The sequence below is a fragment of the Strix aluco genome, chromosome 4 (genome assembly GCF_031877795.1).
Source record: "Strix aluco isolate bStrAlu1 chromosome 4, bStrAlu1.hap1, whole genome shotgun sequence".
Classification (NCBI taxonomy): Eukaryota; Metazoa; Chordata; class Aves; order Strigiformes; family Strigidae; genus Strix; species Strix aluco.
In genome coordinates this window covers 12,032,643-12,176,821 of record NC_133934.1, presented here as the reverse complement: position 1 = coordinate 12,176,821, position 144,179 = coordinate 12,032,643, and the positions used below count along the sequence as shown (strand labels likewise).

The 144,179-nt window shown below is 39.1% G+C and overlaps 2 protein-coding genes across 9 annotated transcripts; one reads left to right on the top strand and one right to left on the bottom strand.

Annotated features, from left to right (window-relative positions):
* Positions 1-31,002: 31,002 nt before the first annotated feature.
* ACOX3 (acyl-CoA oxidase 3, pristanoyl) lies at positions 31,003-76,277 on the bottom strand. 8 transcript variants are annotated; one of them, XM_074822021.1, is made up of 19 exons: positions 76,148-76,272; positions 75,770-75,877; positions 71,897-72,075; positions 70,134-70,367; positions 69,041-69,112; positions 67,514-67,603; positions 65,394-65,537; positions 64,448-64,536; positions 54,900-54,996; positions 54,290-54,472; positions 52,769-52,891; positions 51,081-51,201; positions 50,493-50,612; positions 49,785-49,898; positions 48,024-48,139; positions 45,341-45,515; positions 44,226-44,293; positions 43,455-43,541; positions 37,929-39,829 (listed from the first exon to the last, which is right to left on the bottom strand). In XM_074822021.1, the coding sequence occupies exons 3-19, from the start codon at positions 72,062-72,064 to the stop codon at positions 39,710-39,712; spliced, it is 2,121 nt and encodes a 706-aa protein (XP_074678122.1). In that variant the 5' UTR covers positions 72,065-72,075; positions 75,770-75,877; positions 76,148-76,272; the 3' UTR covers positions 37,929-39,709. The 8 variants fall into 8 exon arrangements, with proteins under 8 accessions (XP_074678125.1, XP_074678122.1, XP_074678121.1 ...); XM_074822020.1 differs by having other exon boundaries at positions 75,770-75,951; positions 76,148-76,217; XM_074822024.1 differs by lacking the exons at positions 37,929-39,829; positions 76,148-76,272 and adding an exon at positions 31,003-32,678 and having other exon boundaries at positions 75,770-76,138.
* On the top strand, positions 76,233-99,576 carry TRMT44 (tRNA methyltransferase 44 homolog). Its single transcript, XM_074822028.1, has 11 exons — positions 76,233-76,662; positions 80,041-80,158; positions 81,026-81,245; positions 84,738-84,806; positions 88,404-88,511; positions 89,944-90,015; positions 93,190-93,296; positions 93,951-94,134; positions 94,786-95,176; positions 96,595-96,711; positions 99,125-99,576. Exons 1-11 carry the CDS (start codon positions 76,233-76,235, stop codon positions 99,358-99,360), a joined length of 2,052 nt encoding a protein of 683 aa, XP_074678129.1. The 3' UTR covers positions 99,361-99,576.
* The last annotated feature ends 44,603 nt before the right edge of the window (positions 99,577-144,179 follow it).

The window sequence follows — 144,179 nt, the reverse complement described above, 5'->3', positions numbered from 1 at the left end:
CAACGGCAGGTATAGACCTTTCAAGTCATCACTTCTTTTAGTTCCTTAAAAATTTAGTTGGAATACAGAAACACAAAAGAGAGGCTTCTGCTTTCCTAGAAGGAAATTATGTTTCCTACATGAATGCTTCTAAGGTATTTGTGTCACATAATTAGCACTGTTTAAGGATATTAACTCTGTCTAGTACCTGTACCTAAGTTAGAAAAAGCATTATTCTCCACTGAGTCTATGGGAAATGAGATTTTCCTGTGATAGGTGCTGACAGCTGAGATATGAATATCTCCTGTTGTAACTTGTTGTTGGGTACCCATTCAAGTGTGGTCAGGGAGAGAACAGCATTATGCTTTAACTTTGCAGTCCAGAAGTAGGAGTTAGGGATATGAAATAATTTTAAATATTATGTAGAGATTCCCAGAGAGATAATGACAGCCAAGGAGAGAATTTGATAAAGTAGGGAGGGGAGGAAATGCTATTAGGCAAATTGGAAATCTGAGGTAACGTGGTGAAAAGGAACAGTCTGAAGAATAGAGGAGTGTCTGGCAAATGTTATATAACTGAAATTATTCTGGCCAGCTTTGGGTAGACAAGAGCCAAAACCCAGAGCAGGCTCTGGTAAGGACCGCCCAGAAAGAAGAACTGGAATGGAAAAAACTTGTGAAGCACTTTCCAACTGCCCCAAATTCCTTTGTCAGTATGCGAAGTGCTCTTTACTGATTGCCTTGGATGGGTCTGGAGGTGGTGAGGTAGTGTCTAAGCTTTAGCATGTACCCAGCAACTTTCACGCATGCACAAGCTGAACTGGAGGATAGGAAAGATGAGTCCCCAATATTTCTGCAGAGAAAAAAAAGTTCTATTTAGTTGCTGAATTTTGCCCAGTTTGCCTACCAGCACTAAGCCGTTGTAAGAACACCCAACTCACTGTCGCCAGAAAAGATGTTACCAACAGAGCAGCTGTGATGTTTCAGTGAAGCATCTAAAATTAAATCACATGAAGCTGTCTAATTTCTTATTTTCCTGTTCCAGTAAAGCCTGTTTTCTGATTCAAAAACATCTTGAGTGCCCTCAGCTTTTCATGACCTACATTCCATGCATTAGATAGTCTTGCCCTGCCCCCCACCAGTGACAGACACTCAAGGACAAAATGTCAATAATATTTTCCCAGAAATAAAGATGATGCATGTCTGAGTCAGGGAGAGACAAACAAGGGTGTACAAACAATACAAGCACAGAAAGATGAAAATGATGCAAGAGAATATGCCGGAATTTGTTGTCATCATAATTTTACATAAATACTCAGTATATTCTGTATCAAAGTGGTGTTATTTACCTTTCAAAGTCTAGGAGGTGAAATAATCATTGTTTCATCATTTTGAAGATATTTTTAAATTAGGCATCTTAGTTTTGTTCTATAATTCTCTGTTGTGTAAATTGATCTGGGCAATTGTTTTTGTTGTGTATACCTCAAATGTGTGATGCTGCAATTCTAATTTTTTACCTGAATACTTATTAATGACATCTATTAGCATGACATATGAGTGTTTTACTGTATATTAGGTATATATTCTTGAAACATGTCTAAACAGTGTTTTTACTGAAGTTGTGAAGCAGAGGTAGAAAGAGATTTAAAGACAACCCAGAACAACCAACAATGTAGTAGCTTGAAGCTGATGACAGCCAGAAAATATGTAGCCCCGTTAAACGTCTAAGCCTCCCTTTCTATCTTGATCAATATGATTAAGATCTCATACTTTGGAACATTTAGCTTTCTTGATAGTATGAGATTAAAGATTGTGATCCAAATGGGGGTGGTAGTGGTTAATCTGTTGATTTTTAGGACAAGAACGCAGATGATGAACTTCAGAGGGTACAGAAAGAACAAAGGTCTTTTTAGCCAATTATTCTGTATTTTTGGATAGCCAGTAGCATCTCATAAAGAAAGAGAGTAAGAACATGGCAAGTAACCAGTGATATATAGTCCTTGTATTATTTTCTTAGCAAAGTATTCCCCTGTGACTTGGGGAATTTAAGCTTCAGGTTGTATCTGCATTTTTGTGTGCAATAATGTTCCTAAAAAGACTTCCTTTTCATTAATTTATCTGGTTGCTCTAAGAGGATCAGTCTACATACTCCCTGTTTTAATGTATTCCCCTAAGCATCTGCAGAGTATTCTCAAAGTGCTGAATTACACAAGCAGAGCTGGTTCTCCCTTTGGGATGCTGCCTTCCATTCAGCCTTCAGCTTGGCTTCTTTGGTTAGATTGACTCATGGTTGCACAGTTGCAGAGTCTTCATTCTTGGATATTTTCAAGACCAGGCTGGACAAAATTACAGGTGGCTTTATCTAGCATTGGTGACCATCCTGCTTTCAGTGGGAGGCTGGACAAGATGACCTCCGGAGCTCCTTTCCAGTCGATATTTCTATGATTCTGTGATAACTGATGTGGTTAAGGAAATCTGAAATAGAAATTTCTTGTGGTGAGGCATTTGTAACACTTAGGACAGTAATTGGAAAATGTGGATGTATCCAGTGTAATAAATAGTATTTGTCTCTGTAGTCCCATTCACATTAGGAGAAGTGATTACAGATTGAGCTGGTTCATCCACTTGCATTAGCAAATCAGTTGTACAGACTTCAGCAGAATATGCTGGATGGCTGCAGTGGTTGGATGGAAAAGTGTTTAATCAGATTTGCAAAGTGGCAATGCTCCAGCCAGTGGTTTGCTGTGACTCTGTTACAGAGGGCCTTTATGCCTCCATTTCTGTGTCCAAAAAAAAAATCAGTGTTTAGATTATGCAATATGCTTCTTAAATATTCTGCTTGTCACACTAATAAATTGTTCAAGTCTGTGGGCTATGGATATTTTGGATAGGCCAAGTGAACTGAGATACCAAATTTTGTTACATGCACAGGCAAGAAATTTGATATGAACCTATCCCATAGATCTCTGACTTAGTTTCCTAAGAGGACTTTGATGCCTGTAGATACCAGCATTTTTAGTTAATTGACTCTCTGAGTGCAAAGAATAAGTGCGTATGAAGTATATAGGCTCCCTTTGAACAGCAGGGGGAAAATTAGACATCTTGGAAAATACATAACACATGTATTAAGCAAAGAGAAACAGGAAAAACTAAGAATGGGGTTTTTATATGTTATGAATACTATCCCTCTCCAGAGCATAAACTCTGGATTCAAGCCTACAGAATGGTGTATCCATCCATTTTAGAGCCTAGGGTCTTCTGTGGCTAGACATTTACATCTGGTTTTTGAAAGAGTAATGCTCATGCTTTTCTTTAGAAACAGGACTCCTGAAGATGAAAGAAGTCCCTTGTTTTATATAATAGTCTTATGCTTTAAACACTTACTAGGGAAAGAGCTGGTCTGGACAGGTACTGAATGTAGGGCATTTGACTGTGTTGTTCATACTAGATAGCAGTGTTCTGGCCTCCTTGGCTATGCTGCAGAGAACTGGAGCTCTCCCTCCCCACTGTGCCAAAGAAATTCAAGGTCCAGCAGGAACCAAAGCCGGAAGGGGTATGCAATGTGTGGCTAGTGTGGAGGGGGGAGTCCTGGGTTTTGGTCTGTTCTAACATAGCTAAAATTTGCACTGAAAATTCTCTGAACAGAATATAGGAAGAAAAATTGTACTACATATACAGACACTATTCTGTCTTTTTCAGGATTAAGATTTTCCTGAGATTAGGAATCTCTCCAAATAAATTGCTTGGACCTCTTCGCACAACCGGAGGAATGGTTTGCTCCTGTATCCCAGGTGGGATCCTGAGACATTTGAGTATCTGTACCTTTATTCCACCAGAATCCTCTCTTCATGGTCTAAGTTCCTCACTGGCATGGCTTGCTTAAAGCTACACTTTTTAAACCAAGGACTGAATCCAGATCACCTCAGTCTAGCCTACAGCCTTACTACAAAGCCATTGCTCCTCAAATGCATAGTACTGCTTTAATAAGCTGTCTGTGGGCTCTTAAGTTTGTGGATGATTTCCTCCTCTGATTATTCTTCTCAGATTTCCTCCATTTCAGGAAGGTGAAAAGGCTTTTCTAAGAAAAGTCCAAACCAACAGTGCTTGATCAGAATCCTAGCAAGTCACTGAAACCTTTCTGTTGAGCTGTGCAGTATGAAGCCTTGGAGAGCAAAGACAAAATATAAGCTGCTTTAGCTCAAGATAAACTTGAACTTTTCTGTTGTAGACAAGAGGAAGAATTTAATTCCACGGAGCTGAGTTTTATGTTTGATGCTGAATGAAAAGGCAAGCTTTGCTGGCAGTGGTAGATACAAGGTAAAACTGTATGTTAGAGGCCAAGGCAAACAGTGGAAAAAACAGTGGCTGACTCTTAGGCGCAGCTGTAGGTGAAATAGCACCTTAGGTTTTTCCAACAAAAAAGTCAGAACTCTGTTTTTTTGGTTTAGTATACAAAACTCAGAAAAAGTATCCAGAATGGTTTATAATTTTCTACTTTGATTTCACAAATAAAAAACTGAACTCTGGGCAGAATGAATTCTGGTGCTCAGAATAAAATTTCTTATACCAGGAAAAGAGATAAGGAAATCTGGTGTGATAAAAAAATAACGCAGAAAGAACAATTCATATTTTAGGGAATTATATGTGTTGGCATGTGCAGAATCTTTTAAAATGTCACAGGTAAATTTAGAGACCAAAATCAGGCACTGAAATTTTAGAAAATAATTCTTTGGGGACAAGAATTTTTCTTCCATTGGTATTTTGCAGCATTTTCCACATGCCCACTACATCATCATGGTACCAAATGAATTAACAAAGGCCTATTTATTATTTTTCCACTGACTTCTGAGTTTTGGACTATGTAATATTCAAATTCTTTGATTATGCATTGTGTTTTAGGCCACATCCTAGCCGGAGATTGTTGTCAGTATGAGTTCAGTGACTGGATTGAGTTAATTTTCTTTGTCTGGTTCAGTGCAACAGCACTCAAATCTGAGCATCATTCAGCAAAAAGTCACCAGAATTCAAACTGATATGGAGGAGACGTTTTTAGGCACTTCATCTGGAGATGATGCAGTCATGGGGACAGTTAAATCCACCAGAGGCACAATAATCAACTTTTTGGCATAGAGGGCAGTGACATCTTAAACTACGGCACCCATTTCTGACTAGGCCTGATTTCCTATTTCTTTTCTTGTAAAAGAAACAGAGGTATTTCATCATATGTCATTGCTGAACTCAGCAGGGTGCTGTCAAGCAGTTAAATAATTTATAGCAGAAGTAAATTGACATAATTTATAGAGACCAGCTGTGAAGGACTAAAGTGTGCATACATCACCAATGGGTTTCACAGCTACTATCTGGCAACAGCAAATGATGAGGCTTAGGAAGCTGGGTATCCATTACAGGCTAAAAAAAGTATGTTATGACTCCCAACTTGTCACTGTGTGTCTCACATTCTCCAACCTGTTCCTGTGACTGCATTTATTATTGTGGGCTTCTTATTCCATGTAATTTGGCCAGCCCCAGTTCCCATTCTTCATCAAAGGGTTAAATCTTTGTTCACTCATTTTCAGTGTCATTCACTTCACTTTGTCCCCTTTGTTCCCTCTCCCATTCTTAGTAGATCATTTGTCCTCTCTGCTTCCTCACATCCAAAATCATGTTTCATCTGCATTTGCATTGCCGATTTTTCTGTACTGAAATGTCTGTGCCCCAAAAATGGGGGAATCTGGAAGAGACAGATAATCTGTTTCTCATTCTGAAAGCCCAGCACTGTAAGAGCTTTGAGAAGGTTAAGACTGCGCACTGAGGACAGAACTGTTGCTGTTTATCTTTTAAAACAGAAGCTGTTTCTGCTGAGCCCATTTAATCTGTGATTTCATAGAAGTTTATCTTGTAAATCTTTGTCTAGATTTGGTGGAAAACACCGAATTCTTCCCTGTAAGAAAGCATTATTTTCACTGTGTTTCCAATACATGTTGTAGCATAGGCCTCTATCTTCTCCAAGAAAATGTCTGTATACTTTTAACATTGCAAAAAATGTTCCCAGTTTTGTTCTTGGAGAAAGCTGAACAGTTGCATAACTTTGGCTGATACTTGCCAGTAAAATTCAGCTTAAGGCTAAGTTTTCCAAGCAACATGTAAAATTTCAGCCCAAATGGTTCAGGTCTGGCAAAGCTATAAGCTGTTGAATACACAGTCTTGTAAGTGGAAGTGTTAGAAAGGTTTAATGGTAGGCAGTGGTACCAACCCCACCTATAGGATATCTTAAATATACTATTAGGTCTATAAATTAGATCATGCTGAAAGTAATACTGAAACAATAGCAAACAAGTTTTTATCAAACCTGAAATGTCATAAAAAGCTTTACAGTCTTAAGCTGGTATACAAATGTAGGTTCTGATCTTGCAATATATCCTTTGGCAGAAGCCAAAGCTTTTTGGTTGTGGTGTCAGTATTCCCACAACAGCTTATTGGTGAAGCTTCACTACCTTGACCTGTTAAATAAAATTTCCGTGGAAGTTCCTGTGCTCTGCAGTTCATGCCCTGAAATCTCTGCTCAGTCATTACATGGACTGACTCCTACTGAAGTCAAGTTTCCCTGAGAGAGTATTGAGCAATAACTGAATAAGGACCTCTGTGTGTAGAAACATTTTTACTGAAACTCTACCCGTGTAGCGTAGTTTCTGTGACATTTTTATGATAAGGGAGAGCAGGATCAGGGTGTACATATGGAGGTGGGAGTAAGAGAGCAGTGTAATAATTAACATCTAGCAGACCTAAATTCTTTCTCAGTTGCTGGAAAGCAGCTGTTAAAGGGATCAAACAAAGAAGAGCACAGTTGTTTCAGACAAATAGGTCCACTAACGTTTTCCAAAGTTTCTGTTGAAACTGTTGTGGGCAAGTAAATGGAGAACAGAATGAAAAGTCAGGGATCAAAATGGGGTTTTGTTGACAGATAAAGCTGGTGGACAAACTGGTAAAAGGATGGGCTTCTCTCTCTTTCTCTGTCCGCTCCTTCTCCCCTCCCTCTCTTTCTTTCTGTCTCCATATTTCTTCAAATCTAGAATTCCAAAAAAAAGAAAAAGAGATGGAACAAAGAGAGTTAAAGATCTTGAAGTGCCCATATTGTAACTCAGCTCTCATAGCTACCATGACTTCCTCTTGATACTGCATGATCAGTCAGGATACCCTCCCACCTCTCATTGCCCTGGGCCTAAAGTAGCCATATAAAATTGTTTCTTCTACCAACTTTAGCTAATCCCCAACCCTGTCTTTAATTCCTAATGTCTCTCCTTCTCTCATGTACCTTTTCCCTTTCCACCTTATGTACTTGCAAAACATTTTTGGTTGCTTTATAAGAATTTATTTTGCCTACCTAAGGCTCCTATACTACTTCTGTTATTGCACAGAGACAGCTGTGACCACAAGCTATAAGGTCACAGTGGAAGTATCGGTTTGTTGGATCAAAGTGTGTCTGATGAGATTTTATGCTTGAGATGCCTTGGAGTGAGATGACAACTAAGGGTTAGCAACTAAGACAGTTGCTCTTCTTTACCTCTTTCCACTTCTGTGGATTTATTCTGCAGAATCAGAGTTAGAAAATGCAAGAACTCTCCAGCTCCAAACTTTGTTGATAACTATTTTTCTCCCTGAAGAAGTCAATTACTGTATTTAACACTATCTAAAAGACTGTCAAACAGTGTGCTTATCCTGTGCAACAATGCTCACAGGAACTGAGGGAAGAAGGAATGAAGAATACCATTAAGTAGAAATCTTGATAATTCATTCTTATCCTTATTTATATTCTTTATTACTTTTAAAAAATTACAAGAGATTTCTAATTGCAGTTGTTGCTAGGGGACTGGCAGGCTGCTATCTGAGCTTTTACTGCAATGCTGCACATCACCAAGATTACGTATTTGGGACTCTGGTTCTAGTTCTTCCTATCAGTGGAACACAAAAGCAGACAGTGGTTCCTTTACCTTCCTAAAAGTTGGAGAATATTTCGCCCTTCTTACTAGTTTAGGGAAGAAACACTTTTTTATATCCTCCTTGTCCCATGGGATTTGATAGAAATAATTTCTGCCATTGCATTGCACTTCAGACGCTCTTCTGTGGGGTGACAACTTGTTTGCCCCACTGCAGAGAGGAAGCTTTTCCTTATCTAGATTCAGAGTTCCTGCATGTATGAATCAGATTTTAAATTGCCTCCACTCCTCTTATCAGTAAAGACGAAGGTGGAAAGAAATCAAGCAGAGATGAATTTTCAATGTGGAGAAGCTTAAACACCTCTCCCACTGATTATTACAGAGTAAGCCATTTGAGAACAAACACTATTTTAAAATAAACTTTTGAAAAAGAGGAGCCTTTAGTCCTTAGCGTACATTGGGACCGTATTGAATAAACCAAGGATAATCATACTAAACTAATTCCCCCTCAGAATGCCAACTTTCCTGAAGGTATTTAGAAGACAAATACTGATAGAAATAAACTATGTTTCTAATAATGCAGATGAATGGAGCCCAGGCTTATGAATCCTTGAGGAAAATGAATAAAGGCAATTTCATGCTGGCTCCTTGGCATAATGATAAAATAGAAGGTCTGTAATGCTGTACATAAAAGGCATATGAGTATTCCTGAAATCTAGAGTCATCTCTTCAACCTGTCAAACCTATTTCCCCTATTCTTGCTGCGCTAGGAATGCTGGTTCTTAACACTCCTTAGGCTTTGTGTTCACCTCAAAATGACATCTCTGGTAAAATGGAGTGGCAGGATTAATATACAATAGGAATTCAGAATATTTGCTGAATCTGGACTTTATAATAGCATGGCATGGAGTCTCATTCCAGAAATGAATTAAAAATGACTTGGATAACTACACTTTCAAGTAGGCTGGCAAGCAGACAAGGGACCATAAATCAAGGTTAATGATAATGGCAATGTACCAATTTGGAAGGGAAGATGAACATAAGGAGTATTGCAAGAATTGGTGCTAGGCCCAGCTTTACTAAAAGCCATTATTTATTATTTTAATGGAAACTAAAGAACACTGAAGTCAAAGCAGGTGCCAAAATCTACAGAAGATGGAGAAGACATCTTGCCTAGCTTCAGTATCTGAGTATTAGTTGCTTAGAACATTTAAGTTTTCTAAATTCTCCTGAAAAAAAATAAGAGAAAAAGGTACCTCAAAAAGAAGTGACAAGGCTAAGAGGAAGGACTTACTGTCTAGAAGCACCCTTCTATAGATTTGGAAAAACCCCAGATGAGTGTAGTAGTTAGATGTCTGAAGTACTTTCAGGATTAATAAATACAATTAAATATGGAAAAAGATTAAATTATGGTCCCCATTGGATTTGATTTGGACTGAGATACACATCTGGATAAAGATGTTTTGAAATCTTAGTGTCAATAAAGAAGTTTTAACAGAGATCAAGAAGAAAAAAATCAGCTTTTAACGTTAAGTAGTTCCAGAGTCAAGTGTTTTAGTGCTTCATATGCAAAGCTCAGATAGGTATTAAATAATTTAGTTGCAACAATAATAAAGAAATGTATGTTGAATTTGAAGAGTAACAGTATTGGATGAGAAGTCAAAGGGTTAGTTCAACAAATCATATATTGAAAGTTCAAAAAAAATCAAGTTTGGCCAAATGATGACTAAGAGGGAAAAGAAAACCTGCTAAAAGTATTTATTTAAAGATGAAAACAGCAAGGGGAGTGATAGCCCAAGGGGCATGAGTAAGGAGGATGAACTCAGTGTAACTATAAGCTGAATATTAAAATTATTGCTTAATACTAAATTTCTTCATACTCTGAAATATTTTGCAAGAAAGAAGATGAAAGCCCAATAACATCAGAGTTGTGCTTTTTTAGTTGTTGGTTTGATTATTTTTAACTAGTTTTATAAAATGATAGCACATTGTGGAGTGTGTTCCTATGCTAATTACAGCACAGGCAAATTAGAAGAGAAGTGAAATATGAATGTGGCCCTCTAAAGACAGAAGACTGTCTATCAATGGTACTGTAGTAAGTTTTGATCACACTTTTAAGGCTTGTCCAAGGAAAAATGAATGAGATGATAGAAAAAGTAATGAAATCAACACTCTAGTCTAGTGGTTGGGTCCTTTCCCTGAAAGATGCGAACACACTCTTCCGATTGTACTGCATTTAGGAACTGTGCATCCTATTTCTACAGTTTCCATAGCAATCGGACAAGATATTTAAACAGGTCTTACAGCAAGGACTGGAACCCAAGTCCACTCTCACAAAGGAATTCTTTAAACCAAAAAAAGAAGGATTATCTCTTGGCCTAGTGAATCTTTTATAACTCCAGGGAAAGTTGGCTGTCTAGAAGGGTGTATGAAGTCATCCTCCAACAGTTCAATGTTTAGATCCCATTCCTGGGACATGTGTATTTGATATTCCTTAGGCTAAGAAAACGATTGGAAATAGGTGTTTCGCAGGCTGCGCAAGTGCTCTGCCCACGGCATTAACGGATGATAAAGCAACACTACAACTGCCAAAACCTTTGTTGGCACTTCCATGAAGAACCTTGCTCCGTAGACATGCTGTAAAAATCTTTAATATGTAAGAGAAATAGAAGGATACTCATTGTCTTCTGGTGTAACTGATGTGTTGGACTTTTCTGCATTGTCAGTGCTAGAGCATAGGTGGTTAGTGTTGACTGGGTACATAAGTTACTGGTGAAAATGGAGACATTAAAGGGCCACCACTATGCAGTTAAGCAGCCTGTGTCACACATCTGACTTTATATTGCTGATTCTGAAAAACATATGTGCTGACAGCAGCATCCGCCCAGAAATTCACTGAAAAGAACAGTCACAGTCAATAAAGCTCCAGAGCTGACTTTTAGGAAGCGGGAGCGTAGGACTGGTATCTCTGACGGCTACCTACTTGCACTACATCACCTGTGTTATTAATCCTGAAAACCATGTCATTGCCTGGAAATGATTTGCTTTGAATATATTCAGGAGTTCTGGATCCTGTTTCCACCTGCCCCAAAGCAATTCCCTGCACTCCTGGTAGTCCATTAAACAACACAGAATTCCTGTTTAGGGTTTAAAAAAGCTTTTGCTTTTTGCAGCTCTGTTTTGATTTTTATTGACTGGATGTAGTAGACTATTATGTCACTTGCCCTGCAAAAATACACAAGCTGTGAATAACAGCAGTGTCAGAGATAAAAAGGAAAGGCCTAGGTCTGCAAAGGTGCTTAAGGTACTTAAATCCAAAACATAGATCCTTGGAACTTTTTCATACTTTTCAAAGAAACTGAATTCCCATCAGTGCAGATTTCTAGATGTCTAAATTTCAGGCGCTGGAAATATGGATTTCTTTCAAAATCCTGATAGCAGATCAGTATCTAAGTCCTCTCAGGGTTCCTATGCTCCACATGTTTTGTTAGTCTTCCTAGTAATGTCCCTGTCCTCTGGGGCATGCTCTCAGGATATGCTCCAGTTCTGTCTGGAGCAAAGCTTGTAGAAGGAAGTGAAATCTCTCTTTAATCTTTGACAGAGTAGTGATTAATACACTCCATGGATGAAAATTCTTCCAGTGTCTAGTCTGGCCTAGATGTTTTTGCTGAGATCTCTATATTCTCATGCAGGTCAATGAAGCCTCTTCCACCTGTATCTCCCCTCAGTCTTTAGTGAACACCTTTTACAGAGAGCAAGTGCATGTCTACATGCCCGCCAGTCTGTCAGGAGAGTATTCAAACCATGGGGATGTTGGTGGACAGACTGACTTGGGTACCTTTCAGGTTTCTTAATGGATTATTTCACTGTGCATAAGCTGTTGCATAATCACTGGGTTGTGGAGGAAAGGGGTGAAAAGTGTCTGTTGTAAGTAAGGTAAGGCACGGTGCCCAGTGTGTAGTCATGACAAACCTAGCTCTCCTACCTAGATGAGTGCCCTGATCATGTGGATATTTGGCAGTGAGAGGGCTCTGCATCTTTGTTTAAGGTGCTTTGTGAGAAAAGTGCTGGGCTAAGCTGGGGCCTAATTATAGGCAAAAGTTATCCTGGGTCCTAAGAAAGGGGATTAAACCCCTACATTTTCAGGAACGTGGCAAACAATCCATAGACCAATGATAACTGTAAAGTATGGGAAGTTTCAGATCCATGGGACTGAGCAGGAGTCCCTAACCACCAGTCTAGGGGCTATGCTAGACTGAGTTAAAGCAACCATTCAATAGGTTGTGATGCAGAAAAAAATTGATTCTCTGAGCAGGCACAAGCAGGCCATGGGTTTTAATGATCAGGGAAAATGGATGCCTGGTTGGCAATCGCATGCAAACCATTGGGAACATCATAGTAACAGTTTTTTCATTTCTTAACTAGGTATACCATTACCTATACCATAGGTCATCCCAGGATTGATGTTTAGAAAGCTCTTATGCAGGCTTAGACAGCACTCAATAGCTTCAAAATGCTGCAAGTAGCTCTTACACTGTCTGCAGGGTGTGTTGAAAGTGAGGCTGAAGAAGTGGGAATTGAAACAGCGTTCTTTGGGTGGGTGGATCTGCTTGTCACCAGCTATTGGCAAGGTAGGTGCTGTGTCAGGACTGTGTCTGCCTTCAAATTCTCATTTTTAGACCATGTGTTCTCATCTCAGATCTTCAGATATCCCTGATGTTTCATGTCATTACTAATGATAAAAATGTCTCTGTCTTTTTTTTCTATTAAAGACCTGCTGTCTAGCTCGAACTGGATCTTTGCTTTTCTGAACACTCGCTAATATCTACCTGGACTACCGTTAAAGTAAAAATCCATTTGCTTCTCTTTAAGTAATGCTGTTCAAATATGGTCTCTGCAAAATGTAATTTCCATCTAATGTTTGAACTAGACCTCATGAAATAAGATGCTGAAAAAGATTTATGAGTCACCAAGGCTCAAGCTAATGTGCTGATAGCTGTGGAATTTCAGATGTTCAAATAGAAGTACTCACAGCTGCGGCAGGAATTTCCTAATTTGCCAAAAGCCCTTAGAAAATAACCCTCCAAACAATGGTACCTGAAGGTTTAAACTATATGTGCACACTTGATTTTTTCACAATTTTAAACAGTTCTTACAATCAGTAAAAAATAATTATGGAATCATCTTCATATGCAAAGATACTTCTGAGGTTGGATCAAGCAAGGAGGAGTGAGATGGACCCTTCTGACATTTCTGCCCCTGGGCTCATACACCTAATGGCACCTGCCCTGCACAATAGCTGCTGACACGTTCAAAGTCCTCTGGGAGGTCTCTGACTGACTTACATTTGATTGAGACTTTCCTCAGCTTCTAAGTGAAACATACATAGCATAACAGACCAGCTCCTGTCTTGAATACTCATTTGAAATATTCAGTGATACTAAGTTTTACTTAGGCAAAGGCTGCAACATCAATTTAATTATTAAAAATAATGGAGGATTTGATCCAATGGAAAGCTGATTTATGAATGTCACATGCCAAATCCAACTTTGTTTTTTTTTTGGTTCACCTAATGTTATTTCAAGACATTAAATAGACCATAGACTATGTTTTCTGCAGGAAAGATAGAGTGCAATCCACTTTTATATGTTTCATCCTTAAAGCAAGTGTTCAGAAGAGGGATAAAAAGCTATTTGAGGAGATAGGCGGTGCTTAATCATGTAGTCGGGATTGCTTAAGAATGTTATTATTTTTCCGGTGTATATATACCGGCATAATACTGGTTTGGACACAGTTATGAATATATATTAATAAAAAATTTTTATCAGTATAGTTCCTTCCCTGGTCAAAATCAGATATTTGAGTATAAGCATATGTATGTAGCATAACTATGTTTATACCATTACCAGGTGTGGTTGAAGTAGGATAGCCTTTTGTCTAGGTGAGCCCAAATTCTTAATCTCTTCAGAACACACCAAAAAAGCACCAAACTTAATGTTTAGAGATCTGACCATTTTTTGTGATCAGATTATAAATCACTTTACTCTCCTTTGCATTTGGGGAATAGTCCTTAAGCAAATGTGTTTAAAAAGATGTGCTTCCAATAGAGGCATTGGAAACATTCGATTTTTTTGCCGTGTCTTTCAAAAGTTAGTTGTGTCAAGCACGCCAAGTGTTTGATGTTGGTAGTCTGACATGAGCACTTAGAAATGTGCTGTTTGTGATCCGATTTTGGATAACACAAGCATTGCCATGCTTTGATGAATGCTTGATGTTTTATTTCTTCAGGGGAAAGACGAAAACAACATCAAATTTCAGCCAAGAAACCTCTATTTTATTTCAGTTGCAGCCAGATATCCAGCTGCAGGGTAATGAAAACCTAGGACATTCAGATTAAAAAAAAAAAACAACCTGCATATGGACTGGCTAGCTCACACTTGGACTGTTGGTGAGTACCATCCCATGACAGAGCATTATAAAGCCGCTAGTATCTCTGTACTAATACATGGAGTTAATTTAGGACTAGAAGCAACAGTTTCATGTCCAAACTAGTAAAGATACATAGTGGAGGGATGCAGCACAGAGACATCTCAGAAGAATCTGTGTTGATCAAGCTGGTTGCCTGTCCATCCATGACATTGTTTGCAACTCAGATGATCCATTAATGGTTAAGGGCAGTTGACTATGAATGTGTTTATTGGTGAAGAAATACATCTTCTAAAACAGTGGGAATTTTACTCTTATTATAGCAAATGACTTTACTTCTGTGCTCAGAAATGAACCTAATTTAGATGTAAACCCCACTAACTGCTTTTTAATTTGTGGGTCATTGGAGAAGAAAAAAGGCAGTACTGTTTAGGGTCTGACCCAAAGTTCATTGAAGTCTGGATGGTTCTCTGTTGTTTATCATGGTCTTTTCTCCAGCCTGGTCTTTTCTCCAGTAAGTCTGCATGTGAAATGTCTGGGCTTCCATGATTCATTATATTGCTCAGATTTCACACTGAGATAGAATGAATGTGTGATATCAGTTTGAGGAGAATAAAAATCATTAGAGAATTGTTCCAAAGTCATTTGGGACAGACTATCATAAAATGAGGTTATATATTTTCAGTCCTTCTTAATGTAGCCAGTCAGTACGTGTCATTCTAAGAAGAAGCAGTTGAGTTAGGATGATTTCCAGTTCACTGTATGTTTTCAGGAATTTGCTGCAACAAATGAAAAATCAGCCTGTTTTAGGAGGAGAAGGAGCTCATAGACATCACTGGGTGTGTGGACTTGGATGAGCTCTACAAAACAAATGTCTTCCAAGGGATCAGCAACATCAGATGCTATCTGAACACTGATAAAACAAATGTGCTAGGCACAGGGAGTTCAGAGCACGCTAGAGTAAATTTTATACTTTGCAAAACAAATGTCTTTGCAAGTGCGAATTCAGCATTCAGTCAAAGTTTGTGGTCACAAGGAAGTCATCAGTTTTGTTTTCCCTCATTTCTTTATTTCTTTTTTTTTTTTCTGTTAGTTACTTTTATTAAAAAGGTCTTTGATATTTCCTAGAAGACTTTTCTCATTTTCTTGCTATTTTTAAGAGGTATGCTGCTGCAAAAATATTGCTGTGGAAAATGATCTCCTCATTTTCAATTTGTTTTAAAAATATTTCTATATTTAAGTATTGTCTAGCATAGAAGCACTGAACCATTTTCATTAACATGACCTGTATGTGACATAGTGGTATATAGGGCTTTATATTTTAATCATTAATTTTGCTTGAGAGAGTAGCTGCTTGACGTGCAGCTATTTCAAGACAATTCTACTTTCTAAAATCCTTCTAATCAAATTGGATAACCTTCTGATATAAGTATTTAATAAAAAAGATTCAAACATGATCATTTTTATTCTGTATTGTAAGTTTTAGGCTATTCTTACATGCCTGAAGTAAGTGCTGTTACTCTCGTATAAACATGAAGATATTAACATTTATCTTCCACCGCCTAGACAGCTTGTGTATACATGCTCGAGTTCAGTTAAATAGTTTAATGTTTAGGTCTGAGTTTGGATATATGACAATGCTGTGTCTGCTCCTGTCTGTACCTCTAATAGGAGATTTAAGCCCATATTTAATATAGTAGCTATGTTAAGGCTGAAATCACAGACTTCCTAATGAATTTATCAAACTTTGGCCATAACAAAGAGAGAAGTATGGCATTGCCTGTCTCTTAGCGGCTAGGGTCCAGCCTCTGGGCGTCTCGCCTGTGCAGGCATTGCCACGTTAGTTAAAGGCCTTTGTGTCGAGGATGGGGCTGGAGATGGTGTGTGTTGGGATGGCACCACAGAGTGGAGCTCATGGTGTGTGCCCAGTGCTGCAGCCAGGCACCAGGAACCACTGAGCACCTGAGCCCTCACACACGGCCTTTCTTGGGAGCTGCACCAGGGCCACCAGGATGTGCTGTCATCCCTTTGGGATGCATCATCCGGAATTTTGTCCTGAGCACAGACACTCTTTCAAAGACTCAACTCAGAGATGACTTTTAAAGAATAGTTGGAGGTAGAGAAGATTGAGCCAACACTAAGGTCATACACTAATGACTACAAATTGGGCTAGGAAATGAGGAAAGTGGGATGATTTTCTCTTTTTTTATTTGCTTGAGGGTTTCCAACTGTTCTTGCAGCCTAAAAAGGCTCCTGGCTGGGCTTTGCCTTGGACTGTTGTGGTGAGGCAAGCAGGGATGTTCATGTGGGAGATTTTACAGAGGAAGTGAGCTACCAGTAAAACTTAGCTGTGTCCAGGATTAACAGCAGTTGAATGAGAGTTTTCCAAATCACACTTATGAATTTAGATTATTAGTCAATTATAGCTGACTTTTGGAACTAGCATTTAACCTCTCTGCCTGCCTTTTTCTCTGTACTGGGGATATATACCTCCCTCCTTGTACCTCAAAGAAGGGTTTGATATCTATCTTATATTACCTCATCCCTTCCGTCTTCCCACCAGTGGATGATTGGTCCTGGGAGAAGTAGTTAGGATTTTGTGTGGTCCAGCTTTGAAAGACTTGGTTGGAAAGAAGCAGTTGGACTTGACGATCTTAAAGGTCTTTTCCAACCTAAATGATTCTATGATTCTGTGACTTTGGACACAAGAATCAGCCTCTTTCTTATGGGACTGCTTCACATCCCACTTTGTTTGAGAGGTAGAAATTTTATTCCGGTGTAAATTTTCCTTTTTCCTAACTTCATCCTGTGAGAGCCTGTCTAATTATACCAGGCAACTAAGCCAAATCTGGTTCAGACAAACTGTTGCTGGCTAAGTTCAAGTTTGATGAGTCTAACTTCCCTTGAGCTTGGAAAAGCACCATGTACATGACAGAGTGGTAAAGAAAATTCATTCCCCTAATAGTGTTCCTGAGACCTGAACGTCTTTGCACTCTGGCATGAGTCTGAGTGAAAACTGACAGCCTGGGCCCACATCTACACTGCCCATCCAGATTTTCCATCAATTTGATTTCTTTGTACAAGCTGATAAAAAATTGGTTTTTCTACTTACAAAGATAAAATAAAATACACACACCACACCACCACCCACCACCCCCCCCTGTTTTTCAGCCCACTGCTATTTACCACAACTGGGTCTGAATCTGGTTTCTGTGTTTCCCTTCCCTGTTTCACTTCCCAAGTCCAGGCTACAGGTAAATTTGAAAGCCTCTGTGGCAGACTGCAGGCCACATGCAACATATGCTGAGCATTTTGAAGGGATTCTGGAAAGAAGTTTAGAGTTTATTAGAAGATGGAAACACTTTTGTTTCTAATGTGCAATTAGGGAATTGCAAATCTTTCACGAAAATCCAAATAGTTGGGATAAAAAATTCCAACAGCTCAATACTGCTTGTAACATCCAAGCCTGGCATTTAAATTAACCATCTGTCTCTTTCAAGGTGTGACCCACTTCACTCTCCCCTTCATGGTCACAAAGCAGCATTTAATGTCAGGTGCCTACTGAGAAAATCTGCTGCTTCTGCTCTACCAAGGATTCATGCATCCTTTTCTTCCACCCTTCCCAAAAGCAGGGAAAAGGTTGCTTAAGATCTGACACTTACCTTTGTAAGAGAAATTGTTTGATGGGAGTTGTGCCAGGTTTGGATTGCTTCCAGAGCAATTCCTAGAGCAGCAACTGTGAAGGTCCAGTAAAAACACCAGCCTGAATCATTTACTTGCTGTCCTTTGCCATTCGCTTATCTGTGAGCAAACTAAAAATAGAGATGAATTATGGGGCTCCAAGCAACTATGTTGAGTGTAGCACTTGAGATGATGGTGTGTATTTAACAAGAAATGTTTTATAATTGAAACAGAAATAGTAGGAGCTAAATATAGACTTTCTAATTCATTTGGAATCTGGAGTTGGCAGTTTTGTCTTTATGGTATTTGTAGTGATTTCCTTATTTGAACCAATATGAAGTGCTATTTTTGGGTTTTTTTTTCCAGACTCCAACAATTTTGGTACACATCAGCATGGAATATCTGATAATTACAAGTCAAAATTTAAAATCTGATTTTTGCCCCTAGACAAAGATCCTGTGAAGATGTCAAACTGGGCATTAGTGCACCCTCAAAGAGTGGCAGAGGGAAACTATAGATTTTTGCCAAATCTGTTCTTTTTGTTTAACTTTGATGAACAAGTCCAGGGTGGTGTTACTTTCACTCTGGCTGTAGAGATACACAGGTTACTTCCCCCCATGCTCATCCCAAGCCAGAAGTGCTCAGAGACACCTGAGTCTGGTGTGTACTATTTATTGCTACCAAGCCATGCTAGAAAGTCCTCCTGTGTGATTTCCCTCTTGAAAAGCTCCTGCAGAAATCGCTGCACCACACTACCCTGCACATTGTAGATGTTCTCTAAGTTCTCCTGGGCAAATGGAAAGCAGTCTCCTTTTCTGTAGGACAGATATTGCATACCCAACAAAAAGCAAAATCATGTTGGGTGAGGCCTTGTCCATGAATAGCTGGCTTGTACTGGGCAATACAGTGTGTGGCAGAAAAGTAACCAGTGGAAGACAAAGCAAAATACCAAAGTTTCTTAGTCCTTAAATTGCCCAGTAAATAGGCAGTAGTTCTTTCATTTAACTGTAGCTGCCTAAAAGTTAGGAGTCTGATCTCAGCTAATTGTCTCCCTCCATGACTGAAGAGAGAGGATTCATCCCATCTTAACACACGATTAGTGCTGACCATTGGAAGTGTGCCACTCTACTGACTACTGAAAAAGCCTGTACACCAGTTCAAAGTCAAAGAATCCTATCCTAATAACAGAATTACCCACAAAAACTCAAAGATCAATGCGGGCCAATAATTAACTTGAAGACATCCCCTTAGGAGAGATTTTATACAACTTTTTTCTTTCCAAAACAAATAATTTGGCTAAAAATACCAGTGCTGCTTCAGTTCAGTCTCAACAGAAATACACAAACAAACAAAAATAGTTTTTCATTAAAGACTGCAATTACTGAATAACAGGATATGACTTTCCACCACATCCTATTTCTAGCTGCAGGCTTTTTGAAAATGCACCCGCAGCTCAGCTGCAGAAGTGCCATTGTTGACTGAGCTTGCTGGTGATGCTTTCCAATGACAACAAGTTTCATCTTTACCTCTCCATCAGATCTGCCAGTGGGTGAGTTCAGAATTAAGTCAGGAGGGGCAAAGACATCACTGCATCTCTTTCAGCCCTTGGAAAAAAACAAAGAGCACATACTTGGCAGCACTTTAATTTCTATGGTTACTGATGAATAACAGCACAGCTGGGGAACTGTTGCTACAACCCCCTAGCAGAGATAATTTAAGAGGTCACACTTAAGTAGATCCATTACAAAAGCAATGTTTTTTTCAGGGATAATAAAACTGAGGACCATAGATTGCACTCTTTAGATCAGTATCAAGCAGACTACACCTCTAGTCGTAAATTTGCCCTCATTGCTGCCACTGTTTAGAAATCAATGAGAGGAAGGATGACTCTTTATTTAAGACACCAAACCAGGGTTGGTGGTTTCTGGACAAAATCATGACTAGGAACATGATTTGCTTGGATTTTGTCACAGTCTCAGATGTTCATGTCTCCCATGCTAATGCAGAATACTCCAAGCAGCTTGGAGAGGTTTTCTGGCCAGGGAGACCTGTATCAAGGCTTCGCTTTCTACCGGGGGGACAGTGATACAATTTTCCAGCAAAGTCCAGAAAAAATAATTGAGTAACCTTGAATCAGAATGGTTTGGGAGCTCTAACAGACTTCTTGCATGACCTGGGTGAAGTGGTCAGGCAGTGGAATAGGCTGACCAGGGAGGTGGTGGAGTCACCATCCCTGGATGTGTTTAAGGGTCGTTTAGATGAGATGTTGGGGGATATGGTGTAGGGGAGAACTTTGTAGAGTGGGGCTGATGGTTGGACTCGATGATCCCAAGGGTCTTTTCCAACCTGAATGATTCTGTGATTCTGTGATTCTGTGAAGTGGCTGGTTTGTGCTTTCAGTTTTGATCCGTACTTGTTTCTTATCTATTAGGGTACGAGTCGTGAAGCCCTGGTAACTTTACTGAAATACAATATATCTTTAAATAATTGATGGAACAGACTTTAAAAGCCTTTTGGGCAGGGAAAGCCAATTGGTTTGTTTTACACAGTGCCCTATTCAGGAGGGAAGGCAAGGCAAAATACACCCTTATTTTGTCTGCCATGCTCTAGCTGTGGGCTCCTCTAGAGCAAATCCATTCCTAAAACAGCCAGGGATAACAAAGGCTATCAGAATTTTTTTTAGTTATGTGAATTCAAAAAAGTAGCATGTAGTCAAGGAACAGAACAACTATTATTATATATGCTTGTGGATAGAATTATAAAAGACACTGTTAAAAACATAAAATAATTATTAATGCACTGAAGCTGTGAGTTGGTCCTCAGAAATGCGCTGTTGCTGTCAATGCAAATGTTGCAATTTTACATTTTATTCAGTAAAATGCAGGATTAGTAACAGAAAAATGAAATCCATGTAAGTCCTTTTGCAAGACTGTTCTTTCTACACTGGAACAAGCGCATCATCAAAAATAAAATCATTGACATCAGTAGAGTTTCACCTGGGACGGATTTGGCCTACTTTTGCTAATTACGTCATTACCCTCAAGCTACACTGAACAATTCATTAGTGGCAGACAGCTGAATTTCTAAAAGTGTGTGTAACCTAACTCTAACCACCAGCACAGTAGAAACTACTCTCAGTAGCTCCTCTGGGCAACCAAGGACACCATGAGATAGAATAAATAAATATAAACAAAGAATGGTTTTCAATTTGCTCTCCATCTGGAGTACTGGATATTTTTCCAGCTTTGAAACCGAAGCACGTTTGCACACTATTAAAGACAGCCCTCTTTACTTTCTGCCATCTCTGATGATCCCAGTGAATTTAAGAGCGTTTCTGTATATCAGAGATTTTCCTTACTTTTCACTGCTTCCAGAGAATAAGCCAGTATGACATGGGTTGATTCATTTTCTAAAATTCCTGCTTAAATCTTTTTTTTTTTATGTCTGAGACAAAGGCAAAAGTATGATTTTTATTCCTTTCTTCCTAAATGACTATTTTCACCTACTGGTTACATTCCTACAAATAATTAGGCAAAGCCAGGCACTGCTCCCAGCCGTTGGATCCAAGGTGGTTGTTTGTGGTACTGAGCTGCCAGAGTAGTGGCTGGGCTGGGGTGGCCAGGGATAGCCAGCTCTCCCCAGCAGTTCCCAGGGCCATTCCCCATGGGTGGTGGCCACATGCAGCTGCCCTGTCTCGGAGGAGAGGCAAGCTTGCTAAGCAGACAGGGCTTGCTCTGTGCCAGCTGACTTGAGTGCCTGACAGCCTTTTTGAACTTGCTTAATTTACCGGCAGAGGCTCACCCTCAGAGTCTGCAGAGGTACCTTTCACTGGCAGGTGTGGTTTCCTTTTATACTTTTGTCTATAACACTTCTTAAAGAGGAATGGTATTGATTAATTCCTCTTGTGTTAGACTCCAGATAACCAGGTTGTTTCCTACTGAACTTGCAGTTTAACTAACTGATGTGTCCAATTTACTTAAGTAAGTAAATACCCCCTCACCCAAACAATCCTGGGTGTTGTCTGAAGTTTCATCTCTTGAGACACAAAAAATGAACTAATCGGAAATGTTGTTATTGCTCTCACCTTCTTTCTCTCTCTCTGACTCATGGTCATGTATTTTTTCTCAGTAACAGTGCTTCAGGAGTAGAGGGATCATCTCTCCATCAGTGGGATAGTCTTCCTTACCCCCATGATGGCTGAAAAGGTCAGAGGCTGTAAGTGGCTATTCACAGGCTTGTTACTGGATCTTACCAGAGCTGGTTGGGTGCAAGTGCAACAGACCCAGGGATATGTGAATATGGACTTACAGGTATCTCCCCTAAAAAGTATTCCAGTCTGGAAATGAATACCTTTGTTAGGATCAGCAGAGAATACTGCTCATCTCACCCCTCCGTAGACCTCTGAAACAGCTGTTATGAACTATACGCTGTAAGTGCCTATTTCTATTCAGTGATTATAAAGAGATTCAAGTTATTCACCTCAGCTGCACCATTCGGTTGATATCTAAGGCCAGGAGAGGCTAGTTCAGACACCAAGCCCCTGTGCTAAATGATGGACCAGCTCATGGCTTGATGAAGTATCACAGATTGTGATTTCCTTACTTGGGTACTACTCACAGAGTAAAAATCTGAGATTAAATCTTCCGTCCCTGCACACCTCAACATATTCAAGGCCTTTTGGACAATGTCCAGCTTGTGGACTGAGCCCAGGTTTTCCTCCCACCCTGCCTGACTTGTATTTGAGGAAGACCTACTTGTTCATGTCACAGAATTGGCAGTTTCAGCAGTTTTTCGGGAACTGGGGGTGTGCCCAGTGAAGGACACTGGGGATTGTATTTTTGAATATTCCTGGTAGATGCTGACTAACGTGCACCTGCTGCTCAAACAGGTCCCAGTCAACATACTGGTTGTGGTCTGGGTTTGCTGTTGTCTCAGATGTGCTGATTCATCAGAGCCTCTCCTATTGCATGCTAGTGCTGTCTTCCCCTTTCTCCTGGAACTGAGTCCAGACCCTATCATCTCTAATAGCACAGAGTTCCCAGGAAAACAAATCGCCCTTCGTGAATCACCTCATAAGTCAGGCATTTAATAGTCCTCCACCTCTGGTGATCTACAGAGGTTCTGTGTAAATAAAAGAGCTGAATCATCACTTTCATGAATGTTTAACTCTACCTAGTCTGTAAAAAAGAATAAGAGTAGAAAAACATTTTTATAAATATACTGTACGCTTTAGCAAAGCATAGCCAAACACTAGAGAGGTGCTGATCAATGGGTGGAAGAAAGTTTGTTCCTTATATGTAGCAGTGTATTCATGCATTCTATACATCTATATTGCTGGACAAGCAGTTACGTTTGGGGGCAAAGTAGAGTTCACTAAAGGCTAAATTAAGGAGGCAGTAGTCTAAAAATTAGTTGAGGCTATGAGCAAGTATGAAGGCAAGTACTGCACAGGAGAGTGCTGTAAATCCCTAGCAAACTCTCTGTGGTGTAGCTTTTTCACTAAATGCTATCTCTTCATTTAAGTACTGGAATAAATTACAAGTAAAAGTTAATTTGACTCTTGTTTTGTCATCTTCTTTATCTCTATTTCCTTACTTTACTTCTCCAAAGAATAAAATTGCTGGTGCAAAAGAAGCAACTGCAATGGCAGTTTCTCACTTGCTCTGGTTCTAGGAATACAGACAAACCAATGTCTGATGCTGTCCTTCACCTCCTGCAGGTCCACTCAAACCAGCTGCTGCAAGTCCATCTATTTTAATGTTTCTCTGCGTTTAATACTCCTCTGTTAATTTTTAAGCTCTCAAGAAATGTATAACCTTACAGGTGATTAATGAAATGCACAAAACAATATGAGATTGAGACTGTTCTATTCTTTTAAACACAAAAAGTATCCAGTCTGGTGAATTGATGGCACTTTGAATTGCACTAACTGGTGGAGACCCTGGTCAGAAGTGTAGGCTCACTGAAAATATGATACAATTATGCAGTTGAGCACACTCCTCTTGCTCAGCTTCAGCCAGGCAAATCAAGGAAGGTTATGTGCTGGGGGATTTGCTAAGCACGGAAGGAGCTGGGACCCATGGACCAAGTCTAAATTTCTACTGTTGAGCTGTAGCTCTGCTTCTGACACCTTGGGATGCATGTAGGCCTAGTTTCAACAGGAAGGACTCCAAAGCCATTCAGAATCAAGAATTCCTTGGGAAATGCTTTTTAAACATCTCAAGCTAAGGAGGGAGCTGAATGTTGTCCTGCCTTTCCCTGAGTGAGTACTTCAACGGAGAGTGCCACCTTCTTGCTGGCAGCATCGTTTTAAAGACTCAGTCTTACCCATAGAGGAGGGCTGTGGGCTCTGCAGTCTCCTGGGTGTCAATCGCCACCCTGAATTGGGCTCTGTAGCTGCAGAGAGAAACAGGGGTTTGGATGCATCTGTCTGCAGGGTGCCTCCTATTATCAAGTCCTGCACCTCTGTTGTTCATAATATATACAACTTCTTATGTTTGTGTTCTTGCATATGATACCTTTTTCACCCATAGCTGTGCCATGTGGTTTTGAGTAAACTTTTTTGAGTACAGTGAGTTAGTTTAGCACTTCAAATATAAAGTCAGAATGAACATTGGCCTGTTTAAAAGGTGTACTGGACAGTTTAGATCAGGAGAGCAAATGGTTGTCCCACTTAAAGCTTATTTCTTGCTATAAATATTTCAAGAAAATATGTTTGTCATCTTGTGTGAAATGGCTAAAAGATTTTAGGGGCCATTTAATAATTATATGCAGTCCAAGGAGGTAAATAGGACAACAGAAAATGAGCTTTTCAAAATTCAAGGAAATGCAGCATGCAGCAATGGTAATTTGGCACAGAGCTTACACAATAGATTTCATTTTTTCTTAACAGAACAATAATTGAAAACTGACTTAGCCCCTTAAATAAACCAGTGACAGCTGGGAAAATCAGCAGATTGGCCCTTTGTGTCTGTTTATAGTAGATTTTGGCAGCATGATAGTTGATGTTCTCTCTATAGGACGCAGCTATTATGTCTTCCAGATGTGCTTGACCTTTATCTTGGATAAAAAAGCATCTTGCCACAGAAACTATCAACTTATATACTCTTAGCCCAAGTCATCAGCTCCTTTAAGATGCTGAAAAAACCCTTGTGATGGTTATGCTTCTATTGCCATTCAGTACAGATGTCTAACTTGTGAGTGCTCAGATTTTTCAAACGTGAGTACCTAATTTCAGCTCAATGTGCCTGTAGAGCTCCTAATATGAGGAAGATCTGTAATATGATAAGGGTTGCTCAGTACTTGCAGAGGAACATTTAGGACGTCCTTCCTTGGTTAGCTACTTGCAGTGGGTGGAAGTAGAAAGAAAAATGGTAATAGCATCATGGGTTGCCTTTTATTATTTACTTATGTGCTACTGATCTCTCTGTCTCTTTGGGGAAATTATATCAAACACAGTTCACAACAAAGAGTTAAGCTACAGACAGCTTAATGCTAACATGCCAAATAGTTGAGAAAAGCATGGGCCACCTCATACCCACCAACTCTAGGGGACAAGAGTGGGAGTCCCACCAATGCCACGCCTGCGTCAATGTAAATTGTCCCATTGGCAAAACCCTAGAGCCAGGAAAGAAGGAAAAGGAACCTCTGGCTATAAATGCACTTGAGTCAGAGGAGGATTTCCAGTATGTTACTTTGCCTGTGTCAAAATCTAGAGTGGCACTCAGATAGAGTAGCACAAGAATAGAGTGAATGTCATACATGAATGTTTATGGGGAGGAGAATTAGGACATAGTAGAGTAAGAGGATAATAGGGGAAATGGGTAGCATGCTGTGGGATGAGTGGGGAGCTCTGGGCATCCTGGGCTTGATGGCAGAGAGGGAGAGGTTGAGAGGGTCACATCAGGTTGAAGACTTGTTTTGATGGGAAATAAAGCAAGGCAAGATGTTGAGTGGCTTGTACTTGCTGTCATATGCTCAGTTCTCTAGGCTGGTAGCTGAAGAGTCACGGCTCCCTGACACACAATGGTTTTGTGGCACCTGTGTATCTTGGTTAACTCTATGGTGACTGAGTTTCTTGCTTTTCCTTTTCATATATGTCAGATATGAGAAGTCCTGACACAGAATACAAGTTCAAGTACAGGAAACCAGGGTGACAAACTAGCTCAGAGAACCACTCATCTTGGTGAGTGCACCTCAGCACTGCAAATCTTCTATGACCCCTATGCACCCCCTTCACCATCTCATGAGCCAATTTGTCTTGGCCTTCTGTGACCAGACAGGCTCACAGATGTGTATCTGTCACCTGATCTGAGACATAAGGTTCCCACAGGGCCACCTCATTATGTGACTTTGTATACAGATGCCTCGTGTTGGGTATTTAAAGGGTAGGAGGGGAGTGTTACAGGGTGGGCTAAGGTTACAGCAGAAGAAACCTGGCTGAAAGAAAGACTAGAGCCAAGCTGCATGAGCTGGTAGCCCACCAGTGTGGTCCACTGACAACAACAATGGATGTGACTCTGCCCTCTACATTGCTGTGGGATAGAAAGGTAAGCTTATAGAAAGGTGGAGGTATACAAATGATGAAGGGAAGAGACAAGAGAGGGGCTGAACAATGTTCTCTCTCGTGGCCATGTTTTAACCAGAGGTAAAGCTTTTGAGAGCTTGTGACATGGCAGCAAGCCAGTTTCAAAGGAGTAGGAGGATTCTGGAACGTAGTTTCCAAAAGATCATGTAACAGCATTTCTGCAACTGATTTTCTAAGGAGTTGTTTGTGGGAAATTAAAAAAGAAATAAACGCATGGTAATTGTTCAGACTGGACCAAAATTGCACACAAATCAGAAATGTTGCTTTACAGCCTTCATGGCTGTCTTCTGGCTCTTCTACTGAGAGAAAAATGCCAGCTGGCAACAGATGGATGGTGGTTTCTGAGATGTTGTTTCCTGAAGATAGGAATATATTTAGGAGAGGTGATAGGCAAGGCAGAACTTTGCTTCACCATCCTGAGCCGCTGGTATAATGTCATTGGAGAGCATTACTTAGTTTTGCAAAGTGGCAGCTCTAAACAGAGCTTTCTTCCTGTGCTTAGCAGAGCCCCCTGAAAGGGATAAATTCTGTCTATAAATCCCTGTTTCTTTCACTGTTGAGGAAGATGTAATGGTACACACACCACTTTATTCATATTTGGGACTTAATCATTTCAGTGTCTTTAAATCATGAGGCAAATCAGGTAAGGCAGTAAAGCAATATAGTAAAATGTATTTCATTAAAATAAGCAAAATGTCAAAATAGCCAAAAATAAAATGGAATTTGACAAGTGGGAGGAGAAAAGAGCTGTGTCAGTTGTTACTCTGGTGTGTAAACAATTTAACGCAATTATATATCTGCTCCTGGTCACACTGTAGCATAGATAAAAAGGTTTTTACATACTCTCTTCCTCTGCTTTCATCAGAACTCCTCCTCTTGAATCACAGGCTGCTTTGGTAATTTGGTGACGTATGGTAAGCTGTGTTTATGGAGTGATGTGCAGATGTTTTAGCCTGAGTCTCCGCAGATGCTCTTCCTGTCTGGACCACTGGGGATGCGCAGGTGCTGTCATACCACATGGCCAGAGGACTGGGTTCAGCCTGTGCCTTATGCTTTACTCTTGCTGCTAGGAGGAAAACCACAGCTTGTCTTCTTAGTACTCCCCTTGCAACTCTTCCAAAATGCACGCTGTTGCTGCTCATACCCGTGATCTTTGCCACATTTAATCAGTTTTACACCCCATCAATCACACGCTTCATGAAGTTTGAGGGCAAAGAAACAAGACATTTCCCAAACTGTTAGACCAGCAGATGACACGTGAATGTGGCCTGTCCGTATGCTATGGCTCAGCTAGAGGATAACAAAGTACTGCCTTTACGGAGCTGTTGTCCTGGGTCTCCTGCCCCAGGTCCTGCGTGCGCGGGGGTAGCCAGTGGTGCTGTGGAGGTGGCTTCCCATGCACCGGGACTGCTTGCTGCTTCTTAAAGTCCCTGGACGCCTTATAAACTGAAAAACCTTTGGCTCAGGGGCCACTGCTTACTATAGACTCTTTGGTGCTGGGATTTTTGCGTGTGGTTTAAATGTTGATTTGCTTTGCCACACACATGCACGGTAACCTGCAAGAGATATGGCAGAGTTTGTATAGGTGGACTGTGTGGGGAAATTCATAAGGAAGGGCTTTAGACAGTTCGCCTTTGAAGTGTGGAAATAGTACAATGTAATCATTCAATACACATAGCTTAAGTAATTAGAGAGGATGTATGAATCAAAATGTAGTTTGCATTAAGCCTTCAAGCTTTTCAAAGCATTTATAGTTTATATAGCTACATGTTAATTCACAGACAATCTATAGTTCTGAATATTCTCATAGCAACCACAGATCAACAAATGATTTCCCTGGGCTATTTAGGCATACCACTGCTATTAGGTCCTCTGATTTTTAATTAAAAGGAAATAGCTCTAAACATCTTGAGGTAATTAAAATGATAACATCTTCTGTAGGATGCATTTGTTAAAGTAACGGTAATTCCCCTACATGATTTTATTACTCAAAAATATAGCTGTAACTTTGTTAGACAAATGCGATTACCCAATTTTTTTTTCATAAACTTAAAATGTAAAATACGCTCCCAGTTCTGCTGCAATTCTTGAATCTAATAAGAGAATTCCCTCTCCCACATTTTAGTGTAACTTTTGAGATAAAGATCTTCTTAACCGTCATTATAATTCTAATTAATATACCATATCACAAATAGTTCCTTATTATCTCTTTGCCACTCATAATGCTTTCATAAGGAGTTGATTACTGTGGTAATGTTATGTCTCCATGTTAAAAAAACATATACACACACCTAGCTCTACACATTCATTTCAGGCTGAATTCTGATGAAAAGTAGTAACAACCGGAAGGAAAACTATTTGACTAAGCCTGCTTAAAAATTGTTTATTTTTGCATGGATTGAGGTTTGTAAATAGGTGTGTGTGTCTCGGTGTGCGTGTATGAGATCTGTATCTTTAAAATGAAAATGCTGCAAAGTGTTGCAATGAACCACTGGATTTTAGAACTTTTTAGAGAATAATATTATTCCAGGTGTTGCCTAGATACATATGGAAGCAAAAAATAACTGAACAAAAATTGCAACAGATGTAATTACTTAAAGTAGCGGTTTAAGGAGAGACTTCCACTGTGGATGAAAACTTACTGTCAGCCAGTCTGGTCCTTATGTCCAAGCTATCTCTAAATTTTAAAACTCCTTCGAATTTTCTGCAAAACTATTGACTTCCCTCTCTCTCATACAGTAAAACTTACTCATAAAAGTATGTACCCATTATTTCCTTTTCTCTGTCCTTGGCAAAGGCACCTCTGTCCTTATCATTCCTGTGCCAAATGTAAGAGATTATTTGCACTTTTTCTTAGCACAGGACCTTGGCACTGTCTCTTGCTTTCTGTGTCTTTCTACTGTCTTTGATATTAGATTAAGTGTAAATTCTTGGTCTTTACTCTCAAGACTCATCATAGCCTAATCCTAATTGTGAAATCTTTCATTCACTGATAGGATATTTACTCCAGCCTCCATGATGCCATCCTTGATGCTAAGTGCTGGCTACCTATATTCTCATAAGCTTCCTTTCCAAACCAGGAAGCTCTCAGAAAATTTCCAGATAAGTTTCCCATTAGCTTCTTTTACATCTCACCTTTAAACTCCTCTGACACCATGTTTATAAAAAATTTGGCTAAAAATGGCAACTGGAACATTGAGATTGCTGCACATATTGCTATCCAGTACTGACATACTATTTTGTTCATAGTGCATTATTTCCTATCTTCTATTTAAACTGCAAGGTTTTGGAGATCTATTTGTAGAGCTTTGTACAGGACTTAGGATGGTGGGACCCTGGTCTGTGGTTTCATCTTTCATGCATTACAGTACGCCCTCCTCCTCTCTTCACCAAGAATCTAGAGAAACATGTGATGAAAAAGTACTAGATTTCTAGAATAACAGCCACGCCTGCCTGTTCCAGTCTGTTAATTACAATTTAACATTGAATCTGTATTCAAGAAAATGTCAGATTTAAGTAGTCCTTAATAGGCAGACAGTTAATCTTGCCTTGAAGAACAGCATTTGACCAGATGACATCTTGAGTCACCTCAATTCTTATGATGTAGGAACATCTATGAATGAGTTATGGGACCTTTTAAATGTTTTTCTTGAACTACTGTTGCATCTCTGAATGGGAACTTGAACGCATGAGAAAATCATTCTGGTAATTCAGAGATAACATGATGGTTCTGAGAAGTGGTAAGACACACCTCACTACTAATAATGACGCTACCATGTTCCTCCCAAATAAAACAAACCATAATTGATAATGTTGCAAATCGAACATCTAAGGCATGTACCTTTCTGTAGAAGTGTTTGCTCTGTAATCTCAACTGAAGCAAAATACAGCATGATTTATTAATCTCTGAGCTTTCTTAGGTCAAAATGAAAAAAACAAGAAAATACTTTGTTTTTTCTTTAAACGTTTAAAATCCTGTCTTGTGAGATTAGCTGGTGAATCAAGTTTTGGATAATATTATTATGGGAGAAGTCAAGCAAACAGAAAGATGACTCAAACAGTTTAGTGCCAGGACTATTTCTTAACACAGAGGAAAATCATCCTCTGGTTGTATATGGAATCCTCCCATAATGAACAGGGAGCCTGGCAACAGAAATAAATCTGCGAACGTTTGGTGTGGAACTGGCTTCACAGTTGAAGTATAATGAGGAGACACCAGAAAAACGGACACTGAGGAGGAGAAACCACAACATATCTAAGTAATGCTGTGCCTATTTCCTTGCTTGTCAAAACAGACAACCCGGTAGATAGAAATGTAAAATTTTCTTTAATTCTCCCTCCCCATCAAAAAAACCCAAATGAAACCCAAAACAAAAAGTGAGACAAAAACATAGAGAGAAATTCCCTGAACACGCGCTCTCACTATAACCATGATGGACTATGCAGGCTAAGAGTGGATTTCTCCCGCTCAAGTAGAGTACAGCAGGACAGCACTGCACCACCTCCAACGTATCATCTGGTGACTGTCGTGGGGCCACCCTGGAACAGACCCCACCAGTGAGACCAAAGAGTGGCTCTGAGCGGATCCGTGCCGACAGGTTGTGCCTTGGATGAACAACGCTCAGTGCAACTGACTGCTGTGAAAAACATACATGGTTTTCCTCTGTCGTAGAGCATAGCTCCACTGTGTGTTGAGCAAAGAACGGGGCTGCCGCTTGCTCAGTGTCTTAGGCATTTCTGTGTTTCTTCCTTTTTATGATCTTGGCAAAGATCGGATGGTGGCACCCTTCCTCAAGTGGGAAGGGTAGTTTTTCTACAGAAATATGTTGTGAAAATTGTGCTCTCACTGCCCCACGCTTCTGGCTGTGGGACTTATCCACAGCTTTAGGACTGGAACAGGATATGCAGTTTCTGTGGAGATGGAAGACATTCTTTTAATAAGAATTTGTAAAGAGATCAAAACAAGCACAGAAACCCAATTCCACCCTATATGTGTCAGAAATAAATTTACAACTGGGAATACTCCCCAGGAGATATGTTTTTCCTGGCTCCTCCATCACACTAGTGAAATACAGCCAGTGCTCAGTTCTGGACTTTGCAAACACTCATCATTGATAAACTAGATGGAAAAAGCCAAGTGTTTGTGTGGGCTTAAAAAAAAATCATTATTTAACGACACTCAGAGAAGTACTTTTTTGAAGGGAAGTTCAAATGGCACCAGCTGTTCTGAAAAGGAGATTTAAAGCATCTTGCTACAGCATATAACAAAACCATAGACCCTTGTTTGGTGATCCCAAATAATGTGTGTATATACACACACTTTCATTCAAAGTAAACCATTTCCTTAAATCTCTTCCTAGTGATCAGACACAAATTAATTTGTTTTGACATTCAACATTTTCTTCCACTTCTGGACAAGCCAATAATACTGTAATCACATCATTTTTTAAGTTACTCTTTGACATGCTAAACATTGAGTTTGTCCATTTTCCTGTTGTACCACAATTTTCTCCAGCTTTAAAGTCAATATGGTTGCTCTTTTTTGCATCCTTTGCTGGTTAGCATCCCGAGGAAGCAGCAGTCTGGCACCTGGTTTCTGTGAGCACAGAGACAGAATTACTCATAGAAATTTTCACTTTCCACAACACAGTTTCCATTTTCCAGGCAGGCCTGCATTTTTATGGGTCTAACTTTGGATGTGGCTTTTTAAAACTAGGGCTGGACAAGAAACAATTCTCTGATCATGTCAAGGTTGTAAGGTTCAGACGTTTTCTTACACCTTCTGTGACACTCCCGTAATCTTTTAAAAAATCGTAAACCACATCATTCTCTCCCAAATACATCAATGCAGGTCAGTTGTTGATGAGAGCAATCAGCCAGTGTGGAGAGGAAAGCATTTATCTTGTCTCAGCTCTGTCTGACCTAGAACAACCAAATCTTCCTTTATCCTAATTTTTGGAGGAGCTTCTTCCATACTTCGGTCAGCAAAACCAGGCTGGTTTAAACTTCTTAAGCATTTCAGACTATGCTGTATATCGTCTGTTTCCACCTTTATTTACCAGTCCACCAGTTCTGCACATTTTAATAAAAGAGATTTTACAATTACTTCCAGCTCGTCGGGGAAAATAATAAGCAGTGGCAGGTCTAGAATTAATCTTAACAGCATCCCTAAAGCACAATGATTTTTCCACTGATGGCTTTCTGAGATCTTGTCAGTCAGGACGTTCCTAATCCAATTAAAGTGTGTTTTACTGACAGATAGAATGCTTATTTTTTAATCATAGTGTCATATAACACTCACTATGGTGTCTTAGAGATAAATGTGTACATTGCATGTCACATAGATTCAAAAAGCAGAGTTTGAGAATTCCTGGGAACTCCTCCAAGAATGGAATCAGGCTTGTCTGACGAAATCTATTTTCTATAAAATTTCTGACTGATATTTGTTGTTTTACTATATGCTAATTTTCCATTATTCTGCTTTTGATAGAATCATGTTCACCACTTTTCTGTCCTTTTAAAATTTTGGTATAATATCCAGAAAACTCTATTCTAGTGGAATTTCTTTGATACTCTTAAATATAACAGAAATGTGTATGAGCAGGCCAGTCAAATCTTCCTACTCAAGCCTTCACAATTTTTTGTTGCTAGTTATATGGGTCTGCTGATTTTAAAGTGTTTACCACAGTATGTGTTGCTTGACATCCTCCTGGGTTTCTAAAGGACTGGAAAGTATTTCGTCATATCCCAGTGATAAAAGCACGTAAATACAGTGCAGAACTACTTGTTGAGTACATTTTTTGCCTCATTATAAACAATTCTATCATCACAGCTCGTAGTTTTGCTATAGGGAATGATGTCTGTCTATAGATTCCTGGTTTGATTCTTACATTTTACAAAAATAATGTATTACACTGTTAAAAGAGGTTTTGTTCAAAGACAATGGTTTTCCATTGCTAATATACAGGCTGCCTCAAAAGACCTCATGGAGGTGGTAGGGCCCGTGCAGTATGTACTGTGTGGCGTACTGGCAGTAGTGCTGTTTTTCTCTGGATGCTTTAGAAGGTCTCCTGGCCCATGGATCACCTGTTGAAAGCATGAGGCATGTCTCTGTCACAGTCACAGGTCTGACTGAACTAGAGTTCCATGTTGGTCCTTCCACGGGCTGTTTTCCAACTCCTGGTTATCTCTCTATGGTATACACACTGCAAGCAATTGCCCTTCTAAACAAAATTGTCATTATGAATTGAGGCATTTTCTCTATCAAAGAACTTACAATTTTAAAATATTCTTTGCATAAAAGGAGGAATAACAACGGATACTTTATGATTTGGCAAAAATGAGTTTTTAGCAAAGCTACGAGTACATAGAAGATGACAAGCAAGTGAAAGGAGTTGGGAGGGCATTCTGCAGGAGGTTGGAAGAACATGGGCAGGTGAAGGTGGCTATTGCCCACCGACCGTTGGTATTTCTAATCTTCTGCAATTTTCAGTTGACCATAGTTCCCAAATAAAAATGCAAAAAAATGTGTAAATTTGCTTCAGGAAATCCACTGGGAATTGTTCTAGCTACACATTTGCTGGTCTATTCTTTGACAAACACAGTAAAGAAAATCCTGATGGAAACTACATTTATTCAAGAGAGATTCATGCTGTGGGAATATTGGACAAATGTAACCAGACTGCAAAAATCTGGGAAAGAAAAACGCAAGGTAGTCACCAGAACTGTTGCTCTCAGCAAAAACTGCACTCATCTCTCTCTGCCTCTGAAAGGAAAAGATGTGAAATGCTCTGCTTGTATTTGATAAACCTGGAGACTTGCTTGCAGAAGAGTGAAACTTCATGCTTCTGTTCCCACTGACAGTGTTGTGGGCAGCCTGCTGTGATCGTAGCTGACCTTCCCTTGGCTGGATCTGTCTGTCTCAGATTATACTATCACATGGATGCCTCATGCAGCGAGCTCCCCTTTGCTTATGGTGCTCCTTAGGCCAGTGAACTGAGCGAACATGATCTGGAGCCTTACTCTGATCTCAGGCTAATGAGAATTGGAAATAACAGAACATTGCTAAGGCCCGTAGACGTACAGTGCTACAAGAGGAAACCCAGGCCTCCGTGATGTCCATATGGTTGCATCTTAGAGTCCAGTCGTGCTGATAGCATGTTCTAGTATTAAATTACCACTCAGGTTTGAAAACATATTAAGTCAGTAAAGAAAATACATGAATAAAGGCAAACAGAAGAGAAACTTGCTACCCTGCAGAACACATGATAAATCATTTGTTACAGCGCGAAAGAGGCTTTCAGACAGAAATGGGAGTGTACAAGTCTACTTATCTCTGCAGAAAACAAGCACCTCTGGGGAGACCTGTATCCACAGAACTGCAGCTGTAAAGATGGTTGGGCTTCCCTCTGGCCCCTTAAGCCATTCTCCTGACACCATCGCTCCTACAAAAGGTGATGTGAAATATTCATGTATTTATCTTGCCACATCAGTGAGGGAGGTGTGTGTATTGTGTCCTCATGCACATGAAAAATTTGTGGTTTTTTTCTGATAGAAAAGAGAGCTTTTGCTTTACCTGAGTCACATCAGCAGAAATATCACATTGCAAGGAAACCAGTTTGAAATACCCTTGGCAGGTTTGACAAAATCAGAAAGAAGGAAAATGACACCATCCAGGAGAGAAGCCATAATGGATGCAAGGGAAGGAGTAGGTTGGGGCTCTTTCAGGGCTACTTGGCTTCAGCTTTCTGGTGACAGATTTAGCTGCCTTCATGTGGCAGCTTGAAAGGACAGATTCCCATGGCCAAATTGTTTTGGACTGAAGCTATTTGAAAGCCTTTGACCCAGCTCCCCAACCAAGTTAAAATGACATATCCAACTTTATTTGGCATTTGAATTGTAAGGGAAATGACTTTTCTGTTCTGTTAGAAGCCTCTTTTCTTTAATGTCCTGTTAAGAGGAACAAACTGCATATAATAATGACATCTTGTGGTAGTTGTTGAACTATTGCCCTGTGATTTAGTAGATAATTGGATGCCAAATTTCATGATATCTTTCTCCCTCCATGCTGCATCTCTGCAAGTTCACACTTACAATTTCTGCTGCTCTGAGAAGCTAGATGTAGAAGACCTCTGGAACCTTTGGCTTATTGTCAACTTCAGAGGAAAAGGGATATTTTCATCAGTTGATTACACAGGTCTGGCTTAACATACAGGTCGGAAATTCGTCATAACTGAATAAAGAATGGTTATCCACATATTCAAACAGAATATAGTAGAGTTTTGATAATACTGAGCGCAGAGTGGGTCTGGCCACTTGGGCCTGCCTTTGCTGCGCCGGGGCTTTGTACAGGGTGTGAGATAAATGGAGAGCCTTTGCTGGCAGCATATAAAGCCCAACAGCTGCTGAACACCTGCACTGAGCTTGCCAACAGTCTTGGTGAGCAGCCACCATCACCCCGCGGCTGTGGGTACAGAAATGTGTGGTGCTATAAAGAGTAAATCCCCAAGGCCCCACGGTACCCCTGCTTTGATTTTACTTATTTCAGCTTTGGTGCTTGGGTGTCTCACTCCTGCCATTAACTGCGTGGGTATCCAAGGATCCCATGAAGCTCAGCAGCTTAGTTCAAGCTGTGTGACAGTTCATATAAACGTCCATAATTGTGACATTTTACCGAGTATCCTATTTTGCCTGCCCAAAATCATGTTCTTGCTGATGCACTCTGCAGTGCTTGCTCTAGTTGAAGTTAGAAGCTTTTCAGAGCAGTACACTTTTCTGCCTGTTCATACAGTCCTTATCAGCATGGAGGAGCTCAGCTTTTATCAGGGAGTTTGGATATTGACTAAATAGTCGTCGTAAGTAAGATTACCAGGAGCAACTTAGGGATATATTTCTACAGAGGTGTCTGTTTACCCTGTCATCCGTTTGGTGGGTATCTTTGGGGCTCCCCAGTTCTTCAGTTCTGTTCTACGGTGACACTGCTGATTTCTCAGGGATCTTTCTGGATGAAGGTGGCTGAAGCTACATGCCAAACACCCTTGTTTTTTCTTCTGGGCTACAAAGGCCTCATAAATAGGTTTATAGTCTGTATGAAAGATTTAGATACAGCTTTGCTTCCCAGCTCTGAGGAAAGCGGCAGAAAAAGACCACATCACTTATGAAGAGCTCAGGGGTGATGGTGAAATCACAGGTTTGTAAGACAGTGAAATAATGTTGCTGATCAACTGATAGTACAGAATGTGGAGTGACAGATCAATGCTACTGGTCTCTGCACTTTACATAGCATTTTCTTCCCCATTTGCCATTTTCACTGTCAGAGATGAAGTGATGCAGGGACAGGGAAGGGATCTTACCCCTGTACTCGGCACTGGTGAGGCTGCACCTCGATTCCTGTGTTCAGTTTTGGGCCCCTCACTACAAAAAGGACATTGAATTACTCGAGCGTGTCCAGAAAAGGGCAACGAAGCTGGTGAAGGGTCTGGAGCACATGTCGTATGAGGAGCGGCTGAGGGAACTGGGGTTGTTTAGTCTGGAGAAGAGGAGGCTGAGGGGAGACCTCATCACCCTCTACAACTACCTGAAAGGAGGTTGCAGAGAGCTGGGGATGAGCCTCTTTAACCAAGTAATAAGCGATAGAACAAGAGGTAATGGCCTCAAGTTGCGCCAGGGAAGGTTTAGACTGGATATTAGGAAGCATTTCTTTACAGAACGGTTGTTAGGCGTTGGAATGGGCTGCCCAGGGAGGTGGTGGAGTCCCCATCCCTGGAGGTGTTCAAGAGGTGGGTTGACATGGCGCTTGGGGATATGGTGTAGTTGGGAACTGTCAGTGTTGGGTTAATGGTTGGACTGGATGTTCTTCAAGGTCTTTTCCAACCTAGACAATTCTGTGATTCTGTGATATTGGGCATAATGTGCTCTGCTACTTCCTTCAGGACTGCACAAATGCAAGCAGGAGACTTGCTGGATTCCCTATTGATACAGAAAATAGATGAAGATTCCGTAATAGCTAATGATAGGTATTTAGCTGTATTGATCTATTTTTTTTTCCACGGGATGATGCCACCTATTGGACATTATTAAAAGAGCAAAGTAGTTCAAAGAAAATAAATTAACTTTATACTTTTTTTTTTTTTTCCAGCAAAGGCGGCTATACTTTTGACTGTTTCCTACAGTTCAATGGCTAGACAAAGAGCTTCTATTGGGACATCCTGAATTATGGTACCTCATTAGAAAAGAAGAAAGAATAGAGGCAGAAAAAACACAGCCAACATTGAGTATCTCTGGCAAAGAAAATGAAATTCAGGAAAAAAAATACAGGTAAGATTTAAGAAGATAAGTTTTTATCCATTTTTCCAATAGGACTATAAACAACAGTTTTGGCATTTTGGGGATACGTGGCTTTGTGAACATTGAACTGATTGCTTTTCCCAACCTCCTTCTTTTTTCTGAAACGGTATTTAGGTTGGGTCCCTGCAATCAGTTGGCTGAGAACAGGGGACCAGAGAGTGACATGCTCTCCATATGTTCTCGCTATGATCATAGTCCATAAAGCTTCTGTCTGGCCTGTCCTAAACTGTACTTGGGTTATTATCTACTTGGAGTCCTCAGATTCTCCAACAACCTGGTCTTAAAAATACAAACAAAAACTTTAAAGAAAAATCTGTTTAGTAAATAACTGTACATTGAGGTACTCTGAAAAATCTTTTTAACACTGGCCTTTCAATATATTCTCCAGCCATGAAATGTTTCCTGAGCTCTGTCAGATTTAGATGGAATCAAAGAAGCCTCTACAGAACTACTTGGTCACATTGTGGCAGTCTGTAAAGACTTACAAACTTTCATATATTGACACTGCAACAACAGATGAAATTATAAAACCCCACAAGGACAAGGGTCTGATTCTGTTCAAGTAGAATTCAAAACTCCGTTACTGAAATCACATTTATTTAATAGCCCGAACCATAATTCATCCCTGAGTAGCCATAAATAATACCCATTTTTTTAATTTATAAAATAAACTCTTTGGCTTGATAGGATTGCTCACAACAGTGAGGGCAACAGGAATTAGGTTTTAACAGTACCTCAGTTCATAGATACAATAAAAGAAAAAGAAATTGGATTTTCACAGAAGATATAAATCAAAATATTTTGAGTTTTCAAAGCTTTGTTAGTGTCTCTTCCATTTGCGAATAAAAATATTTGATAGCTAATATAGCTGAAAGAGAAATATCCTAATATTGTCAATAATGCCTACCACTGTCGTATGTTCTTATAAGATGATATTTATTGTAATTCGTTTGAATATATTCTAACTAAAAAACAGATGCAGTTTCTATGTGTATCAGTGTACCCCTGGCTTGATACTGGTTTTGCAGTAACTGAAAACGTTATAACCAACCAAGAACATATATAAGACTTACAAGTTTGCATTACCAACTTTGTTTTAAGAAAGATGTATAACGAGTTGTTTCCAATTAATTTTATCTACAGACTTATACACAACTTAAAGACAGATTATCTAAAATCCCAATCTTCTGCACTGAAAGAGCAATCAAGTAGTTTAACACAGAGGCATGTGAAGCAAATCAGAATAGCTTCACAGACTTCAAAGAGGCTGTCGGAAATTATTCCCATCCCTTAACACAGGTTTATCACTGTTGGTGTTCTTGATGTCTTTTTTCTTCAAATTCTCTTTTATTTTGCTTTTGTTCAGTTTATTCATAATCCCTGGTGGGAAATGTTTTTTAATTATTTAACTTCTGTAACATGACAGTAAAGCCAAGAGACTGACAGGAACTTTTATAGAAACTTTTATAGGAACTTTTATAGAAACTTTGCAAAGCAGTGATCATAATGAATCTTCATTTTTTTGTATTTGAGTAAATATGAATAGTGTGCAGATGTGTTGCTCTTGCTCCTGTCATTATTCTGTTAACAGACCCTGAGACCGAGTTGGACTTGACTTCAAAGTTATTTTAAAACTTGGCACTTCTCTATGAAAATCTCTTTCATTTTCAGTGTTTGACATATGGTTTCATTTCCTCCCAATGTTTGAAATACAGTATCCATCTCAGGCTCATCCAGCCTCCTACAAGTTGTTTGGTTTACAATTTTGACCTCAGCCTGCCTCTAACAGGCCTATTAATACAAAATTCTGCCCACCACGAAGGTCTCTTCAGAGCTTTGCTGCCTTGAAGGATCTCTCCCCACATATTTTTATATAACTGCAAAATAATAATAATAAAAAAGTATTAATTCATACAGGAAATAAAACAAAGAAAACTTCTGCAAGATAAATTATTTAACTGATTGGTTGAAATGAGATTGTGATTGAATTTCTAGGTAACAAATGTGAATAATTATGTACAGCCAAGAATAAACATACAGATAAAGCACAAAATTTCAAAGTATTGTGAACATCAGATATCTCTGTAAATCATTTAGAGCATCCTTGGCATAAGAGCAGGAAACCAGTAACCTTTATAATTTCTTGTTTGCAACTTGACATGAGTTCTATTATCAAAGGTAGAAATTTGGGAACAAGGTTATATTAAGCTAATCTTTGTTCTGCCCAAACCTGAAGACTGTGACGGAAAGCACTCATGCGTGTCTGTTTTTACTTTTATTTCAGCACATTTCTGGAAAGTAACATAACTTCTCTTCCAGATGTGAACTATTCGATCTGAGCATGACAAATTCCTCTCTCATAAGCAGATTATTATTTCATCATCTTGATCAATTTGCAATTTTATGTGGAATGGTTAAAAAAAAGTGCATGAAAAGTAAATACTGCAAAAGTATAATTTTAGCAATATTTGGCAGTTCATAATTAATTGAGGCTTTAAACTTAAAATAACATTATAGAAAGACAAGGAAAGGAATGCTATATTTTCAGTGGTAAACTGGAGTACAGTATAGTATGATATTAACATAGTATAAAACCAGTCAGTGATGTAAAGTAAAAAGCCTTTCTTCTCATCAAAAGATGTCTTGGCCCTATACATTCGTGATGATTTAGATGAATATTGAAATATAATATTTAATATTAAATATGTTTTTACCTTCATTACATGGGCTAGTGTTAACTATTTATTCCATTCCAAATATGATTTAACATTGTCTAACAATTTTTAATTAATCGCAAAATAAATGTGGTGATAACTTCACATACTTAAGATGAGATTGTCAAAGCTTCTACAGGGAAATGATGTCCACAGTATCAAAGTTTCTTTTGACGAGAAACTGAATTCTAATTTAATACTTAAAGCTACCCATAACAAATTTGGAAACTCTTCTTCTGCTCTGATTATGACCTGTGGCTTGTGGTGCAAGGCACTCCACTGCAGTACAACACAGGCTATCCTGAATTAAATTCATTGTCCTGTTATGCTTGGATAATCTATTCTTTACCATACCGTAATTTTTATTAGAATGTTTGCATTGGTTTTTAGAAGTTGCGAAGATAGCAATGAATAGAGAATTAAATATAGACAGCCAGCAGACAAGGTGCTTTATTAAGTATTTCCTCTGAGTGAGGGATTGGCAGCCTTTTTAACATTTCAGTTGAAAATATTTACACAGGCTGAAAACCACAGACTTAGAAGCAGTTCAGAAAACCTTCCTGAATTCTGCAGAACATGGGTTGGATATCACTGCTTGACATTATTTTCTCAATAGGACTCAATAAATTTAAAAAAACCTTACCAAATAATTAGCACACGAGGAAGTCAGTAGTGTTTAGAGTCCTGTCTGCATGTCTCACATATTATATTCCTAATGTTAATCTCTAACATTAATAAGCCTCTGTGGCTTCTGTATTTTTGTGAGCTAAGAGCTAGCCAAACAGGAACTAGCCAAATCCATTACATACTTATCAGCTGCTGCTAAGAAATCCCTAGCTGACTGATAGAAAGTGGGTAGTATTCTAGAAAACAGATCACCGTGTACTTGCACCATATTTTATATTCCTGTTTATAGCATCTGCTCACAGCTTCTGTTAAGAGCAGAATAATAAGTGAAAATGGGCTTTTGGCCAGTACAGATACCCTTAACATTCTTGCAGATGATGTTCCTTCTCTTAGAATTACCTTTGGAGCTCCCCGTCCATGACATGTTTCATTAATTTAATGCTCAAAAATCTACAGAAATGGAAACAAAGTTTCCAGTGATGATTACGGTCCTCTTGTTGAGATGGCTGGATATGTAGAGCTAGCCTTTCCTCCTTTATTTGTAGAGGCTGTGTTTCCAGAGTAATAATTCTGTTAGGTCAGTGTTTTGTTAGAAACATCTGGGCTGCCTTCTGTATTGCTTGATCACCATGGGAATGATGGACAATTTTAGACATGAAGACACAGACAGAGAATATTGAAAAGCATTGAGTAAACCTTATTCAGCAATCCTGTCAAACTTCCTGGCAGTCTCCCCAGGCTCTAGTGATTTTCTACAGGATCTATCCACACTGAACTAAACTACTGTACTGTGACACTAGTCTCTACATAAAAGTTATCCCACAGCTTGGCCCTGCTGAGTAAGATTGGTCAGTAAGCAAGAGTTTTGGTTTGCTGAGACTTGGGAATGAAATACAGCTCTTTAAATATGTCAAGAGAAAAAAAAGAAGAGAGGGACCATGACCTAGCATAGCCAAATCCATGGTGCACTCACATCCTGAATCCTGCTTGTAGGTCTAGTTATGACCTATCTCAGAAAGGATATGGCAGAACCAGGAAAGATACAGAGAAGGAAAACAAGGCCTGTCAGAGGAATGAAAAGGTCCCCACAGATAGTAAATGTATGCAGACTGGGGACTAGGAAGTATTTTTTCACAGTATTCATAATTAAATTATGGAAATTATGGTGTCATGGAAGCCCAAAGACAGCTGAATTTGAAAATGGATTGAAAAAAATGAATGAAGGATAGATATATCTGTGGCTATTAAACCGAATGATACAAATACAACCTGTGGGATGATATCTCTTAAACCAACTGCCAACAGCTGAGACACCAGGATCTGTTTCATACAGTATTCTCCTTGGCCACTGTCACTTACAGAGCTCTGTGAACTGAATCCAGTATGGTCGTTCCTATGCTCTTGATTCAACTCTTGCTTTGTGTACTTTAGACTATACAAAAAAAATCTCTCTCAGCCTTAACAAGGATGGATTTATATGTATTCATTAAAGCAAGGAAAAGTGCTAACAAAACAACATTCTTCAAGTCTGTATTCAGATTACTGAGATCCCTTGGGTAATGCACTACCTTGCACTGGTTAGTACAAGATACTCTGTTACATCCTACAATTCTCACTGGATTAACAGAATTCCCAAAGAATTGTGTAGTTTCAGATATAACTGGAACAAGTTTTAAATTTTCCTTTCTATTATTAAAATAAAAATTTTATGAAGTATTCAAAGAAAGAAGTAATTTCTACATATTTATATGCACATCACACAAACTGGGTGTAATGTGAATACCAATAAAGGCAGCAAAAGTCCTAGGCAGAGAAGAAACATACCTTACAACATCTCCAAGGTATTAAGCTATATACTAAAGACATGTTACTCCTTAAGGAATCTTAGGAGATGGTATAATTTATTTTTTTTTGTTCAGCAGCACAGATGCCCACAAGAGCAAACTAGAGCAATACTGTATGAGTTTCCTATTGAAGCCTACCTCCAGCAAATGCAAAATGTCATTTTCTGCTGGCATCAATTTAACTCTGGTACTTTCCACTGAAAAAGTGTCTTTGTTTTCTTTTGTAGCTGTGAAGTGTCTTGAATATGTTATGGCTATTTACAGGCAATACTCTTCTTAATGATTAAACTTACAAATTTTAAAATGGGGTTTCTTACCTCTCCATTAGCTTTACCAATGGGAGAGTTGAGAATAAAGTCAGGAGGAGCAAAGACATCAACCAGGGCAACTGCATCATCTTTCAACTGTTTAAAAACAAAAGACATACATGTGGCAACTTCTGTAGTTGTCTATGGCTACCTGGGAACTACAGAGCAGCATAAAGATTATCTTTATAAAGCACCAGCTATTGGTAACTTAAGAGAAATCCACCATAAGGAGTCAGGATTTATTCTGCTTTTTTAACTCCCAGGGTAATTGCCAAGAGACTGTATTTTAAATGTTTTCCTCCTTTGCTTATGGGTTTTTAAACACAATTTAATCAAGATGGTACTGTTTGCACACATGAAAACATATATTTCTGAACTTTAAAAATGTAACATCCAGATTCTTCTTTGAAAATTTGCTTACCTGTCAAGAATATAATCCAGTTTGAAAAGCTTTTATGTTGAGAAAAAAAAATCATGAGCTAACACAATAATGAAATAAATAGAACTGGACTGCAGTATTTCACTGGCTTTCCAATGAAGACTGCAAGGCCACTAATGGTAGTGTTATTTCGTAAGATATATTGGTTTCCATTTTTTGGTAAGTAAATTAGGACTAGATCCAGGGTCAATGAGTTACTAAATTTACAGAAAGTTATTCAGAATCTATTAATGTAATATCCTGCTAATTTATCCGCTGAAGTACAAAATAACTGATATATCTCTTTTTCAGTATTTCTATACTATATTATTTAATCACAACAAATAATATTGAAGGCTTACCCTGTAGCAGAGCTCCAGAATAGCATTCTGAATAAATCTACCAGCTTGTTCACCTGAAGCATAGCCACCTGCAAATACATTCACAAAGAAGCTTACACCAGTTAAGATTACACTGATACAATCCTTTTACAAAGGAGTTTGTCAGTTCAGTAGTCAAGAGACTAAATAGATACTCCTGTGCAACTGGACTAACTGTCTTTCATTAATGAGTTGACTGTAAAACCATTAATCTAAGACATTTGGAGCCTTCTGCATTAACAAGCTAGACTACAGCATCTTGCTGCCTTTCCCCCATTCTCTCCCCAAGCACTGGACCACAGCAAAACTTGTTGAGCCCTCCATCATCTCTGAGCTAAGAAAGAGTCTTTTGGGTTACTTTGTCACTCCAGATTCCTGGTCCTGAAAATTTTGTCCAGAATGATTGTTTTATATTACACAGGCAATAAGAAAATGCTCTAATTTAAATCCTAATTAGGATTCCCTCCCTCTGCCAAGTTAGGACATTTTGTGGCAGGTGCACCCACACCAATAAAGACCAAAATGTCTCAACTGCTGAAAGGGAAAAGTTAAAACTAGAAGCCACAGGTTGGGCATTGAGCTGCCCTGTCATGTGGTGACTGCTCATGCACACACCTTGGGTAAAGGATAGGAAAGGCAAGGCCCTTCAGTTGACAGACAATGCCTTCAGCCATCAAAAACATCAACTGAGAGAAGTTTCTAGACTGCTGACCATACATGACCACAGATCAGATTCAACTAGGGTATGAATGAGCCCTTCCAGAGGGCAAATTGAGCTAGTCCTCCTTGGAGCAGTGGGTCTGCACTCAGGGGCTTTCCCCTTGGATTGGGATGCTGCCCAAGGTAATTCCTCAAGGTTGAGAACCCTCACCTTGCTGGGTGAGTGATATGCGCATTTTAGGTCATCGTCCCTAAACCTTAAGCTTAAGTTGGCTGTGTAGTATGAATTCTGTTTTAGAGACATCCAAACCTGTAGTTTACTAATGTTTGTTGGAGTGCTAAACGATGTTGATAAATCCAATTTTGAGTACCTGCCTTGTCTATTTGGAGAGACTCCTAAAGTGACATGAGCAGTATATTCAGGGAGCTGATCTTACCTTGGTAGAGCACAGCCAGATGTTTACTTAAAGACCAGAGTCCATACAGAGCACTGAGATTCTTAAGCACTGGCTGCAGAGTAGATGGTATGTTGGGATCATGGGTGTAGTCATGGTATCTTTGTAAGACTGTTTGTTCAATAAAAGCAATGGCTAATGATCGGCAGTAGTACACCTTAGGAAACAGAAAAGAATGACACTGAGTAACAAAATACAAGGAACTAATCCTCAGCTGGTGCAAAATGGTATTACTCTGGTGAAGTTAGTAGAGATCTGTTGAGTTAGATCTGCTGATCTAGCTTGAGATTAAAGAAAGTATAAGAAGAAACTCTAGGAGAAAACTCTGCAATGTCTTTGCAAAGGTTAGTCATGAAACGCCTCATGAAAAGGAGCATAGATTGTATGCTTATTACCAGTATAATTTGACAGTTGCGCTCAAGACTGTATGGGATCAAGTAGATACGTCAGAGAGAAGACCATGCAAAATCAGGTTTGCTGACTTCAGGATTATTAATAAACCCATGTAACTCTAAGAAGATAAAGGTAGGTCTATATTTATTTAATATTATGCAGAGTTTTATAAAGAGGATAAAATCTTCAAAATGGTTCAGTAACCTATTGAAAACCTATTACGGTTCCTTAAAATAATAAATAAAAAATTTGATCACATTAGCATGAGTGGATTCTGTTTATGAATTGCACTATCCAACTAACCCATGTCAACTATCTGATCAGAAAGGCAAGTCACCAGTTCCTGTTAATACAGAGTATAAAACCTTAAGTGATTGTAGGAACGCTTGTCTACTTTAAAATCATTCACCTTTGCTGTGTTGTGGCATATGTTCTACCAAGAAATAGACTGCTGACTAAAAAAATTCTAGTTGGTGAACAGAAGGGGAACATGAAGCCATTGCTGTTAGGGCTGATTTGTTGCAATGCTGTAAAACTCGTGTTTCTTTTCAGCCCATTTGTTCAGGTTTTTTTTCATTTAGAATTAGTTCATTAAGTTTTTCTTTTTTCTTTTAAATACTTGCATCATCCTTGTATTGAAATCCACTGTGGCATTTAAAAAAGGCATATTCCAAAGATTACCGTGTCTCTCATGATAGCTGTACAGCAGCATATTACGGCCAAGATTAGATGCAAGTATGAACTGCAAAATACACATCTATTCTCTCCAGGTTTAGGGAGGACTTCCCACTTACTAGATGGACTTTTTTAGATATGAATGTCAACTCCCTGGTCAGAATGAAATGTTTTAACATTGCAAATGAAGCACTAACTCCCTATTATTCTCCCCTATAATTCTATTTCCTTCTTTACCTTTGCTTGCACTTTTGTATTTTTTCTATCAAGTTATCCCCAAACCAAAATAACCTAGGGATAGACCAGGAATCTCTTCCAGATCTCCCACAGCAAGAACAAATATATATTAGTCAGCCACTGGGCTGACAGAAAAGTGCTTCTTCATGCACAGAAAGTTTTAAATCAAGTATGCACATCTCTTTAAAGCACAGCCTGTAAATAATTTTCAGATGTTCCTGAGGCATGCCATTTAAAATAAAAAATCCCGCTGTCCCAAAGATGAATTGTAGGGAGAAAAGAAACCTTAATGACATAAGGTGTATCAATACCTATCTCAAAAGCACTTGTGTGCCTAAGTATCTTTAAATTTTCACACATTTGAACATAAAAGAGAACCTTCACTTCTGAGCAAACCATTCTCTCTAATACACTGGCCCTGGCACCAGTCTCCCAAGACCTGGCCAACTGACAGTTAATCAGACTTGAATTTCTGGCAATTCCTATTCTGAATTTGACCCTGAAGAGTTTCTCTAATAAGCTGCTTCTCAGGGAAAAACAGGAAAGATTTCCTCCACTCTACCAGTGGTTTCATGCAGACCATCCCCTGTTGAAGCTAGGCTGACTCTTTCTAGGTGCAGTTGAATATTCCTTCCTGATGTTTTTTAATGAGCTTTGCAGATAAGGTGAATGACACTGGCCATCTTCAGGGAACAGCTCTCTCTCCTCAGTGACAAATGACAAGTGTTCTTTCCCTGGATGCAAGCCCGTTTTTCTCATGGAGGTAACAGAAGAATTTGGGGAGCTTGGGGATATACACTGAAATTTGGAGTTAAGCCATTCCTAGCTGTTAAAACTCTCTGGTGAGAGAATGGATCTGCTATATGTAGACTGTCAATGTTTCCTTTTCAAGTTCCAATGCTGTCAGTCTGGTATCTTTCATGAGTACTTTGCACCATAAAAATTAGAGATGGAATAGACCCATTAGGTCATCTAGTTTACCTACCTGCCAGAGCAAGATTCTTTCCTACAGTATGTATTTGGCCACTAGAGCAGATGGAGATGTAATAATCAGATGCTGCAGTAGATTTAATAGTAGTAGATTTAGTCTTCAGAAGTTGTGTTATCAAAGTTACAGACATCACCCAGCACATGCCTGAAACTCTTCTGAAGGGAAAGAAGACTTCTGCTGATGCTAACTGCCCTCCTGCTATCATGTTCAATACAATGCACATGGACAGGTATTATATTTTATTAGTTATTCCACTTGCCACTTTATGCTTGAGGAAATTGTACTTCATGACACAAGAAGGTAAAACTAACAAGATCTGACAAACTTGGATGAAAATAAGTAAATAAAATAAAGCTGAGTAAGTCTTACCTGGCAGTTGTTTTTTGCCTCAAAATCACTTCGCCCAGACTGCTTCTCCTTGCTCAGCTTTAGGTCACTTTCTCGGAGCAGGTAGCAAACCAGCCATTTATACGCTGCTAAAGGAACTGTGAAAAAGAGAAAACCAAAATTCTTAATATTCACATTTATAATGCAAAAAGTGACATGCAGATTCTACTGCAGTCTCAGTTTTTGTTATCCAAGATGAAAAGTGAAAGTGTTAATTACTCAATCCATTAACATGACACTTTGCCTGTTACTGCAGATGCAGTAAATAACATCTGGTCAAGGCAGTCAGATTGTAACTGTACAGTGAAGACATACCATGCCTGACCATACACTAGTTCAAACTGACCCCAAGCTAAAAGACAAGGTATATCCACAGCTCAATTTAGACTTCTGACTCAATCCAATATTTTTAGCTTGTTATTTTCTTCCCATATTACAACTTAGGTCTTCAAGGTACTCAGTCTCTTCCGAGAATACAAGAACAGAAGACAGTCCACATTTCATGGAAGCACATGACTTCTAAGATTGCACAGGTGGCTGAATGTAATCGCGTTTGCATGACCTGCTCTGTACATAAGTGCGTTATTTAGAGCAGCCTGGAACTATTAAGGAAAAAAGTACTTCAGCATAAAGTCCTTATATGACTCCTCCTTGTTTGTGTCTTAGCTTAAGATTTAATGTAGAATATTATTTAGGCAATTGTGAGTGTTCACATGCTGCTTAAATTTAGGTGCCTAAATTAACAGTCCAGATTCTAACAGAATGGAACAATAAACAGATTCATAGTCTGGTTCAGTACGTATTATAAGAGAAGAGAGAACATGTGCTTAGCTACCAGTTTGTGCTCTGCTGGATTTCACAAGTTGGAGACATACAACAAAGAAGAAAGCAAGCAGTTGTTCTGAGCCAGTCTTTTTCTTAGAAGCCTTTGTGTCTTGAAGCTGTTCAGATTTTACCCCACAGCTACTATGATACTACCTCACTTAGTACTATGCATCGCTACCCAAAGTCCAACTTTTTTGCAATTATTTGAGCACTGGAGTGGTTTCTATGAAACAACTCAATCGCCCCTTATATATTAAGACTGGAGTTTCTTCCCCCAGTATGTTCTCAGTTTCACAGATTCACTTTTGCCCTGTCACTATCTCATTATTTGCTCATTTCTTTGTTAATTCTTGCCTCCAAGAGCCAATCTGGGCTCACAGTGATAAAAAGTGGGAATGGCATCTAATATCATGCTTGATTTGATTATAGCAGAGTAAGCCAGGAAAACTGCAGGGAATTTTCTTTCACCATTACTCATTTTTCTCTATGCAACCAAAAGTAACTGTCTAAAGCAGATACACTTAAAGCCTTTTCAACGTATTTCTAAATCACTTGTATGTTTTTCTGAAATAAGATATTATAGTGATACAAGGTAGTGGTAATCAATGCCCCTTACAACAGTTTCACTTGAAAACAATACAGTAGCAAAAAAACCGAGATCACAAATGCTATTTCAAAATGGAACAAAATGGAAGAAAAATATCTGATGCTATCCTCCATTCCAGAATTGAGGCTGGGGACAATACAACACCTTTCCAAATGCAAACTATGTTCTGCATATAATACAAAGAAAGTCGGCAAACAGTAATATGACAAATATCTAATAAGTAGCAGAGGTTGAATCTCAAATCTCTGGATCCTTTCCTCTGGAAAGGAATTTAAGATTCTAAAATCAGTTTAACAACAGCAGAAGGCTACCTGAGGAGTCCATGCAATCTTCAACACTAATGGGTGTGAATTTCCAACCAAGGATATCATGGTAGTCTTGCAAAACATTTATTGTTCCAAAAGGGGACTCAAAAGGAACTTTATCTGAAATACCAAAGAAAATAAAAATTATTTATGAGAAAAGAAATCACACTCTTTGGAAATAAAAGCCTATTACAACTTGATATTTGTTTTATTATGGCCCAGTCCAGTCAAAGGAGTACTGGTAGACAAGTGCTGAAAAACCTGATACGTCTGCCTGTAAGTCCCGTAAGATTCAACTCCTATTGCTGGTGAAACACACTGCTAGAAAACTGAAACAAAATCTAGAGAACTACAAAATGTACTGATGGATATTGCTACCAAGTTAGGTTATGCGAACTGTTTTAAGTACAATGAGCAGAGGATACGCAGGCTTATGACTTTAGTAGTAGTTCCACTGAACTAAACTGCACTTCTTGGGGAGCAAGATACTACTGAACCTGATTAGGCATAGCAAACCATCTAGCCAGCTTCTGCAAAACTTAGGAGAAAGAATATTTCTTGCAGCAATTATCTGTGTATTGTGAATGTATCATATGATGGAGTCTGTAGCACATTATTTATGCTCTACAAAATTATTTCAGTACGAAATTACCTCCTAATTTCATCAGCTACACACTGTTAGGTCTAGCATAGGATTCCACAATGACAACTTACCTCTTATACAATCCATCCAGCTCATTAAGTAGTTGCTGGTTTGCTGAAGCAGGACATTGTTATCTCCCTCATATGTGCAGTTTGGATCATTGTCATTTCGGATTTCACCCAGACGATTCACTTTAATAAAAACAAGTGTACAATTTAATATATTTCAATGTATTAATGGAAGCTAAGAGGAATTAAATAAGTATCCTGTGACAAAATGCAAGAGAGTTGTCTGCTTCTGTATGTATAGCTATTTTTACCAACAGATGAACTTGAAATTTCGCTGTTTAGCTTGTGAAAATGAATATACTGGAAAAGTGTGGCATTCATCTTACAAGGGGAATTTTTATCTATAAAGTCTGCATATTTATTTTTGGAACTGAGACTGAATCACATGTACAGTCTGTCCAAATGCTGGTGCAGATGCTGCACGGGTTTATTTTTTTCTTGTGATATCAGGTATGAAAATATGGATACGAGGGAAAAACCCTTTCTAAACATATTGCTAAAATTCAGACACCATGACACAACAACAGTCAAAGAACACATCAGTGTAACCATTCTCTTCCATATCCGTGTATGTAGTAGTCTGTAACTTACTGGCAAGGTAACCATGTCCTCCACAAGCTTCTCGGCACTCCTGGGCTGCCTGCTGAGCAGTCCAAGAAGTCAGTGGTTTGCTGGCAGCAGATAAGGCATGAATCTCACGTCCCAAATCAGCCTTTGTGAAAAAGAAGTTACAAGTAAGTAATAACTTTTACACAAAGTGTTTGTGACCAGTTAAAAGCCATAGCTATGGGTACTACTTTAAAATGATGAAAAGAGTAACTGTCAATACATACATAAAATTTTCTGAGATCTATGTGAGAGCAGAGCATATTATTTACTGCCACAAAAAAACCCTGCCACAACTGAAAAACCTTCAGCACTAACTTTCTTATATAGGACAGCAATAATTTGTGCCAGGTAATGGACACATGGGTACATCTTAGCTCAGATGAGCCAGCTGACAATGGCATAGCATGGGACAGTTCACTGCTTGCCAACCTTTTCCTCCCAAATCTGGTGAGGCAGGTGGTTGAAGGTGGCATGTACAGAGAAAGCTTCTACCCCTCTGTGACATAAGCAATCCCTTAGTCAGCAAGGGGATATTTATAGTATTTACTGCCTTACACAGTTTTCACTGATATTTCAAGCATCAATTTTGCAAAGAGTAAGAAAACTTAAATGCACCCTCTCAATTTCCAGAGAATCACAGTAGCCTGCATTTACACTAACTCTGTTGGCCCTCCTTTGAAAATGTGTTTGGAATTCCAGATTCCAGAGAGAGCGGTATGATACTGCCAAAGCTTGTTTAAGAGTAACTCCCTGGTTGGTTTATTTTTGTTTTGTTTTTTTTTAAGATGTCCTGTAGAACAAAAGTAGTTCATAAGGATTACATTCTTAACTTTGTCAACAATCAGATTTTTTTCTATCACGATTTTTTTTCTGATAGCCATGGTTTTGTCTAAGATGAGTGAATGTACTGGAGACCTCCAGAGATAAAATATCAGATTAAAAAAGTCAAACTAATTCTTCTGTGGTTTGCGCAAAGAGGAGAAATTAGAATAGCCAGCCATTAGTACACAAATCTTTCAGTTGAAATCTTTATTTTAGCTGAAAAAAGCCTGAGTGTTTAAGTGAGGTCTGAGCAATACACAGCCAGTGTGTAGGCCCTAACAATTAATATTGTCAAAATTTTAAAAAATAAGTAAAATTTCTATGCTATTAGAAAACATACTGCAGTTATTTTGGTTGAGAATCAGTCCTTGCACAGAGACAGATCAAACTATTTCCTCTGTAAAGGGGTGACTTCCAACGGTCTGACTGTGGATGAGAATGAAATATTTATCCTAATGCATGAATACAAGTACAAACTCAAGCCAGACTCACAGAGTCTGTGCAGGAACTAAGAATAATAACATTTTGGAAAGTCTTTGACATATGCCCCCTGTAGTATCATTTACAACAGTTATAAACTGAATTTGCATTATCATCACACATTTATGATAAACAATTCTGCAAGGGAACATAACCTTAAATCCTACAGAAATCAGTAAAACTTTAACACTCCATCAAAACTGTTTCGGATGCTTTTCTGAATGCAACTTTAATCATTAGTTTGTATGTCCCATATTTCTATTGCTCTAGCATTCTTGACTGTAAGATGGCCTAAGACTTCTAAGTAGGTCCTTCATTTAACAATTTCCAATATACTATAGCAAAGAAGAAATGTGTAAATATCTCACCTGTCTCTGACTCCTTTGCTTTGTCAATAAGCCTAAATAAAATTCTGCTAAGTTCTCAAACAGGGATTTGCAGAAATAATCTAAGGCATATGTGGCAGCCAGATAAGGAAGAAGACGCCATTGCTAGAATAAAAGTTAAATAGATTTGATCACAAATTGATATATATTTTTTATAGTTATATATAATATTGAACCAACCCATTCATTCTTCATTGTTCAAATGGCGAAACTGTTCTATGGAGAACTTAACAATAATCATCTACAAACATAATTAAGTGTAACTACTCTATACACAAGTTAGTTACATTATTCTAGTTCATGCATTTTATGAATTTGTGATAAACATTCTGTTAAACCAGTGCAAAAGTTCACTGAAGCTTGGGGACCAATGACATATTTTTGCCCTGTGTTTACACAATGTCAGGCATGCTAGGGCCAGTCATGATTCATGTGGTTCTTCAGTACCAACATGGCAGAGATTGTATCTGTTTCACTTGCTTGTTCATTACTGAATGTACGTTAGTGCTGGTTGCATTCTGTGAAAACAAATGGCTGGGAAGCAGAGAAAAAAGCATCTTTGCTGCTCCATGCAACTTGGAGCCCATGAAGGAAAAGAGAAACTGCTTAAGGAAGCTTTTGTGGTAGACCAAGAAGAGAATGAGAGGTTCAGCAAGCAGAGCCCATAGAAGAAGCCAAAACTGAGAAAAATTCAGAGATGTGAAGAATAGCAGGAAGCAGACCCTGGCTTATTAAGAGATGTGAAGAATAGCAGGAAGCAGACCCTGGCTTATTAAGAAGAGGCGGAAAGAAGGCAGCTTTTGCCAGTTTGTAGAAACCCATGAAATCTTTCAAAGTTGCAAGACTAAGTGCAAACCGGAAAAAAGCACCCACTTTGCCAGGACAAACTGGGGAGGTTTGTTTTCAGCACTTCTTATATACTAATCATTCTCATTCAGCAGATCTGAGTTTTCTCTATTTCCCAGTTGCCCTACATACTCTTGTTCTATTTTTTCAGAGCAAAAACATAATCTGCAGAAAAACATTGGTGATATTCCTCTTAAAATTAGTGCTAGCTTGAGACATCACCACAATTAATGTCACTGATTTCTATACTTTTAAAGTACAAAGGCTAAAAAAGAGAAAATTAGCATAGCAGCAAAAGAGGCACTGACATTTTTAAACAAATACTAGTTTCTACATCGGCAGTACTTTCACGTGTGTATAGAAGGCAGTCTTTCTCTGAAAAGGTTACTATTTTAGAAGACAAATGTTTCTATGTACTTCAGAGAAACATGAATATTTTGGGTTTTCTATTCCAAGAACTTATGTCAAAAGCCTGACTGTGCCAGGAGAAGGCCTTGAGTTGGAATGAACCCCCACAGGTGTACCAGAATGACACTCTGGATGACACAGACAACTTTAAATTCACTAATATTCAGTATCGCTGTTTTGGTCTGCAGTAGATCTGAATCTGAGTTTCATTCTATAAAAGTCTGTAGATGTGAATTCCAAAGTATTTACCTGTGTTTGGTATTCAAGAACAGGTATTTCTTCATCATCAGTTGGTCCAAACTGACGGCGAACTGCTGAGAAGCGAATGGCTATTGACACGGCAAGCTTTAAATTGGTCATGGAAACTGCTGTGATCGCTATTCTGCCAGAGGACAAGGATCCCAGAGCTGCACTGAAACGCTCTTTAACATCCTGAATGAATAAAAAGCACAGACTGAATGGTGAGGCTAACATTCCATTTACATCCCTCATAAAGACACAACTCTGGTAGCATGATCAGAAGCCCAGAGGACTGGCTGATTTTTTTTTTTTTTCTCAACACGTTCAGATAAGACAGTTATCTGCGTTCAGGGAAGACTCAAAGTAGTTTCTCTAAAATACTTTGGATCAGTGGGGTACTGCAAAGTGAAAGAAGTCAGTAAAATCACTAAGGTGAGTTGAGACATCTCTAAAAGGCAATTAAAAAAACATCATTCTGACTATGTCATTCGAAATTGTCAACAGCCTTATTTCAGTCCAGATACTTCCCAACACGAGAGGTCCATGCTCTATTTCTTAACTACTTATACCTTTATGTATTTAATGGACTGTATTAATGAAACAAAACCTTGATTGATACCTTGACAGAACTTGAGTATTTCCCCTCAGCTGTGACATCTCCAGCTATATTCAGTATGTTTTCTTTAGGTATCCTGACATTGTGGAACATGGCAAATCTGTTTAAACAAATACACAAGCAATGTAAAACCTACCTCGACATAGTCTGAGGTATCGACATTACAGAACAAAGGTCACAACAAAGACACAATTGCACAACGATCTCAGGCATCTCAGTAAACTGAAAACAGTGTCCATCAAGCCAGGTAGGTAATTTTAGGAGTATGACTAGGAGAACAAAGGCTTTCAGACTCAGAGTAACAGAGGAAATTCAAGATGGGAAATTATTTGTTAAAACTCTTCAGTTTGTTGTTTTTTTTTTAAAAAGATGATGCTTACAAAACCAAGACAAACACTTCATTGACTATGAGACCATTTCGGCAGTTTCATCGGTAAAGAAGTAAACAATTCATGGAAGGATGAGCAATGTATTCTGTTTGAGGGGAGGGACAGGTAAAGTTACTTACTGGAGACCTTATACAGAGGTATTTTGACAGACACTTTCACCGACAGTCCAGAAACCTGAACTGAATTCTCAGTCTGCATGAGTTTAGGTAAGTTACTTAGCTTGATATCTCAGCTATTGAAAAGCTTGGGAAGATGAACAACTTCCTTCTCCTGCTTAGAACCTGACTAGACCATTCTGACTCCTAATAATTCCCTGCCACAAACAATTCTGCTGAACCATATGCTTTACTGAAGTGTTGCTCAGTCCAATCTGCTTTGGAATAGAGACACTATATATTTTTATGAGTCTAAAATATAGATCTGTGAGGATCATTCATGTTATTGCAATGCAAATGAGGACATAGCTGAAACAGTACTCTGAGAAGGAACAATGTAGAATTTTCCTTTGTTTAAACTCAAACTCGGATTTCTGTTCCCTGGAATGTGGCATCTTAAAAAGGAAGAGCAAGATAACATTTTCTAAATTGTGGCACACTAGCAGCAATAAAGAAGGAAGTTGTCAGAATAGGCAGAATGTCCTGAGTATTTGTGTTCTTCAGGAAGAAAGTGTATGAACTGTTTCAACCAAACAGGCAATACAACTTGGCACAACAGCAGTAGTATCAGCTCTACTCATGAATATCTCAGTATCTAATAGCACTTGAAAAGCTGTATTTGTAATCAAAGCAAATTCCTTTTTCCTGCCAATACAGGCTGATCTATTTAATAAGACTCACGAGAGCCAGGTCTTTCACATTAATAAATTACATCAGGGCTGCATTGCTGCATGTGCTTTAAAATTACGAGTTGTTTCCAAGGAAACATATCTGCATACTGAATTTATTCAGCCTTAGAGATACATAGTATTTTTGGACTTAGCCACAGAGGAAAGCATGTTATCCTAACCAAGAACCAGCTGCTCACTGGCCTTAAGGATGCTAAAAAGTGCTTTATTAAGTGCCAGGTTCAGTGAGATAACACTACTTTGTAACAGAAGCAAATTCAGAATTTCCAAAAATCTGATTTCTGTCTTTGTTAATGTTTTTTCACATCACTGAAAATAAAAAATCTCATTCAAAAACGATCTTTTGGTTAAATTCACATTTTCTGCTCTATATATCCCAAATAAAATCCATCACAACTAAAACTGTATAGCAACTCCCAATACTTTAAAGCAATAGCATGCATGTTAGACAGAACTTGAGCTTTTTAATTATTATTACTCATTACTTTAACTACAGAAGAGTGTGTGTGGCAAGGTTTAGGTCCCTAGTTTAGCACTCTTTTCCTAGTTACTGTACACTCATAGAACTACAAGAAGGTGCTTCCTCCTAGGAGCTTACAATCCAAGCATAAGGCAAGAAGTTACAAATGTGTTCAAACAAACAGTGAGTCAGACACTAACTACTGAAGAATACTTTCTTGATATAATACCTGCCAGTCACAGCACGTTGACAGCTAAGCATTGGCATTTTTTTCTAAGTCATCAGAGCAAGTAAGAATTTTAAGGAGGAATCTGAGTGATGAAAGTAAGGGAACTTCATGGATGTTTATAAAGGATCCCTCCCAAGTAGAAAAAGATGCATGGAAGAAAGCAATGAAATATTATTTTTAAAAAGCCATTGAATGGGTGATAAAAACTGGAATCTAACAAAAGAGATGATACAATCTTTGGGGCACAGATTAGGAAGAAATTTCAAAGGGCTCCAGTTCTTGCGCCTTCTCTTTGCAAATACATATTTGGAGCATGTTTATTTCTGTGCGTGATGAATGGTAAGATTCATGGTAGTAATGACAATGAACAAAAGGGCAAATTGTCCTTTTATGTTTTACACTGTAAGGATTAGTTCAATTCATTCAGCAAAGCTGTTCAGTTTTAGAAAATTATTTATACTAATAATACATGCTTGAAACTCTAGAGTTCTTAAAAAGCAAATTCCAATCTACTAATATATAAATCTATATACTAATAACCTACTTTTAGGAAATTCAAGCCTGATTATTGAACATGTGGCAGATATGTGCCAAATAAAACAGAACCCAAAATAACCTAAACAGTTTTACCGCCTTTCACCTGTTGTGATACAATCCCACATAGTTAAATCTAGAGGAGGTCTTTTGTTGGAAAGAGCATAAAATCTGGTAGGAAGTTTTATTATAATCTGTCTGACATAAATATAATGTAGCTAATTCTGTACCACATAGAAGATTACCTAGAATTATTTTAAAAATTTTTTTCACTGCTAGTGAACCAGAATACTACATTTCCAATAATTATAATCTATTTTCTTAAAATCAAAATTCGTTCCAACAAGTTTTTGAAAGTTTAGCTTTTTCCCTTGATATTGTCCATTACAGATACATTCTTTCTTTCTTTTTCTGTAAGCTGCTATCAAAATAGATGAATATAAGGTAACAAAAGCTTTAAGAAGCAAAAGAGAGAGACAGAAGTAGCAATTAAAAATCACACAGAGAATTCCCATGTGTAAAGAAATAAGATATATTGCCTATAAGCACCAGTGTTGAAAATAAAACATGACCTGGGAGTTAGGCAACCTTGTGAGATCACTGCCAACTGCTGTTACGCTCTTTCTCTAAGAACGTTGTTATTTGAATTTGTTAGACATACTGGCCAATTTGAACTTGATATTGGAACATATTAAAAATAAATAGTAAGATTTAATGAAGTTAACGATCACATTTCTAATGGTTTTTAGCCTAGAAAGCATAGTGAATAGACATGGTCCACATCTGTCACCAAGTTTAGCGGAAAAATCTCCTTAAAGAATTGAAGAAATATCTTACAATAATGGAACTGTATACACAGTCATGGGGATATGTACCAGCAAGTTTGGAAAATTGCTAAATTTCACATGGTGATGACAAGGCCATAGGTTTGAAAGCTACCCTACTTAGGGCCTCTTCTGCATAGCAAATCATGTGACTGGGATGAAGACCTCTCAGCAAGAAAGACAGATAGCTGCCACTTTAAATATGTATCACAGGGCTCTACAGCAATGTGCAATTTTGCATCATGTAGCCCACAGGTAAAAAAAACTGTATCACATAGATTTCTACCTAGATTACCTGAGCAGAGTGAAGTGCTATTCCAACAGCAGCATTCTTGTCTGGGTTCTTTGGCCAGTAGTTTAAGGAACATTTCAAGCAAAGTTAATCTTACTGACTTTAAATCATGCAATAATAATTCATCTGGTGTGCAGTAATGCTGATAAAAAAGGAGCAGCTGGAAAAGCTACAAGGCTCCTTTTGCCAGTACTAAATTAATAAGCTGTTACCTATAGTACAAATAGCTCAAACATGCTTTGGTGAATTTCAGACTCACTAAAATGCTTTTCCTGCCAGCTTTTGTTATTGACTACGTTAGAGATGGTGCAGTGACAGTTCCTTCAATCCTTCCAGCCAGAAACAGAAAGCAGGTGAATGGTATTGGAAGGCTGTGAGTCAAGTGATCTCACGGCTGTTTATGGGATACAGTAAACCTTGGGAAGAATAACACTTCAGAGGTATGGTAAAAAACTTGCAGAAGAAAAGAAAACAGCCACATATGCCGGACTGGAACTCACAGGAAGTTTACAGTTGAGAAGAGTTACGGAGAAGCTGGGGAAAACCACAAGGCAGCATTTTAGCTCTAGTTTCTACAATCAAGGCTCTAATCTAAGAAGGCAACTCTGTAAACAGTAATGCTCAATAGCAATGATAAAACAAAATAGCATTTTATAGGCCTCCTAATCTATCTTAATGGATTTCATGGACACACTTCAAGACCCACTCACCCTAAAGTTCTTACAGTCTAAGTGCCACTCTTGCAAGAAGTTTTAGATGTGCAGACTCCTGCAACTGTTGAAAGCTGACAGAGCTCTGCTAAGGGAGAAAAAAGGTTGTTTGAAGTTCACTGCAGACACAAGGATGTATTTCTGTGGGTCACAGAACAAATGTGTGACCAGATCTGAATATACCTTTCCTTTCCGCATTAGCACCATTAAGTGACTGTCAGCGTGAACTAGCTATGGCTACATAGTTTTAAGGTACATCTAAGTGAGAAAAAATGAGGGGATAAAGCAGCACTCTTCAGCAATGTGACCACATCTTAGCAATGTGCACAGCACTGCATGTACCCACACAGTGTCTAACCTGGACTGTAGATACTAAGTGGAGAGCTCAAACCAGGGAAATATCAATGATCCTACTGCAAAAATCACTGTTTTGACTTAAATTGCAATTATGCAATATGTGTCTTGCAAAATATTTGGTTTAACTGTGAAAGTGGCACTGTTCACAAGGACTGAAGTATTGACAGTACTGTACTCAAATAACGTAAGTGCAGGTACAGGCATTTTTGACGTTTATTTTTATTTTGTAGCTGCTTCATTACTACTGCAATTGTTTGTGACTCTGATCAGAGGCTGCAAGACAGTAAAAATGTTAAACAAGCATAAGCTTGTTTATTTGAGAAGCGGGACTGATTTCCACACTTGCTTTCTTATTCACATCCCTGTACTGTCCCGCTGCCTGTACTGAACAGCCTCTTCCGTGGCCTCGCAGTGAACCAGACCTGACAAATGATCTGGTTGAAGACAGCTAAACTTTGGGGTTTTTTTGTTGGGTTAGTTTTCAGGCAGTTCCAGTTCCCTAGATGAGTCCCCTACACAGCTACATAAATGTTTGTCCCAGCACAAAGAAAAAGTGTGGGAGTAGAAGCAAATGACCAAAGCTGAGTATGGAAATTATCTTCACCAAACTACTGCTTCAGATTGTAAAATGAGGCTCCAGAAACTATTTAGGCTTCACCCATGTATTAGAGCTCCTATCTTCCTAGTGAAATAACTGCAACCATTGCAAAATCTTTGTATGAGTTAAAAGGATAAATACTAGGAGACAAAAACCATTTAAAGGACTAGACTTTCATTTGTTCTGCCCTTAAACTAGCAGTAGCAGAATCTTAATGTGTTATTGGCACTGATACTGAAATAGTAACAAATAAAAAAAAATGAATTAACCATTTAAAAGTCATCTGTAAAGGCTTGGCGGTTGTGTGATGTATGCTATCTTTGACAATATACAATGAATTGTAGTGAGGGCTTTCAGAACCTGCAATCTCTTTCCAGGAGGGATTCTTTTTCAACATTTATTGCTTTTCTGCCCAATAAATTCCCTTTACCCATTTCCTCCTGGGTGTTTTGATTTGTTATCAGTATCCAGAAAACTGAATCTGGCCTCAGTGACTGCTGGAGAACATGCTGAATGTCTTAGCATGTTGTAAGTGTGGAGAGACTGATCACGTTTTAATTGTATATGAAAGGCTGTTAGACAACTAATAAAAAATTTCAGTTTTCCAAAGTCCATCATTATAATTAGATACAGTTAACAATTCTTCTTCTCCCAGAAAGACCCTTTTCTCCCCTACAAAGAATGCAGTTAAAATAAATAGCTTTCTATCTGGCAGTGGTTTGCTGTATCTTCAACACCTTAACTTCACTAGTTCTTCCCTTATCACAGGTTTTGTCTGCTCAAACAACTGTATACATGTTATCAGTGGATACAGCTGAACGAGCTCAGAACATGTTTTACAAAGACAGGCATGTTAAGCACCACCTAAGAAACACAATTATAACCAAAAGCACCACTTAAGAAACACAATTATAACCAATTTTCAAACTCGCCTGTGCAGATTCAGTTGGGTATCATTTCCATTTATGGATTGGGGAAAGCAGGAATTTGCTGTTAGTTGCAGCTGGACATGGAATTGGTTCACCACCAATTCAGTCAGTGGCCATCATTCACTGACGTGGACTGCAGTAATGGATAGTTTTGGTAATGTTACGTTAGCAAGGGTAGACAAAAAAAACCCACAAAGGGAAGAAACAGAAATGCATATCAGCACTTATTCCAAGCTCTTGTTTTATGTCTCTCCTCTTATGCCTGCCATGCCTTTTACTGAAAAGCCTCTGGATCCCAAATACCCAGAGTTTTTTTAGTGGTTGTTTTGTTCCTCAGCTACTTCCATTTTGGGACCTCAGTGAACAGCATATTTCGAAGACTGCCAGAACACGAGCAACAGGTGGACATTTTTATATTACAAAGACTGAAGCACTTGCATCCCCTGGTGGCAGTCTAACTTATTTTTTGGTAACAAAACACAAAACCAGTCTAAACTCTTCATAAGAAAAACTGGAATTCTATTTTTAACCATTTATATATTGATTACACAAATTGTTGTAAATGACAGAGAGAAAGAAAAAATACTTTAAAATATTTAAAAGTGATTTTTTTCTTTTTTGTCAGGGTAGCTGAAGTTACAAAGACTTGCAAAACCCACGTGATTTTTGGACCTTCCAATTATCAAGCTATGAGAATTATTTGGAAAGACAGATTTAGAAGGAGCAGACTAGTCAATTGGATTTACACTGCAAAAATTCCCACACTACTTCTGAAATTCCTTCTGTTACTGAAAACATTATACTCTGCATTAGCAAGAAACCAGCTTTCAGCCAAATGACCCAAGAGATTAATTGTTTTCCAAAGCCGGAAGGGACAACTACAATCACCTTCTCTGCATAAATCAATGGCATTTTCCAAGGAAGCTCTGGAATTTCTTCCCCATGTCCTTCACAAGTGTTCAGAAGCTTAACTCTTTGTACCCATATGGAAAATTAGTAGCATAAACTTCTTGCCTCACTCTGACCATTTATCCTGAGTGTAACTACATGGAAATATATCTGATTTACTAAGTAGCTATGGTAGTTGAACCAGACTTCACACATACATTCAAAAAACTGGCAAAGCATGCAGTAGAGACTAACACTTGTAATCACAGCATAATGGAATATTTTCTCATCACCACACACAGCAGGCTTCTGTACTGCAGGGTGTGCTTTCTCTGGGATAAACTAGGATATAAGATTACTAAACTAACTGCTTAGGAGAACACCTTGACAAGGCAGTGTCTTTGTGGAATGTCTCCCTGCGAATCTTGGCATTTTGCAAATCATGCAACCAACAGTTCATTTTCTAGAGTGGCACAGCTTGTCATCTCTGCAAACAAATGCAGAGCTATAAAGGTACTACAGTCCCCATCCAGGCCTTCGTGCACCTCTGAGAAGCAGTATATACAAGTCCTGACATTTGTGACAACTCAGTGTGAGCAGGAAAGTTGCAAAGCAAAAACTAGTTCTCTAGTTCTTGTGAACAATGTTGCATTTAGCCTCAGACCTCTCCAAAGAAAATAGCTGAGGTAGATCAGGAGCACAGGCTCCTAGAGTTTTCAGCTGAAGGAAGGGTATCTATTGGTAACCTTGGGCTCCACTCCTTCCTCTTATCTTAATCTGCATGTGCTGTCTTAAGCTTTCTAGTGCAGGGACTGTCTTAATCCATACTTAAGAGATCTAGATCCATGATTGGGGCTCCTCAGGCATGTTGTTAGAAGAAAATAATATTTTTTTTAAAGCAGCATATGCAAAGTAAACAGAAAGATTAGAATGCCCTATGATTGCTTTAAATGACATGTAATGTACATAACTAAGATAAGGGAGTCCATCTGACATTAAGATATGAAGTCATTGGTATGTTTTATTTACAGTGTATCATGTGGATTATCATCTCAGATCATTCAGTTATACCAAAATTTCAAGAAATGCTCTATTTTTCCCAATAGGGTAAATGGATTTTAAAATTACATGCATTTTGATGTTGTGTGACAAGCACACTCTTCTTCTTCCTCATGTTGCATAAAACTATGCTGCAATTTAAGAAGGAACAGTAGAATTCGAACATTTCTACAGAAATATGAAGCTGAACTAAATTTAGACTGCTCAGGCCCATGTTGCTGTGCCATCTGGTGGCTACTAGTTTGTAATGCAGATGCTGGCAAAAATACCAAAACCCAAACCCCCTTCTTTTCCAGGCCTTTTCTCACATTTTTCCTCTATAAAACTTAATTTTCTATGTATTTTTTTCTTTATTTCATCTGTGTCTTCAAGCAACAGAGCACAAATGAGAATGAGCTACATAAACATAAAAGTCAGTGCTATTTTTGCCACTATAGGCTCTTTGGGACATCAGGAGGAGGCTGGTACAAACGACAGAAGGCCTATGACCTTCTGGAAAGCCAGACAAAGCCACTACATTTGAAAGTAGGATACCTTAGGATGTTTTTACTTTGTTTTCTGCAATGGCATGTTATGAAGGACAATACATATATATGTAACGAACGGAAACAATACAGAGAGGTAAATTTGAGGCATGAAGAAGTGACACTGCCCTACTTTGCTATTTCAGGTCTCTACCTTTACACAGAGTTATATAACTAATACAGGGGTTTAAATCATAACTTTTACATAATGAATGTTTTAATGCAGAAATCTACCTTAATTCCCTCACTGTCTCTCCTCCCCATCAGACACCTTTGGTTAGTAGAGACACAGTAAGGCCACTGAAATCCATGACTCAGAAATGGAGCCCAGGTACTTTTTATTTCAACCATACACAGAGAAAACAAAAAAATAACTAACCTTCTCCTCTTCTGCAGTGAACAAGACTAGTCCAGAAATCCCATGGTTTAAACAAGGTACCTAGTTTCTCTACTGGGTCTCATTAATCTTACATCTTTACTAACAATAAACCTTTTCTGTGGACCTCCATTAGTCTTTCTGTGGGCTGGAAATCTACAGACAAAATAATTAAGGGCTTACACCCAGATGGGTGGAGAGGCTGATTAAGTACTCAGAATTTAATGGATTTGGGGTTTTTTTTCATTATTACTGTTGCAGAGTCTATGACTGCAAGAATGTTTGGGGATATTCAGAGTATCAGTGGCACTTCATACTCTAAAAAGCGAGAGAAGCAGAAAGACTAGGGTTATTCAGATAGAAAATACTGAAATTCAGGATTTTTCAATCTCCAGTTTTTTGGGGTTTTTTTAGAAACACCAACAACTTAAAACCACTAGCAAATACCTCAGAAGACAGAACTGACACAGGAGAACATTTGCACCACTACAGTGTGGTATAACCTAGAATGTTTCCTCCTTCACATGGATTGACTTACCCATTATCCAACCCATTCTGCCCAAGTTTCTTTCCTATGTCACCTACCATCACACCTGGAATTGGTAGTAGAGTTTTTGTATCTCGAATCTGCACAGAAGTGGAATGAAACATTATTTCAGTTGTGGAACAATGAAAGTTATGGGTTGAACTTTTCAAACAGTGAAGATATTCCCAACTTGTATTCTGTTATTAATGCTAAAGAAAGCTCTCTGTTTTTTTCAAGTACATAATCCTGGATATACCTTGTACTTATGTATCCTCTCATTCAGGACATAGATCCCTTAATGAAAATTACTTTGGTAATATGACACTAATTACATCACTGTGTTAAATATGCCTTAACACTTGATGACTGCTCTCATCAGACTAGCAATGAAACCTTCTTCAGGTGTACAGAGACATAGTAGGAATCAACGGAACTTTTATGTAACAATCAGCTTTGAGACATTGCCCAATTTTGTAATAAATTCTGTTCAGCCTGCAACTAGTTCATGTTACTATGTACTTCTCTACTGCATTGCCATATTTTCTGATGCCTTTAATCTTAGAAACTGATCTCTGTGGTAGAAGCTTGCAGATTTCATGCAGACCTGCCTGCAGCACTGGCAGACATAAATCATGTTAAGTCCAATCCAGGACTTGCATGACTTCATATAGCATAGGTTAGTTCTAACTATATAGGTAGTGTGATAATCTGGAGGCTTTTCAGCTCTTTGGTATTTTTAGAATTTTTTGCAGAAAACTGTATAAAAACAGTATAAAAGTGGTACAACCATCACAAAATCAGTGAATATTTAAAAACAGTACAGTTAATTTGCAATAAATGTTCAAGGCATTAATTAAAGAATCTGCTGGTCAGATATAGATAACAGCATAACAGAAAGTCTTTAATTTGACCCCGCTCCCCACAAAAAGCAAAAAGATTAGCAATATTTCTACCCTACCTGTACAAGAAAGGAATGTAATCCTTGGTACTGTCCATCAGGAGTGTAGAGCTGAGCATACACAACTGCATGAGTGGCATGTTTCCCCATATTACCAACCCAGAACTTTGCAGCTTCAAAGTCAGGAGTATTTATGATAAATTCCTGTAGCCAGGAAAGAAAGGAGCAAATTATATAAGTCATAATTGGTTTTTTTTCATTACCATGGTAATGTTTTGAAAACCTCCATTAACTGCTAGGGTTTCATTCTGTACTCTACTTCAACAGCTGAGATCTCTCTTAGTGTTCAACTCTGGAGAGAATACATGTAGCTAGGAAAAATTTAGAGCTGAAAAGTTCACTACTTCATTGTAAAGCCTGAAATTCAGCCTTTTATTTGCTCATTTAAGCAGTTAAGAAAAGTAAAGCAAGGTGATGGACTTGGAAGCATTTCCTAGATCTTACGTTAAGCTGAGCTGTGAGTCCATGTGAGCGACTGTGAGGGCTGAAACCTATGCAGGGACCACCTTCTCACACAGTTTTGTGTGGAAAGCAAGCCTGGTTGACAGTGTGAAGGGTAGCATGCTTCCCAGCTTGGACAACTGGGGGACCATGAGTAGTGGGAATTCTGAAGAATACACATATCCTGAAATTTAGGCATAGCTTAAGCATTCAGATTTTTAGATTCCAAATAGTGTGCTTTCTGGATGTAAAAGAAATCCGAACTCAGAGCTTCATGATCTTAACAAAGATTTAGTCATTTCAGTCACTTTTACTGCAGTGCACTCATCACCAGCCTAAAACTCAATTTATTTAAACGGAACTTTTCATGCTGCCAAATTCACAAGGTTGTTTACTTTTCTGGAAAGGGATCTGATCATCCATGTTGCATAAATGATCACTGAATTGCTTGTAGATGAAAAAATGCAGACTGGAATGTTGTTCTACTGAAGAATACAAAATCTTATGTTTCAAATCTATGATTCTCATTTCTCATTCTTCTGAGGCCACTTCATGAAGTACAGATATGAGCGACACTGTTGACAGCAACAGCGCCCATATTATACAGTAGTGCAATACTATGCCACAGTCTTTGGGGGAGATGATGAGCCTACCTCCTTGGGACATTAAATAACACATTTTAAATTCAACTTGGCATAAACCAAGCATGTAGATGACAAAGAGAGAGAGAAAGTTCTACCAGTCTCCTCTCTTAACTTCTAGTCTCTTCTCCCTCAATGTGAAACTACAATGAGTTCTATTCATTTACTGAAAAAAATCTTAGGACAATGAATTTATTTCTGCAGCAGTGTTGATTTCAGAAAACAAATTATGACTAGCAAGCAGTATCCTAATAGAGCAGTTTATTGTTTCGTTCTTTCAGTCTCAATAGCCGTGTTACCTCATTTTTGTAATTCGTTTTCTGATCCTCAAGAAATAATCCTAATTGCCATATATAAAGCCTTCATATTTAAAGACAAAAGACAATTTAATCTGCATGTCCAGCTATTCCTTAAGAGACACAACAAAGGAGAAGGATGCTATCTTTATTTTGTATCAAAAACAGAAGCTAAATTAACTATTTGTACAAGAAAACAGAAATTTCTGGATTTATTGTAAATATTGATATTTGACAGACAGTCATTCCACTTTCTTGTACTTTGTTCTGCTGGAATGGAATGCCTTTCCTCCTTTTTAAAAGTACTCCGGGTGTTAAATGCACTTATTTACAGTAGTCAAAAATACTAATGCAGAAGACCTTTTGTTTTGCGAACACTGGAAAGCTGTGTGGGAACATGCTTATCTGTTGAAATCCCCACATCCACCCTTAACTGTATTATTTTCAGGTATCCATTTCCTCCTCTTAGAAATAAACGAAGGGGAGAGGGAGCCGTCTCTGAACTGAGGCATCCACAGCACATGAACTGTGATATGCTTGTCTGCTTCGGTTTTCTTGAACCAGAGCTCCCCAAAACCACTCTTCCCTCCAATGTTTTGAACTTTGACTTCTTTTTTTTTTAACATTTGGAGTTTAACTTGATTCTTTCTCGTTAATCCAAGAAATCCTTGAATCATTCTGTCCTGTTAGCAAGTAAGAGTCTGACAGTCTCAAACGTTATTCCTGTGCATTAAAGACTAACCTGAGTGTTATGATCAAACGTGGCAGTAGTCCGTATGCCTTTGGTATTAGTTCCGTGGCTGAGTTCAGTCAGAGCAAAACATCCAAAAATCTAAACAAGGAGATATGAGGCACAATTCAAGACTACTTTATTACAGCAATTAACATGGTAAGATTTTCAAATGATTACAAATACAGCTATTGAAAAATAACTTGCAACTACAAGAAACCAGTCAAATGTAACCCTAAGGCTAGGACATCATGCCTGCAGTAGGGTAACAGGTACTTTTTTCCTTTGGTGATGGCTGACTCATTCAGGCAGGTATCTAAGTTTTCAGCTGTCTGGGTTGAAGAACTGTTCCATGATGAAAATCGGCAATCTGCTTGCATTACAAGCAGTTCTGGGAACTCCCAAAGTCAGGAGAAAAACAGAATGTGGCTATTTATTTGCAAAATTGCAAATAGCTTACATTATTGAAGGGGATAAAATTGTATCAGATCAATGTATGCATACACTTGGTTCTCAGTAGCATGTGGGAACACTGCCGGCTTGAAGCCACAGTGAAATGTGCATACTGGAATCCTTTACCCTAGACTGGTTTGGCCTATAGTACATACTCTTAAGTAGCAAACCTTTGAAAAGCAAGTGAGTTAAAATAATATAAATAAACCTGTAGCCTCAGGCAAAATTATTCTGACAAATACATATCGTCAGGCTTTTGTGTAGACTGAAAGTCGTTAAAAGAATTCATCCTGATCTTTAACACAGGCTATCAAATCAGAACTATGTAGCAGTATATGGTTCTCTACGAGCAGAAAGATAAATACAGAATTTCAGAAAAATAAATAAGCGAAGAAGGTGAATGGTTGGCAAAAAAAAAAAAAGGTAAGAAGTGATAATGAATAACATAAAAAGCATGAAGCTCAGTTTGAGTGTGCTGAGCACATATATCTTGCAAAATCAAATAGGGTCAGGCCAGATCGTGAATGCTGCCCACATGGCAAAATGGCATAGACAGGAGAAACTGTTCAGGACTAGTTCTTTCTATATCAGATAGGCTGCACTTACTCTGCAGGGCATTTGGTCCTGAGTTTCCATTGGACTCTACGTGGTGTTTCTGTGGCATTAAGACATTATTTTTTTCCATTTTATAGCATCAGAATGGAGTATTTAAAGCATCATTGCAAGGTGTATGATGTAGATGGGGGAGGTGGGAGCGTCTGTGGGCAAAACTTGCTAGGATATACTCTTAAAGGACTGTGGATGGAGACAGAACTGGTGTAGTGTCATCTATACTGCATTTTGGGAGAAGTCCCCAAGCTGTCTGCATGTTAACTTGGACAGTCTAAAACAGATCCAGGAAGTGGCATAATAGCTAGCAGTGAGGGTAGTCAGGGCTCAGTACTTCAATCTGCTCCTTGGTCTTTTCTGTCACTATTTACAAGTACCTCGGTATGTAAAGAGATCAGAAATAACACAAGGGTGCAGGTAGTGCCATGGTTCTGATGGTGCCCAGTTCTCACAAGTTATCAAAAAGAAAAAATTTACCTTCATGCCATAAATCTGTTCCATAATGTCTGCAAACCTCCCAGAAGCACTCAAAAGTGTACCTCCAAATGCCTGTAAAAACAGAGAATTATGAATGAAATCAGCGACCCCAAGATGGAAAGCACAAATTGTACACGCTTAATAATCTGTAACAGTGATGTCCATTAAAGGGACATGGGAAAGTAGGCTGCACAGTAAACTACTACTTAGACTACAGCTGGAGGAGGGATGGCAGGATTTGATCTTGGAATTTTCACAGCTCTAACCTGTTCAGGCCTTCACTGCAAACTCTTAAAATGCTTAATGAGCTCACTTTCCACTTGTCCTTATTGATGTCCCCTTGAGTAAAGTAAAACTTCAACGCTATTCTAGTTTGTTTTATTGCAAATGGATTGGGAACTGAGGTAGCTGCTTCAGGAGCAGACAAGAACACTGTTTTTAAACATACCTTCAGTTTTTCTAGATGGCTATTCACATAACAAAAATGTAATTCCCAGACCCTCCCCTTCCATGTGAATAGTAATAATAAATTAATTCAAGTAATATTATTTGACCAGCTATGTCAAGTATTCTTTCTGAAAGACTCATCTAGGCAGCAACTGATGAACAGAATCCCAGCCACTGATGTCAGTGAGAAACTTTACACTGGTTTCTGTTCCTTCTGGATTCTGCCCTGAATCAACACACTGAGGGTGAGGCAAGGATACCTGTATCTGTAGCAAAGGCATAGGCACCAAATAGGGCTCAACAACCAACTTCTGTGGCTGCTACTGCCCTACAGAAGAGGCAGAGGAATGGACAAAAGAAGGTGGAACTGTAGGCATCAAAATATCTTTCTATAGCTCTGTCTATACCGCTCCACCTTTACTTTCCAGATGGGATTCCAGTGGAGACAGGGCTTAATGACAAACATCTACTAACTTTATCCCACAGCTGTCTTATTCTTCTAAACAGTTAAAATGAATTTCATTTTTTAAAACAAAGGACTTGGAAAAGATATAGTTAATAAAATGGGCAGAAAGCAATGGAATTACAGTATTACAAGACACTTAAATTCAAAGATACATCACTATACCTTTTGAACTGTACTTACACCGCAATGTAACATATACTGGATACATGGAGACCAATCGTACATTCCTATACAGAGGACCATATGAAATATCTTTAATGGGTTCTCTGCGATCTCTTGCTGAGTAAGAAAATCATACTCAAAGAGCCTTTTACAGCGCAGGAATGTCAGCTCCTGATACTTCTCACGGGACAGATCTTCTCCAGGATGATGAGCAAAGAGAGGATCACTTTCCAGAGCAGAGAAGATTTTGTTCTTCAGGGGGAAAAAACTGACATGAGAATGTTAATCTAAAAGCGTTAACAAAACAAGTTAATATTCTTCTAGGATAATACTAGGCCTCAAGCTACATTCGTTTGATAGGAAGATATAAATTTATAAAGCCAAAACCCCAGAGAATTAAAATTATCTATTTAAACAGTCTGTCATTATATATACAGTTCACGCAGCAAAATTTTATGAAAGTTTGTCACGAAGTAATCTCTCTGAACGTAAGAGAACAGTATGGTGAAACTTACTTGGTTTTTATAGCAGCTTCATTGTTTCACTATATGAAGCTGCTGGTAGGATATAAAGGGCAATGGCCCTCAATCTGAGAATAAAGGTAAAATTCTAAAGGCTACATTCAGTTAGAAATATGCCATAATAGTAAAGCCATTAAGTAATCACAACTGCTCTGATCCCAGATGAAAGTGGAAATATACTCCATTTAATGGAACCATCATATGCAGCCATTCTTTTAGATTAGTTCTTATTAGTTCTTTTTTATTATTAGATGATATACTATGGCACTGTTTTATCTCAGATCCCTGTGTCTTCAAGATAGCCACATCTTCTTAGTTGTCTTTCATGTAATTTAGAAAAAAAAAGTGCAGTGCCTTAGGCAAAATCTTTTAAAAAGGTTTTTCAAGTCCTTTCCTCCTCTCTGAAGAGAATGACACAGTAAGAAGGGCGAAAACCAGATTTTCTGTGCCTTTCTTTGAAAGGTAGGGTCATTCCCTCTCTCTGAACAACACTATTTGCCCACACAGCACTGAAACTCCCTCAGACACAGAGCACTCGTGCTTTTAATGTGCTCTTAAGTGTATCAGTCAGATGCAGAACAAGGCATTTTTGATTTCTCTGATCCACCTTCTAAGATTTTAACAATTATGGCGAATGTTCAAGATTAGCTTAAATCCATGCAAATCTATACCACCTTCAAAAAAGTCAGTTCTGTCTCCTCCCACATCTCCAAGTCATGCATTCCCACACCATCTCTTGTTCTGCAATTAACCTCTTTTTTTGGTAGGGTTAGCTTTCAGTGAGGTAGGCATGCTAAACTGTCCAACTGCAATGCCACATAAGCATTAATGCAAGCACAGAAGATCACAGGAAATTATGTCAGTCGAAGACAGATATACTACGTTTGAGAGTAGCATGAACTTAGCTCAGCTTAAGTGCATTGTAAAACCATGGGATATACGATTTAATGCAAACAGTACAGTAAAGAAACATTGTAGAATATAGTTCTTTCTCAGTTTGAAATGAACATTGAAGTTCTCTAATGTAGCACTTGTTGGTCTCCCCTGTACTGATGTTCAGTAACGAAATGAGCCTTATGAGACAGCAAAGTAGGTTGCTTAAAAGTGCAGTTCTGCTCTGAAAATCGGATATGGAAAAACAATGTCTGCATGCTTCATATCTTCAGAGTATTATTAAAGTAAATACTCTCCCTTTGAAAATTACTTCTTCTACTGATATGTCCAAAATTAAAAGATGGTTATAATTCTTGCAAAGTTTACCTTAAACTGGATGATATCTTTGCCATCTAGTAACACTGCCATCTCCTTCCAGTTAAAGGAAGCTTTCTTACGGTATTTGCAAAGTGGTCCTTTAGGGAAATCTGGTAGCAAACTTTCCCACGAACTGTGGTTGCCAGTGGCTTCTTTCAGATTCTGTGTGGATGCCATTGTTAGCTAAACTGTATAAAACAAGAAAAGATACAAACTGAAGCACCACAGTTGCCTAATTTTTAGTAATAAAAATAAATCAAAAGGGTTGTTAATTAAATCCATAGACTTATTCAAATGTATGAGTATAGCAGTGCAGAGCCAACTAAAAGGTTGCCCTTCCATTTTTCTAATTCAATGGGCTTGGTACGAGCTAAGAAAAAAATGCCTTGAAGCGAAGGTAAATTAATTACATGGTCTTTATTATTAAAATATGAGCTAAACCTTTTTAAATAAGCCAAATATTAAGCAGGAACACCATTGGTTAATATTGCATAATAAGAAAGGAGGGATGAGATAAAAGATCCAGGCAAAAAAAGTCTTTAATAACATAATGCGAGTCATTGTTATCTCACTTCTAATTTAAATGTAAAAAAAAAAAAATATAAAAGCACCCAAACATGCATACAAAGTGCTGTTCAAATGCAGGAATTGCCTGTTTTATCTCCACGTTACTAGTTAACATTTAAACAACGTTTAACTAATTGCGTTGGTTATACGTTAAGGTCTGGTTTTATAGAATTGAAGTGATGAGCTGTTCTTCACGCATAAACATGAGACAGAAGACATCAGCAAAATGGTAGGAACTCTGCCCTTATCTTCCACTGGCTGAATATATGAAAGAGTAAGTGGGTAATAAAATCTTTATTTCACGTACCCCAATTGCAAGAAACAAATTTATGTAAAATTCTGCATATTGCCTCATTTAATCTTGTCCAGAACTGGGCTGGCTCCCACAGATCCACTTGGCTATGTGAGCACTGCACTACCTGGGTGTATCTGCCCAGGCCATTAGAACTGTGGCACAGAAACAAACAGGTGACCTTACACAGGGAAAACAAACATTTCTAGCCCTATATACTATTCCTTTCCTTTGTTATGGTGAACATTTAGAATTGTGAAACTAGAACAATACCAATATGCTGTTCAGCACTAACATTGACTTGAACAGAACAGGTGAATGGGACAAGCAGGAGGCCCGGTCTGCAATGGGTCTGTAAAGGGTACAGATAAAACCTACATAAATGAAGTAAAATAAAACTATCAGAGTAGTGACTTCTACAAAAGACATAAAACTACAGGGCATTTCTTCTGCATGGAAGATGCAGCTTTGGAAAATTGTAAGCATGTAGGTGTGCACTTAAGTGTCATACTGCCATATTCAGGAATAAATTTTAAATAATACTAAGTACTAACTTCGCAATTCAACTTCATTTTTCCCTAAGTTTAAATTTTCATTTCTGTTATTTGGTGCGTTATAACATTTTTAATCTGTCTTCCCACTAAACATTTTTTTCTGAATACACTTAGTTTTCTGTGCTGTGTTGGCCTTAGACTCTTGTGTACGGGATCAAAAGCGGTATGGCCCCATGAAGTCTGCTGGCATTTTGTCGTGTATATATAATGGGTCATGCAAGTGCACTGCAAAACTTCACTGAACCAGCAGGATTTCGTTATCTGTAGGTACAACCACACTGGTTTTGGAGAGAAGGGGGATCTCTCCTTGTGTTTTACCCTGGCCCAAAGAGTAAAGGCTTATGCCTCTAGTTGCTTCCAGAAGCAGATGTCGGAGTGCCCTCTGTTGCCACCTGCTCACATGGCAACGGCAATTTCCATCACATTACACAGATGGAGAGATCGGTGTCATGCTTGTAAAATGCAAAAATGATCAGGTGGGGGAGCATAAGCTGGCCACATTATAACAAGGGGACTGGCTGGAAGAAGCAGTTCTCAAAGGCACTGAGGGCTCAATAAGGACTATGAATATAATAACCTACAGACACTACCAGTTTGGCATTCTACTTTTTCTGTTACTTGCTACATTTCTTTTCTTTCAACCTAATCCTTTTATGGAGGTAATCTCCTAGTTCTGGACAGTACAGACATAGTAGAAGAGGACTGCAGGGTAGTGTTTCTGCATGTGACTTCAGAGTAAGTTCTAGGAAGGTACAGTTCCCAGTATTGAGCAACAGGTTTGGAAATAAAAGAGAGGGGGGCAAAAAAGGCATTGAGGAAGGGCATTTCAACCTGAAACCACAGAATCACAGAATCGTCTAGGATGGAAAAGACCTTGAAGATCATCCAGTCCAACCACTGACCTAACACTGACAGTTCCCAACTACAGCATATCTCTCAGCGCTAAGTCAACCTTACTCTTAAACACCTCCAGGGATGGGGACTCCATCACCTCCCTGGGCAGCCCATTCCAACACCTAACAACCCGTTCTGTAAAGAAATACTTCCTGATATCCAGTCTAAACCTTCCCTGGCGCAACTTGAGGCCATTACCTCTTGTCCTATCACTTATTACTTGGTTAAAGAGGCTCATCCCCAGCTCTCTGCAACCTCCTTTCAGGTACTTGTAGGGGGCGATGAGGTCTCCCCTCAGCCTCCTCTTCTCCAGACTAAACAACCCCAGTTCCCTCAGCCGCTCCTCATACGACATGTGCTCCAGACCCTTCACCAGCTTCGTTGCCCTTCTCTAGACACGCTCGAGTAATTCAATGTCCTTTTTGTAGTGAGGGGCCCAAAACTGAACACAGGAATCGAGGTGCGGCCTCACCAGTGCCGAGTACAGGGGTAAGATCCCTTCCCTGTCCCTGCTGGCCACGCTATTTCTGATACAGGCCAGGATGCCACTGGCCTTCTTGGCCACCTGGGCACACTGCTGGCTCATGTTCAGCTGGCTGTCAATCAACACCCCCAGGTCCCTCTCTGACTGGCAGCTCTCCAGCCACTCCCCCCCAAGCCTGTAAACCAAGTAAACAGACATTACTCTTCTAACTGGAAAACAGGTAAATCAGGTAGAAGTTCAAGGCTTCTGGCTCAAAACAGAAAAAAATTGACATCAAAATATTGCAGTTATTGCATCTAACTTTATTCACATTGCAAATCAATGAGGTTGCTCAAAAGCAAAAACTTGAGCACTCATTAAAAAAGATCCGGTACCTCAAAAAAATTGCAATTTCTCTGTCTTCACACAATGTTCTAATATAATTCGATTCCAAGCAGTTTCAAAACTAATTAGGAAACCAAAACAGGCAGTTACAGTAGGGAAGTAACAAAGGACTGCCCTAAAGAATCTCAATGTTAATTTCAGCCTTGCAGTGAGGTTTTAAAATCTGTGTGTGGATGTGGCAGTAAAACATAACGCATGTTATTTTCAACTTGCTGAGAACTGCTGCAGTTTCACTGAGAAATGCTGAGTTGAAAACCTTTTTGTGTGGAAGGTGCTCCTGCTAGTAATTCTAACTCATAACTGAACAACAATTGTACGCAAATCATGAAGGAATATTTCAGTTTTCAGTGTATTATTGTCGATTATCTTGCATAACAATGAAACAGCTCAGACACTTGGTACCCATCAAGAACAATGATATCATACCCTTATTCTGTCAGAAATACCGTTACTGGCAAACGCAGAGCCGCTAGAAAATAAAAAAACTGGTGATGGCAGCTTTCCAGAGAAAGACAAAACTGGAAAGGTTAAAGGCAGGGAAGAAAACCACTTCTTTAAGAGTCCTTTGAAGTTTCATTGCACAACCGCTATTTGTACTACCTACATTCAGGGCTGGGCCTCGTTTCTGCTCGGAGGGGAAAAAAAAAAAAAAAAAAAAAAAAAGAAAGAAAAGGCTACGTAATGTACTTTTACTCCAAAAAATGTACCTAGATTTGTCTCCTTGAAGCGTCGGGCAGCAGGGGGCCTGTCAGTCAGCGTTCCCAGTTTTGAGTCTGCTTTCAGAAAGGCGTTCCTACGCCGAGGTACCGCAGCCGCTGTCACAACGACACAGACCTTCCTCAACCAAAAGCCATAAATTCGGCAAAAATCCTCCAGCCTGTACTTGCTCCTGGGACAGACGGTACCCCGTGTTTTTCAGCGGCAGCACGGCACGGCAGCAGCTTCTCCCCGCGCCCCACACGGCGGCAGGTGCGGCTCCCCGGGGAGGGCTGACAGGAGGCGCTTCCCACCCGCCTGCCCTTGACCGCGGCCGCACCGGGGGCGCTCCATAGCCCCGGCCCGGGGTGAAGGGACGCGGTACCTACCTGCGGCCGCCGCCGTTCCCGCCTCAGGAACTGACGGGAGCAGCCTGCGACGCGCTCCGGCTCCTCCCCCTGCGCCGGGGCCGCTATGGGCTCGGTGGGGACGGCGGTCGTGCGGGATGGCGGCGCCGCGCTGCCTCACGGCTTCTGGGCGGCGGTGCGCGTCTGGCTGGAGAAGCCGCAAGTGGCCAACAGGCGGCTGTGCGGCGCCGCCGTTGAGGCGGAGGGGCCTGTGCCTCTCGGGGAGGGCGGCGAGGCGTCTCTTCCCCCCCTCGCCACCGTGGGGGGCGGCGGGGGGCGGGAGGGGCGGGCGGCGTCTGCCGGCGCCGCGGAGCTGGGCCGGCTCTGGAGGGAGGTGCGCGGCCAGCTGCCGGCGGGGCAGCGCCTGCCGCCGCCCCTCACGCCCTGGGGCGGGCCGGGCCGCGGCTCCGAGCTCCGCGCCGTGCTGAGGACGCTGCTGCCCCGGGGGCGGCCCGGCGGCCCGCCCGCCCCGCCGACGAAGGAGCTGGCGGTCCGAGGTGAGCGGGAGCCCGGCTCCCGGGCGCTGAGGGAGGGCGGGGTGCCGGGCCCCAGCGCGGGGGCGGCGGGGGCGGCCGCCGGAGCGCGGCCTATGGGGGCTGCTGGGTCTGCTGCAGGCCTGTCCCATCCGAGACTCGCAAACGGGACAAATACCACTTTTTCCTACTTGTGGGAGTGCAGATGGCTTTTTGTCCTTATGGCGTGCTTCTTTTTTGTTGTTGCTGTTCTTGCGCTAGGAAGTGTCAGCAGTTGAAATACAAATTACAGAGAGCAAACACCTGTAGAACTCTGGGTTAAACAAGCCCATATCAACCTTAGGAAGGCACAGTAGGGGAAGAGCTAATGGCTCACGTGTAGGTACCGCTGAGATGGGAAAAGCTCTTAGGGAAGCCAGGCACCCTGCTCCTGAGGAAAAGGTATAGAAAATTACTAATCTTTTTGTCTTTGAAAACAAGAGGCAAGAAGGGCTGTCATGGTGCAAGCTCTTGTCCTAAGCTGCCCACACAAAAAGGCTGCTTGTAATGCAAACCTAATTACGGGTTTGTAAGGAGTGACAGTGTCCTCTGCAAATGCGGAGTTAATGAAAAGAAATAGGCAGCTGTGGCACCTGCCTGGCCAATTTGAACTGTTTGTGTCAACTTTCTTATTGTTTACTATTGCTTAAAAATGAAGCTGGACTTGTTTGGGGTTTTTTACGTTGCATGATGGTAATATTCTGCAGTAAATCCTACTAAGATACAGAAATTAGTGTAGAGGTTGAAGCTTTTTACAATAAATTTTGGGAAAAGTGTTGATATGGATTAAATTCTAATAGTAATGTTTTGAAAAGACTCAGAATTCTAGAAACAAGCTTACAATTCAAAAGGACCTGTAGTCATTTATGGGGGACAGCTGATTTAGGATGCTCTTGTGGCCTATAATTCTTACTCTCATGCCTTCAAAAAAAAAGTATATGTTGCAGTTTTATTTTTTCTTTTGATGTTAAGATGTTCCTGAGCTACATCTAGGGAGCCTATCTGTAAGAAAAAGCCTAGAAGAATAATTTTTTTAATTGATATGTTTAAAATAAAAAAATGCTGGGGGATCAGCTAAGGATGGGCCAAGATAGCAAGACTTGGTGTTTGCTCTATTGCTAATTACTCTTTCCTGTCACACTCAGAAAATTTTGGAGTCCATTGAACTTTGATTACTTAGCCAATATGGCATTCTTAGTTTGAAGATTTGCAGTTATCAGACTGTTTGTTTTGATGGTAATTGAAAAACCATTTTCAAAAGAAAAAACCTCAGTAAGTTATTCTGAAGAAATCACCCTAGATAAACAATAGCTAAAAAGATTTTTTGCAATTTGTATACATTATAAAGTAATATATATACACATTATAAAGTACTAATGCGTATGTATCATATGCCATAAGGAATATAGTAAATGCTTTCAGAGTTAGTTTATCGGAAAGATATAGGGAATAAATTAAGATACTAAGATTTTAAAAAAAATCGGTAGCGTGTTAGTACTAGGCTTTATTGTGCCATTTGTATTTCACTGCAGGCGCCTCTCTCTTTAGTTGTAACTTATTTCAAAAGGACACACTCCTCTGTTTTTACTGTGTAGGAGTTAATTATGGTACACACATGATTGATACAAGAGAATGAAATGTGGCAAAAGTTGCAGAACATCTTCTTGAAATACGGTAGAAGCACTGGAGTGCGTTGCCAGCTGTGTCACAGCCCATCTCAACTTTTCCAGAATCTTTAATGTTTGAAATATCACTGGAGATGAATGTTCTATTCCACAGGTGATAGATACTATTAAGATCAGTATCATGGTTGCTGAATATAACTGTTGGAAGTGTGGGAAAAGCGAAACAGCAAAAAATCTGCAAAACACACATTTCCTTAATACATGGTGCCCAGAACAAACACAGGATGGGATGGAGATCCAGTGTTGCCATGGCACCAAGGAGGAATGCAAAGCGAGGTGGAGACCGCGCAGTCCCATTCTTCTACTTTTCTCAAGGATCATTTGACATGACTATACAGATTTATGTTCTGCTCTTCCCCTTCTCTCAAGGACTGTTTTGCAGTACGCTCTGCGGACCTTATCTCTCATTCTTCCTCTTTTCCCACAAAAACAGTGCACACCTTGCACCAAGGAATGTGCTGTGTCGTTACTCAAGAAACAATGGCTTGGCCACAGTCCCACCCACTCACACATACTTAGATAAATACTAGCCTGAGTTTGTATCTAACTTGGAGGGATGATAATCTGATACCAAATCGGAGGGACAGATTGACAGGTTTGTGCTCCTTGTCCCCCCCCAGAAGGGACGCCTTTTGGTAAAATACGGGCCCTCGGCTATGCCGAGTGATTTCCTGAGAATTAAGTGTGTGTGATCACAATCGGGGTTTTTTGTGTGTAGTGCTGTATAACCAACCTGCAGTTTGTGCATTTATCGTAGGCAATCTCAAGAATCTGTAGATGTTGCATAAGAATAAACCATACTATTCGTGAACCTGACTGCTTCTCTTGAATGCAACCGGACCTACTGCATATGGGCTGTTCATGCATCTGGTGTCAGGCCTAAAGTTATGGCCATAATTGGCACACGTATTGAGAGATAAGTCCAGCCACCCCTAGCCCCTCTAATCTCTGAGGACCAGCTAGAACACAAGGGGGTTCATCTCTTACCAAATTAATTCATTACCTTAAATGCAACAATAACTTAATATATTAACACAATACATGCACCTTCACCTAAAACCAGGTCTTCTCAGGCAGTCTCCCTTCAGTTAAGAGGTATGAATTTAGGGATAGATAATGCATTTTTTAACAGTGCTCAGTCCAGGAACACTAATTGAGAAAGCTGCATGACACTAAAAGGGAAACGTAGCTCTACTTAATTATAATCACGCAATAGATCCTGTCTTTGAACATGGCAAAATGGATAGACACTAATAATATTATTTTTTAATATTGCACTGGTTGTTTGTTTAATACTGGGGTGATGCTGTTAATTTGGAGTGTGTTTGGGGAAGGGGAAAACAGCAGCTTTGTGCTAGAAAAATCTGATTGTCCATCTTTTACTTTATTAAAATAGTTACGTTTAAAGAAAATGAACAGTCTTACTGGTCAGCCTTAGATGTTTTGGAAACATGTAGCAAAATGCTAAATTTTGGGAATTCAAACAGTTCAGCAGTTTCAGATGTCAGGCACACCAAGAAATGGATCTCTTCTTGGCATTGTGGTTCTTCCTGTGTTGACCTAGGTCTTGCTTCACGAGTTTGCACTTAACATAATAAGGAGACAAAAGTTTGTTGTGGTGATAACCAGGATGGTTTGCACCATGGAATAACATATCATTGTTCACATATCTTTTCAGATGTTTTCAATGGAACTGTGACCTTTCTGCCTTTGGATGAAAACAGTGAAGGAAAATACCAGATTAAAAAGTGCAATATTTATCAAATTCAACTTACACACATAAAAGGGGAAGAATGGTAAGTGCTGGGAGTGAGAGAGGAAGCAAACCCTGAGTTCTTGTAAGGATCACACCATGTTTTAGTATTGGTATCTACAAGATTTGGTTTGTGTAATTTCCTGCTTGATTACTAAATGACAGTAGTGGTGTGATCTTAGTGCATAGTGTTCAGTTAAAAGAAACATCTACAATACCCAAAACAACACAAACCAAATCTGTTTCAGCTTTGAATGTATACATTAAATGTACATGTGTGTGGTAAGTAAAGTACAAAAGTAAGTATGTGTATTTTGGTAACGAGGAACTAGCTATGCCTGTGGGAGAGGTCAGGTTCTGTGGGTGTTAGTAAGGTTGAGGGTCAAACTGGAATTGCTGTGAACCTACTGAGCTTCAGTCATTGAAATGTAGACCATTGCAGCTCGATCCTGAGCATCTGAGGGCATAGCTCTAATGAAACCTGCATAAAGTTAGAGATTATGAAATAATGAAATGTGCCAACAGATATATTTTCCCGTTGTTTTCATGAATTCAACGAATTCACTTTTACTAGTTAGTGTTTGGATATCTTGCTAAATCAGGTTGTTCATCATATGTGAGTCTTCAGTCATTGTGTTAAATGCAGCATGGACTCATGTACAGTGTTTGAATTGGCAGATAATGAGCTGTCTAATAAAATTCAGGGGAGACTTTCATTATTCAGTTACTTCACTGTTTTATTTTCCTTTTGGTTTTGTGTGTTATATAGTTCCTTATTCTCCAGTCTGTTTTTATACCTGTGTTTGATTTGCTGATTTTCTTCACTTAATCATTGCTCTGTCTCTCTTTGAGGTATCTGAAATAATGAAATACACTGTATTTATATGAAGTTTTTGTTTTATTTTTAAAGGTCTGTGTCTATTCTAGTTCCATTTCCAGAAGATTGGTTTTCAGATGGAATTGCATACCCCAAGCTAGCATGGCTTGGAAATGAACTTTTGTCCAAACTGGCTAAATGGTCTGTGGAGCAAAAGCCCAGTGAATTTAAAAGTACACTTTCACTCATTTCTGTAGCAAAATACAGCAAGGTTTACCAAGACCTTAAAGACAAATACAAAGAGATGGTAAAGGTAAGTTTAGCGAAAAATGCAGTAATAATATGCTTTCCCATATATTTTTTGTTGTTTGTTTAGTGAAACTGCTTCTTTTGCTAAATTCTTTTTTTAATAGAAGAAGCAATTTAATTGAAATACACGTTTTATGGGTTTGTGTTTTGGGGCTTTTTTTCTGTGTATTTGGGAAAAAAAAACCAATGTATATTTGGAAGAGCAAGTAGAGAAGCAAGATTTGGAACCAAATTCACACTAAATATCTGGAGGAGTTAGGTATTTTCCAGAATGTATGTCTTCTGAGAGGAACTAAGCAGTAGGGCTGTGGATGTAAATACTAAGTCATCCACACTAGAAGGCATAAGTAAAGCACCTCCTTCTCCAAAACCTGAAAGAGTCTGGCAACAGCTCTGGTTAGCAAGTGGGTTAAATTTCCTCTTACCCTTCTTAAATTTGAATGCTATATTGATCTGTGTTTGAGTTAGAGGAGCAATGTTCTAATATTGTTTTATTCTGGAGATCCTGAAAAATGACAGTGATCATCAAGCCTGCTACCCTGGACTTCAGGAGAGCAGACTTTGGCCTTTTCGGGGATCTGTTTGTGCACAGGGTAATGTAGAATAAGGCCCTAGAGGGAAGAGGGGGCCCAAGGAAGCTGGTTAATGTTCAAGGATCACCTCCTTCAAGCTCAGGAGCGATGCATCCTGATAAAGAGGAAGTTAGTTAAGAACACCAGGAGGTGTGCGTGGATGAACAAGGAGCTCCTGGAAAAGCTCAAACACAAAAAGGAAGTCTACAGAGGGTGGAAGCAAGGGCAGAGAGCCTGGGAGGAATACAGAGAAACTGTCCAGGGATCAGGTTAGGAAGGCCAAAGCCCTGGTAGAATTAATCTGTACAGGAACCTGAAGGGTAATAAAAAAAGCTTTTACAGGTATGTGGGTGATAAAAAGATGACAGGAAAGTGTGGGCCCTCTCCAGAAGGAAAAGGGAGAGATGGTCACCTGGGATATGGAGAAGGATGAGGCACTGACTGACTCTCCTGCCTCAGTCTCCACCGGCAAGGGCTCCAGCCACACCACCCAAGATGCAGAAGGCGAAGGTGGGGTCTGGGAGGATGAAGAACTGCCCACTGTAGGAGAAGATCACGTTCGAGACCAGCTGAAGAACCTGAAGGTGCACAAGTCCACGGGACCTGATGGGACATATCCCTGAGTCCTGAGGGAACTGGCAGATGAAGTGGCTAAGCCACTATCCATCCTATCTGAGAAGTTGTGGCAGTCCAGTGAAGTTCCCACTGACTGGAAAAGGGGAAACATAACCCCCATTTTTAAAAAGAGAAAAAAGGAAGACCCAGGGAACTACAGTCCAGTCAGTGTCACCTCTGTGCCTGGCAAGATCACGGAGTGGATCCACCTGGAAACTATGCTGGGGCATGTGTAAGATAAGAAGCTGATTGGTGGCAGCCAACATGGCTTCACTAAGGGCAAATTGTGCCTGACAAGTTCATTGGCCTTCTGTGATGGGATTACAGCGTTGGTGGATAAGCAAAGAGCAACTGACATCACCTACCTGGACTTGTCCAAAGCATTTGACACTGTCCTGCATGACATCCCTGTCTCTAAATTGGAGAGACATGGATTTGATGGATGGAACACTCAGTGGATATGGAATTGGCTGGATGGTCACACGCAAAGAATTGCAGTCAGTGGCTTGATGTCCGAGTGGAGAGCAGTGACGAGTGGTGTTCCTCAGGGGTCGGTACTGGGACTGGTGCTGTTTAACATCTTTGTCGGCGACATGGACAGTGGGATTGAGTGCACCCTCAGTGAGTTCACAGATGACACCAAGCTGTGTGGTGCGGTTGACACGCTGGAAGGAAGGGATGTGCCATCCAGAGGGACCTTGACAGGCTTGAGAGGTGGGCCTGTGCAAACCTCATGAAATTCAACAAGGCCAAGTGCAAGGTCCTGCACATGGGTTGGGGCAATCCCAAACACAAATACAGGCTGGGCGATGAGTGGATTGAGAGTAGCCCCAAGGAGAAGGACTTGGGGGTATTAGTGGATGGAAAACTGACTGTGAGCCAGCAATGTGCGCTCACAGCCCAGAAAGCCAACGGTATCCTGGGCTGCATCAAGAGAAGTGTGGCCAGCAGGTTGAGGGAAAGGATTCTTGCCCTCTACTCCATTCTCGTGAGACCCCACCTGCAGTGCTGTGTCCAGCTCTGGGGCCCCCAACATCAGAAGGACCTGGACCTGCTCAAGTGGGTCCAGAGGAGGCCATGAAGATGATTGGGGGGCTGGAGCACCTCCCCTATGAGGACAGGCTGAGAGAGTTGGGGTTGTTCAGTCTGGAGAAGAGAAGGCTCCGGGGAGACCTTATAGTGGCCTTCCAGTACTTAAAGGGGCTACAGGAAAGGTGGGGAGGGACTCTTGATCGGGGGCCGTGGTGATAGAACGACGGGTAATGATTTTAAACAGAAAGAGGGTAGATTTAGGTTAGATACAAGGAAGAAATTCTTTACTGTGATGGTGGTGAGACACTGGAACAGGTTGTCCAGAGAGGTTGTGGATGGCCCCTCTCTGGTAGTGTTCAAGGCCAGGTGGGATGAGGCTTTGAGCAACTTGGTCTAGTGGAAGGTGTCCCTGCCCATGGCAGGGGGGTTGGAACTAGATCATCTTTAAGGTCCCTTCCAACCCAAACCATTCTATGGTTCTATGATCTTAAGTGCTGTGTGAAGTAATTACTGTATCTTTATACACCAGACTCTAGCCACAAGCAGAAAAATAATGATTAGATGGACAACCACTGTATCAGGTACCGCCTGTATCCTTATGCACCAGACTTTAGCCACAAGCAAAAAAATTGGTAAATGCTTTTGTAAAACATACTGTGAAAATGTTGATAGGATTTACTGTTGATATTTCTGTGCTGATACATACATGAGAGGAAAATGGGACTTGTGGGTAAGGTAATGGTTCAGTCTTTAGCTCTGCAGTAGACTTGTATTTTAATCTTTGTTTCACTTATTTACAAAATAGGGATAATACTTCCACTTTGTCTTCCTACTTCAGATTTTGATTCTTGATAATTCTATGCCTGTTACATTGTGAAAATAAATTTACAAATATGTTATCAATGTTGCACATAACAGGAATAATATAAGCATTTTCCTCTGAGAGAGTTAAGCAAAAGGATGCATGCTTTGTGACAGAACAGATGAAGCAGTTTGCTTGTTGTGACCTGCACATATGGAGCCGTAATGCTCTTGGAAACTTTATTGATTGGATGACAGCACACATTCTTTACTCCATGATTCTTATGTGTGACTCATAATATCAAACTGTCTTTATTTATATTCTTTGTGTATGTTTTTAATTAGGTTAAAATGCAAAATTCGTGATTTACAGAAACCTGTTGGAAGTGGATGAGTGTCCAGATTGCTCTGAGCACTTTTTGAAGTAATTTCAGATAGTGCAGAAAATAATTTTTCTTAATTTTTTTTTTCTGAAGGTATGGCCTGAAGTGACAGATCCTGAGAAATTTGTTTATGAAGATGTTGCCATTGCCACTTACTTGCTGGTAGGTAACTGCTTTGCCTGATAATATTCTATAAGGATCTATTTTGTAATAATAGAACCTCTCTAAAGAAAAATGAGTATTTTCATTTTGTAGTTGTTGCATTTTTTTAAAATAGAATGACCTGCAGTTATTACAGGCCTACAAGGCAAAAGGAAGGCAGCAGGAGAAATTCTGTGGGTTTTCTGCATTTTGGGGTGGGGTTTTTTGTTTGGGTTTTTTTTTTTCTTTTGCTCTCATTTAAGTAGAGAGGCAAAGTTCTTATTACAATGTTTTCAAGCATAACTTAAACCGAAAGTGGAATTCATGCCTATAACACTATTCAAGTTGTGTTTGTATTATGATCTTTGTTCGTAGTACTCTCAACAGCATTTCAGGGATTCCTGTATAATAAGTGATTACAGGAGGTAGGCATTTTATAACAGGATTGGAAAAAAAAATAATGTGACAAAGCAAAGGGAAAATAAGTTGATTTGTGTTTTCGTACTACCCTGTACCACAAAGATCAGCACAATAACAATGAAAATTAAGTTTAGAGGGATACTAAGACTTCTCTGTGAAGATATGATAGAAAGATTTGCAGTTCTCTGTCACAGGAAATTTATGACCTACACAGACAAGATAGTTTGGTTTGGGTTTTTTTTAAATGATGAAGTGAAAAGCACTGATGTGTCAGAAAAATACTGGTTAGATGGACCAATTTGGAGATCAGAAGCTATTGTTTTATACATATTTCTATCTCTTAATTTTATGTTAAAGGTTTTTCACTGCTGTGCCTTTCCCTGATAAAAGTTCAGCTCAAATCCCATCTTCAAATGCAGTAAGGCCAACTGTAGCTGCTAGGAGTGCAGATAAATGCTTGGTGCAGTTTTCTAAGTCACCTACCTACTTAAGAATCTGTGAAAATTCTGCGACCTGCAGCCACTAGAAACTTCAGGCTTTTAAACAGCATCAAAATTTGTCATTATGTAGGCACATCAAATATTTTTGACTGCTATCCAGAGTGTGGCAAGAACATGTCTGCCTTGAAGTATAATGTAGATACCTCTTGCAGCTTTTCTAAATCAGTATTTGTAAGTAAGTTAGCTCCTTTACAGAACTCATTGAGGACTAATTTATTTTGATAATTGACTGTTTAAACTTAGAAGCCCGGTTTCTTTTCCCATGAAGATTTTAAGAATTGTCTGAGGAAGCCTGACTGACCTAGGCTACTCTCAAAATCTTGATTGTCACATTGGTGTGACAGAACTTTTTACATCAGAGGAACGATCATGATGAAGTGGTCAGACTGTTGGACTAGATGGTTGGTGCAGGTCCCTTCCAACTGAACTGTTCTAGTCTACGATACTGGCGTGTGGAAGGGGTTATATAAAAGACTTATCTTTACCATTTTTAGCACTGTGATGATATTAGATGTTGAAAATTGGAAAATTAGTTGTAGCCACAAGAAAATTCTGTAATGACAGAATTTTTATGCACAAGTGTTGGTTTACAGTGATAATGTGTTTTAGCTGACATAGCAGTAGTTTTCAAAAAGTTACTAAAGTCATCCAATAACTGGCTTTTATATATATATATGAAAGCTTAAAGTATGGTATTAATAACCGAGCCTCCTTGCAAAATTTCTGGGTCTATATATGATGGTATATAATAACTCGCTATTTAGAAGTACATTAAACAGCTGGTTAAGAGAAGGTAGGTCCAGTGTTAAATTTTTATGGATTTACGGCATCTACACCTGACCTCATTTTACTCTGCAGTCATATGAAAGGTCACCTGCTGTTCAGGCACATGCCCAAAGAAGTAGCTATTCAGTTTGCATCATGAGAAACTCAGCAAGAAAGGGAGGATGAGTGTGATCTGTGTAGGAGGTGATTAGGGATTTCTGGGATACAGCCTAGAGTGCAAAATGCAATGATTGGTACATTTAAAAATGTAGACACAGCCTGATAATCTCATGGGTTATCTGCAGCTTCTTTCCCCCTACCAAAATTGTCAAATTAACAAGTAGCAATGTTACAAATCTTAATTTTCATAGTTAAATACTCTTGAGGATTTTTGTTAGTCATAGTAAAAACCAAGCGTGCAGAGTTGATGAATGTGTGCTCTGTAGCTTCTCACTGAAGGAAAAAGTTTGACAGTGATAGCGACTAATCCATGCCTGCAGACTGTCTCATCCCATGCCTGCAGACTGTCTCATCCCACGCAGTGGGTTACAAGGGGGGTGAATCTTTTGAATTCCCCAAGAACCTGCGTGCCGGTGGGAGAGCCGGTCTCTGCTCGGCACAGCCGCAGGGCGGGCTAAGTCACCACAATGACTCAGAGGAACAACTGTGCTGGTGACTTTATTAACTGACCACTTTTAGTAAGGGAATGGAGACAATTTGGCAACAATCAACTTATAACCATGCCGGGAATGAATAAAGGCACTTTGGTGATGAGACTATTTTCCTAATAACCTGTCAATGATCAACCGATCGCAATTCAATTCCTACAAAACTTACGAATATATGTAAGAAAGAGAGAGAGTGGAAAAAGGAAAAAGAGGGGGAGGGGATAGGAAAAGGTGAAATTGCCACCCTTGGATCCCACGTTGTCACAGAGTAGCCAGCTTGGTCCGTAGGTGGCGGGTTGACCAAGACACATGTGGGGTGTTGCCTTTATAGAGTCTTTCTTGTGCATGCACAGTAGGTTGTTCCAGAAGGTTCTCATTTTCTCTGGCTTGTACCTGCGCAGTTAGGGAAGTTCTGTCTCTGGGCAACAACAGGAGGGAGGGGGAGAGAAACGGCCCACTGCCCCACCTCCACAGAGCTTGCTCCACTTCTCCCCCACAGGGCGCCCCACTCAAGTTGTTTGAGACGTCCTCTTTACAAACAGTTTCTTGTTTACGAACAATTTGACACAGACAAACATCCAATTATTAACTAATTATGAATTGCATAACTGTAGAAGTAACTATATATGTACAGAGCAGGGGCTAGAATTGGGCTAAAAGTTTTGGGGTCCCTTTAGCTGATGTAGAATTTGGGGCAGCTGACCGTTGCTAGGTGAGTTACACATTGTTCAGTAGAAAGTGATGGTACGTATACTAATATATAGCCAACTGATAACATTTTGGTTTTTATTTTCAGCTCTGCCACCAATTCTTTCTTTAATACAGTGAATATAAATGCTTCCATGGTGTTACTTGCAGAGACACTGTTGAAGTTTGCTTGCTACTTCCCTTGCTTCCTCTGTTCATCTGTTTCACCCTTTGTTTTAGCAGCATATGTCACATTTATGCTCAGTCTAGTCCAGGGTTGTATAGTCTTGATTAATTTCAACTTCCAGGGACTCAGAAGAGAATGGAGGATGTGCTTAGCACTTAGAAAATGATTGATATTTTGCAACATAATTCCTGCCACTCTCCATAAACAGTTTTAGTGGGTTTTGTGTTGGTTTTATTTTCTCCTTGCAAGTTACTTTGTGAGTACACTGGATGTCTTCTGTCACATCTGCATTCTCTCCCAGCTTTCTCCTTTCATTTCCAATAACCTTTGTTGCTTTCTTACAGGGAAACTTGAGAGCAGAAGTCTAAAATGTTTTCTCTTCTTGTCTTAGATTCTATGGGAAGAAGAGAGAAAGGAAAAAGGGTTGACCAAGAAACAGTCATTTGTAGATCTTGGATGTGGAAATGGTTTACTGGTTCATATACTGAACAATGAAGGGGTAAATAGAGTGTTTTTTTAAAATAATAATTAAAAACCAGAGATAGTCAATATTTTTGTTATGCTTTCCTTTTATCTGGCATGCAAATATCCAGAATTTAGTTAATCCATGTTGCTAAAATAGAATTTTGTCACTCTACCAGGAGAAAATCCTAGCAGAGCTTTAGAAACCTTTGACTTATTTACCTATTTTTATTAGTGCAATTCATTTCAATTCAAGGCTATTTTTGTGAGGTACGAAACTAAGATGGAAAAGAAAAAGTGATGGTGTCATTTAGTGATGCTGTAGACAAAGGAAAAAGGAATGGGGAATATTAGAATCATAGGGATTCTTTCTCACAAGATATTTTTCATGAGCTTAATTTTATTGAAAGTGAACTTTAAAAACAATCTTGGGATTTCTTAATTGTGAAAATGCCTTAGAACATACTGTGCTTTTGGGAGTAAAAATGCGGTAACAGCAAAATTCAGTTTCTTCAAGCATAGTTTCTGAAACAACAACAAAAGTTCAGTGAGATTCAACAAAACCCAGTGAAGTTGGGTCTTTCTGTTTCAGAAAATTGTACTTTCCACTTTCAGGAGAACATGGTAATATTTGTAGAGGAAATTAGTATCCTCTGTTAGATCAATAGATGTCATTGTGTGGGGGAGAAAATGTCCCAGGTTCTCCTATCACAAGCTCTCTAGCCTTGTGTGACCAGAAAAATTTGATCTAATACAAGATGCTATTTTCCCTGTAGGCATTTCTTTGCGTACATCATTAGGTCATCACTGCTGTAGCACTGACAAACATTGCCCATCAAAAAATCATGTGTGTGAGAATTTTATGAGACTTTTTTCGTAATTGATTTTCATTAGTTCTGCACAGGGTTCTTGAAGTTCAAATACTATTCTTTATGCAGTCTTTATTTCTTGCTTTAGTTTCTGGTCCTATTTCCTCTTTCCATCAGTTCATACAGGGAAAAGTGTGTTTGGACTCCAGCAGCCTAATTGACTTCTGTAGTTGAAAGGCGTTTCTCCAGCAAGGACTGCTTAGAATAGCACTTTTCTCTGAGCCCTGTGGGTGCTACAGTAATACTTGCCTTATGAAAGGTTTTGATATTTTAAAAACAAACAAAAAACAGTATGTCAACTTTTACTGTGGTAAAGATCCAGATTTTCAAGAGCAGTCTCAATAGGTATGCCCAGGTAAAATTTCAAACCAGATACATTCTTAATGTTTCCTAGTCTTTCCCTTCATATTCAGAAGGGAAAGAAGGGATTAAAAGTATTCAGCTTCTGCCTGAAATGGTGAAGTCATGTTTCATTATGTGTCTAAATTTTAGTATGTATGAAATAAGCAGTGTTAATATGTACATTTAGTGAGTTTGTTTGACAATTTCTGCTAAAAGTGGTACTTAAAAATGATACTTTTTGTTGTTCAAATATTTCAGCATTCAGGTAGAGGAATTGATGTAAGGAGAAGAAAAATATGGGACATGTATGGACCAGAAACTCATTTAGAGGTATTTTGCAAATGTATGTCAATCTTGCTGATTTGTAACTCTATTCATTTGTTCATTGCTTCCAAGTTGTGTTGATACAAATGTAATCAAACATACCAGGTTACAGACAGTTATCTAAAGTGATCTATGGGTTTGGTATGATGCCACCCATATGTCTTATGGGACTGTAAAGTTGTAAAGGGAATTATGAGAGCAATGCTGTATCATACTCTTGCATTTTGCATCTTACATATTTTCCATCTGAGAAGACTAGTGTGATTTCCTACTGTGTGTACAGACATGCACATAATTGAAACAATTTTTGATTTTACTGAAGATCAATATTAAGCAGCTTTGTTTGCACCACTGTACCTCATAAAAGATATTAGTATCCAAAGTTGTGAGTACTTTTATTCTTGAAAGTGATTCTGACCTTCTAGTGCTACCTGCTGTTTTGGGGATAAAATTCTTGAACCTCACAGGAGCCAATCCTGCTGTACTGACCTCGTGGTAAATAATTGCAGTAATAGCCTTCAAAAAAATGAACAGGAAAATGAATCTGAAAGAAGGATTATATTTCAAGTTTTACATTAGCATTTTTATGAGGACAGGAACAATTTGAGCACAGAAACATTCACTTTTAACTCCAGCTGTTCTTGGTCTGATACTTGTTAAAGTGTGGCACTGATGAGCAGGTGCCCTTTAGAAGTGAGGTATTACTGATTTCTTGTTCTCTACACTCCTAAAACTTCTCACTCTGTTCTCTCAAAAATTGTCAGCTTCCGATATATTAGAAGAATTTTCCACCTGTAGTTACCCTCTAGCAGTTTGGTTTAAAAGTTAATTTAACATATCTTTGAATGCTAACTACTTACATTAAGTCAACAAAAGAGGAGCGGTTTTCACAGATGGGAGGTGGAGGTTCCACAGTCTTGTGCAGCCTTCTCTTTGCCATCATGCCATTTTGGGTGCAGATTGCCAAAACTGCCAGATTTCTTTGCTGCAGTCTACAACCAGATCTTACTGAAAGACTTCAAGAAACAATCCAAAACATCAAGCTGTGGTACTCCTTCATTCCTGTTGTACTACATTAAGTCACTTCTGCTCATACCAAACAGCATCTTCTCTTTTCCTTCATGTTATATATATATTCCTTTTTCTGCCCACATTTCTGTATTGTGGAAATCTTTGAATTTTGTACATTCATTTCGTATTAAGGTCTGGCTGCTTACAGTTTCTCAGATTTCTTGACTCATAGGGAAGCTTCTGAGCTGTCCCTCTCTGCAGCATGAGGGATCAAAATAGTGAAGGATGGGTTTTATTTGGTTTTTTAAAAAGACAAAAAGAAAAGAATCATTCACTGTGAACAGAAACAGGCAGTCAGAAACAATAAAAATACCCAAAATGTGCATATAAGGAAAGTACTGATTTATGTAGGAAGGAGTTATATAATGAACAGGAAGGGTGAAATGATTTTCAAGGCTCCTGGAGCCACAGAAGGAGAAAGCACCTGCTCACAGCCTTTTGTTACCCTCGAAGCTAATTTTGTTTTGATCTTAAAGCATGAGTTGCAGGATGAATATTGCCATCTGTGACATTCAGTGCCAATACTAACAATATAAATAAATGTAACAGGTGGCACTCTGCATTGCCAAACTGCTGTCAGACATGGTGAATACAAATTTGATTATGGGTGACTGTCAAAATGTGGAATGTGGCACAGACAATTCATGCTATGCCTAAATTGAATGATCAAAATTGGAATGTAACGTAGGAGTAACTTGTTTAATCAACCACAAGAAAACACTTATCAAACACTTTGTTTAACATCTACTAACATGCCAAAAAGAAATTCGATACATATATTATCTAGAAATGTATATACATATCTAAAAATGGTCAGAGATGTAGTATTTAAATTGAACAATAATACTTAAAACACCTAACACAGTGCTTTCTGAAGAGAATTGGAATGTAATGGAGGTAGTCTGAGATTTCTGAAATTTCCTAGTAAGTGTGGTTTGGTTTTTTAATTCCTACACAGATACTACTTTGCATATACATGTGAATTTTGACTTCATAAAAACATGCATTTTGTCTATAAAAAGAGAGTGTGGGTATCATTTTCAGGGCTTTTCCTAAAGGTTTGTAGAGGCTCAAATTTAAAACTTTTTTCAAATCTGCCCAATAATTATTTTAAGATTCATACATGTTCTTAGAGAAGAGTATGAACTTCCGAGGTATCAACATCTTTAAATACTTTCTTTGCTGAACTTAGTTTAAGGTAAGAAAATGTGTGTGTAAGACAAACATTAAAGGCACTCTAGAACTTTTAAAATTTAACGTATATGAAAAATTCATCCTGTTTGGTGGTTGGGTTTTTTTGGGGGGTTTTGGGTTTTTTTTAAGAATATCAGGATAGGGTATTCTTGAGACTAATAACTATTCTGTCAGTCAATATTGTGGTGGGAAGGCTTCTGTGATGATGTCTTCTCAATCCATGATAATTGAATTTCCATGAGGCAAAATACTATTCTAAAAGCCACCAAAGAAGCCTTCTTTCTCTAACCTATTGTTTCCTATTTTGCTCCTGATTTTGCATGTATTATAAGGTAATCCTGACCCAACTTGGAAGGGAATGGAATGGCAGCATAGAAAAGAGGGAAAGTGTTAGGCTGGGTTTATAATACATGAACGATACGGTGTGAAGAGTGGTGTTCTGTGTTTTAGGATTTGATTTGGGAAGAGTCCATGAAAGAAGAGGAGATGGTAGTGAAGCTGTGTTCTGATTAATTGCTGTACGAGTCCTAGGACTGTGAGACATAGCAAATTAAGTGGCTTTCTGAAAAATTGAGTCCAGACATACACGTGACAGAAGAACAGCAAGAAATCATAATCCATTGTATGATACTTGTTTACAAATATTTAGGGTGCCAGATACTTTAATAAAAATTGTTATTCTGCTCTTTGACCAATATTTTGTGGGTAGCTGTTGTTAAATTAATACTTCATAGCTATAAAAAATTACTACCTGGCAAAAGTGCAGATTGAGGAAAATGTTGCTGGTGTCTGCGCTTCTCATTCACCTTGTATTTGTCAGCTTGTATGATTTTTATATTGTTGCTTTATTAACAAAAAAAATGCATTTAAAGAAACCTGTAATAAAATTCACTTAATGTATCTTTGCTTTTTTAGGAATCTACGATATTGCCAGGTGACAGTCATCTCTTTCCAGATACTGACTGGCTCATAGGAAACCATTCAGATGAATTAACACCATGGATACCTGTAATTGCAGCTAGGTATTTCCAGAAGGAGGGGAGTGAGGGGGAAGGAATTAAAAAAAACCCAAAAAACCAAATCAGCAGTCTTGGTGAAAACTGTCACTTTTGCAGCCACACCCGCTGTTCTTGCAGGACTTGCTGCTTTTGATGCCAATTGATTATTTTTTAAAAATATTCTCTTCTGTGGACAAGCACAAACATAGTATTTACTTTCTCATACAATTCAGTACAGCATTTTGCTTTTAGAGTTCAATAACCAGAATTATTTTTATTCTTTAAATGTGAATCTGTTGTTTGATTTTTTTTTTGTTGTTGTTGAGTTTTTTTAAAATAAAATTGTTGTTGATTTTGCCTTTCCTTGAACTGTTGTGTTCTTCACAGCCAGCTACAGTAGTTTAATATCTAGAGATTGGGTCCTGTAAACAAAGTTGGCACGGTAATTTGCTATAGCAAATACTTTGTGAAACAGTATTTTTGATTATGCTAATAGATCTGCTGAAAGAGGAACATATAAATATTATTTCATGAAGCTCTGTCACTTAATAAAAATTTCTATTATTGCTTGTATTTGGGTTGTATATTGCTTGTATATTTGGTATCTGATGGGTTATTTGTTAAATTTGTGTGTTCTCTGAAATAACTTTCCATTCAGCAGTTTTATTATCCTTGTAGGTCTTCCTATTCATGTTGCTACTTTGTGCTACCATGTTGCTTCTTTGATTTCCATGGAAAATACAGCCGAAGACAAAGCAAAAAAACTCAGTACAGAGAATATCTTGATTTTGTTGCCCAAGTGGGATTTGTATGTGGCTTTCATGTGGAAGAAGACTGTCTTAGAATTCCATCGACAAAAAGGGTAATTTTGGACTGTGTAGGGCTTTTTTTTTTTTAAGCTGCTAGCTGTCTGAAGTACATGGATATTTGTTCGTTATTATTGTTTTAAGATCAGACTGCAGTCTCGTTACTTGAGACAATATGCTCTGAAGAGAGACTAAAAATAATTGTTTTCTTGGGTATTGTACTCTTAATATCATAGGTACAATCCTAAAGACAAGAAACAATGGAAGGTTTTATGATTATTTCTTATGCCACACTATAGGGTGGAAAACTGAAAACCCATTTTTTGCCTTAATTTTTCCACCTGCCCGTGTTGATTATTTGTACTTAATTTTGCTGGTTTTCATGTCCCATGAAATCCAAAGTAAAATGTTCTCAGAGTAGGAAGAGGTGTCCACCTTATTTTGTATGTGATCTGAGGGTCAGGAGCAATCTTGCTTGCTCTGTGCTTGTATGGCGTGATGGATTATGGTTTGATTGTTGGATTTCTTCTGTGGCACCAATATTCAACAACTAAAATTAAAAAACCCTCAGATGTTAATGAGCATTGAGTTTGAATATCTCCTGTAGGTGAATTTAGAAGCCTGCGTAAGACATGTGCAGGATGGGTGACTATGTTTAAGCGTGGGACTCTGTATAAATAGTAATTTACCTGTTTCTACTACAATAGGTAAGCCTTATTGGGAAAAAAAGGACCTATCCACCCACTGAATGTGCTCTGATTGACAAACAAATAACACAGTATATTAATAATCGTCAGACCTGTGCTGTGGTCGCATGTGACAGAAGAGTTGGATTTAATCATAAGGATCGCTCTGATGGTGTATGGGAACAAGCAGGTTCAGAACTTCGGGAAAATGAGACTGAGATTGCTGGTACAACTTGGATGCCTGGATTTCAACCCAGAGAAAAAGTAGAACAGATCAGAAATTGTGCTTCCCTCCCTCGTGATTTTGTAGATGATGTGGTTCTCAATGTGGCAAACCTACTGTTAAATGCAACCCCACAGAAATCATGTTCTAATACACATGCTGGAAATACAAATACCTGGAATCAAGGAGGTGAGACCGTCTTTCCTTTACATTATCTTTTGCTTTTCCTGGTAGTGTAACTGTAAGTTTGGTCGCAAAAGAACCCTCTAAGACTTATTTTGAAGTTTTAGAAGGCAGACATTCTTTAATACAGTGCTGGATGCACTGGGGATCGCTCTGGCACACATGCATGCCGACAAAGTTTATACTGCTCAACAATTTACATATGCATTAGATTTCTGGGAATAGTTACACATATTCTTTTTCCTGGAACTAATTGTAATATTCACATCCTAATTACATATGCGCTTTAAGTCTCTTAGGGTCGTTCCTGGGGGTCTTTGGTGATCTTCAGGGGTGTCCTTTAGTTGAACTCTCCTCTGGGGCAAGCACAGTGTGGGGTTAACCTACACGCTTGTTTTTGTTCTGTATGGTTGCTGGTTTTGCCTGGTTCTGACTGCAATACTCCAGGTTCTCTGAGCCCAGTGTCTGCTTGTTCTGAAGGTTTGATACATGTTAAGCAAACACGGACCAATCATATCAGGGTGGCCTTCAAAGGTGAAACAGGAGGTGTATTTCTACTTGTTGCTTAAGGCATCAGTAGAGGATGTCTTTCCCAATGAACTTACATGTTTGTAAATTTAGTAAGTTAAATAGATTTTAGGAAATACCAAGAACAGTATAGTAGCAATCAAAGGCTTTTTCTTTTGCTATATTTTATTGCACACTAGGAGGCAAATAAGGCATATAAGAATATTCTGAAATTGGTGTGGAGTTTTTTCCCTCTACACTTAAATACTAGGACAGAATCAATTTTTACTAAAAAAACCAAACCAAACCCAGAAGTCCTCCCCATTTACCAAACAGAACACTCTACATCTACTTGGGAAGAATATTAGGTTTCTTTTTGGGTAGTCACATAATAATTAGCTATAATTCTGTAAGAATTGTGTAAGAAGTGGTTTGAAGTCCTTTTGATTATGACACGATTAGGAGCTTTTAGTTTAGTCTGAGGAAGAAAAAGAACAGTTCTCACTACTATCATCTTTCCATTTTCTTCTGTGCATTTTTATTTACTTGCTGTAGTTTGTCATATATTACTGTTACAGGAGATCGCTTGAGTCATTCTATCTGCTCTCTTAACCTCATGCATGTAATTAGTGCTTATCACAATGAGGGTTATATGCTACTGTAAAAAAAGCAGAGAAAATAAAAAATGTGTCTTACTGTGGAAATTCTGACTTGAGTCCTGTAGAATGAAGGTGCTATTTTACAGACAATATACATATAAAATATATATCATGCATGATAGTGGGAGTACAAAGTTTCTGCAGTACTGGTAGATAATTCATAGATTCTGCTCATAATCATTAACTTACATAGAAGATAAATTTTCTTAGGATTTTATATATATACATTTTTAATACCTATATCATTATTTATTGCAGAAAGCCTTTCCTTGAAAGAAGTAGCGGAACACTTAAATAAAGAGACTTTAAAAAGGCTAAAGAGTGAATATGGAGGCCTGCAGACACTACTCAAGAACAATCATCAAGTATTTGAAGGTAAAGAAGGGGGTTTGGGTTTTGTTTTGTTTTTCTTTTAAGAATCTATTTTATCTTCTCTATATGCACTTAAACTCAACTGAAAAATTACTATGGTCATGGGTTTTTTTAACTGCTTTCTATACCTTTGTGGAAAACAGAATATTCTCTATGTGCCTATTGCTCCAAGATACTGTTAGTAAAACTCTTTTGAATGAAACTGGTAAGGCATCTATCAGCAGTGTTCTAGACGGATTGTATCTGAAAAGGCAACCCTTTAGTTAAAGTGGCTAATCTGATGCTATTGTTTGACTTGGAGAATTCTTATTTTTCTTATAAATTATTGATAATTTTGGGGCCGTTAAATGCAGAGCAAGATCAATAAAGCATTTAACTGAGACTTAGTCTGGCCTTACCAAGCTCCAAAGTGTAAATGCTGACACAAGTTAAAACTAGTCTCCATAAGAACCTGTAACTGTGAGGCTTGATATGTTTATGTAGCCTGTGGTAGCATGGCATGTGGTAGCATGGCAGAAGGAACTCAGTAGCAAATTTCTGTGGTTGGCTGGGTTTGTTGATAGCTGTGTTTTGGTTTTTTCCTGTTGTAATGTGGTGGTGGTATGTTTTATGTGTTTTGGGGGTTTTTTTGTCAGTGTGGAGTTTTGCAAAAGTAAGGTGTAGCTTTGCAGTAATACGCTGCTTCAAATCTGAAAGTGTGTTAACTTCTTGTGTCCCAACAGTTCTGCATGAGCTGTAAACTGTTGGTCAACTAATCCATGGCAAATAATCCTATGTAACCTAGTTGCTTCCAGTGGTTAATTTAGCCAAGTTTAGTGTCCACTAAGGATTTCTGTACACTTGACAATTATAAAATGTGAAGCCATCCTAAAATCCTTTTGAATTACCATCCATTGAAAAGAGTTGCTTACACTGCATTCATTATGTGTCTGAATTTGATTCCCTGTAATTAGGGATAGGTGGAATAGATTTACAACCTGCTACATAGAATGAGCATTTTAATTTGGCATGGATGCTGTCTGCACATTATCTCTGAATAAAGACTAGGATTAAGGCCAGATCTTTCTTCGTAATTTACAGCCTATGTAAACTCCCTGGGGCTTCAGTAGAGACCATTTGATTCTTTCCTTCAGTGGCATGTCACCATAACAAGGGACTTCTGAGCGGGTGACTGTAAGGACATTGCACATGGCAAAGAGGACAGAGAAGAACATGGCTACAGCTCTTGTCATCTTTACTGAAGTCTTTTAAGGACACAGAAAACAGATGGATACACACACACATGCAAAAATGAAGGGGCTTAGAGTAACCAATCTGTGGCAGTTTCTTTTGATCAGGCATCTTGTCCAACACAGGACGGATTTTCTAGAAAAAAAAAAAAAAGCTTGATCATAAATAGTATATCTGCTAATTTTTCTGTATCTTTTGAGAGAGATTTTAAAGCTCTGCTGAACCCACTTCTGGATTGGCTTTATATGAGTTCAGATCTATTTGTGTATCACAGGGAAACCTGGAGGGATGAATTCATCCAGGCCTGAATGTATGGTATTAAGCTTTCACTGGACTAGTTACCTTTTGGATAGCAATTATCAGAATGCAGAATGGTATCAGTTAACTATTCCAAGCTAAAAGTGTGTGATACAGAAGGTATGATTGAAGCAGAATATGAAAATAAAGCAGGGCAACTTGGAAGTGGCAGATTGTTCTTATTTTCACTCTTGTTTTTCATCTACATCTTTTCTTTCTCTCTTACTAACTTTCTTTTATTTGGTTTTGTTTACACATTTAAGGAGTTGACAGAGGTTCACAAATGTGTGTGCAGTTTATGGTCCTAACACAGCAAATTAATTTAAAAAAAACCCAAAGTGCTGAATCTTATTAACCAATGATAATTCATTGTTGATTCATATGAATTTTTGGGTCAGTGAACCATTGTCTTTGCAAGAGCAGTTCTGTGTAGTGAAAGTAGTAGAAGACTTACTAGATTTTTGCTGGTAATCACATTTTAAGTGTGGAGTAATAAAGTTTCGAACACAAGTTCTTGAGGCTTCTTTGTCAGGACTTGCAATCTAAATTCAGAGGATTTTAGTCTTAGTCTAAATGATCCTAACCGCTACATTTAAAACAAGCAAACAAACCTCTACGAAGATGATACAAAGGTGCCTCAAACTATTCAGCATCCCAGTAAAACATCTCACAGGGAAATCAATCAATTCTTCTTTAGACTGTGTCTGTATTATCTTGGTTTGTTTTGCACTCCTTTCTATGTCTGTACAAATGACACATTTGGTTTTGCCTGAGTGATCCATTTGTAGAACGGAACATTATTCACGGAATGTCAGTATGCATTTTTTCCAGTATAATTCCCATAGCTGTCTATTAACAGCTTGCATTTTTGTTTGTTTTTAAATCTTAGTTCTAAATGGGAGAGTTCATATTCGTGACTGGAGAAAAGAGAAACCATCAACGAAAACTAAGCCTGAAGTGAAACGACGCTTTTCAGCTGAAGCATTTAAAACACGTCTCTGTTGGTTTTTCATTCATCATCCTGATGGTTGTTCTTTGCCTTCTGAATCTTGCCCATATGCTCATGGGACTGAGGAGCTAAGGCAGTCTCAGATTATTAAAAAGAAAAAACATATACAGCAATAAAATGCTGCCACTTATGTTTAAGCTTGTGTACATAACTGAATCTGTGATTGACTTCGGGACTGCCTAGTACATGAAGATCTGTACAATATGGAGGGTTTTTCTTTATTCCTGTGCATCTTATTTTCTGGTTGGTTTACAAGTTCTCCTGTATTTTTAATTCTTTAATTTCTTTATCAACATGGAAAAGGTATAGTAAAGTATGTATATACTTTTGGATTTTGTCATGGCTTGTCTAATGTGTATTTGTATAAGTAGAAAAGTTAAAAAACTTAATTTCCTAGGATACTTCATGATCTTTGATCAAATCAAATGTACATGATGCAGCATTTTCAAACCCTGAAAATTAGCTGTTTTGTTCCAAATTTTCCAGGAGGATTTATGGTTTCTTATGACTCACAGTGGCTCTTGGAAGTCAGAAATTGGAGAAATTTCACTCTTTCCTGACCTGACAGCTTTTACTCCATGTTACTATGGAGTAATACAGCCTATTAGCTTTCCTTTCTTGGTCATACACTGCTCTTCCTTTCCTTCCTTTTCATACTGATTCAAAATGAGCATTGGTTTGAAGAATAACTTTCATGGAAGTTACTGTGGGAGTCTTTGCATGTAGCTTTTTAGGGCTCTAGGCCATACTGTCTTTTCCCTCGTTTATAAAGTACAGAGTAACAGTGGAAAATGTATTTAATAATATCAGAATGGTAGGGTTTCTGGTTAATTGGATAACAAAGCAATGACTTAGCACCTTGAGCAGGTTATGATTTTCTTTGATAGAATATTATTTTCTTTAAAAGGTTTAACTTCTAAAGTTGAATGTGCATCCAAAGAAGGGCAACAAAGCTGATAAAGGTCTAGAGCACAAGTCTTATGAGGAGCAGCTGAGGGAAACTGGGGTTGTTTAGTCTGCAGAAGAAGGAGGCTGAGGGGAGACCTTACCACTCTACAACTACCTGGAAGGAGGTTGTAGCGAGGTGGGTGTTGGTCTCTCCTCCCAAGTAACAAGTGATAGGATGAGAGGAAATGACCTCAAGTTAGGCTGGAGAGGTTTGGATTGGATATTAGGAGAAAGTCCTTCACTGAAAGTTATCAAGCACTGGAACAGGCTGCCCAGGGAAGTGGTGAGTGGAGTCACCATTCCTGGAGGTATTCAAAATATGTGTTGAAGTGATGCTTAAGGACATGGTTTAGTGGTGAACTTGGCACATTGTACTAGCATCATAATTCGTATCTGTCAAGTGCTAAATATGTGTAAAGTTCAGTATCTGCTGCACAGGCTCTGAGACAAGGAATAATGTTGGTTCTGGCCTAGCTTGTATACTGATAGTGTGAAAATCTCTGATGTACTGAGACAAGACTTTGATTCCAAACCCTACTGATGAAAGGGCAAGATTTAAAAAAAAAAAAAAGTTGCTCTCACCTCCACACTTCTTGTTTAATAATGACATAGAAACTGCTTGCAAGACAAAGATGTTTAGGGCTAAGAGTAAATAAGCCATGTGAGAACTCTGTAAGAGCTCAGGGAATCTGAAGCACAAAGGAAGGAAACAATTGAAGACAAAGCAGAGGAAAAATGAAAGATGACACTGGAAACACTTTTCAAAACAGATTCAAAATCACTGTTCTCTCACCTGAACTTTAAGCTGACAGGTTGCAGTCCATTGCCTGCAGAAGAAGCAGGGTCTAAATATAGTGACAGGGTGGGAGCAAAGGCCTGACTGAAGTGTTGTATGTTCCCTCTTCTCCCTTTACATTTCTCTTATGATCCTGGAAGAAGCAGCTCTTGCTAGATAACAGTGACCCTTGTAATTGCACCAGTACCTTATTAGTGGATCACATACCACATTATCCAATATGCCACACAGTACAGCTGCCTGGTCTACCTGTAACAGGAGCTGTGGTGTGCTCAGCTTCCCTCATGGCTCTGCTCTGCCATGCTGTATACCACATCCTGAATTGAGCACTAATCAGTACTGTGTTGCAGTCATTACATAATTTACACGTTTTAAAAAGAAGAGATACCGTCAGGTGAATCACATTCTAAGGGGCAAGTTGGGTGTAGTTCAGTTAAGGTTATTGGACTAAGGGAAAGAATAGTATAAACCAGGTAAGCTGCAACTCTTGTGAAGCAGGGCAGCACAGTAAGGGATGGGAGTTGATAGTGTAATTACTGTTGTAAGAATCTCAGAAGAATATTTAGGTTATTGAGGGGACAAGAGTTGAGAAAAGCCATGGAATTGTATAGACTTACATGTAATCAAGAGACGATGTTGCTCTAGTTAGCCTTTGGCTACATGTAGAGTAAGAAGAGTTCCCCAAGATGCTTATTTACTGTGGTAAACATACTGGTATGTTTGAGGAGGAGGCCCCTGTAAAATTAAGTTCATGCTATCTCCAGATGGAAATTGTTTCCAGATGGTGCAAAAAGCAAAAACAGACTTTCAATTCTGTTCCAGTTACTGGTGTCTTCCCTAATGATTCACCTTGGGCTAGGATGTGTTTACTTGAAACAGGTGATTTGCTGAGTTCAGCTGTGGAGCCCTTCAGATGGGCTTGCAGGAAGTCAGGAGTAAGAAGCTGGAAGAAGATTCATTGCATTTTGGTTTGGGTTTGGTTTTTTTTTCCCTTCTTTCCAACAAATGGGGAGTGAAATACCTACTTGATTCATTGAAGTCACAAATACACACATGGTAAGACTCGTGAATTAGTTTTAAAATAACCTTTTTTATTATTTGTGCAATGCTATGATAACTAGCATCCTATATTACTGTAGTACACTGCTGCCTTTGTATAGACTTTGTTTCTGAACTCACCAGCATGCAGATCTGTCACAGATTCCTGTTTGGCATCACTGCAGGTGGCAAGCCTGCCAGTGAATCTCCTGTAATTACAGAAACTTCCCTGTTGCTTGGAGAAGTGGTGAGAGAACATTTTTGCATCGAAATGCCAGCCTTACATAATTCTGCATTTAAATGTTAAGGTAACTGCTGAAGGTGTAAAATAGCTCTACTTTATCTAAATTCCGTGTCTTGTTGCTTTCTCTGTGATCCACAGTCTTAAAATTGCATTAATACAATGTTCAGCTTTGGCAATGGATGAAATACTATACAGAGTAAGAATCAGTTTTGCTGTTGATAAAAAAAGCTCTTGCTCCACAAAGGATTCAAGCATAAAGTCTCAGTTGTTAGATGACACTGTCATTTTACTCCTTAGTTTATTAACATCACTACCCGTTAGTTAATTTGGCTTTATTTGAAGCCTGTTTTATAGAGGGAAAATATGTGCTGTTGTAGAAACCTTACTAGAGTGAGAATATAAAGAGAAGTTAGATATCAGATTGCACTGAGAAATTCTGGGATCTAGAGACTTTGTATTTCCATCTGTAGATGAGCTAGTTTCATTAAGTCTATATAAATACTATAAATAAGAACAACAAAAAAAAATCTGTTTATGTTCTCCCTTAAACCTCAGAAAAGGACTGAATTTTAGTTTTTTCATCAGATCCCTAAAACTGAAAAAAAATCACAAGACAATATTTTTACTCATGAATATTTATATATATAGCTTCAGAACAGTCTATTTTCTGGCACATTTCAAACCAGGAAAATTTTCTTTGTATGTATCATGTGGATTGTCTGTTTACGATATTACTATCACTACTTAATGTTATACATTATTAGCCCAAATTTAGGGCAATTGCTAGAGGAAGTGTTCCAGCTTGTCTGACAGCAAATACAGGCCTCTAGGTGTGCTTTGTAATAAAGTTGGGCTGCTGCTTATGGGTTTGGGGGCTTCTTTGTTCAAATTCAAAGTTTTAAATGATAATTAACTCTATGGTGATCTTAGCATGTTTTTATGAACTGGAATCTGACTGTAGCTATATAAAGTAGGCAGGAGTGAGCAATCAATAGCTTTGCTTAGGGCATTGTAATAGCAAATATTTCACCATCAGCGGAGATGAAATCTAAAATCTGGAACAGTCCTACCAGTGACAGCTAAAACAAATATTGAGACAGGTGTCCAATGAAGTGTCTAAACACTTGGCATCAACTGAAGTCAGACATTATGTTTTGTTATTGCTGGTAACTTCTGTTTATGTAACTGAAAGAGTATTTTCATACAAAAATTGCAATTAATTGGGAACTCGCCCAGTGTGTCATGCCAACATGTTACCACAAGGAATACCTGTTACAGTCACCTTTTTCTGCTGTTGTGTTGTGCTGGACCCACTGTGAGTAGCATCTCAAGGTTTTCCTCTGGAGCATTGGCACATTTCCTCTTGCAGAAGCCCATTGCAGCAGCACTGTATATACGTGGCAATGGTTCCATGACAGGGCTTTGTGTGTTGTGAGTAGTTTTTGGTGAACTCTGTTATTTGGACCTGTGTTTATGCGTTTTGTTTGTATAACTTAATGTTCATATTTATCAGGTAGAAATATATAACTGCAGAAATAGATAACTGCTTTAGTGCTCATTTACCACCTTGTAAGTGCTGCTTTAAGCCACTTCTAACTGGGTGCTACTACAATACTGCCAGATGAGATCTGCTCAGTAATTGCAACCCAGGTCCTCTCTTCCCTCTATAATTTTATTATAACAGGTTTCAAAGGCTCTAAATGGGTGAGGTTAGCTTTGGATTCATTTGTAGCAGGAGCATCATGGCAAATTCTTGTTCAGAGATCAGTGGATCCATCTGCATTAGTTTCTCGGTGAGCCAGGTGGTGCTTTGCAGCAAGCTGTGTACTCAGCCCTTCCCAGGTGCTGTGCACGCTCGGGGGCAGGTGATGGCTGCTGGAGCTCAGGGCAGCTGCCATGCTGTGAAAACACCCTTATTCGAGCTGCCAGTCAGTCTTGTTGTCTGACAGCTAGCCAAACACTGTATACAGAATCAAAAACAATCTTCTCCTGGAAAGCCTGCCCTGAATTTTGAATACTTTGGTGATTGCTTCACTGTAATAGCAGTAAGGAAACTGTCCTCACTGATAATTGATATTAGGAGTGGGGTGTACACAGAGATACAACAGCTGTGAGAGTCTTTTTGCTTTGGATCGTAGGCTTTGTGTTAGTAGTTTTTAATCCAGCGAATCAACATGGAACTGAGAGAGGAGGGGAAAATTGTTTGACCTTTTTTCAGGTACAAAATATTGAGAGAACAGAGTTTTCAGGTTGCCCGTCCTTTGCCAGTACATCATGCTTTTTTTGTTTTCTTTGAACGTGTAGCCTTCCCAGGGGTAATGCTTTTGCTCTGTAGCACCATGGTATCTTCACTGGCCTTTGGTGCATCTGTCACCAAAATCAGAGTGAACTTCTTAACACCAATGTAGCATTTAAGAAGCAGGTATTTCTTTATTTGGCACTGGGTGCATGGGGGATCATTCCTCCTAACATGCACACACTAAAACAACAGTTCTTCCTTTATATGCCTCAAAGACATGACTACTCATACATTTTTTGAGAAGTCTTCACCTTTCTGCCTGTCTACTATATTTACATAATGCTGGTGTTGCAAAACTACACTACGCATGCGCGGGTGTCTCGGGTGGTCGGTGGTTGTTTGGGGAGTTAGCCCCCTACTCCTTTTTCCCTTTTATGGTCATGAGTCTTTTGAGGACAATTTCTTCTCCGTGGGTGTTTCCCAACTCTATTGTCCAGCTAAGCTGTTCTTTCTTATCCGCCTTGATTGAGCAATTCTGCCACAATATATCTATTCTCAAGGTTAGGATATCTTCTCTGTATATTTTAATCACTCAGGCCTTGTTAAATACAAAGTTAAACATTGTTTGGTAAAAGAATTTCTCAACATATTGTGAGGAAATCCGTACAGTACAGGCATTGCTATCCCTATTTCTGTTGCACTGTGGAACAGTACAGACAAGAATTTTGGTCTTTTTTTTTTTTTTCCCTTCTATTTTATTTAATGTTTTGTCAGATTGTTTCAGAGACTTTAAACCCCATAGTGAACACATCACCTGTTAGCAATGATCTGATAATGCTGTTAACATAAATACTGAGTTTAGCCCAGCAGTCTTCTATTTCTTTCTTGTATTTGGAATCTAAGCAGATAGGGAATGCTTTCCAGTGAGAGAAGTCTTCTGGTTTTTTGAAAAGCTTTAATGATCAGGTATTTTTGCACTTTCTTTCATTGTTGTTTTACAGGGGTGTCTCATCACAGATGCTGATCTCGCTTTTAACAGTAAAAAAATATACAGAAACTTCATGAATGCCTTGTGGAAGTACCTCAGTGTGAGGGCAGAATCACTCCAGCGGGGTATTTTTACAGAATGTGTTAGTGCTGTGCTGCTTTCCAGCGTGGCCAGCAGGTGGGGAAAGTGAAAAAGCTACAGAGAGGCAACTCCGGCAGCAGCTGCATATCCCCGAGTAGCAAGTCCTGGGGCTGCTTCTCCAGCGTTGGGGAAAGCGGGCTAGTGGTTGTGTTGCATTTCATTAGGTGTTGTAGGCAGTTGGGTTTTGTATCATTATTTCACCGTATTCTTGTATTTTTGCGTTGAAAAGATAACCTGCTTTTACTTCTCTCTAGGATCTTCATTCTGTATAAATATAACTGCCTAAGTGAAGTAACTAAATTATATTACAAGTAAGTGGTGTTATTTTGATAATTGCCCTGATTAGATGAGACTAGATTATTTCAAGTAATTTCTTGGCAATCTGAAGTGCAAATTATTATAAAGAAGCTGGGTATTTAAGTAATGTTGCACTTCTTCCCCCCCCCCCCCCCCCGCCCCCTGAAATGCTGCTTTCTTTTCTAAAAATGCCTGTGGTATTCTAGGTCTTGCAGTGGATGGGAAAAGAAGGGCATTTCTTACGAACTCTCCTCTTCTGGTAAGTTAGAAGGTCCCGAATTGTCCTGATATTTCCTGATAAATAGAGAGAGATGTCACAAACTTTCCTTTAAAGTGGTTTCTTGGAATATCTGTACCTGTAGCGGCCAGAACAACAAACCAGGAAAATGCTGCACACTGATACAAATTAGTGTCTCCTAGGAGTCCTTATGTGAAGAAGTGTCTTTATTAGTACAGTTGAGTGCCTTTGTGAACTCTTTTCTTTTTCTCGCTCAGTTAACTTTTGGAAGTAAAATGACTGTTGGAATAGGAAAGGGTGTTCAAAGATATTTATGAACTTCATGCCGTCAAAAAACTAGTATAAAGTAAATGAGTAGCTAACTACTAAACTCCAGGTGTCTCACTAAAAATAATAGATGTGTTGGTTTGTTTAGAGATGTTCATCAGGAAAGGTTGATCAGCAAGATGCTGGCTGAGCACAGCCAAACTTACCTTGTTAAAATGTGTCTCAGGCATGTTATTACTGGTAGCTCGATCTACTGCGTAAGAGAGCTGTCATCATTCTTGCTCTTTGCAACCAGATATTTAACATCAATTTGCATCTGACACAGAGCTTGCAAAGCTGGTTTGTGTGGTGCCTCAGTCACTGAAACACTCCCTCTGTTTAAACATTGATGCTTTCCTCAGAAAATTTTTATTCTTTAGATTTATTTGGAGTTTCTTCAGTTTGTAGTGCCATGATTTGTTTCTTTGATGATACTGTGTCATATTGTATTGCTGCTAAGGCTTTGGAAAGGGTCATAAAAAGATTAGGAAGCAGTAATGTGATGATGAGAGTGTCAGAAAATGGGTGACATTGGTGTTAGCTACCATAAGAACAGCCAACCAAGCAGTAGCAGTCCCTCTCCCAGGCAATTGGAGAAGGAACTTCCACAGACAGCAACTGAGCAAAACCCCAGAGAAAGAGTGACTTCTAGGTGGAGAAATTCTAACTTTAATAGTAATAAAAAATACTTTAAGCCAGTATAAATGACACTTGATGGCCATTAAAGAAAGTTCCAGCACTGATCTATCACATCACTGCCAATCTGGAGAGAGGTCCATGGAGCCATACTTCAGTGCATCATGGTTGGAATCTGCTCCTTGGTCATCACTTTGACCACAGGGCAGAGGTATCTCTGCAGCTGGACTGGAAGCCCCATCACTCCTGTGCCTCACTTATTTACAAGCAGTTTCTGGTATTATGGAAAAAGGGCAAATTGCTTCTTTTCTCCTCTGGGTCCAGAAAAGGACCTGCAAAGGCAATTAACTGTTTTCTGTTAATTTCTTTGAGATACGGGGTCAAATCTTGATGCAGGTACAGGTTCCTTTGAACACCTTTGCTGCCATTACTCATCTGTCACAGCACTCCACCTCTGCACTTCAGTAGATTACGGGCTTAATTTTGTAAAACCCAGACATATTTTGTAATTTTGTCAACAGGCAATCAGCTTCAGCTGGAAATACTGTTCTTAAATGTGTGCACTTAATGGGAAATGGTTTTTTATGTGTGTTTCCTCCACAAATTATGATTGTCAATGTTTAATCAGCAATGGAACAGAGTCTGGCAGCTTCATACCATTTGATGAATAGGGGACTGATGTTTCTGATAAAAGAAACAGATTATGCCCCAGCTAGTTCTCTGAAGTACTTTCTTCTGGGGATTGTTGTTAGACCTTCTGTAGGGTCAGGATAAGTTTGCTGCTCTTTGCTCAGGAGCTAATTTCTGCTAGGGATTATGACATTTTACAGATAGCAATGTCTACATCTGTGGAGAGTAAAAGGGAATCAGCTGTATGTTCTTGGCAGAGAAACCTGTAGGTTGTGTTTCCTCCTCCAAATGGGTGTTGAAAAGAAAGCGAGATAAGATAGATCCCAGTAGGAGAGCACGACCAAAGGTTTTTAAAGAGGTTGAAAAGCAGGATTGCACTTGTATTCCTTGGATCTTTCTGAAAGAAGTAATTACTGCCTACGTTGCACAGTATATGTCCGCAGGAGTAGTTCTGGTTGCTGCCTGACTGACACTGAAAATAGACTGCACTTTTTGTTACTGAATGTGTCAACCATTTCAGCATTTTCCCCTAACAAGTGAAGGGTGTGTAGACAGAGATGAGATCTGTTTATGTTCAGTTCTTTTTAAGACTTTTCCTTAGCATAAGCCAAGCAGCTTTGAACAATTCTCCTTTGACGCATTAACTGTCAAAAGCAAATATAGATGAGAGGCATAAAACTGTTTCTCTCAGAAGTATAGCTGCAGTATAGTCTTCCTCCATGTGGAAGCATTCTTCACATGAATCCAGGCTTGTACATAAGCAAGCACGGACACGTTACATGGCATATTTATAATAAGACAGGGAAATACATTAAGAACAGTTCAGTTGCTTAAATACAAAGTGCCATTTGAGATACCGTTGTCTCATTTCATCTCGTGGTATTTTACCAGCTCTCCAACTTCTGACCCAGGGGAATATAGGGCCTCTATTAGGACCTTCATCATATCTTGTGTGAATGTGTCACCTGTCCTAGGATATCTCAAAATGGCACAAGATACTATGCTTAGACTAATGAATTAAGACCATATAGATGAAAACAGCATGAAATTTGTTCCTAGCTGGTTGAAATACAACCTCTAGAGACATGTTAAGCCTGAAGGATGCATTAAGAGTCCTTATGCACGAGGTGCTAGTTTTAGAATCCTAATCTCAATTTTTTGTAAAATGTAGATGATGGAATAAAGGTTATGCTTATTACATTTTCAGACTATGCCACATGGAAGATACTGTGAGCATTTTAGAGTGGATGGTGGTAAATGAGTGCTTAAAATGGAGAAGGTAAGGGTTTTTAATGCGAATTTTGACAAATGTATTAATAACAAGAACGAATAATTAAGGACAAGTAAAAATGGGTGAATGACTTCAGTTATGTGCAGTTTTTCACAAGATGATTAGAATCACTGTGAGTGTGAATACTTCAGGTCAGAAGCAGGATTAGTACAGGTTCACTACTAAAACATATTATGTAGGTAGGTTTTAAATGCACAATGCAGTGGTATGAATATTATGAAAGAGGAAACTAAATCTTAAAATCTTTGATTTTGAGCTTTGGTATAGCGAGTCCCAGGATGGCCGTATAGCCAGCAGTATGCCAGTGTTGTGCTACTTGTTATATTACTTGAATTAAATTATTTTGATGCAGAACTGAGTTTATAGCTAGAAAGGACAGTCCCTGGTGGGCAGGAGGCAGTTCCTGGAGGAAGAACAACAGGGAGAGACACAATGATAATTCAAAATTACCTTGATTAATTGCATAAGTGATTTGAAATCAGTGAGATGAAATCCAGTAAATTCAAGTGCTAAGTACATGGGGAGAGATGTAGGCAGGGAAGGGGCATTATTAATACAACGTGGGGAGTTACTGACTGGGTGATGATATTGTAATGGATCATAAACTGAATAAGGATCAATGGTGTTTTCTGCAAAAGAGGTGTAAATCTAAGTCTGGGATTTATGAATGGGAAGGTGATGCATAGGAAGCAAGAGGTGAGACCGCAGGTGAAGTAGAAGGTCCAGTTCTGTACACCGTGACTTAAGAAATATGTCCATTCATTAAAAGAAGGCTGCAGAAGATCCATAAAAATTATTAGATATTTAAAGATCAAAGGGCATGATCTTCAGGTGATATAAATCACTTCAGGCTCAATAACGTCCAAAGAACTAAGCTGATTCCTACCAACTGAGGAGCTGATTAAGAGTTATTTCTTAAATTTTCTTTCTAATCTAACCTTAACAGTGGCAATTTACATTAACTTCTCAGTGCCATCAAGTTTTCCCCAAGGCTTACAGGAAATAATTATTTGAGTGTCATAATTGAAATCTTTTTTCTTTCATTTTTATTTTAAACTCAGCTGTAGATTTTTTCTGTTTCTATTTTAGTATTAAAAATGAACACAGTTAAAATGGAAAAAAAGGAGGTACTTTTTAAATACAAGGCACAATTAACCTCTGAACCCTACTGTCTCTTGATATCATTGCCTCGAGAAGATTAATAGGATCAAAAAAGGGTAATAGGTAATGAGAAAATCTTCTGACATATTACAGGAGATTAAAACAAAAAAGACTTTAGGAAAAAAAGGATAAAAAGCTACATGCTTCAGGACATAAGAGCCCTTATGTATCTGAATGGAGGAAGCTGGTTTCTCAAAAAGCTTGCTGTCCTATAGTTGCCCTTAATGGGCTTGTCTGACTTTGAAACATCTCCTGTTACCCGTTGTCAGATGGAAGATACTGAAGCAGGTGGACACAGCTCTCAACAAGTCTGGCAATCATACTCTTTCCTAATTTCAATTCTGTGCAAAATTCTCTGCTCCTCCAGCTAACCTCTTAATGATGTGTAAAGGTGACTTCAAAGAGCTATTCAAAAAAGCAGCAAAGGCAAGCTTCTTTTTGTCTGTGTATTCATGTCTGTCTGCATATTCATATCATATTCATCCTCACTGCCATGTTGTTTCAACATCCCTTATGTACCTATGTGTTTAATTTTTATCGGAGGGTGGATCAGTGGGATGAAGAAAGGTTTCTCCAAGGGTTGATCTAGGAGAATGTGGACAGCAATAGAGAAGAGCAACAAAGGAAGAATGTAAAAGCATTGCTTAAGTATTTAAGGACAAAATTACAAATGACAAAGCCCAGCTGCAGCTAAAACTAGCAGGGAACATTAAAGATGGTAAGAAAATTCCAAACATTCCAAAAATGTGCTCACTACCAAAAGAAGTTTGGGAGAAAATGTCGGTGAACAAGAGCCTGGTGATAGACAATGGGGAGAAAACTGAAATTCTCAAGACCTTTTTTTTCCTTACTGCTCATAGCCAAGCTTGCTCCCAGACTTCTGCATGTACTGCTGTGGTTTGGGAAGGACATCACAACAACCAAGGGGAGCAACAGGTTAGAGACTACTCAGAAAGGCTTTCTTAAAATCTGTGGGGGTGGTTGGGATTCACCTGAGGGTGCTAGTCCAGTGACTATGAGGCTGCTGTGTGTCCTTTGTCAAAACTCGTGACAGTCAGGGAAGCAAGATTGGGTACCACTGCCCTGTGTTCATAATGGATGGCTTTCTCAGTAAGGTTTTGCACTAGTCTGCTTGTGTGAATACTGAACTGAGCTGATTTAATACTGTGATTAATTTTTTGTGGTTCTTTTCTTCCTCCAAACCTACGTATTGCTCTTTGGATTTGTCAGTGACTCATTTCTAATAGCCTAACACTGTTGGAGCTATGTTCTAGTGACAAGGTATGTGAGCTTTGACTGATTTTTCCTAACATTGGGTAGGTCTAGGAAATGTTATCTTTTGAAGGGAGAGACTGGATTTTCACCCTTACTGGTTCTTTATGGTGACACTCCTTAGAATTAATGGATTACTGTAACAATTGAATAGTCCGGACTGAGATGCTGAGAAGATATTTTACTCCTGCACTTTTTAACATGCAAGTTAAACATCAGATGCAGAGTGTTTCTGATGTAATCTGGGCCTCACGGAAGCAAGAGGCAGTTAACCTAGTTGATTATTTCGTTGAATTAATAGATCCCATGCACATTTAAAAACTTTCTATAGTTTCTTTTACACTTACTAGAAAGTCTTTTCCAACCCACTTGAACAGCATCACAAAATCTTTTTGCGGCATCTTGCAGCTACACGAGGAATATGTTCATGTTTCTTCTAGGTTGTGTAAAAATCATGTCTGACAAAACCCTGATTTTGGGAATTATATCTTTTTCTGTGAGGCTGAGCCAAAGCAACATGCCTACAATGATTTATGTTAATAGAGAATCTGGCCTAATATGTCTATTTTTAGCATACATGGAATAGAGGCTGTGTGTATGTGGTGGGTTGACCCTGTCTGGATGCCAGGTGCCCACCACAGCCATTCTATCACTTCCCTCCTCAACTGAACAGGGGAGAGAATACACAGTGAAAGGCTCGTGAGTCAAGATAAGGACAGGGAGAGATCCCTCACCAATTACCATCACAGGCAAACCAGACTCACCTTGGGAAAATTAGTTTAATTTATTAACAATCAAATCAGAGTAGGGTAATGATAAATAAAACCACATCTTAAAACATCTTCCCCCACTCCTCCCTTCTTCCTGTGCTCAACTTCACTCCCAATATTGCTACCTCCTCCCTGCCAGCGGCACAGGGGGATGGGGAATGGGGGTTGTGGTCAGTTCATCACACGTTGTTCCTGCCGCTCCTTCCTCCTCAGGGTGGGGACTCCTCGCACTCTTCCCCTGCTCCAGTGTGGGGTCCCTCCCACAGGAGACAGTCCTCCATGAACTTCTCCAACATGAGTCCTTCCCACAGGCTGCAGCTCTTCATGAACTGCTCCAGCGTGGGTCCCCCATGAGATCACAAGTCCTGCCAGCAAACCTGCTCCAGTGTGGGTTCCTCTCTCCACAGGGCCACAGGTCCTGCCAGAAGCCTGCTCCGGTGTGGGCTAACCACAGGGTCACAGACTCCTTCAGGCATCCCGCTGCTCTGGCATGGGGTCCTCCATGGGCTGCAGGTGGATCTCTGCTCCACTGTTAACCTCTGTTAATGTTGTTTTTCTCACGTATTCTCATTTCTCTCTCCTGACTGCAATAGCACAGGTTTTCCTGCCCCCACCCGTTCCTAAGTATGTTATGACAGAGGCACTACCTCTATCGCTGATGGGCTCGGCCTTGGCCAGTAGCGGGACCATCTTGGAGCCGTCTGGCATTGGCTCTATCGGACATCAGGGAAGCTTCTAGCAGCTTCTCACAGAAGTCACCCTTGTAGCCCCCCCAGTACCAAATCCTTGTCACACAAACTCAATACAGTGTCATTTATGCTGTGGTCTGACTGTCATCTTTGCTTAATGCTCTTTTCAAATAAATGCCCTAAACCAAAGAAAAGAATGGGCTGAGCTGAAGAAAGTGTACCTTCTGTTTCAATTTCAAGTGTTACTTCAGAGATTTAAAAACTTTGTAAATGTCACAGTTTTTCTTCTTGTGGTCCTTAGCTCAATGGGAAAAGTCTTCAGATGGCAATGAGCTTGAAGCTGGATCCCTATTACCTTTGATTGCTTGTTCATTAAGCTGTAATAGCTTGATAGAACTAAGGTCTGTGAAAGGTCTCAGACTTTCTTCCAAAGATGTACTCTGTCTTGATTTGAAGGTCTCAGTGCTTAATCACTCTTGCAGTTGAAACTTAGTCTTGTTTCCAATTTGAATTTGTTCAACTTGACCTGTCTACCACTGCTTCTTGGTTTGCCTCTGCTTGATTACAAATCCTGCTCTGACTCAGCATTCCTTGTAGATCTCTTTTTGAGAAGGTATGCAATATAAGCTTTTAATTCTTTCACGTTTGTGTGTCTTCAGTTTTGTGCCACGATTTTCCAAAAGTAAACACCAGAATTGGAAGCAGCGTTTCTGTTTCAGTGCTAGCAATAAATGCACTGAAGTCAAATCTTACTTTTCCTGGGTTCAAATACTGAAGGAACATATTACTGTTTCTTTTGTCTTCATAGCCCTCAGAGATTAATGATAATTCCATTTCTCATTTGTTTGTCCATTTTAACTCTAGATTCATTTTAAGTAACTGCTTTGCCAATACACCCTCATTCTGTAGGTATGATTTGCACTTTTCTTTCTAGATGTATAATGTGAGTGTGATTTTATTAAAATATTTTGTGGGCTTAATTGCTTCATATGCTGAATTACTTCAGATCATTCTATATAACTGTTCCGTCTTTGCTTTTTATCAGTCTGCCTGTTTTTGTCAGCTTTAATTGTTTTAAGATTGCATTAGCCTTATTTCAAAATCAGTTATGAAAAAGTTATATATTGCAAAGTCAAGTGCCAACCCAGAGGAATCATATTAAAATAACTTGGGTTCCACAGTCTTTTCCCTTTTGTGACTATTTCTAGAGATTCGTGGGGCATTTTTTTAATTCACTTAATGTGTACATTATTAATAATGTATATTGCTGATTTTTAGATCGGATTATCATATGCGTATGCATAAATCAAGTGCTTTATAAAAGTCTAAATATATCCCCTCAGTTATCTATTTTTAAAGAAAAATGTGACCTCGTCAAATAAATGAGATTTGGTCAATAAGATCTGCTTTCTGTAAAATCATCATCACTGGCTGTAATTATATTCTAGCACTTATTTTTTAATTGATAAACTAATACAGGATTTAATGGAGAATTTGCCTGTGTTAGATTAATTGGCTTGTAGTCATGCTGACTGTTCAGCTTGCCTTTCTTGAAGGTATGTGTACCAATTAGCAATCTTCTGAATTTGTTAAAAACATACAACCGAGGCAGATGTCTCCTCAGGTAGCTGTAGCATGTCATTGCCGTGTAAGAAAAATTTTGAATATGTCATTAAAATATTTTATCATTGAAAAAGGCTAATCTGGAGAAATTATTTTTGTCATATGAGACCTCTCTTATTTTAATACTGTTTTCAATAGAAGGAAAAAAATGGACCAAATTTCTATTAGTTAATAGTTAATGTGTTGCTTAATACCAGCTTAACCAATGTATCTCCTTCTCTAAATGAAATCCTTTGTCGTATGTAAATAAAGAACATTAAACATAGTTTACAGCAAACTGCTGGTAAAAGCAAGATGACAAAACATGGAGCAGAAGTATAATATAATTACTGGTTTTGTCTGTATTTTCATGCCCCTTCAAAGTCAAATCAATTGCACATAATTGAAATTCAGAGCTTGTGTCCTTGATTCAAGGATAGATTGAACATCTGTTAAGAGCAGCAACCTCAGTCTTTGTACTGGCAGAAAGTAAAACTGAATCTACTTTAACCAGAAAGGGGCAGTGAAAATCAACAGTTTATGACTGAGAAATAGAGAGCAGGGAGAAATTAAAATCTGAGCCCTTCTGAAGCGTTGTCAGGGGCGTGTGAGAGGCAGCCTGGACTTGAGGGAGAATGGACATTCCCCAGAGATGACCGGATTCGAGCTGCATCTGTCACGCAGGTGGAAGAGGAATTATCTAAGCGATTTGGTACCTTATCAAAGGAAAAAGAGCACCGAAGGGAAATCCTTAAACAAAATACTCAAGAAGGCAAAGGAACAGCATGGCAGAAGCAGACATTGGCAAGATGAACCCAGAGCTCTTGCAGATCTGGGAAGGGAAGGTATAACTGTGGATAGAGTAAGAAACCACGGGCTTCATTTGACATTAACACAAAATTAATCTGGCTAAAACTCTTGATGGAGGCTTCCCAGCCGGAAGAGGACCAACCACAAGCAGGTCACCTGTGTCCAGAACAAGAAGAAAGCTCTGATGGTGGTGTGCTGAGTACTCTGAATGCCAGGATATGGGCATGTGTATGAAGCTGTCATGCTGGCATCAGGAAATGCTGTTGTCCAAGACAGACAATCCATAGAAGCCTGACCCTAAGAGGAACCCACAGCAGAGAAGGAGGAATGGTCAAAGTCAGTGCTATGCAATACCACTGTACACTTTATCTTCTGTGTTGCTGTATGATCTTCAGAAACAAGCAGACATATTTCTGTACAACAATAATTATGATGTTTGTGTTGTTAGTGATACAGGACCAAAGATTTTGAAGTATGTTGACACTTAATTGTCTTGTAAATTGAGGGGTTTATGAAGGGATTTGACTAGATACCTTAAAAATCTGTTTTTTCAGCTAAAATTTATTGAAGTGGGCAAGCCTGTTTCTGTTTACTTCAGTGAACTTTGAATTGGGTCTAAGTTCATCTGCTTGCTTATGTATTTTAGCAATTTTAGCATGCAGGTCTCTTTTTTTTTTTTTTTAAGCCAAATTGCAAAAACAGTATTTTATTCTATTCAGTGCTCAAGGTAATTTGATGACAGATAGCACAACTGTTTCAGAACTGACATGTACCTACTCCTCCTTCAAAAAGAAGAATCTATGTCAACTCTGCAAAGTTGCTAGGACAACACAAGGGAACTTACAAATTCTTCTCGAGGAGCAGCACTTTTCTTGCTGCTGCATTAATGACATTACTCTATATTTATCGCAGTTCAGGAGAAAAGTGACAATTAAGCTATGACACTTCTCTGGAGAGTTACAATTTTATTTAGAAACAGTGTGAAGTTGGGGGCGCGTAATCAAAATGAAATGGAGACCCTTGCCACGCTGTGCTATCAGTTATACTTTAGATATTTTTCCATCAGTGCCCAATTTAGGAATTAATGTAGCTTTTGCTGTGGAAGTGATAGAAGTTTTGGCAACCAAAGTTTTGTTTTAAACAGAGACCAAGAATCAGAAGTAGAGAGTTGCCTAAATTCTACGCTTGTGCAGGGGAATGTAGGATAAGATCCTACTACCAGAGATACTTGAAAATGTTCTTTGAACTTATTCTCCCATTGTAAAGTGTCAGTTCATCAAAACTATGGGAAATTCTTCAAGAATGACTTTTTCCAACTTGAGAAATAGTGCACCTTTTCATGCCTTATCAAAATATCCTTTTTCACTTGATTTCTACAATCAGCTCCTTAATTTATTTTACTTTTTTGCAAAAAAAATATTCATTTCACCTCAGACATCTTTATGATAATGTTTTGTATAGACCAAGTATGAAATATTCTGAATGTCTCAGAAGAGGTTTCAGGTGATTAGTTGGAGAAAATGTGTAGATTCTCAACTTTCTGCCCAATGTGGAAAGGAGGAAAAAATCCTAAGGGTAGGTAATCTCCCTTCTTGGACAACCTTGCCCCTCTAATACTATAGGCAGTCCTGTCTGAGCTAAGGAATCATGCTGTCTGATTGTTGAACATCATCCCTAAGGTATGCACAGATGGTGCTTTATAATACACTTAATTGAAGGTTATATATGCACCTGCTTACTCTTTCTGGAGCAGCGTGGCAAGGAAGCAATCTTCAGAACTTGTGACAGTAGGGGGGTACCTTAATTTATTGCTGGGTTAGGCTGGCAGATAACTCCCTCTTCACAGGGAGCTAGGAGAAAGAAGGGAAGGATGTGCATTTAGATGCTTCCAGAGCTAATCTTCTAAAACTTGGAGCATTAAAGCAATTAAACTCATTTCTATCCTGTTGGATCATAATTGAAATAGCTGTGAAAATTAATAAAAGTAACTTTTTTTAACCTGCAGCATTGATAATCTGGTACTTAAAAAGAAAGGACATCAAGCAGAGGATGTGAGCAGCAGTATCAGAGTCAAAACAAGCTATTTTTCTCAGAATCTTGCGCTATTTTCTCTGCTCTGCTTTTTAGATAGCACTGAATATGTTGTAAGGACTATCGGCATCCATGTGCACTCTTTTTGAATGTTTGATCTTATTTAATTGCCATAATATGATATTGTGTGTAGAATTGCTTCAGTACTAATTGTGTAGAGGGAGATGATAGGATGTCACGAGTGTCTAGAAAGGTCAAATACACCCATGGTCCATGAAGATCAGTACAGCTTTGTGAATAGATTCTAGTTTATATTTTTGGACTATTTCATTGCAAACTGAGCCCAGGTACTATCAGTACTATGCAAATATGCTTCTGCAACTGGAGTAGTCCTGTGGAACTAGAAGTAAAATAATCTTTGTCTCTAATTTACTTTGAGGCAAAATTGATTTTGTTTCCTTATGTCTTCAACTTGCATTATGAAGTCAGATGATGACACAAATTATACATGAATAATAAACTTCATTAATCAGAAATCTAGAGTAATATTTTGGGGTCATATGTAAAGTTTCTTACAGACATCTGAAAATAGTTTTGTTTTGTGCTCTTAGTTTTGCCTTCCTAATTTGTGACACAAGATGCAGGCCCTGCAAAGTCCACTTCAAAATAAGATTTGCTCTGCTTAGTTTGGCATCTGAGAATCATAGGCTTTCAAAGAAGATCCAGCTACAATAAATTGCGTTGGATTCACTGAATAAATGTGCTTTCAATATTTACAGTTTCTGGCCTTAAATTCTTTGAACATATGTGCTGATAAATTTAATGTATTACTCCTTAGACGCTTTGGGTATTCTTATGTCGTGAAATCATTTCAACAGATGGTTAATGTATGACCCCAGAATTTCAGTGGATGTCAGCAAAGCTGTGCTAGATTAGGTTTATCCCTGCCTTAAACCCACTGAATCAGATCTTGCCAGGTAAGAAATGGGCCTGTGTAATCTATCCCAATTGTGGTGTTCCTATCAACAATTTATGTAAGTCCTGTATTCCTATGCAGTACCACAAATAATTTTGCTCAGTGAATTGAAATAGATTCAATTTTTTCACTGAAGGCTATTATTTTATGTGTTCCTCTTCAAAGACATGTACTCCTATCCTGTATTTTTTACAAATAAAAAGGAAATCTGCAACATAATTGGTATTTGCAGATAACGTGAAATTTGAAAGAGCTTTTGAAAGAGACAGAGAAATAAGTCAAATAGGAAAATGAGAGCAATTCAGAATACCTGCAGAAGATAGCCAAGAGTGGATTCCACATGGTTTAATGCAAGAGGAAAAATAAATAGTCCAAACAATGCAAAATTCAGTGGTAGGGAGAAATTTTACACTAAACATTGAATGTCAGAGTAACAAGTTATGATTAGGTTTCTGTAATGATTTTCATATCAGTACACATGCAAGTCCAAAACAGCAGAGAACTTATCCTCATACTACATTGTGTTATAGCACCATGGCATTATTTTATAGATTTTTACATTGGAGAAGCTGTCATATATGTAGATGTATTCTTCAGAGAGCAGAGCATTCTCGAAGCAATTTTCTGGCTTAAACCAAGCAAGCTGTTCCAAGAGGCATTCATCAAGTGAAGCCATGGTGCTTCTTCCAGACTGAAGCATATAAAGGCCCTCTCTAGCACATCAGGAAAAGAAGTCATGTTACTTTAGTCCTGATATGAATTTTAACCATAAAACTGTTCAGTCTCTTAAAAAAAAAAAATGGAGTGCACAGTGAATTATGGGAAGAAAGATCTTTTTATATGTCTCCAGTAGTAAGACATGAGGATATTTAACCTTGCATTGAGAAGATATGCCTCCTTTTTCTATGACTTTGTGCGACCAGAAAAATTCTGTTTTCAATTCTGGACATCACAATACTAAGATTAAGCAGATTCTTTTTCAGTAGCTAAAGGAGAAGAAAGCCAGGAATTAGAAGAGATGAAAAATAATTATGCTAAGAAGGTTTTGTGATACTTAGCACCTAAATTAAAGGTACAGTTTTCAAAATTGCTAAACATGCTAGATCTCCTATTCATAAGCCTAATGTGATGGTAGTTTATATGTATCTAATAACACTATATCACTATTGTTACTGAGTTTTGCTGAAAGGGTTGCCATGGACTTCAAGGTAGCCAAAATTTCAACTGCATAATTAGCAGGAAAAGGAAGAGGCACTGGCTTTCTGACTAGAGCGCTTTTTGGGTACATGGGTGACCTGACCTGGTATGCCCAGTTTGGAGCAGAAACTTGAAGCAAAATCTGCTTTGTTCAGGAAGTGGGGCAACTGAGTCATCTTTCTGCAGGTATTCCTCCTCTCAGTCTGTCTTCTTGATGTTTTTCTACTTTGTATTAAAAAAAGTACAGTTACTTTTCAATGTGTTTTACATCTGAGGAATTAGCAAGGAAATAATCTGCTGCTCTTTTTTTCCCCCACAAAAACTAAATTTGATTTGCTCTATTTTAGCTCTCCTTGTAAGAAGGCTTATAAAAGAGTGTTTAAAACTTTAAAAAAAAAAAAAAAAGCTTCACTGCTGATTAGTTTTCATTCCCACTTTCATCTTCTTGCTGGGACCATTTTGTCACTGCAGACTACAGGATCTACTACTGTACCTGACATGCCATGCCCTCCCTTGCTCCTTCCCCTTTCCCTGCAGTGCTTACATTAGAGATACAAGGGCATTGAGCTGAACTTCAACTCATGGTTTAGGATTAGACTATCCGAAGGAATGCCTCATAGTGATATGCAGAATAACTTGTGAAACAAGGGCAGCTTTGTGACCCTCAGGCACCTCTTAGGAACACAAATTGCACTATTCTAGAAATAGTCCAGAGCTGCGCCAGAACAGGGAGAGTCCTGAGCAATGCTTCTGCAAGCACTGCCTGCATTTTGCAAGGAGGGTGATTACTGTCTGTTTGCTTTTTCAGTCAGCATTTCAAAATCTTTTGTTGCTTTAAAGAAATGCAAAGGATCAGGATAAAAATTTTCCCTAGATGGCAACCTCACAGATGAGAAGGCGCTGCCTTTTCTCACTTTGTGATTTGTTGAAAGCTTCCTACTCTTTTGCTGCTTTAATTTCATCTTGTTGGCATGTTCCCAGTGAACCTGTTTTTCCCCATATGTGAATATTCTTTTTTCTAAACCAAGGTAGCACCGTTGGCAAATGTCCCTGGATGTTAAAGGCTTGTTTCTTTTTCTGTCGTGATCAATAGTGCTTTTTTTATCTATCAAACATATTTTTGTGTGCAGACCCTCAAAAGGCCAACATAAAAGCATCATGTTATTTGGCTGCTTTGTTCTTGTGCATAAATAGTTGCTCATCAAGGATCTTTCCTTGCATCTAGAGCACGTGGTAAGTGCAGTTTACATCTCTTGTGTTTCCAAGGCTTCAGGATAATAGATGTATTCTGAGATTCCTGAGAGGAATTTTTCACCTGTTTTTGTGTGTAACTGGGCTATTGCCAGATGGTGGGTATGCATTACAGTGTACAGTCTGCTTATTTATATGAATAAAGGGGAAAAAAATTGACATTTACCCCATTGTACGTAGAATGAAGACACAGAGAAAGTAAAGACTGTTTTGCCACAGATGTTTGTCTTTTGCAGGACTGAACTTCTAGATTGTCTGTTGCCTAGTAAGGAGGGCCTGGCACAGTGTAAAATACCCAAGAAAAGGCAGGCTGGCTATGCCTATTGTAGTAAACAAGTGTCCCAGGGCCTGGGTTGTGGCTTTAATGGCAAATGGTGTGGCACTGTTTGCATCTGGCTTTTTCCCCTCCCCAGAGTGGCCTCATCTATTTCCCAACCTGGACTTTGAGAGATTAATAGTTATCATAAGACAAAGCTGTACTAGAGAAGCCAACAATTCAGAAATACGGGCAGTCATGGCAACCTTGGTCTATCTCTAAATTATATTTTATTATTATAGGTGTAGCTTCAAATCCAACTGAATTAACTTAGACCACATGGAGCGCTGTTTAAAAGCACTTGAGATGTCCGGACAAAACCCAATCAATTCATTCATGTTTTAGCTTGGCCAAAGTCCTGCTTAAGCTCTCCTGATTGTCTTGTTTTTCCTTCCATAAGGAGAAAAGGAAAGGCCCCTTAGAATAGCTATTAACCCTCCACTTGGAGAACTTCCCAGAAGTATAGTAAACCTGGGTCCAGCTTCTTCCTGGACTGACTGATTTGAAAGAAAGATTTGAACCCACATATGCTTCCACTTAGGAGGAAGGAGATGAAGAGTTCTTTGTCTGAAGGTCATGTTTTGGAGCTATTCTACTTTCTATTAAACAATTATCCACTGAGCCAGAGAAGGTGAGGGAACAAGAGAACAGTTGAATATGTTCATGTATTTGGAAACAGAGTGGTGAGCTTAGTTGGATCTGCAGCTGAGATGCAATGACTGATCGTGTGTATGTTTGTAGTCATTTGCAATACATAGCAAATCAATAATAAAGCTGATGTATGCTCCGTCTTCTGCTGAAGTACGTTCCTAAAAGATGTGAATTTGACAGCTTACAATTAGGTGATTGTGTAACTGATTGTCAACATGAATGTTTGTCTCTTCAATAGAGATGGATGTGGGAAATGGAATCATTACTGAAGCCTTGTCCTCATTGATACTGATGACTTTTGGTTTGGAGTTTATTTTGCTGGGTGACTGTGCACGTTTGTCCAAATTCTAATCCAGAGAAATATATATGTATGTTATTATAGATAAATAATCATGGAGTAGATTCTCTGACTTCACTTCAGGCCTCTGCACATTAACCAACACTTCTAAGAAGATCTCTTTGATTTAATTTAAACAACTGGTTAGCATACAGAAAATAAAGAGGTTGAGAGATGTATTTTCTTTTTCTCTCATTAATTGTGTTAGACACATAAAGACTGTAGAGTAATTGCCATAATTGTTTTAGAGTAAATATAAATTAACCTCATAATTTCTTAGGTGAAAGCTTGGGGAATAAAAACTTGCTGATATTGCTAGAAAAATGTTCCAGTTTTCCATGGATATAAATTTTATGGTCAAGGAATGGGAGTGAGAAGGAAGGTTATACATCAAACACTGACATTCTCTTTCATCTAACAGGTTTCATCTTTCTAGCTTTCAACATCAAGAGCTAAAGACAGACCTTAATGACTGCGATTAAGATATGCCCTCTTACATCAGGGCTGAAAGTTGTGCCTGGTTATTTGAAGGGGAATAATAGAAACCACATAATTGTATTTTAGTTGGCTAGAGCTCTCCTTACATTAACCAACATATTGCAGAAAAGTTATGGTGTAATGAAATTTTATATGAGGGCTCTTAAACATAAAACGAGTGTAAATTACTGAAAATTTATGTGTCATTTATTCAACTACTGTAGTGTTATTCTGGCCAGATCAAACCTTTGGCTAGTGGACTAGGACTTAAATTTAATTTTTTTTTAGAGGACAAAAGAAATCAATAAGAAGTAGTGTTCTCAGGGCTGTAGTCAGCATGGCCTCTGTCTGTTGTAGATTCTTCTGTTCAGCTTTGAAAGAATCATAGGGCTAGGTTCTGAGCCTACAGAAAATCTATTTGCTTCAGTGGGATAAAGAAGGAGCAGTAATTATTTTTACCAGTGTATTCACGTACCTCTTGGTAATTAAAATGAGACTTAAAGGGGCCTATACCTGGAAAATCAGACCATAAAGACTAGTCTCTAAATACTGAAATATTTAAAACATCTCACTCACAGCTGCAGTTAGGATGGGATTCACTTGGGAAAAAAAATGCTCAGCTTTGCTTGTTGATTTCCAGGATTTAAGTGTATCTTTCCAAGATATAAGTCTGAGAACACAACAGTGTTAATTAGTAGATCTCCTGATCAGAAAACTGAGTATCAGACTAAAGAACTGACTAGCTCAGACTGTGGTCCTAATGGATGCTTGAGGAAGGAGAGCAATAAGCGAGGAAGGTATTTCCCTGCTCTATCTTGCATACTTCCTAATCTGTCCCAAAGCCACGGATTTCTAACAGTTAGTAGATACATCCACTAACTGTAGTGGATATGGAGTTTCTGGAGATTACAGACGCCTTTTTGTGGATTTAAAGCAAAAAACATCACAATCTTCGTTTCCATTTCTCTTCCTTCAAGGAAAGATACTGTATTTTCTCACTTCACTCTCTCAGCACCTGCCACCTTCCTCATTAGATATGCGGGTGAAGTGATGGGAATGGCTTTGGCTTAGATGTTCCTGCTTCCTTCTGCCAGGAAGAAGTTCACTGTTCACTGAATCACATCCCAGATCGGGTTGAATTTGAATATCACCCCTAACAGACAGATGAGAAAAGCATTATCACAATACATACTCCTGTCTGTAGTGGTGATGATATGGTGGGACTATGACTGATTCTTCTGGGACTGCATTATTCAGGTGCAGAGCATCCATGTATCCTAAGTGCTGAGGTGTGATGGAAAGAAAAGAGAGAATTTGTATTGCAGATTGTATAAATTGGCAATTCCAAGGCCACAAAAAATAAAATTATTCATGGTATGGCACTTGGAGTCTTAAATGCTAGGGTACAGCTTGTGCCTATCCACTCTGAAACTGTCATGTACCTCAGAGAGTCAACAAAGTGAACATGCTCGAGTGCATACAGCCACATAAATTTCTGCCCTCACAGACAAAACTGCAGTCCAAGCTGGAGCCATATATCTAAAATAAGGGAAGGTGCTCTTCCTGTCCTAGTTCATTGCCTGATACACTTCAGTGAAGTTAAATTCAGCTCCATAGCCAAATAAAATAAATTTTTGGCAAGTGTGAATAAGGATGTATGGAGAGAAAAATATTTTGATTTGTCTACCCAAGTCACATATAAACTCTTCTGAAAACTGAATTTGCTTAAACGCCAAAGCCAATTCACATGGGATCAGGAGTTCTACGTTTTGAAGGAAGTTCATGTCAGGACAAACCTCTTTCCAAATATTGTTACAAACCTAATACAAAGGTTCAAGTTGATTCCCCTTCTCCTGGACTTAGGCCGGCTTGACTGGATTGGGACCTGGTGATTGCTCTCTTAACTACTCCCAGACAGTCTTTTTTGTCAGGGGAGCACTTTGAAAATGTCACAGATAGTCATAATACTTGAAATCGCTGACACTATTAAACATGTGACGTTTATTAGGGAACATTAAAGAACACCAATAAATCGCTTCTGTGCAATTTGAGCTTGGCTGTACCAAAGACAAAATATTTAGCACAACATCAAGAGATTTTAATGACTGAATGTATACTAGAAGTAAACATGCCTTTACACAAATAATTTGTTGGTCAGATATGAACCGGGGCTAACCTTAGGTCTGGTCGCTATTGGAGATTAGTGGCTTTGAGTGCTCCTTTGCCTTTTCCTCCCTCCTCAGACACTAATCCAAACTGTTTTCATAAGGTCTGCCAGAGTAGCCCTCATCTGTGTGCTTGTAAAAGGCCTTTTGTGCATCTTTTCTGCTGGATTCATCCCCAGATGCTAATGCAATGAAAATATTGTTAATGCTGTGTTGTGTAACAGTGGCTCTCAAAGCGTGTCCTGTGGAGCTCAGTGGTGAGCTGGCTGCCCAGATGGTGCTGGCTCCTCGGTCCTACTGACTACTGAGATGCTGAGAAGCAGCTTAGAGTATGTTGCTAAGAGTAGTTTTGCTTCACAAGAACCTAATGAAAATGGGTAACCAGGTTCATTAAAATGGAAAATGCTGCTAGGGATTCACCATGCCTAATCGTTGTTTATAATGATTAAGATATGAGCTAGCTCCCCTAAATTCCTTTTGTCATGAATGGGGAGCAGGAAACACTTTAAAAGTGGGGTTTCTGCAATCTGGTTTAGCTGTCTGCTATGAGATGAAAGGAAATGTATGCCTGAAGTGCCTGTTTTTCTCCATTAACTCTAAATGAAGCGTACAGTACCTGTCTCAGGTGTAGCTGTCCATATCACAGAGGATACCAGCCCTTTTCTTTACAGCCTCTTTGGAGAGAAATGAATATATATTTCCTGCCTGTTGGTACTCTTCAGGAATAGGTAGGGAAGCTAAAAATCAATTAGGACAAAAGTGCGTGAAGTTCTCATGCAATGAAAACGCTTGCAAAGCCTTGCTGTAGAACATCCTATACAGGCTCACTAATATCTAGAGTTCCTCTATTCAGGCTAAGTCGTGTAAACAAAAAGACTGAGTCTAACAAAAAAAATTAGTCATAGTACTGTCTTGCTTCTTGGTGCAGATGCTATAAAAAATTACAGCAGCTTTAGAATCCAGACACTGTTTTCATTAAAATACAATTTCAAATCCACTGGTGCATCATTTATTCCTACACGGAGTAAGCATTTCATTGTGAGATATTGTAGGAAAAGGATTACTAGTTTTTGCAAGTTAAAGCAAGCTACCCAGTAATGTGCTAGACCAGAATTCATTCTGTGTTAGGAGATCATACTGGGATCCATTTTCAGGAGATACCTGTATTTTACCATGCAACAGGAAACATGGCTTTCTAAATGTCTGTTTTCCTTGAAGCAACACACAATACATTAAGGAACTATCAAGCCTGCGAGAAGTGCTTCATTTTTTCTTTTCATTAGTGTAAATAGTTGCAGAAAGTTTTGTTCCCTGTTTATTATAAATACTGATCAAGAAATCAGTATTTATAAGTCTGAAAAGCCTACAAAGAAAAGTCCAAAAGGAATATAATACAGGCATTATGCACTTGCTGATTATTATCACTGTGTGATTTTTTTCCTATTAAAATCTGAAAACAGGTTAGTTTGTTACACAGACATATATATACACATGTAGGTATCACTTAGAAATGCATTGTAAATGGGTTGTTCTTAACTTCCCTGCAGCTACCTGGCTGACTTTCAAGCAATCACAGGACTATCCACCATAAAAATTATTTATATTCTGATTATAGGAGCATCTGTGCCATTTAAATACATTTGCTGTATGCATTATGTATACAGATGTATGCATATTATGTATACAGAGATATACATTAAACAAATGTGCTCCATTTAAATACATTTATCTATTTTCTCTGCTTGTGATATTTTTTGCATACTGGTCCAGGTTTCTGTAAGCAGCTTTTCAAGGGGAAATTTGTAGCAGCCAAATGAAATGGATTAAATGAACCTGATCTCAGCTTTTTATTTGTGCTAAGCAGAGGCCAAGGTATTTGCTGTGTTGCCTGGTCAGATGTCTTTTTAAACAGACTGAAGACTGTCCAGTGTTAGGCTAGAATAGCTGTCTAGGAACAAAGTCAAGTTATTAACAGAAGTCCATTTTCTGCTGCACTAGCAGTAAAGCTATTTGGAAAGCTGTTGCATTTCAGCAGTGGGGCTGTTCTGCCACAGGCAGTGTGAGGTTTGTGAGCAGGCTGCTCACACAGAACAGGGAGCCTCTCGACTTCTTAGAGTTCTGCTGAGGCACAGAGAAACTAATATGGATATTGAAATTAAGAATGAGTCCTCTCTTCCCTTCCACCCACCCTGGCAAGAAAACAACATGAAACACAAAGAGTTTGAATATATTGTGCTCTGCAACTCTTACAGCTAGTTTACACAAGCACAAAGTTGCTGTAAAATTCTTTCTTCTGCAGTGGGAAGGTTTGGCATGTGTTTGCTCTGTTTCACTGGTGAGTGATGTCAGACCATGAACCATCGGTATCAAAAATGTACTCGGGCAGCATGAACCCCTTACTGCCTCACATAGTAGAAAGCACTGTACAGAAACTAGGAACACCACGTCCGTGCTGTTAGAGCAGTCTGACCAGAAGAAAACCAGTTGAAAATACAATCTTTTATCAGCTGCAGGCTGTTGTCATGAGTGACAAAAGCAAATGTGCCTAGCTGCCTTGTCTGGCTGGTAGTGGACAACACTGCTGCCCAACAGAAGCATTGCTGTTTGGCTCAGCATGGGAAGGATGTGGCTGGTATTGATGTGAACTGGTAGCTATAGAATTGAAGAGCCTGAGGAGTTCCTACAAGTCACATGCAGTGCTGGCAGGATCTCAGAGCAGAGATGTATTTTCTCTATTGCTATAGAGAAGATGAAAGTTTTGCACATATAAGGAGAAAACCTGTTCAGCTGCCTTCCAAAATGCACTGAAGAGGTGAGATTGAACTGGTTATCTACCGGTGCTGATGGAGGGAGCCCTGGCTTGCCATTTAATTTTCATCTTTTCAGTCCTATAGCACTGAGAAATGTAAGCTGACAGCCCAATACAGAGAGTTCTTGGAGGCTTAATGTGTTAGTGTCAAATGAAACAAAACCTGAGATTAGCTTTTTAAAGGTTTTTGTCTGCAACAGATAAGAACTGAAAGGCTTTTATAGATCAGCTCTGTTGAATATGACTTTGGGGAAGGAAAGGGGGAGATGAACGTCAAGAAGGAATAGTGATGGAGCAATCAAATGGATTAATGGATGGTAAGCATAGAATGGTGTATTTTCCTACATAATTAGTACCTGCTTGGGTTACAGAAACTCAGTGTAATTGACTGAGGCTGCAGATCATGCCTTAACCTGAGAAGGATAAAAAATAGAATTCTAAGGCCTAGAAAAACTTAAAATTGTGATAATAATTACTACAGTCTAGGTTTGCTGATCCTTTGTTTCAACTTTTTGAGCTGCTTCACTTAATATTATGTAACTAAATATTCAGTTAGCCAGAAAAAGTGTATTGTCATATAGAAAAAAACCTTTCAGTTGGACTGAAGGAGAGGGACCTTTCAGTTGACTGACTGCGCCTATAAAGTAGAACAGTTCCTGTAAGAAATCTTGGGAAGAAGCTCATGCGGAGAGGCTGGGTGTCTGGGGTTGTATCCTTGAACACAGGAGGTGTCAGCTCTGCTTCAGGCTGTGTTGGTGGTCTTGGTTGTTACCAGTAACCTTCAGCTGCATGATAGTGGTGCCTGAGGTCTCTTGCCAAAGATGTTTGTGGGGTTGCTGCCATTTAACTTTAATGAAAAAGAAGAACAATGTTTGAATAGCAGTTAGTTTTGAGTGACACCATCGCACGCAATTGGCTCAGCTGGCAGAGGTGAGCAGGCAGCTTCCTCAAGCAGCAGGGCAGCACTCTGGGTCACAAAACCCCATCCAGCAATGACAGAGCTAGGAGAAAACTAATGTCTCCCACCTGCCAGTAAGAACCATGCTGCGAATCAAGGCAGAACCTCAGAAGAGCAGGGGAAAAGTTTGTTCAGACCTGAGATGGGTGTTCATGTCACAGGACTGTGCATGGGGCATGCTAGAGCAAAGGAAATGTCTCTTAGTAATGTCATTCTTGTTTAAGTTGGTGTTTATGTTTCAGTACGTAGCTTGGCTTTTGACAAGCAGAATTCTTCCAAGCCCAAACTGTTTTGTTAGAAAATCCCCAGGCAGCGATAGTAATGACAGCACACACCAAATTGCTTACTATGGGTATCGTCTGTACCACGCCATAGCAATCTTCTGAGGAACAGCTGGCTGTATCACCAAGGTGTGTGTGCCCTGGCGCAGGCTTAACAAGTCTCCCTGTGGAGAAATTGTGATTTCATAAAGGCTTCTACATCTTGGTGCCTGGTTATACATAGTGCAAGTCTGTGCTGAGCAGATGGCTTTCCAGACGTCCTTGAATTGAAGAACTGAGCCTGTCTTTCTGGAGTGTGGACTCTGCAGTAGTATTTATATGGTTTGAGAAGCCACCAGGGAAAGCATTTTCAATTACACTGTTGCTTCTAAAGTACCTATGTGCTTCCAAAAATGCCAGCTGCACTGGAGACCCATACCTAAGTCCATTTCTCTGTCTGTGTGCAGATAAGGAAGGGATGCTTTTACCTAAGTGTGGGAGAACAATTTCATTTCATTTTGGTATCGCTTCATTTTTGATAGTGCTTCAGCTAAAATGGGGATATTGTGTAGAGGTTGCTATCGGGCTTAATAGTTAACAGATGATGCCATTTACAAAATTCATGAAGGCTTAACCTGGGAAAATACCACAATGAATAAAAATAATCTTTATTGCATTTAATTTTCATTTGATATTTACTTTTCTTTCTTTAACCTTTATTTATCCTGAAGTCCAGAGCTTCATAACTCGTTTACACTTAATTAAATACTTAAGCAGAAGTCAGTATGAGGGTGTCTTACAAATCTAGTTCTTACATAACTTTGTTAACTGTCAAACAAGGTAAAATGTTTTAATAGGACACCATAATTTAGCAGATAATGTGAGGGAGCTAAGCTACCACATGCAACTTGTTTGTTCTTCTGAGTACTTGCATGTGATGACTTCTGAGTGCCTGATTTCTGAGGGCTGGTCTGCAGCAGACCCTCAGCCTCAACTGGCACTTAATACTGATTTCATTAAAAAGTGTTTAGTCCTTCTGTGAACACTTAAATTCACAAATAAAGTGGCCTTTGGTCAGCTTACCATGAATGTTAATTATGCTAAATTGAAATAAGATTTTAATTCCAAATAAAATACAGAGTTTCTGCCACAGGGGTTTAATGCATGATAGCTTTCCTGTCAGGGATATGTACTGTATCCAGCAAATGGACAGATGCACTAATTACTACTCGGTAAGACTGAATTTGCAGTACTAACCAGAATTAACTGCCTGTGTACATACCTTAAGAATTAAACAGCAGACAAGAGGGGTAAATTATCTTCCATTTTCTGGGTGGCAGGAGAATGCACGAACACAGCTGCAAGAGTTGTTAAAGTTAAGCTCTAAATTCACAGCCTCTCCCCCCTTGTATCTTGCCTGTGCATTGATAGCCTTCACTAATTTAGACTGACTTTTTTTACTGCTCCCAGATAGATGAGCTTTCAATCTTACCACTCTCATTGTCTGTTCATTTGTTTGTTTTCTTCGTAGGAAAATGTTATTTCAAATACCTCGTGTTGGTTATTTCCCCTAACAAGCAACTGTCAATCAGATACTAGTTGAAAGGGACAGGCTGTCCCAGGAAAACACAGCTCCCCTTGAATTTCTGCATTTAGACTTCTGTCTGCTCTGTCACTGAGGGAGCCTGGAATTTCTTGGGAGATGAATTTGGAGAGAAGCAGTCCCAAAACAGAGCAGGGGAGCTGGCACCCAGCTCTACTGATAACACTTAAACTACTGGCTCCTCTTTTAGTATAGCAGAAGTCCCATCTGCTTCCAAAATTAAAGTATACACCTGTAAAATGCTGCTCTAGCAAATTTGATGTAAGGGTGATGTAGCCATGAAAATTCAGTTTGCAAATATGCATTTCTTTAGCAAAACTTACAAAAATTGGATTTTGAAATATAAGCGCTCTGCAAGTGCTTATTTGAGTACTGGAGCTTAATGGTGCTGTATGTCATGGTCACTTTTTATTTGATATCCCATATGTCTCATGGGAGCTGTGAAATGAGGAGGCATCTGATTCTTTCAAGGTTTTTCAGTTGATGCAGGAAAACCTTTCAAGCCTCTTTAGTAAATAGATTTTTTGAAAGGGCATCTGTGTAAGTTATGTCTTTTATTACCAAACATCAAAGTATTTTAACTCCATGATGGCATGCAAGGGGTAACCACAGCTGGCTTGTGATGTCACCACAGTGAGATCAATGGCAATGCCTTCTGCTGAAACTAGAGACCATTTCATCCCCTCCATGGTTCTTCCTCTGCCATACAGGATCAATCAGTGCTTCCTTAGTTAAAGGTAATGGAATTCCAATATCAGAAAATAATTTTAAGGTGGTGGAGGGAAATCAAGGCCAAAAAGTAGATTTCATGCTTTGTTTGAGAGATGCAAAGGAGAAGGAAGCTAATCCATCCAGTTGTTATATCCATGCATAACTGAAGACTATTTCCATGAACCAGCTAATTTTGGTGTTTCCTTAAATAGACTTTTGATGTTTCAAGCTTCCCATCTTTTACTTTAGAACAGGACTGTGTGTAGTTTGAGCTTCCCATGTATATCTGGGGAAACAAACACAAGTATTTTTCAGAAGATTCTTATGTTATAAAGCACCTGACTTGCACAGAATGTAGTTATCCACTGGCAACTGGTCAAAAATACACAGAATGGGAAGCTGACAGAAAAAAATGGCAACAGCAACAATAAAAGTAGAATGACCCAGCATAAGCCAAGCAGTTAAAGGAACAAGAGGAACATAAAAAATGGAAATGAGGCCAAAACATCCCAGAAACAAAGCTGAAGAGACAGATAGGACATTAGCAGAGTTGTAAATGGCTCGAAAATCGGGATGAATTTTAGGAGAGTGTTTGTAAATAAGATTTGGCCGTCTGTTCTTGTCTTTCTTTTCTTGCTTTAGTAACGTTTCCACTAGGTGCACTGAATAATGCCTTGTCCATACCAGTTAGTATGTTTATCTAGCATGATACGTAGGCATCCCATGCAAAATTTAAGTCCAGAGTTTTGCAGCTGCTCAGGTCCTTCCACTGCCTATTACTGGGACTGCACATGCAGTGACCCAGTAAGTGCTAAAGTTAACTTCTGCTCTGTTTTATTCTCTTCAGTAGACCTGCTTGTAGTGTGGTTGAACTCAAACATCTTCACTTCACCTATGTTGTTTTGAGGAGTCTGGGCTGTTTTGGACGTGGTGAGACTCCAGCCAGGGAGAGGAGCAAGCTCTGAGGTTGCTCTTCGTCCTGGAAGAAGAGAAAGGTGAACAGGCAGCATTGGGGTGATCTGGTTCTCCTGTTCAGTATGGAGGCCACTGTGCTTTGGATCAGTTCTTGAAATCAGTCCCAGGAAGAGAATAATTTTTCTACTCCGTGATACTAAATTTCAGATTTAATCTCCAGTAATAAATGTTTCCTTTTCTGTCTGCCCCCGCTTTCTTCATTTCTTGTCAGTCTCATGAGAGGTCTCCATCTTGTGTATCTGAGTCTCACAATACAGGAAACACCAAGGACTTTGTGGGGTGTTGGAGCATAATGAAAAGGATTATTATGGGCTGCTGCTGTTGTTTCTCTGTTAATAAAGAATTAGCTATTTGAAGCAAAGGACATTGTATGGAGTTTCACTATGCAACAAAGTTATCAAGGAGAAATAATGTAGCAGACAATGATTATTTCATAACTCATACAGAAAGCTATGATTAAATCTCATGATATGATTTATTGAATTCTGAGAAGAAAAAAATACTAAGGCAAGGTACTAGAATAAGAAATACTGAATGGGCGATGATTTACAGACAATAAGAAACTGCATCTCTGCTTCTGCCTCAGGTGTCAGACTCGGTCATCTTACAGATATGCACTCTTCAGTATCGTTAAAGAGAAAATTAAAAGTCATTTCCAGTTTTTTCAGTATAGTGGCATAGCATTTAAAGAAGCTTATGACTCACACTGTGTTTACTTCATCAGGGAGCCTGACATTTAGAGGGATGTATTTAGTAAGAGTGGTTGTGTAGAGGAAGAAAATTAATTTCTCTTAACTACACTTATCTTATATGTTAAGCACCAGCAATATGTTTAGATCCACGCTAGAGATGAGGCCTTATTTTCTTCTCAGTCACACCTGTGTTAATTAGAAGTAATTCTAGTGCAGCAGCAAAGTGACTTGGTAAAGTGACAGGGAGTATGAGCTTTCCGTTCATATGTTGTTGCTGCTATTGGCAACAGCTGAATTTTGATACCTTTATTTACATTAAACAGAACATTAATGCGTTAGACATACCAATAAAATATTTTATTTAGCATTGGAGAACTATAGCTTTTGCCCTAATTTTCATTTATTATAAAACTAAAGTAAATGTCTGTGGAATCGCTAGCTACAAAATGTAATTTCAGTCATTTTTGTGTCTTGGTAATAAGCATTGTTAGTCTTGACTTTTTCAGTCGCACATCAGGCTGACATTTTACTACAACAAAGGGGACACTTCCTTCTACTTTTAAAGATTTAGCTGGTACATTTCTCAGGAATTGTTTGGGGTTTTTTATTACGACAGCAGCAAGGGCTGCAGGACCAATTTGTTTTAGAAGCCTAAAAATTCCTTGTTTATGCACCAGAGACACATCTTTTCAGCAGCAGAGAAGGGAGACCGGTGCCAAAGCAAGGATGGGCAAAGCCTACTTTTCTGAGAGCATCATGTTTTCTTGTTTGTCACTGCTTGCAAGAGGAGGCAAACATTTTTCCCTTGGCTTAGCGGTGTGATTTATTACACTTTCAGCTCTTGTAGCAGTTTTCTAGCTGCTCTTTTTAGTGATTCTGAGGTGGTCTTTACTGATTCAGGGAAGGAAATCTTTGGAATGCCTTCCACTGCCTGGAAGCAAAACCAAATAGTTGATAAGAAGGCCTGTATTTGTGGGATCTCTAAGTGCAGGTGCAGGCTTTGATGGTAGAGAGACTCAGTGCTGAGCAATCTTTGTAACAGAGGCAAAGTTTGTTGTAACTGCTTGTTTTCCTTTTTTTCTCCTGCTAAAATTTTCTGCTTTCTGAAGAAAATTTGGTTTATCTTTTTTTCCCATGAGGGAAAAGAAACCGTATACTTTAACTGGCTTGAGTTCAATTTGCTGGTAGATCAAAGAATATCTTTCTAGCACACTAGGGAGAAACACAGGTGCTGTGAGATAGATGATGCAAAGTAAAAGCCGTGTAAAAAAAACCAGTATATCCCTTTGCAGCCCTAGTTGCTTTCATTTCACACAGCTACAGCTTCTAGAAACCCAACATTGAAAGGACTTCTTGGTGGTACCTACCCACACAGCTTTTGGAAACCTACCCGCTTCTTCCAAGCTCACATATCTTCAGGCCCCAGAAAATATCTTCAGCAAAACTACAGAGTCCTGCCCAAATTTTTGGCTCCTAATGCATTCATTGACTTAGAAGAAAGGAGATGTCCTCCAACCCATTTACAAGAACTACTTCAAGTGCCCTAATTAAAAAAAAGAAACCATGCTCTGAGCTCCTGCTCCTTTACTGGAGCCCTTGATGGCCATCTCACTTTCCTCCACATTTTTATTCTGTTCTGTACAAAGTGTTATTAAATTATGTAAGAACCAGTCTCTGCAGTCTTTATAAATTACCGTATGAGTCATTTTGATTTTGGACTCCCTAGTGATGTTCCTTTACATTACAAGATCATAGTTTCTGCAGGCTCTGTTGTATATATGTTTAGTTCCTTAATATGAATAGAGATTGTGTGGTCCTTCTCATTTGGATAAATTTGAAAAATTAAAGGATATTTCATACCATCTCCACTGTACTGAGATGGCTGCTCTTGGAGTGACTTGAAGCTGGGGGCAGTCTGCAGTGCAGTCCCATATAGTTGCGTTTGTTATGGAGGCTCCCAAATGAGCAACCAACCACCAAAAATAAAAAAATTAATTATTAACACAGTTAACTAGCTCTCTGTAAGTTACAGGTTCGAACATCTGTGAGAGGAGAACAGAACAACTTTCTAGGGTTTAACAGCAACCCAAAACTCAGAACAAAGCCCCACTCCCTAGGGTTTAATGGCAACCCAAAACACTTTAATACTCACCTAACAAGTGAGGGCTCTCAACCTCAAGGACCTGCTCAGGGCAGTCTCCCGACCCAAGGCACCTCGAGGAGTTTCCTTGGGCAGCGTCCTGACCCAAGGGGAGAGTCCTCGACCGCAGAGTGCAGCTCCAGGGGGCAAACTCAAAATGGCTCCCCCAGGGGACTCCATTTATACCCAGGCCGAATCTGACCTGTAGTCAATAGCGGCTCCCATTGGCCAAAGGCCCCAATTACCTTGAAGCCCTGAGAACAAAGGCAGCCAGGAGCTACTGCACTTCAGCAGCCAAGAAGCTCTGCTTTCGTTAGGCGGATGCACCTGCCACAGCGTTGCCTTTGTAAGCCTGAACCTGGTTGCTCTGAAGCCTTCCTGCTTTCATAGTGGGCAGTGCCACTCTCCAGCCAGAAGGGACCTCGGACTGCGCTGAGAGAAGACGCTCGTGGACTCTCCCACGAGGTAAACAATAACTGTCTACGCACCTGGGCATACAGGTCTTGTGCTCATTTTCAGCTTCCACACATGTTAAATTTGTCTTCAGTCATTCATCTACCATACATGATGTTTGTCCACACTACAAGTGATTTTTTTTCCCCAGAGCTCGCAGTGATTATGTACCTAGTTAATGTTGCTGTACTACTTCAGCCAACAAGTGTCTCTGCTGAGAAGCAGGAAAAACCCTGCATAGCTCTTCCACTCTTTTAGCTTTCTCAATAATTTCTAACAATGAATCTTGATGACTTTCTGAACATACATACTCTCTTCTTTCCCTTCCCTGTATGTATTACATAGTTTTCATGATGTGCTCTTTAAGATGAATAGAAACGTGCATACAGGAGAGAGCTGGGAGGTTTGCTGGGTGTGGTAGCCCTAAGTGGGTCTCAAGACTGATCTTCCAGGGACAGATTTTGATGTGGGAAGTCTTTCCTCTTTAGGTTCTGTCTGGACTAATAGTTAGATGAGAATAAAACCGTTGTTGCCTGAGATATAACAAAGAAACTGAAAGGAAATAGTCAAAGTCTAGAAAACTTCATAGTGTGGAGTTGGGGCCTTGATACAGCTGGGAGGGGTATGTGGGAGAGTGGGTGAATTAGTGTGTCGGTAAACATTTAACACTGGAGTTAAGGTTGGAGGAGGATGGAGTTTTAAACTAGCTGGAAACTGTCACAGTACGTCAAGACATATTTTAGAAATTGAGAGCAGACTGAGGTTTTTGTGCTTGTGACAGCTTGCGAATCTGACTGCAAGCCTGCTTTTCCTACATGGTGTAGATGAAGCCATGATGTCTGCACTGGGAGTTCCAGGATAACTATTCAGAGAATCAGATCCTCTAGTGAAATACCTCCATGTATTTATTCTGCATGGATCAAGTTTTGGAAATATTTCTTGTTTTAGCTATATTTTTCAGTTGTGTTTTGGGGTTTTTTTTCAGTGATATGTGTTCTGCCTGCTCAGTGCTGGCATCCTAGCTTGTATTTTGATCTGCCATATCGTAGTTTCAGCAGAAGAAAAAGAGCAATACAAAAGTTAGCAAATAACAAATAGTTCAAGAATGACAAGTATGAGAGCAATTCCCTTTTGGCTGTGAAGCACAGAACATGGATCACATGGCTGAGCGTTTGCTATTTTTTATAGCTATTTTACAGTGTAGCACAGAGAGTTGCATATTTGCCTGTTAAAATTCATGCCTTAATTAGAAAAGCACACCCCTTTGGTATTTTGGTTTAAATTGCAGGGAAACCTAGAGTAAAGATTTAAGTCTGATTCCTCTTTTCTGGGGCAAGCAGCTGAATAAGTACAGCCTAACCTGACATTATTGAGGAGTTACTGTCAGAAGTGGAGGTGCTAAAAGTGAATCTGTAAAATACAGAGAAATTAATCCAGACTGAACAGGATTTGTTTGGTAGTAGTGGGAGAAGGACACCTGTTGGACATTGCCTTTGGTTGTGTTGGTTTTTTTAATGGAAATGCAGTATCATATCAGCCTGAAAACATGCAAAATATAAATTTAAAAATATGTCTCACTAAATAAGGTAAAACTATTGACAGAGACTACAAAACCAGTGAAAAGTACAAAGTCATAACTCTTCTTAAATAACTTTCACTTCTAAAGATTTAGGAGTATCTTATTTTGTCTTTGGACTCCAGGGAAAGATTTCATTTCTTTACCCAAATCTCTTTTTCTGGGATTGCATAATGACTATAGCCCTTTCCTTCTTTACTGCTTCAACACAACAGTTACCTCAAAGACAGAAATAGCTGTTGCAGTTCTGACCTGGCTGTCTTATTAACAGCCACGACATCTTCAGTGTTAGACTTAAAATCCCATCTTATGGGTGAAGAGAAAAAAAACCTTAATGTAAAGAATGTATTGCTAGTGTACTTGAAATCTGAACAGTCTAATCAAAGAGTTATTACTAACTCAGATCTAATTGCTCTAGGTCAAGTGAGAAAATAGAGATGAATAATATTACAGAAAAAGTCTAATTAATAATACAGATAATAATACTGTTATACTCACAGTTCCAAGTCTCTACCCCTTCTCTGCTGTTACACTCACCCCCACACTCCCTCAGTGTCCGAGGTTGATGGCTTCAGCCCCAGAGGATGGTGGTGGTGTGCTGAGTTATCATGTCCCAGGTCCTTTCTGGGTACAGTGTGACACTGGTGGTGGGTATTTCTTCCTCCACCTTGCCAGCAGAAGTATGATGTTGATGACTTGTTCTGCCTCACTCCAGAGCCCGCACAGGACTGTCTTTAAGAACATCTTCATACATCTTCTACCATGCTTAACCCCTTTTTCTGTCTTCGCTGGCTGCAATTTCATGTTGTGTGTCAATGTCCCTTATGTTTAGCATTGTGCAGTGTCAGATACTTGCCGTTTGTTCACTTTGTTATAGCTGAAACCCATTTTGCAGTTCCCAATCCTTTCCATCTTCAACAGACCACCATGGGTGGCTCATAGCCTGCAATGTCCAGTGTTGGCCTGTGCTTGCTCCATTGCCATCTCCTGCCTGTGCTACTCTGCGCCCCATCCTGGGTCCCACTCCAATCACATCGTGCTGCATTCCTCTGCACAACATCATCATGTTGGGGTCATGAATATTTCACTCTACACCAGATAACTACTTATTACTCCTAGCCATATAAAAATTACAGTTATACTCAATGAATATACAAGGAGATTATTCAGATTATTCAAACAAGGTAGCAATTATCCACTTGGTCATTAGAAAAAAATGCTGTTACAGTTAAACAAGCTAAAACAAAGCTCCAGGCAGGCCAAGCCAAGCTTGGACAAAGCCTGACAAGCCTCACTCCTGCAACCTAGCAGAGTTAGTGTGATGTCTGGCCTGTTACTATCAATGCCATTAAGATATTTACTGTGCAATGAGGTTACATCAGTTTTTTTCAGCCAGTATTATTAGCTCTTACAGTTTTCTCTCTTTTTCCCAGCAAAATGTCATATTGACAGGTTCATCCAAGAGCCCTTAAATAATTTAAGAATGAGGGTGACTGTTCTGTTAAAAATATACATATGCAAATTCATCTTAAAAGCACCCGCTTGCTCTGAAGGATGAGTTCTGTGATCATTAAAATCCAGTTGCGATTGTGTTGGATGAACACAGGAGAAGGGTAATGTCGCTTCTGTAGAAGCAACTCTGAAACCTTACAAATTTCTTCTTGAGGGGGAAGTGTTTGGGCAATTTAGGATATTGAAAAGCCTGTTACCCTAACACCGACCCACAGCAAGGCTCCCTCAGAGCAATCTGGGTTACAAGATGTACTGCAACTCTGCTGAAGCAGTGGCAGGTCTGGGTGAAGTGGCTCCAGCTGCCGCCCACCCTTGCCTACGAGGATGCTTGTTCCAACCCTTGGCCAGAAGTCATCTTCCTCCCCTTATTTCTCTTTTGGGCTAGTTCTTTCTTTAGCTGTTCTGCATACCCACTGTGAAATGATTGGTATTTTAAAAAACCCCAGCAGTTAAAGTGGCAGATCTGAGGAAGTGCTGATCTCTGGTAGGAAGGTAGGGTGAGAATGGTGAAAGGGGCTAGGGTTGACAACTCGCTGGCCTGGATCAGCACAGGGTGGGTGCTTTGCTTAAGCAAATATTAACATGTTTTAACTGAACCTGATGAGTTTGACTGAATCAGGTTAGGGAGCAGTCAGCTGAGCAGTTTACAGCAGGTGATTTGAAAGGGTGCCAGTTTTTCATAGGGAGGTGGTGGTGAGAATCTACTGCTGAACTGGGGGACCTAACCTTTTCACCCAGTCAAGCTCCAGACAGGGCAGGGTGTAACCAGGCCCTTCAACTGAAATAAAAAATCATAGATTAGAAGCTGGGAAGAAGAGAGGGAAAGAAAATACAGATTTAGTTCAAAATGCTCAAATATCAGCATGACAGAATTTGAAGGTTAGTGGGAATTAATAGAACAAAGATTTTTGTACCAGTATGTCGCTGGGAATGGTTGGGAAATCATCTCTTTTTGTTCAGAATCTCAAAACAAGTGCTGATCAGGCTTTCAGCTGGAATCCTCTTCTCTCTGCATTTTACTTCATTGAGCTCATGGATGCTCCTGCCCCCCTTGGTGCTGCTTGCCAGCCACCAACGCTGGAGGCTTCCGTGGCAGGGTGTGTTTTCTCCTTGTTGATGGTTGTTTCGCTCCTTCATCGTGAAGGGGCTATAGCACGTCAAGGGCTAGCCTGCAGTCTCTGTAATCCACTCAGGTGGACTGAGAGTAATATGCATCATAAAAATTTAAGTCGGAAAGCAATCTGAAGAGCAAGAAGTGTGTTCATATAGTCTCTTCTCTTCTTTTGAGACAGTCTCCCATTTTTTCCAGGGCTGATTTATTGCTTTTGAACCTACTGAACCATGCTGAAGCCTAAATTCAGCATGAATTTATGAGGATGGGAACATGCTTCAGTTTTCAAGTTTTTAAATGTCAGTACCTCAGTTTTTTATAATATACATATATTATATAATATAGTATTATGACTATTTATAATGCAACTGTATAACATAGTTTAAACATATTCTACTTTTTAATGTAATGCTTTAAAATTATTTTTTAATTTTGTATATAAAAATTAATTCATAAATATGTAAACTGAGGTAATTGCTTCCAGTTATTAATATTAACCTTGAAGAGGTGAATTTTTATTTCCCCTTTCATCATAATTCCACTAAAGCATCAACATGAATTATTGTGAATTAATAATTTTAGATCACTATTTTAAGTAATTTTTTCCTAATTTTTTAGAGAAAACTATCCCAAGAGGTGATACATGTTACCTCAACATGCAGTGAAAGGTGAGAAGTAGATTTCAGATGCGTTTATTAGGTTAAAAAAATAGTATTTTGAATTTTGATTTCCTCTTTTGGTTGCAGACATTCTTGATGTTATCTGGAAAAGCCACAGGACAAAAATAGCACCAAAACGAAGATGTGTTCCATTTATGTTTGTATAAGGTTTCATGATACTCTTGAACAACTTTGATAGTTACATTGAAAATGTAAAAAACACATTTAAATGTATTTCCATTAAAAATTAGTAGAGCATCATTTTAGTCATCTGTAATTTGCCACTTCTAATTAACAAAACCACAAACTGTCTCTGCTTCTTGAACAACCTTTGCTATAGTGGACTCTCATGTTATCTTTACGGTAGAGGCAAGAGGCTGACTGCCAGTACAATGTACAACTAAACCATATTTTTCAGATCTTGATGAAGGGCACGTTTGATGGGTATATGAGAAGTCAGGAAAACCAGCTCTGTCTGGCACTGCAAGCAGCACATTAGCTTTACCAGCTGGGCTAGTTACTTGCATTTAGAGCATACCTGCCCTACTTCTGCCATCCAAGCCACTGCCTGCCCAGCGCTGTCATCTGCAGGAATAGGCTGGGCATCTCGGGCAGCCCACGGCGCCTGCTGCTCGCGTGACGCGGGGCCCTTCACTTGCACGGAGAGCACCAAACGTGTTAGCAAAAGAGCTGAGCCAGCACTAAATTAGCATTTCTGCTCTGAGATTTCTGATGGATTGTTAAAAGCATTTCATTTATGCATATATACTCACATGCATGCTTTAGAGAGCTATACTGACAGTTTGGTTTTTAATAGTTGATGAATTAAGGGGCAAGAGATAATCAGAGAGTCCATATTCATAGCATCTGGAATGCACCACTAGCATGCTCTTATTTTCCCATATTACACTCTGGTTGGCTTTGTGGCAGTTGTTTTTTAATTATAAGGTACCTAAACTGTAACGTATTTTAGGACCATAAAATAATACCATCTGCACCCCGAGCAACCTGAACTTCTGATACATTATCTTGCTTTTTTTTTCCTCTGAACCCAATTCTGCAGTGTTATCTCAGCAGTCCAATACGTGAGTCGGGCTCCTTTTTTCTTTTTTTAAAGTGGTGCCTTTCTGATATTGTGACAAGCAATCTGTGGAAAATGTAGAAGTGATAAAAGAAAAAGAAATTGTTTACAGATAAGCCTGCTTCATCCTCTGCTGTTTTACCAGAACAAACAAAATTGCTTTGTGAGCTTGAGAAAGAATGTACATTTTTTAGTTCCTGAAAAGTAGATTTAGAACAAAGTAGGAATGGCTGCATTAAGCACACATTTCTCAAAGAGAAACAGGACTTGCACTATGTTATTATAAAACTCAGCTCTTTGTTAGCAGTAACTGTTAATTAATCACTCAGACCCAAGGAGTCTGACCAAGACCTTTTGGTTTGGTGTGTTGCTCATCAGGATGGCATAACACGTGTCTGCATTGCATGGCACGACTCTAGATTGCCTGTCCCAGTCTCTTGCCTGGGTAGCCTCCTAAATCTTCCTTTTCCACCTAAATTTTGGAAAAAATAGTTAACAAGCAGCATTCACATAATCTAAATTTTCAGATGTTCAGATGTTCCCAATCCATCTGCTAATCCTTTTACAGAACTAGTGTGAACAGTTTAAGGAAAACTGTCCTTAGCTGCTACATTCTGGAGGTAACTATATCAAGGCTGAGCCACGTGGATAGGTCACATATTTTTTCCTCACCTACTTCTGTGCAATGACAACCCAGCTAAAATATCCCTGAAATGGTTTGGATTAGCTCAACTGCCTGTGCACTGCAGGAGATGAAGAGCAATTAATGATCCATTAATAGATTTGGATTCTAATTAAAAACTTACTTGACTATGACTATGTGGCTGTGTCTTAAAAACTAACTAGCACAGCTTAGCTTAAGTAGCTGAGCCCTAAGATGCTTTGGTGGTGATGTGGCTTTCTGAATCTGGTAGAGACATCAGTGTTGCTGCTGGACATTTGACAAGCTGTTATTTTGTGTCGAGTTGTGTCCCATACCTCATCCACTGCTGCCTGCTGGGTTCTTGCCTTTCTAAGGACATCTTGGACAAAAGTCCCAACTTCTTGCACCATCTTCTTGGGGTGGTAAAAGGAACAATCTGTTTCTTAGGACTTGTGTCTGTAGAGCGTGACAGGCTTATACAGAGCTGGAAGAAATGCTGCCTCTAATGATACACTGATGCTCGTGTATCATTAGAGGTAATGTTTATTCTAGATACATATCATAACCCGTGACTTCCTACCACAAACACACATCATCCTGTGTTTATGAGGTGGCAGCAGCAGCCGCACCTCCCAGGATTTCAAAGTCTTGGTTTCATTTTATCTGCTGCTTTGTACTTCTGAAGCTCTCCAGGGACTGATGTCAGTTGTTCACAGCAAAGGCCGCCTTGTTTTCAATTTTCTGTTGCACAAAATGTCAGTATGGGAGAACCTGTGCTTTACTGGTGCTGTTGTCAATTTAGGAAGGATCTGCAAGCCAGAGCAGCTGGCCCACAACAGGACCTGGCAAAGGAACATCTCCAGCCATGGCTACTTTTAGGGCTGACACATATTGTTTCACCCAAGATACTGCAGAACAATTATTTCTATGGCCTTTTTTTGTTTCCTTCAGCTGATTTATTCTAGAAATTCAATCCATTCAAAAGAAAAAATAAATAGATGAAAAGAATTCCTTTGAAGCTAACCAATGGTATTCTAGTTTTAACAGAAAATGTGTGCTTGGTGGACTGTTGACAGAAAATAATTTACTCATTGAATTTAGCTCTTTTATGTTTTCTAGTTGCCAGTAAACAGATGATGACAATAAAATCCAGAAATGTAGCTCATATGCAAATCAATAAAAGAGTATTTTATGTGGATAAGCAACAACTCAGAGATTGATCTGACCATGAACTGTATAATGCAGGACTGTTTGCATATTTAATGTTCTCAATTATTGTGATTTTTACTAGAGCCACAGATACCTTGCATTCTTTTCATGAAGGGATAAGTGTTAGTTTTAGGAGCAGGGCCTGATGCAGGTAGATGCAGTTGGAGAATCCAACTTAGTTGCCAGAAAGATATGCTGAAATACCAGCAATTGCTAAGTGAACATTCATATGCCAAAATTGCTTTTTGAAATAAGTCTAAAATAATGTGCCTCATTTAAGTTTAGAGTGATTTTTGAAGTATTAAATGCTTAGCTCCTATCAACATGACTACAGCACCTACTATAAATGCAATGTTTAACACTGCTGTTAATAATAAGAGAAGCGTGTTATTACTGGTGTTATGGTTGATAGGACTTCCATTACTGAGATTTTTAAGAACTGGCTAGATAAAAGCCTGTGGGAAATGATTTAGGTATGGATGATCTCACCTTAGCACAGAGGGATGGAATTGGGAGGTCTCTGTTTTCTGGGACTCTCTGCAGAGAGCAGATTTGTATACAACAGGTCAAATAACAGAAAGCCTGGCTGTGATGGTCCAAGCAAACCATACTGAAATTATTAGCATTAAAATCAGCCTGGAGGGTCTGGCTGGGTTTAGGATCTGCAGGATGACTGCAGACTATTCTTCCGCCAGAACAAAAACTGGGCCCTGCTCCAGTGAATTCAGTCTTATTCTCAGGTCCTTTGCAAAGCTCTTGATGATCTTTTCATCAATTTGTAAAAAAAAAAAAAATAAATAAATCAACTTGGCCAATGAAATAGGATGAGTTTGCATGTAAAGTAATAGCTAATACTCCCATTTGAAGGCAAGATTGTTATCAAATAAATTACTACTGCTGTTTTGCTACTATATTTCTCATGCTGCTGTTATGTACATTTAATACTGATCTATCATGCTATGAAATATGCATATGGCACTAAATATGTTGACCAGGATTTCTCAAAAGAACAATTTTCTACAGAGTACTTAAAAAACGCAGTCTGA

Excerpts from the sequence above, each read along its gene's own strand:
- ACOX3 (XM_074822022.1), bottom strand. The coding sequence starts at position 72,064 with ATGGCATCCACACAGAATCTGAAAGAAGCCACTGGCAACCACAGTTCG. Across the intron at positions 70,368-71,896 it reads AAGATATCATCCAGTTTAAG|AACAAAATCTTCTCTGCTCT; the intron begins GTAAACTTTGCA and ends TTCCCCCTGAAG. Across the intron at positions 64,537-65,393 it reads TACATTCCTTTCTTGTACAG|ATTCGAGATACAAAAACTCT; the intron begins GTAGGGTAGAAA and ends ACTTCTGTGCAG.
- TRMT44 (XM_074822028.1), top strand. The coding sequence starts at position 76,233 with ATGGGCTCGGTGGGGACGGCGGTCGTGCGGGATGGCGGCGCCGCGCTG. Across the intron at positions 90,016-93,189 it reads GACCAGAAACTCATTTAGAG|GAATCTACGATATTGCCAGG; the intron begins GTATTTTGCAAA and ends TTGCTTTTTTAG. Across the intron at positions 95,177-96,594 it reads AAATACCTGGAATCAAGGAG|AAAGCCTTTCCTTGAAAGAA; the intron begins GTGAGACCGTCT and ends TATTTATTGCAG.